Source organism: Notechis scutatus, chromosome 1, assembly GCF_049901735.1.
Source record: "Notechis scutatus isolate UNSWTSFEM ecotype Mainland chromosome 1, rNotScu1.2, whole genome shotgun sequence".
NCBI lineage: Eukaryota > Metazoa > Chordata > Lepidosauria > Squamata > Elapidae > Notechis > Notechis scutatus.
The window spans coordinates 265,168,887-265,306,505 of NC_142009.1; the positions used below are offsets into that span (position 1 = coordinate 265,168,887).

Sequence of the window (137,619 nt, forward strand, 5' to 3'; positions counted from 1 at the left end):
CTTTCCATTGTTTTATTCCTCTTCTTTTGTAACCTGAAGTTCACCAATTGTTGTTTCAATAAAGTATGGTCAGCTTGTTCAGAGTCACACTCCATTTTTTGCAATCCACAATGAAATTTTGCAAATGTCCTAAAAGGGAAATTGATGTGATTAACTTCCTATTATCAAATGATAATTTTTCTTGTGCAGTAGTTTATGAATCCAATGATTTTTCCCTTTACTTCTAAAAACACTTGGAGAGGAAAAGATTAGAAAGAATATGCACTATGACACTTTTTATCAAAGCAATTTGTTGCATGGTTTTATATTGTGGTACTTTTGTAGCCGTATATATCATACATTGCTTTTGAGAAGCCCAGTAAAAAAAATAAAAGAAGATAATGACCAAATATTTACTGCCACCAAAAAAAACCTATCCAGACATGAGTTGAGGTGAGGGAGCCTTTTCTTTTAATATTGGCATATGAAGTTCAGAAAAACAATACATGAAAAAAAAAAACAGCAATCTGACAACACATCAATTCATTTTCTCACAGTCATTTCCAATTTACATTTTATTCTGATGATATTACCTAGACTGTTATTACCTACTCCAATGATATTACCTAGCTGGATAATGAAATGACCTGCAAGCAAACAACCAAGCTTGGAGAGTATTAAGGAGTACAAGTTTGGAGAGTAAAAGCTTGGAGAGTACTAAGTTATATTTTATTTATATTCTTTTAAAAAGCACCCTGATTGGTAAAGTGACTCAGTTCCGATCTGATTAATAACAGCTTAGGGACAAAAAGTGCAAAAGAGAACAATTCCTTCTATCTATTCCTCTTTATCACAGAAAACAGCATAGTTTGAAAATACTTTTTAAAACATCTTTCAGTCTACCTGAACAGACTTCTGAAAAGATAGGCCGTTGTCGCTGATCAATTTTCAAATAATAATAATTCTCTATCTCCTTTCTATGGAACCCTCTCAGAAGCATTTGCTAAAGCCCATAAATGTATTCTGACACATTTGTCAATGTTACAAAGTGAGCAGGACTGGAACAGACCGAAACCCTATTTTCAGCTTTTTCAGAAACTTATTTTTAAAAGCTGTTTAGATTTGGTTGAAAAAGTCCAGGGAAGGGACCAGAAAACTTTATTTTAGAGAATCTCAGCTTCAGTATTGGAACTGTTTCCCTCAAAATTGCTTTCTGACTTGGGATAAGTAGAGTGCCTATAAATATAATTATATTCTATAAAAAGGAAAGCTAATAATTGCCTGATGCTTTTGACATAAACCAAAATTATTTTTCTGTTTTTTTGGTTTGCAAAAATACCAAGGACCACTAATAAAGCTTGGTATTCTCAAGATGCATTTCAGATAAACTATAACAGTAAAATGGATTAGCCTTAGCCTTCTTTCATATCATGGAATGAGAACTGAAAAGAGGCAATATTTCAGATGTGGTTTTTGTAACCTAATTGCCTTGCCTTATTTCACTGAATTGTAAATAGAGTCCAGATAATGTATTACTTTTATTCCACAAAAGCTTCACATATCCTTTCCCTCAAAAATATCCATTAAAGAATAGGTATGCTTGAGGTCTTTTGTGCTGAAAAACTAGGACTGTTCACCAGAAAGCATCCTGAAATATTTTAAGCGCACCTCAGATGAACCTTTTTAAGAAGGGTGAGCCTGCAACTGCTCTCAAATTAAAAAGTTAAGTCTGAGCATGGAAGTTGGGAGTGGTCCTGACACTGCAACTAGAAAGACTTCTGCTTAATTTCACCAAGAGATCCATCCTCCAAGTCCTCAAAAGCAAAAGTGTCTCTAGTTCAAGAGGCAAAGATCTGAAAGGAGAAGAAAATAGGAGAATTTATTTGAATTATTTTCAAGCAGATGATTATCCTGGCCTGGCTTAGGAAAAGATTGGTACTTCTAGCATAAAAAAATCTGCTTGAGATTGAGAAGTATTAAAATAATTTCTGTATTATCCATGCCTTGTTAATCTTGTTCTAGATCGGCATGTCAAACTTGTGTCATCATGGCGGCGTCACATGACATATTGTGACTTTACCCCTTTGCTAAACTGGGCATGGGTATGGCCAGCTCATGACACATCCAGCCCACAGGCCACGAGTTTGACAGCCCTGTTCTAGATTATGTTATTGATTTTCAGGATGAACATGTTCCCTAGCTTTTCTGAACTTGCATTGTAAATCTCCATCTTGACTATTCAAGTCTTGGATTGTATTGGTAGCTGCTCTTCCTCCCATATCCACACTCAATAAAAATCCTGATTATGACTTCAGACAATATGTAGACAATGACTTGTACATGGGTAATAATGAGTAGCTTGTGACCAACACTTTAATTTAGCAGCTAAAGTGAGTTGACATAAAATCTGAGATTCTAAACCCCATTCTAAACTTTGAAAAAGAACATTTAAAATATGCAGAAGGAAACAAGCAAGTAAAGAAGAATTCATCAGACTCATTTGTTCTGGCGTATTTTCCTTCACAACTCCTAAATTAATGTTATAATAAAATGGAAGTTGAATATGTAACATTATAGGGATAGGAAAATATTAATTTGTGTGTACTTGTTGCAAGGAGGATCAGGAGTCACTTCATTAAATATTCAGTTTTCTATCCTTCTTCTGTTTTCTGTATCTTTCTATTCTTTATTTCTGACTATGGTTTGTATTATCTTTGGTAGTGTAAAATTGTTTAATTAAAAGTATTCAAAAGAGAAAGAAAATGCAAGTTGAAAGATTTATGTTTCAGTGTGACATCTGAATTTGACACTATTGCATTATTGCCATATTTCATAGATAACATTTTTGAAAGCAGGAAAACAAACTTAGTTCTCTGGAAGGACCAAACTTTATTCAGTCATTGTCACTGGAAACATTAAATGCCAATTCAGGTCTCAAACCTGTCTTGACTACTTATCCATATTGAAGACTGTTTCAAAACTCTTTTCTGTCTTTGGTTCTGTTACTTTTTACTTTCAAATCAAGTTAGGTTTCCTAGCTTCCGAACTCACTGGATTCAATCTGATTATTTAGATATCCTAAATCAAATTGAGATTTTTTTTATGGTCAGTGTCCAGATGTGAGTACAATCTGGTAATAATATTACAAGGGGAGAGGGGAGTAGGATAAAGGAATTTTATCCTGAGCTGAACAATTTACAGAAAAGAGAGGAGACGGGAAAAGAAAAGTAAAAATAGCCGGTAAGAACTAGAATACCAGACCACATATAAAGTACATAATGCAGAAAAAATTGTAACAAATGTTTGACTGTTAAGTACATATAATGCTGTATTGCTGCACAACAATCTATTATATTATTAAAACATTTAGCAATTAAAATGTGATAAAATAGAGGTGTACACGAAATTAAGAAAGTTCTACCTTGGATATTTTGATGTTGATTGTTTAATACAAATTTAACTGTTTATTATAATCATAATTTAGGAATATATAAGAGGAAGGAAAGAAAAGGGAAACAAAAATAAAATAGTCCAAGGATATTGAGCTATCAGGTTAAATTGCTTAAATGGCATCTAGTTTTGACTACCGCAGTGATAAACTTAAGTAACTAAATTAGATAACTAATGGGTGATGTCACAAGTTGAGTATGAAAGGAGGTAGTGATGGCCAGGTGGCCTGCCAGATAGGACAACCCTTCCTGTTCATACTGGTATGATCCCCATATCAGTCCCATCTCAATTCCTTACAACCCCTGCTGCAACAGTTACAGGCCCACAATACTATAAAATCCAATCTCTTTGGATCACAAATTCGGTGAAAATCCAAGCAAATGTAGTCCCTTTTTCATTTAATGTGAATTATACATCTTCAGACCAAATTACTTCTCCAATGACCAAGCCCATGTGACATTTGTAATTAGACTGAAGATGGAGGGAGTTAATTCAAAACAGCTCAAAGTTTGACAATTAAGCTAATAGTGTAGCATGTCTGAGAGTTAGCTTTGAGTAGCCAGACAAGTAAGTGATTGCCAAATGTGAAATACATCACCTACAATTGGATAATTATTTGGTATAGAAATATGCTACTGAGTTTTAGCTGTTAGCTTGGAATTTGAGCTGGAATGATATAATTGACTAGCTCTCCGAAATTATGCTAGCTTATTCTAGCAGTGATGGAAATATTGTGGAATTGCAAGGACATATGGGCAGAAGCCGAAGACTCTACTATTCTTGTTTCCATCTTCCTTAACTCTATCCACTCATACGAGGTTCAAAAGATTGAATTTATGCAGCTGGGTAGACTCCATTATATGCTTGGGAAAAAGTATAGATGACATACTGACCTAAGAATTAATACTTACAATTCAGCTGCCCATTTCTCTATTTAGTTTCTGAATGTTCAGGTCTCTGAGACTTTGAGAACAATCTCTCATCCCAATTGACTTCACAGAGTGGTTTTTGCAGGCAAAATAGAAGGAGGAAGTACTATTAGGTATGTTTGCCACCTTGAGTTATTTATAAAAATAATAAAGGTAGGATGGAAAAATATAAAAATCTGGGGGAAAATACAGCATTTAGTTGATGGTTGAGAAAGGGTGATGGTGGAAAGGGTGATGCACATGTTGGCCCATGCAAAATAGCCAGATTCTCCTATGAAATAAATCACATGTAAGCCAAATCACCTTTTTAGATGCTGTCAATCACCAGAGATATTTTCAGTTTACTAAAGTACATAAGTACCATTGTGGGAAAGAGGCATTTGTCCTGGACTTTTGAAGTGGCTTAAATACATGCCCTGTATAGATGCATAAATATAAGTTTACATTTCTGAATTCAAGATCAATGTATTACAGTTGTGACATTTTGGATATCAAAGAAAAGCAAAATGTGATGGAACAGTTCATTTTTAATTTAGAAACAGACTGGGTATTTATGACCTCAGTTTTCAGTTTTCCAAGCTTCTTGGTTGTTTTCCTGTTAAAATTTTCATCCATGGGATTCTTCCCAAGCTCTAAGTCTGTTGAAATCAGCTCTCTTAAAGTCCATGACACTAATTTGACTTTGTTATTTGTTGTGGCGTCATTTTAACATTTTGTCCAGAATGCTGTTATTTCCACTATTAAAGTTAAAAGAAAACAAAAACCGTCAGTATTACCACCTTGGCTGTTCTCTAATTTACTAATTATCCAGCCCCCAGGCCTTGAGTTTTGACAACCTGGTGTAGACAATGATAAAATATTTTATGTCACTAACCTAGAATGAGCTGTAACTATTGCTTTGGCAGAGTGTGGTATGTGGCTTTACCAACACCGTTTTATTTTCATAGCATTTTTTGTGCTAGAAGCAGATTCTATTAATTGAAAAATTTGATTCCAAAAACACATCCCAGTTCACAATTATTTGCAGTTCAGAACTTCATCTGTTGTGCTTGCAAATTCATAGCCTGATAAGCCAGAGAGCATGAACAGACAATTTATTCTCTGGACCATGGCTTCTAAGGATTTAGATATCATTTTAAGCTGTCTGCCATTTCAAACTTAAGTCTCTTGAGTTCTCAACCTTAGTTGGCTGTGGATTCATACTTACATATGGTACTCTGGTGCCAAGGCTATTCCATGGTGGAATGACAACTGAATACAGCTCAACCCTGATCTGTACCTGATCAATAGCTTTCAGGGTTTCTCTTATATTTTTACCCTAGCATGAAATCTTACTTACAAGCCTCTGCATAACTTCCAAATTATTTGCAAGCCATCTTTCCATGTTTTCTCTCAAAATGTTCTGCATTCACCTAATTTGGTAGTCACTTCATGTTGGCTATAACCCATAGAGCTAAAATTCAATACCATATCTGAAAACAAATTGTACTAATAAATATTAATATTTAGATATTAATAATGCTAAATATATTCCTTCATATTAAATGCCAATCTAATAAATGCTCTAAAAGTAATAGTACATTATACTTTTGTTGCCCGGTTTTATACAAGAGTATTTATATGCTCTTATTTAAAATGGGAACACTTTAGTTTTCCAACATATGTTACTTAATTGTTTTCTGATATGCAAAGGTAGAGATGCTTTACAATCTCTTCAAAGGCTTTTTGAAAGTCTTAGAAATTCTACCTTTTGTTGAAGCTGCCTAAAAATCTGAGCTTTGCAAATTCTAATGGTTCTTTTCCTTAGTTCTGTAATGGTCTATTGTTATTGTCCGGCAGGGAGCCTCAGGTGGAATCCAGGGCTGAGACATCAGCTGCTTAAACAAGTGGAAAGGCTATCATTAATCTTTGCTTGTGAGGCTCATAACAAGAAAATGAAGCAAGCAGGGAATCTGTTCTCAATAAAAGAAGCGTCCTTCAGCCTCACAGAGTTTCATGTCCAGTCTCTAATCAATATATATTGTTCTCATAGATCAAAACAATAGTGGTCGAAGAATTGCTCAAACTAGAGATCTGTGCAGAGTGGACAGAGAAGCATTTCCCACTCCTAGAGTGATCAAATCACTCACAAAGCTCTACAAAAAAAAAAAAAGCAAATATGGGCCTGGGGTGTCATTTCATGCTAAAAAAAATGGACTTGGGTAGTAAAAATATTGAAAGTAATAGCATAACCTGTGTATATAAACTGTGAATCTTCACATGTGCCTCTTAATATGCTGCTATACACCTATATTAAATAAAACCAATATTGTAGTTGTTTACAATCCTTGGAAAATTCACATAGGGCAAAAATAGAGATTCCCTAAATCCCACAGGTTTTTCTCAAAGATTTAATACAAAAGAGATTATATATGGGGGAGAATAGTTTTTCTGATAATTTGTTTTCCTATAAAGGCATCAGTTGGGATGCCAAAGGCAAAGCAAAATGATTTGGAGACCTACATGACAAGGAAATTCCTCCTTGAGATCTTACCTAATCTGAAGAAAATAGGAAACATGTAAGTGTTCTAATAAAATCACATGATATCCACCATTAAAAAAAAAACAGTACTGGTTACTAGTTGCTTTCAGGAAATTAAGGACCTGATACTAGCCTTAAATGGGTTAGGTCCAGATGCTAAGGTTTGCAGGAAAGGTCACTCTGAAAGTGGCTGTATTCAGCAGCCCATTTGTCAGGTATACAGGGGACATGGTGCTCCTGTATCAATCCAAAACTTTGGAATGCAAGAAATTGTCTTCACTGCTTCTGCCTTTGCAAGAGTATCCAAAGTACACAATATCTTTTTTGTTATCTTATTAGCTCTTAATATTATTAACATTTTTAAAATATGTGTGTTGTATTTTTGAGTATTATTGGTTTCGCCATCTTGGATGATTAATTAACTAAAAATGAGGATGATTTATTATTTCTGTGATTACATTTTACCCTTTGCTCTAAATGCTCAAAGCAACATAGCATCTTCCCTAAATTTATCCTCATTTCAATGACTGTGAAGATGATTGGATACAAATAGAGCAAGCAGCTCATAACAATCAATGAATTCAGTGGTTGAGCTTGCCTACTCCAGTTCCAACACTTAAAACAATTTTATTACACTGACATTTTCTTTAAAACAAAGAATAAATGTGGGACAAGAAGGGTAAATAAATAGTAAGCATAGTTACTAATATGTATGCTCATTAAAGGCCTTGGCTTATAGCTTGGTCTAAACCCTGGCATATCTTGACCTAAACTGAAAAGGGTTTTGGCTTATAATTGGCCTAAGCCTTAGCTTATCTTGGCCTAAATGTGACCTAAAGCTCACTTTCAATACAGCAATTCCTAATTGTTATGCCCCTGGTCCTCACAGTGGCACCTGTGCTTCCTGTATATCCATAATTATAACACTGTGACTTGGTTCACAGAGTACGTGGCCCTTAGGTTAAGCAAATATGCATGTTTATTCATGAATTCTATTATTTCTATTAGTTTTTAGTACATTTTGTTTGGACTATGTCATATCCCATCCAGAATCTATTAGGATTAAAGTATGCTTTAAATATTATGAAATGAAATAAAAAATAAATATTGTATGCTTGAATTTAGACTAGCTAGTTAGGTATGCATGGCATTGTAAGGAACCAATTTAAATAACTGTAAATAGAATAAAATAACCACAGTGTTCTTTTAAATTAATAGTGTATCTAGAACTGAAAATATTGTAGGATTAGAGAATATATCTACATTGGCCAATTATACATTACCTCATATTGCTAGACTGGGGTGCTGAGTAGATTCCCAGGAAAGTCTTAATTTTTATCTGGAGTTCATACATTTGTTGAAAGGCAATTCTAGCAAATTCAATTAAAACAGATGATAAGGAGTCATAAAGTTTCAATATACTAGGTTCTTGTAATTCACACATTATCATTTGGATTCTTTTCCTTTTTGTTACCCTGCACAAACTTCTGAACAAACTATTTTGATGGAGTCACTGCATGAAAGACAATGAGCATAATCAGAGAAACCTGAAATAGCAATTGTATATTTTGTAATTACCACAATCAGGTAGAAGAAGATAAATCCCACTTCTTCTCCCTCTTTAAACAAAATCATAGAGGAGTTTTTGAAGGCTGGCTAATATTGATTTCCCCGTCTGTCCCCTGCTGACTTCCTCTGAAGGGTCTAACCTACAGTTACAGGATAGATGGCAAGCAAATGTGGGTAAATAATGTGGGCGCAGTGACAAAAATCAGCTGGGTTTACAAGTATGCACAGGGAAATATTAATACAATCCTATGAATTCTGACCCTTTTTGTGGCATTTGGAGACTGTGGGGTCTGTGTAAGTGCTTTTATGCTCCTATTTGTATATTGTGGTGCCAGGTATGGTACCTTGGGAAACTTATATGTAGTTGTATCCACAACTACAGTATTGCTTCAGCAGTATGCATTACACTACCATACCAACATCAAAGACAAAAGAATCTATCTGCTACTCCTATAAAATATGATTTTATATTTATACAGAGAGAGCTGTGATGCCACAGTGGTTTGAATGCAGTATTATAGGCTAACTGAGCTCACTGCCAAGAGTTCGATCCTCACCAGCCTCAAGGTTGACTCAGCCTTCCATCCTTCCAAGATTAGTAAAATGAGGACCCAGATTGTTGGGAGCTGACTCGGTAAACCACTTACAGAGTGCTATAAAGCACTATGAAGTGGTATATAAGTCTAAATACTATTGATATTGTTCCATCTACTTTACAGATGCACTCAGTTAAGCTATATAGACTCTGTATCTTTCATTCCTGACAATATATTAGTCTATTGCCAAAGACTGTGATTTTAGATATGGATCAATGCCTTTTGGTACTAACTGTAACAACTCTTCAAATCTTCTGATGCATAACATTTCTCAACTTGATCCAATGACTTGGTGTCCTCTTCCCTTTCACAAATCTGAATCTCCCTTATTTCTAATATTGAAAAAAAAAAACAGATTACAAGTTGGATCTTCCATTACAATAGTCCTTTAATTAAAATTTAAAAATATAGTACAAAGTCTTCTGTAAATATGGTGATGATGGTGACCAAGTTAATTAATCAAAGAAAGTCAGCCTTCCACTCATCATATGTTTTGCCTTCTACCGTCTTATTACATACATTTTGTTGGAAAGCATGACAACTCCTTTCTCTTTCTTGTTTCAGAGTTAGTATTCTTATGGCCAGCGCAGCAATATTAGCTAAGTCATTTTGGAACTAGCCTTCAGATATCAAAGTAGTGCGAGTTTTCATGGTAATAGATTTATCTGGTAAATGATGCAGATACTGTTTTGGTTCAAAAGAGGTTAGAACAACAGGCACTTGAATCCCCCAAAGGGCAAAAGTAATTCTGGTTGCATTACTAAGACAAATAGTATAGTGAAATCAGTTCATACAGGCACGAATAGGTCCCCAAAGGTTGGCTAAGCAAATTTTCAATCCAGTCCAATCTATATGTTTCTCTAGTGTATTCTATTTTTTTTTCCAAGCAGAATAGTGTATGGCAGGCTCTTTGTTTCTTGACTGAATGTACATCACTTGTCCTACCTCAACATCTTATTCTTATATCTTTGTGACCTGCAGACTTCGCACTTCAAGAGCTTCTGACTTACAAGCACTAAATCAAGTATAGGTCTGTATCCTATATTTTCAGTTTGATGGCTGGAACACTGTGAAGATTTCAGCTCTGCTTTTTCTCCAAAACTTTCTTGCAGTTTATTCATATATAAGCCTCTGTTGAAAGCCATTCAGATTTAAAGAGAAAATTCAATGGCAATTTAGCAAGCTTTTGAAGGAGATCTGAAAGAATGGCCACTGTTCTAAATATTATGTTTTATATCAGGATGAGAGTGAAATGATTTCTAAAGTGTTCTGTTCTGTAAAATAATTTTACGCATTATATAGAATAGAATAGAATAGAATAGAATAGAATAGAATAGAATAGAATAGAATAGAATAGAATAGAATAGAATTCTTTATTGGCCAAGTGTGATTGGACACACAAGGAATTTGTCTTTGGTGCATATGCTCTCAGTGTACATAAAGAAAAAATAAAATACATTCATCAAGAATCATAAGATACAACACTTAGTGATAATCATAGGTTACTAATAAGCAATCAGATCATACTAGGTATCAAATAAAACAATGTAAATTGTAAAGATACAAGCAACATGGTTATAGTCATAAGTGGGAAGCGATAGGTAACAGGAAGGATGAGAAGAATAATTGTAATACAGTCTTACTAAGTAGTTTGACAGTGTTGTGGGAATTTGTTGTTTAGCAGAGTAATGGCTTTCAGGAAAAAAAAAACTATCTTTGTGTCTAGTTGTTCTGGTGTGCAGTGCCCTATAGCGCTGTTTTGAGGGTAGAAGTAGAAACAATTTATGTCCAGAATGTGAGGGGTCTGTAGATATTTTCAAAGCCCTCTTTTTGACTCATGCAGTATACAGGTCCTCAATGGAAGGCAGGTGGGTAGTAATTGTTTTTTCTGCAGTTCTAATTATCCGTTGAAGTCTGTGTCTGTCTTGTTTGTGTTTGTCTTAATTAATATGTTAAAACCAACTTTCTTCAATCTTCTGCTGTCCAGATTTTTGGCCATTGGGGGAATCCTTAGGAGCTGAAATCAAATATAGCTGGAGTGTATCAATTTAGGAAAGACTGATACAGACAACAATGCAAGCAGATGGATCAGGATGAAATTCCAGGGTAAAACAAATTGGGATTTGGGATTCATAGATAAAGTTCTTCTGTCTACTGCTGAATGAACTGGTATGAATAACAGTAGATTTCCTTTTCCTTTTTAAAAAATAAAATAGTTTCAAAAGGAAAGCCAATCCATAAGACAAGAACATTTACAATTACGGTTTGGTTGCCTTTTGGGGACAGGATGGTACTTGTGCCTAATGCAAGGTTATCTTAAAACATATGCTTCAGTGTTGCGCTGCTTTTCCTCTGAAGTCCTAGCTTCTCCAAAGTGATGGATGATGTCTCAAATGCATTCTCATGGCCAAGTGTGCAGCCGGCTGATAAGCCTAGCCTTTCCTTCTTTCCTGTCAGGAAGACTGTGGTTTGTAACATACAAATCCATGTCTAGCTTTGCTTTCTCTTTAAGGCAGTGAAGATAAAAAATGCAGGTATGTAGAAGAAGTGCAGCACTAAATTTTTCTGACAATTACTTATCCAAAATGCCACTCTAGCAAAGAAGAGGAAAGAGCATAAAAATATAGTGATAAGGCAGGGCAGACTGAATTCCAGAAAACATTTTGGCTGGTTAAAAAGCAGAAAGAGCAGTAACTATCTTGAAAGCTGGCTTTGAGAAAGGAGCAATAATAATCAGTATAGATGACATGAAATGAAGTTTCCGTTTCTTGCAAAGACTAAAAGTTTTATCTTTTATATGAATAACCACGTTTCTATATTGACTGGATTAATCTAAAAACTCCAGGCTTTTATCAATCTCAGATCTCAATTTAGAACTTTAAAAGGTTTCCTTTGTGACAGAGAAGTTTCTGTTAGCACAGTCATTAGAGCTAGTACTTCTAGATGTGTTTCCTATCTGTACTACTTTGCAAGACAAACATCAATGTTGCAAGACATCTCAGCCCCTTCACTTTTATACTCCAAGAAACTAGGGAGGGTCCATCTGAGATGTTTGCCATTGTCCCTTCTGTGGAGTCTGTGCCTCTTATCTGACTGTTGTCTAATCTTTCTTTTGTCTCCCAAATTCATTCCCATATACCATTACAGAGGGAGATTCAGAAGAAAATATTGTGAGGAACTATAGCAGAGCATATGACTCAAAATGAGTCATTTAGGCTTCAAAGTGCCAGCATTCGCAAGGAGAGTTCCACAAGACAAGATGGCATTCACAACAATGCAATCAAACCCCATTGCTTTTATGCATGTGTTGAAGGTTTTTGGTTAAACAGGGAATAAGCAGATGGATAAGGAAATGAGCAAGGCAGCTTATAGGGTGGGCAGGTAAGCAAGAAACAATCATTAAGTGTTGTACGTTATGATTCTTGATTCTTAACGAACGTATCTTTTCTTTATGTATACTGAGAGTATTTACACCAAGACAAATTCCTTGTGTGTCCAATCACACTTGGCCAATAAAGTATTCTATTCTATTCTATTCTTCTATTCTATTCTATTCTATTCTATTCTATTCTATTCTATTCTATTCTATTCTATTCTAATCTAATCTAATCTAATCTAATCTATTCTAAACAATGAATTAGTGATGAAGTGAAGGCAGCAGAAGAGTATAGTGAATTATGTCCTAGTTACAATCCTTTACCATACTCTCCTTTGTCTTCAGCACCCATTCCCCTTCTTAACCCCAGATCATCCAATTATTAAGTGAAATGTGTTAGGGATAACATTGTTTTACCCTAACTGTTTTGGGTAAAGATAATAAAATGATGAATCATGGTTTGTCAGATAAAGTGTATGTGACTTTAAGCTAAAGAAATGTAATTAAGGGTGCAGCTGTAAAAGTACTATATAAGCAGCAAGGCACTCTCTGGCTCTCACTGGCTGGCTTATTGAAGACTGCATTCTTGCTGGATCGGGGAGGAGAAGAAGTGTTGGATTACTTTGAAGATATTTCTCAACGGAGAGAAGATAAGTTTTGGACAGATTTATTATATGTGTACTGACACTGGCTATTCGACACGGACTTTGCAATTAGAGTATCCTCAACAAGACTTGACTGAATTTTGTATATGACTAATGGACTGTTTATAATGACTATGCTATAATTCTTAAATAGAATAAATTATAATTTTGATAGCACAAGCGTGTCTGTATTTTTACTGCATGTTAACAAGAAGGCTTATCTCACACATTTACCTGTCTTCCTATCTGACTTCGCTGCACATTCTGTTTAGTTTGTTTTCCTTAACACCCGTTGGGGAATCCAGGCTTAATAAAATGCTCCAGTACTTCATTCAAAATGGAATATTAGGTACCAGTTAGGAATTGTTCATGGCCCTACAGACAACAAAAACACACAGCATCCATTAATTTTATGTATCATAAAATTAACATGTGCTTTATCAGAACTCCTAATATAAATATCAAAGCATATCCAAGATATTTTTTTTTAAATAGAACATTATGCTCTATGGCTCAAATTTGGCAGAAGTTACCCAGGTACTTGATATGACACAGTAAATAAGATTTTCTTTCTATATTCTGGGATAAAGCCACATTAAGTGATTGATTATTCTCCGCCAACATGAAGTATCCCTCATGCAATAACCATTATGAAATAATTTGCTTAGAAATAAGCCATATAAATACTCCAACACAGGAAGGAAGGAAGGAAGGAAGGAAGGAAGGAAGGAAGGAAGGAAGGAAGGAAGGAAGGAAGGAAGGAAGGAAGGAAGGAAGGAAGGTTGTTTTCTTTATTATGTTTGAAACATGACAGTCACATTATGTTGAAATGAAACATTCACTGCTATTAAGAATGGTTCACTCAACCATTCTAAAGCCATGCAGGACAAGACTGTGAAACAAACATTACCAATTTAACTTCACTAAGTCCCACTTGTACCCATGGGCTGCATCAGTTGAAAAGTACAGTTACCCTGGATAAGCAAAGATCACTGAACTGTATCAGCTATGATAACAAAGCCATCTTCCTCATGATTAAGGATGAAAATTCCAAAATGTATTTCAGTCAGAGAACATTGGTGAAATCTGCCAAAATGGATTCCCACATGTGTTAGATGAGCCTGGAAAAAGAACTACTTCTGACAGTTGCATATTGAGTGATAGTTGAGGAGGAAAAAAAATCTGAGGTTGAATAAATAAATCAGCCTACAGTGGGGAAATGTATGTAACCAAGAATAGTCTCCAGAAAATTTGGCAGTTTTTTAAAATGTCTCTCTGAGAATTTACATTTACAATGAAAACCAAAGGGAATTGTTTATAAAGCTCTACATGTGAAGAAAATCCATGAACAAAACTAAATGATTTTAACAAATATTTTAAAAAGAAAACCCACAGAAACCCGATGGACTGAAATATAAAGCTAGAGAATAAAGAGGAGTAGATTTATACTGATCCACATGTTCCTAACCATTACCATCATTTATTTATTATTTATTTATTAAACATTATTTTATGGCTGCCCAACTCACACAGGTGACTCCAGGCAGCTTGCAACATTAAAATCTACAATATAAAAGCCTATCACCCTCTCACTCCCTCTGTGGCAGCAACAACACAATCAAATTAACCACTTGATCAGCTGCAATTCCATTCACAGTTCCCAGATCTATTGGCAAAACCACATCTTCAGAGCCTTTTGGAAAAGCAACAAGGTGGGGACCAAATCAAACCTTGTGAGGAATAATGTGCCACAGAAAAGAGGCCACCAGGCTCTTTTTCATGGTCCCATCAGATTACAATCACTAATAGATGAGACCCACAACACACCTTCCTTCCCCCTTCCAAGCTTTTCTACAAATGAAAAAATATTTCTATCACATTTATATAGCTGTCTATCTCACAAATGTAGTACCTGGCAGTGTACAACAAAATACACCATAGAATAACCATAAAAGCACAATAAACATGCATAACAAGACCATGGGAACAAAATTCATACATAATAGAGCTATTTCATTATATTTATATATCCCACCTTTATTCAATGTAACTCAATGGTGTAAATTTATGGTCCTACCTCTATTTTTTCCCCATTAGCAACAATCCTATGAGGTGGATTTAACTGAGAAAAAATGACTGGCCCCAAATCAGGCAGTTACCTTTCATGCCTAAGGTCGGGCTAAAGGTCAATACCTTGGTTTCTGAGTACCTCAAACCACCACATCAAACTGTCAGTCTACACTCAAGTTACCTTTTCTTTTTCTCTTGCAACAAAAAAATGATCCTATGGTGGTTGTATTTTTTAAATAGGGGATATACATGTAGGAGTGCTGAAATATAAGCAATTAATAGCAACCTTAAGATAAACCAGGAAAACCAGTTAGGCTTTCAGAGCTACAGAGACACTAATTGGCTTGCAGCATGATTACAATTAAAACAATCCCAAGCATTTAAAGCAAAGCAATCTAATACTGAAATCAGTTTCAAGCTGCAACTTTACAATCTTCCAGTAACTCAAAAGAGTGGAAAAAATCAGATAAATTTTGTCAGGCGTGAACAAGCAAATCTATATGTGAAGAGTTCAGTTAGCTACTTTATCACTCTTTATCACAGGAATCTTCCCAGACTAGCTTATAAGGTTCAACAGCATTCAAGGGGATCAAACCTAGCCCTCTTGTACCTACTAAAGATTCCAGACTAATTCCCCAGTTGACTTTTTCCCCTGGCTCTCTCCAACAGATTTATTATATCAGTGTTTCCAGGATGTTCATCCCTACAAACCATATCTGTTTAGAGTTCATTTTAGAATAATTATTGAGTGTCTTTATTGATGTATACTAGCCCTTGACTATTTCTCCAGAGAAGGATGCAAAAATTATCAGGACCAAAAAATATTCTTGCTCAAATTCAAGAAAAAAAAATAAACAAATAATATGGAACTCTACCATTGGACTTTGTATGGCACTGTTAGTCTTATCATTGAAAAACAGATAATTCCCTTGTCCCTTTCTCTTATTGGTCATCATAATCTTCACAGAATTTTGTTTTCTTTAATCATATCTTTGGGCCGCACACTTTTTTCTACCATTAATTAACTAAAAATTGTCTTCATAACCAACTACTGAATCACACATTACAATGCACTTCTGAGCCAATGCGAAACCCTCTTCCTGGATATAATTATATGGTAAAAAATGTCTCCTGGTGCACAATCTATTGAATTCAGCTTCATAATGCATGCCCCTTGATTGAATAACACATTCAAAGTCATAGAACAAGGGGTCGGGTTTATACATACTAAGCTAGAATTGTTTATTTTACAAGGTTTTTAATGTAGACGTCATCATCCTCTGCTAATTGATATGTGAGGAACATCTGAAATTGTATTTGTACCTTTGCTTCATTTTTTAGTTTAAAGGGGAAAAAAGAGGGATTGTAGGTATGACCTATCATTATCACACTCCATTCCTAAAGGAGTACCAATAGCAACAGTTGGACCATACCACTAATGAGCAAATAGCACTGTCAGGAGGAAACAAAGATATAAAGCTTTCACTGGTTTACTAAGCAAAACTTGAGGAATTGCTAATATATCTCAGATCTGCTGCCATGGAGAAAACCTTCAGTCATTTTGCCAAAATCTATGTTTGAACAAAAAGGCTTGCTCAGTCACATTTATTTATTTGTTCACATAATATCAACAAAGCTTCATTAAGAAAATATGAATCATTTGCATTCGCTTTGTCAAATGTTTTGTAACAAATCTCCACTATTTTTTTAGAACAGAACTGAACCATGTTAAGTCATGTAACAAAGGCTAAAGCAGAACCAAGAAAATAAAGTCTACCTGATCTAACTTTCATCTGTATACTTACCAAAGGAGCCACATCACCCTAAAACAAATTTTAAAAAATGGAACAGTACTATTTTAAAAATTGCACATGGAAGTCTCTTTGAACAATGGATCTTTTGTTTTTCTACTCGCCTTATATCTCTTTCTTCAGTTTTGTTCTCCAAATTATCCAGTAAAGGTCATATTTTGCATTCAAAAATAAGTGCTAAGTTAAATGTGGGACAGGTGTATGTATTTACCCTGTTTTCTATCATTGCTAGTCTTATTTTGAATTTTTAAAAATCCAAGGCCTTAGTTAAGGAAATTGCAAAATCTATGTGTATTTGTGGCATTTATACATAATCCTAAAATGGTATTTGTTTGTTGAACAATTCTGGCTTGCATATAACATAAAGCCAAAATGTTTTGTGCATGATATTAAGCCAAAAGCAGCTGTGCTATATCATGGTTTACAAAACAGCATACAGCCTGTTCAACCTGATTTGAGTCTCCAGTAAATGAATTTGAGATTCTAGCCTAAACTCCAACCCATATGTTCAATTTAGAAGTGCACATCAGCATTCAGTTTGTATCTGTTAGATCTGGAGGAGTGGGCGCAAGGAACGGAGACGAGGCATCAAATAGTGACTCAACTCTTTATTAGTGACTTCAGAAAAAGAACGGAACACTTGGGCAGCAGCAGCTCCTTTTATAGAGCTGGCTGCTGTCACAATGTCCAATGATTTAAGTTTGCCGCGCTGGGAGCGTCCAATCAGCGGCGACCCACTGTCAGCCAATCAGATTAGCCAGAGGCGACCAATCACGATCTGCGGGCCAATGAGAAGTGCAGGATTACGAGGCTGCTGTGGAAGTAAAACTATTAGGATTCAAAACCAATGTGTTTGCTTAGTTCATAACACCCCTCCCCCTAGGTTCCGTCTGAGGGTGGGGTGATGTATTCTTCCAAATAGGCAGGTCGTTTCACCTGTCTACTTGATCTGCGTTGCTCCACCGGTCTTTGCTCTGGCTCTGGTTCCGGTGGGCTGCTTGCTGAACTTAATGGCAATGATAGTCCAACCTCTCCGCTGGGTGACTCGGGGTTGTCATCTCTGCTTCCGTCGCGGCTGTCGTTCGGATTCCTTTGATTTGCTTCAGTCGTAGTGCTGCTTTGTGGCGAGGCGATCATCTGGCTTGGTTCTCCTTCGGAAGGTGAGTATCCCAGGGTTGGTTGTGCTGATTGCTGGTTTTCGAGTACTGGGTCGTATGCTAATTCTCTTCCGGCCCCCTCGGTTTCCCTTCCCCCAGTTTGAAATTCTGGGCTTGTGACGGGGTAGGTACTAATCTGGAGCGAAGTTGGTCGATGTGGCGCTTCCACGTTTTCCCATCAGCAGTTTGTAAACGGTAGGATCGAGGGCCCGTAGGTTGAGTTATGGTAGCAGGGACCCACAATGGGTCACCAGAAAAGTTTTTGCAAAGACTAGGTCGCCTACCTTGAATGTGCGACACCTGCTGCTGGACCCCAGGGGCTTTTCCGGCGTGTAGGCAGGGTGTGGCGATCAAGATGTGAGCGAAGTTTTCGGCCCATGAGCAGTTCGGCTGGGGTTCTGTTTGTGGTGCTACTTGGGGTGATATGCTGGAGCAGAAGCATCCTGGTTACCTTGTCATCGATGTCCCCATGTTCCATCTTGTGTAGCGTTTTCTTTATGAATTGGACCATTCGCTCAGCCCTGCCATTGGCCGCAGGGTGAGCTGGCGATGTTAAAGCGTGGCGTATTCCCGGTCTGCTAGGTACTGTTCAAATGCCAGAGCAGTGAATTGGGGGCCATTATCTGAGACCAGGACATCTGGCAAACCGTGCGTAGTGAATAGTCTATTTAGTTTTTGACGACTGCTTCTGTGGTGGTGCTCTTCATTTTGTGGACCTCCAGCCAGTTGGAATAGGCATCTACTGTTATAAGAAATGTGTGTCCCTTGGTGGGTCCCGCAAAATCGATGTGGATACGGGACCAGGGACCTCGAGGTGTTTCCCATTCAGTCGGTGGGGCTTTTGGTGGAGCTGAGCGAGTTTCCTGACATTTGCTGCACGTGGCCACCCAGGTCTCTATTTGCTTATCTATACCTGGCCACCACGCGTAGCTCCTTGCCAGTGCCTTCATGCGCACGATGCCTGGGTGTCCATCGTGCAATAGTTTTAGAACTTTATGCTGTAGTCTCTCTGGGATGACGACTCTGTCTCCCCACAAGATGCATCCTTTTTGGGAGAAGAGTTCTGTCTGTCGGTTTTGAAAGGCTTAAGGATGTCGTTGGGTTCGTTGTCAGGCCAACCTCTTTCCATCCAGCTGAGGACTCGTGCCAAACAAGGATCCTTCTTTGTTTCCGAGGCGATGTCTCGTGCAGTCAGTGGTGGTGAAGGAAGAGTTTCTATTTGTAGCGCAGCTAGGGTTGGAGCTGGGTCGCTTATGACTTCCGGTAGCGGAGAATGGCTCAAGGCGTCAGCGTGGGGAATGGCTTTCCCAGGGCGGTGTAGTAGTTGGTAATTGTATGCGGCTAGAAACTCTGACCAACGGGTCATTCTGGGTGATAAAATGTGGGGAGTTGGTTTGTCTCCGCTAAGATGCCAAGTAATGGTTTGTGATCGGTGATTATGGCAAAGGGTCTTCCGTATACATACTCATGGAATCGTTTGATCGCAGACACAATAGCGAGAGCCTCTTTATCGAGTTGGCTATAGTTTCTCTCGGTTTTAGATAAAGTTCTTGAAAAAAACGCAATAGGTGCCTCAGTACCGTTTGGCAGGGCGTGGCTCAAGATAGCTCCTACTCCAAGCGGTGAGGCGTCGCAGGTGACAGTTAAAGGTAAAGTCTCGTTATATTGCATCAATACAGCATCTGAAGTTAAAAGGTCTTTAACTTGCTGAAAGGCTCGTTCTTCCCGGTGTCCCCAGATCCAGGACGCCTTCTTGTCGAGGAGCCTATGCAGGGGTTCAGCAACGGTTGCCTTCTGGGGCAAGAAGATGTTATAAAAATTAATGAGTCCCAGGAAGGCTTGGAGATCTGTTTTATTCCTAGGTCTTGGGGCGTTTTTTATGGCAGCTAGTTTTTTCTCAGTAGGGTGAATTCCCTGTTTGTCAAGAAGGTACCAAGGAATTCAACCCACTCAGTACATAGTTGGCACTTGTCCTTCTTGACCTTTAGGCCAGCGTCTTTAAATTTCTGGAGGACCATTCTGAGTCGTTTTTCTAGTAGGCTTCTAGTGGGGGCAGCTATTAAGACATCATCGAAGTAGGGCACGGCCCCTTTTATGCCCTGTAACAGTCTCTCCATCAGACTTTGGAAAATGCCCGGTGCTACACTCACACCGAATTGGAGTCTATTACACTTGAATGCACCCCTGTGCGTGACTATAGTCTGGGCTTCTGCAGTCTGTGCATCTACGGGCAGCTGCTGGTACACCTGGGCTAGGTCCAATTTTGCAAATATTTTTCCACCTCCCAAGGAATGAAGAAGGTGTTGGACCACAGGTACAGGGTAAGTGCTCTGCTGAAGCGCGTGATTTAGGGTGGCCTGGTAATCCCCACAAATTCTCAAGGATCCGTCAGGTTTTATGGGGGTTACAATTGGGGTCTCCCATCGGGCGTGGTCAATCGGTTCCAACACGCCCTGGGCTATTAATTTGTCCAATTGTTCATCAATCTTTGGCTTGAGTGCAAATGGCACTCGGACGAGGCTTAAGGCGAATGGGCGCGACATCGGGGCTGAGATTAAGCGATATGGGGATCCCTTGTACTTGCCTAGTTTCTCGGTGAAAATGTCCTGGAATTCCGCTTCCCAGTCATCGCTTCCGGTCTGGTGGATGCCTGCTAGTTCAATTCCTAGTGGCACGAAACACTGCAAGTCTAGCAAGCTGGGCGATCTCGATCGACGATGGTAAGAGGTAGAGTTGCAATGTGGTCTTTGAAAGATACTTGGAGCGTGGCTGGTACCGGCAACTGGGATTCTGTTTTCTTGGTAGTCTTTTAATATGATTTTTTGAGTGCTGAGGTCCTGGCGGCGGATGTCAGGGATCAGCAGTTTGAGGTTTTCAAGAGACCATTGATAAGGGCGACCCGGAGTTCACCTCCATAACACATGGTTGATTCGCAATGGTGACCTTCACTCGGATTTTCCCTGCATCCAGGGATGAAGCATGGCCGATGGTGATGGTTTGATGGGTCTCTTCTCATCTAGTTGAATTGGCAGGTGCTCTATTTCTGTAGTAGTGGCTCCATTGGTTGTTTAGGCGGTCCCGATTTATTGGTGGGGTGCCTGTTGTCTGCTGGAAATTATTTTCTCTTCAGGTTGGGCTGGATCCTCGCTTGCTTCTGCAGACCTTTGCGATGTGGCCCCTCTTTCCACAGGAACGGCAGAGTGCGTCTAGGAATTTGCAGTCTGATCGCGGGTGATTACCCCGCATCCAGCGCATTGCCGCGAAGGTTTAGGGTTCTGCTGGTCTCGCTGGTCGCGTTCTGACCTGAGGCGGTTGACCTCCTCTTCCTCGCTTTCTGATGAGGATTCGAGGTCTTCATGGTGGGTGGTCGTTGTGTGCTTCTCGGAGAAAGGCCTAGAGTCACTGGCGAGTTGGCGGTGTGGTGCGTTCGCTCGGCGCATTCGAGCGGCTGATTTCCTGGTTGCTTCTGCTGCAGTAGCATCGGCGATGACCTCTGCGAGGCCGATGTCCCCCTTCGCCATAATCTTGCTCTGGGTCGTAGGGTCTTCTAGGCCCAGAACAATTCGGTCTCTCATGGCTTCCTCGAGGTTTGCGAAGCCACAAAGTCCTCCCAGGTTCCTGAGATCAGCGATGAAGTCTCCAACACTCTCGCCTTTCTGTTGGTCCCTCTGGTAAAACTCGTGCCTTCTGATGAGTGTTGGCACCGCTGGTGCATAATGGGCCCGGAGGATCGGCGCGAGGTTGTCCCAATCCATTGTCTTGACTTCGGCCGGTTTCGCAAGTGCTTTTGCCATTTTAAAATGGCGAGCCCGCAATGGGTCAGGAATACAGCTCGTTTCTTGCCAGGCGTAGCATCTTTCAGATTGTTGGTCTCCAGGAACATCTGGAACCTGTCCATATACGAGTCCCAGTCTTCGTTAGCCAGGTCAAATGGCGCTGCTGGTCATTCTGTCACTAGTTGGTGCGCTCTTAGCCACGTGCTCTGTTTGGTGCTCAGCGAGTGCTCAGTCAGCTCTATCGTCTCCACATCCCACCTTCGTCGCCAGTGTTAGATCTGGAGGAGTGGGCGCAAGGAACGGAGACGAGGCATCGAATAGTGACTCAACTCTTTATTAGTGACTTCAGAAAAAGAATGGAACACTTGGGCAGCAGCAGCTCCTTTTATAGAGCTGGCTGCTGTCACAATGTCCAATGATTTAAGTTTGACGCGCTGGGAGCGTCCAATCAGCGGCGACCCGCTGTCAGCCAATCAGATTAGCCAGAGACAACCAATCATGATCTGCGGCCAATCAGAAGTGCAGGATTACGAGCCTGCTGTGGAAGTAAAACTATTAGGATTCAAAACCAATGCATTTGCTTAGTTTGTAACAGTATCAATATAGGTAAAAATCAAATTAATTAAGCATTTCCCTTCCTCTATACCAAACAAGTAAAATCAAGAAATGCTCATCAGTATATATGCACTTCCCTTGAGAAATAACAATGAAACAGTCTTGTTACTGCATCTGCATTTTATGTTTTTTTATATACTTGAAAGTGGGGGAACCCACTCCCACCCCCAGTTCTAGAAGAATGAAATATTTTGAGGAATACTTTTGAAAGGCAGATTATTTTATTTCCCAAAGGGAGAAATGGAGAAACATTTTAAGGCAGAAAGCAACCGCCACTTTCCTTACTAGCCCCCTGCAGATGTCAGCACTTAAGAGATAAAAAGCCTATTGAAAATTAGATAGCTCTATTCATAGGCAAAGCAAATACTGCAGGCAGAAATCCATTCAAGACAGGATATTTTGAAACTCCCTGCAGCAAAGACTGAACAAAGGCAGAGTGGTAGGATCCAACACAGGGCAAAGCCATTAAGCCACAATAGAATTGCATCACCCTCAGAGCAGACCAAACATCAACCAAACTTCACTCAAACAAATACCTAGGATTTGTACTTTGCCTATAGAGGCAGCTATGACCTCTACATAACCCCTACATGGCCCCATGGGAGTCTGAAAAAGGCCAATAGAATACATGTTCTTGCACAGGAACAGGAAGCTCAAGTGCAACGCTCAAAGAAGGTATAAAAACCCTCCACTTTCAACTCCATTTTGTCAGCTGCACTAGAACCATGTGCTTGGTGGTTCTGTTCATCATTAAACCTTCTTTCCAACCAGCCTCCCTGTTTCCAGTGTCTTTCTCCCAGCTTGGAACTGAACCAGATGGATATTTCTTCCCACAAAAGTAAAAACTATTTAACATAAGTTACAATTGCCTAGATGGCATAAACTATAAATACATTAAGAGTGAGCATAACATATTGTGCTGCAGTGATAAAATTCCATGTTGCAATATATTTTGGGGCTACCTTTCCCATGAGAATCTGAACCTGTTTTAGCATGGTAATTTTAATATACAACATTAGCCTCAAAATCCTCTGGTATAAAAAGGATACTATTAGTTTCTCACATCTGCCAGATAGCCCTCCATGTGTTATTATAATACTCTCCTTAGAACACCTGGTGTCTGTAATTAGGGGGGTGGAAATGTAACCCAGCTTCATTCTCTAAGAAAAATCAGCTCCTTTGGAAGTGATTCCGCTTGAATATTATGTACTGGTTAAGTCCCTACTGATAAACACAACTCCTACAAAGAAACCTATGAGCTCTGGCTGCATGTGAGTTGTGAGTGTAAAGATCCAGCTAGCAAAGAAACAGCCAAAGGCCCAAATGGTTGAGATGTTTTTACTAAAAAAAAAAACCACACACACAATGCAAAAGTTTTTCTCATTAGTCTTTTCCGCTTTAGTGATGTGCTCGTGCTAATCCCCAGCACCTACTGTTCAACCCAGCCAATCCAGTAATCATTTCCAGTGGCCATAGTTTAATGATATTCAGTACATGAAAAGGAATCAGAGATAACCAAAAGATGGAACACTAAACAAGAGTTGCCACAAGACACTAGAATGCTCATTAAGAAAACCACACATTGCAAAGAAATATACATCTTCCAGTATACTGGATAATAAGGATTTTATTTTTCCCCAAAACTATTGGGAAAGATTGCCAAAGACAGTACTGTAAAGGCTTAAAATATATTTTAGCTGAAAGGAACAAATGGTTTGTGAATTGTGGCCTCTGCCATTCTTACAAAAATTTTGTACTTTGTTTTCAATACATGAAGCCAAAGTCTAGTTGTTTTTGATGTTCAGCTTAACTACTGTCCCAAATGGAACAGTAATCATCCAGCTTACAGATATTCGTATGTAGAGAGAATCCCCAAATCAGATTTTGAGGATAGTAGGGGGTTATCAGAGAAAAAGAAGTAAGTGTTTTGATATCAGTTACTGCCATCATTTACTGTTTCATTTTGGAACAAAACAGAGTTGCATGCAAAACTCTAGATACCCTGGTCATATTGTATTTTTACTGATCCCAGTAGACCAAAAACTTACTATCACAGAAACTTACAATCTCTACATGGTCCAGAGCTACACATATCTTTCTACACATTTTTTACAGCTTCAAAGTAAGAAGATAGTAAGCGCAACAAATACCGTATTTGCCGGCGTATAAGACGACTGGGCGTATAAGACGAGCCCCCAACATTTCCACTCAAAATATAGTGTTTGTTATATACTCGCGTATAAGACGACCCCCCACTTGGAGGCATGTTTTTCAGGGCAAAAAGTCATACGCCGGCAAATACGGTTAAGTTGTAACACTTGGGGTATTCTGGATATAATTCTTGATTGACACCCCCGCCCCTTTCCCCCAAACTTACAAAGCCACCAAAATGCTTTAGAGAGGCAGCTTCGCCTTTCTCAGGCTGGCACTCAATTCCTCTCCCTTTCTTTGTGACACCATTGAGCGATCTGCTTTTTCAGGGGAAAATAAATAAATAAAAATAAAACTGGACGAAAAACAGTCGAGTTGTTTCTTAATATCTTTCCACCTCCCCAACCAATTTGTCTCCAAGGGTGCACCACAGATTGCGACATTAATTATTTCAGAGAGAGAGGGTGGGGGGAAGAAATCTTTGCTTCCTACTGTGGCTTTTTCCTGCGCATCGTTTTTCCCTTGGCTTTGTGGTTGTTACTTCTTACAGGAGGGATAATGAAATACCCACGCTGGGAGAAAGCGGAAAGGATGTCTATTTTCCTGCTCACTAACTTTCCAGAAAGCGTCGAGTTCCTACCCGAGGCTTGCCAAAAGTCCAGTTCATTCATTTGCTACCTTTCTCCAATGAGATCCAGATCTGTTTCCACAACGCGCTTAGGATCTTATCTTATTATCTTATTATTATCTTATTAGCCTTGCTCGGTCCGTCCAAGAGAGAAGAAGGCAGACGGTTTTGCACTCAGGGAGAAAGGAAAAGAGCCTCTCGCTCACGCTGCACACTGCCCCCCTCCACCCCAGCAACGCTTAGGAAAAGAGTTACACAAGCATCCTTTCCAGAAGTGAATCAGGGGGGAGGATTCGGAACAAAGGCTGAAACCGGGAGAGAAAACTTCCCAAAGAAAATCGCACGAGCAGCATCCCATTCCTGGGAGAAAAACAAAAAAACAAAAACACGAACTCTTCCCGAAGCACAAAGCAAGGATGGCGCTTTCTCAGCTTTGAGCTGCGTGGCTGCTCTCCCACCCTCCACTCGTCCCCACGTGCGGCGAAGTTTCTGCCACTGGGGGGTGGAGGGGGATGGAAGGAGGTGAGGGATGGGGGCAAAGCCTGGAGCCTGCCTGTCCGCTCGCACGAGCGGAGTGGGTGGGTGGGTGGGTGGGGAGGAGGAGGAAGAGAGACTCCGGCTGGGCTTGAAGGGGCTTCGCAAGTTGCGGAGCTCCGCCCCCGTCGCTCTTGCACCGAGTGACAACGTATTTGCTGGCGTATAAGACGACCTTTGTTATATACTCGCCGTATAAGACGACCCCCCACTTGGAGGCATGTTTTTCAGGGCAAAAAAGTCGTCTTATACGCCGGCAAATACGGTACATGTGAATAGCCTTCGGATCAATATTGTTATGCATCTTTTCCCCACTATTTTTTACTAAAATCTTCCAACTCAAAAATATTCGTAAAGGTTTCTTTACCTCAATAAAATATTAGCCCAGTAATAATTGACACTATTAACTATTTCATGAGATTTGGAGGAGGGGGGATCATTGTAGGTGTAACAATATATTGAAAGGTTTAGCTTTATCCAAAACTTTTGACTTGCTACTTTTATATAACACATAAATGATTCCTGAATCAAGATTCTTCATGTATTCTATAAAAGTGTAACACTGTACAGTTCTAATTCAGACATGTCTCCTTTTGCCTTGTGCTTTTGCTTAGCAGCAATTCAGAAACAAAACATATTGTGGCTGCAAAATTACTGCCAAATTACAGCAAGGTGATTTCTAACAAGGGAACAAGCCTGTTGGTTGACAAGCAGCTACAAAGGATGCTGGGCTACCCAGTTCTTTCACATGCTGGTTCATTCCCACCCACTTTTCATTGAATTGGATGCTAATTGGACATTATGCTTTTAATTCCAAGATACTTTGTAATTCTGTATTGTTTCAAAGCACTTAGGAATCCTGTCGCTTACTGAATTTGCAACATGTTTTGTATTCATTTTTAGGGAGAGACAACAGAGAATCTTGTCAACATACTATTGGCAGGGTTTTCACTTAGACTTGGTTGAAAAATTATAAGGGCTGCTCTGTGCACTCAGAAGAATTGTTAGAAAACATACAGAATTTAGATAGTCTACCTCCGCTGTATACTGGAAATGAGTAGTATTTTGGATTCAATCAACCAAGAACCTGCAGTACTGCATCGTTGCTCAGGCGAGCTTCCTGCACACCTGACTCTGGAAAAGGATGACTTAAGATATTGCAGAAAGCAACATATAAACATATAAAGAATGGTTGCTAAAATTGGGTATGTCTAGTTTAATGAGAAGAAGGCTAGGTGTGACATGATAGCAGGTGTGACATGATATCTCAGGAGTTGCCACAAAGAAGAGGGAATCAAGCTGAGTTGTGAATGCTCCAACACTGGAAGTTTTTAAGAAGAGATTGGACAACCATTTATCTGAAATAGTATAGGTTTCCTTGCCTAAACAGGGGGTTGGACTTGGGGACCGCCAAGGTTCCTTCCAACTCTAATTCTAATGTAAATATGGGATGGAAACAAAGAACTGTGGATGATTCTAACTGGAAGCTGCTATTTTGTTGTCTGGATTTTTATATTTCAGATCTGGTAGCTTTATAAAAATGAAGATTACTACTATCAATGGCTAAAAGTCATTATATTATTATTTCCGGATCACAGGCATATATTCTCACTGAAAATAAGCCCTAGTTTGGCACCATGGGTGCCTAATTATAAGCCCTATCCCCCAAATAAGCCCTAGTTAAGACCCTGTCCACTCCGTCACACCATCTGGTTGTAAGAGGTGGGAGGCATACATAAAAATAAAGATAGGGAAGGGGTGAGGGTGAAGCTACCCCATGCGCCCCATACCTGCTTACTTTAAGACCACTGCAGCCAAGCCTCTCATGCCCTCACACCTGTTATGCTGCTGTCTGACTTCTGTCACCACTTGTGGCCAGTCATGGCCAGAACCATGTGGGGCATTGCACTGCTGCCGCCGCTTGTAGCAGGAGGCTACATGCCACGTTGTGCAGATGCCCTCATTTGTAACAGGATGCCATGTGCCATGATACACTGGTACTACTGTTCATGCACGCAATGGTACAGTGCACCACACAGCCTCCTGCGGAGGCACAAGTGAAGGCACCGTGTGGCCTCTGGCCACGAGTGGCCACAAAAGAAGTCAAGCAGCAGGGCGACAGATGACGGGGCATGGGAGGCCAGTCTGCAGTGGTCCTAAGTTAAGTGGTTAAGACATCCCCCATAAAATAAGACCTGGTACCTCTTTTGGAAGCAAAAAATTTATAAGACCAGTTCTTATTTTTGGGAAAACATGGTAGATAGTCCTTGAGATATTGCTGTAATGTAGCCAGTCCATTACAGTTGTATATCATGACTGTCATTAGCTGAAGCATCTCACCCCACCATTCCTGCTCTCTCCAATAAATTGTTAAATGAGTGCATAGGTTGTGTCAATGGTGAGGAAAGCCCTTGGAAGCTAAGACAGCTCATTCCTACCTGCCCTGATCTCCCAAGACCTCCCCCACCCTCCAAGATGCCCTGTGGCCCTTTGGGTCCCGACAGGCCTTTTCCCACTCCCACTGGATCCCCCCAGACCTTAGGCCTGATTTTCCTTTCCCGCTCCCAGGCCAAACACCCTCCCTCCCTTACCTTTTGAATTAAGTCTCTGATGTCTTCTAGAGTACTCAGGTGGATTGTATTATGCCCTGTTTCCAGTTTTCCAAGTAAGAATTATTTAAGTCTGATTCAGCATGATTCTTTTTATGTTTCCCTTGCAAAACATAAAACAGCTGGGGAAGTGTAATTTAGATCCATAAAGTTACCTGAGTTGTAAGGAAGTCTTAGACAACCTTTTTTTATCCTACTGTTGATATTTTAATGAAACTCACAATTCCTCTAGAATTTCTTTAACTCAGAATTAATCTATTATGAAAAACTATTACAGATAACTACAATTAAAAACTATTCTCTCTACATATCTCTCTCTCACACACACACACATATACACACACACATTGAATTACAGAGTCACAATTTAACTTAGTAAATTCACATGAACCCATCTTGTAGTTAATGATATAGTGTGACATAAGGTAGTTAATGGTAGTTAATGATATAGTGTGACATAAAATTGTTTTGGAGTAACAACTATATACAGGTGGTCCTCAATTTAAAATCACAATTGAGATCAGAATTTTTGGTATTAAACAAGGCAATTGTTAAGTGAGCCAGGCTAGATTTTATTATCTTCTTTGCCATTGTTGTTAAGCAAATCATAGCTGTTGAGAATTCATAATGGACGAAATCCTTCTTTTACCATTGATTTGGCTTGCCAGAGAATAGCTGGGAAGGTCACAATGGGTATTCATGTGACTGCAGACACTGCAACCTTTATAAATACATAATGGATATCGAGTGCCCAGATTTTGAACCTGTGATAATGGAGATGCTCTGATGGGTGTAAGTGTAAGGACTGGCTGTAGGTGGCTTTTTTCAATGCCATTGCAACTTTGAACAGCCATTAGACATATGGTTGTAAGTTAAGGACTACATATAGTTATGAACAAGTATACAACTGTCATATTATAATACAAAGAAACAAAAAAGGAAAGATAACATAGAAATACACTCAAATAACCTAATTGTACTAAATTGTATAATCTAATGTTGTAAAGTTGTGTAAAACAACCCATACAATGCACCAGTGCAGATGTGTTGATGTTCTGAATCTTATGGTGTCCCATTTGTTCCTCTTTCTGCGATGAGTCTTTCTTCCCTGCTAAGGATCAATGATAATTATAATTAGACTTTTTATAAGTTTTATGTTTGCCATGCAGGTGTTATCCCTGGGAACTATCACCTCTTCTTTATATCCCCATAGCAATTTGAATCAGATTTTTCATATTACAGATATATCTCTTTTCCCAACTCATTCATCTCTGTAAATAAAGATCTGTTGGCTCTTTGATTGGGCACTTAATTAGAATTGCTAGAGGCGGTCACTGCCTAGGAGATTAATTATCACAGAGGGAATTCAATCAATTGTTAGAATGACAGAGGAGGGAAAAATAAGTTAGAGTAGAGGAAGAGAACTGGTATATCTCTAGTAACAGAAATATCAGGACAACTCTTGAAGAGAAAAATTGCTGCATTATTTGCATGAAGAAGAAAAGAAAGCCATAACATAAAAGAGAACACCATTAATAATTGTAAAAACAATTTGATGAACACAACTGCCAGCCTGTAAAAAACTTCCTCGTTTTTTTTTGCTCTAGATATATTGGACCATACAATTCCCAGACAGCAGCATCATTTGTTCTGTAAATTAGGTATCATGAGACTTGAGGTTCGTCAAATCTAGAAAGCATCAGTTTGGAAAGATAGCAGCTTTTTAAATTGTTATTCTTCCTGATTTCTTTGAACAGGAACTGACCACCTATTTGGGTTAAATATTAAGTCAAATATTGTTTCTAATAATGCCACTGATATTTAAGGATTATTGGTACTGCATTACAAGATAATCTTAACTTCTTATTCATTCCAAGTTTCCATAATCTTTTTTTCATGATATAGATATGCATCAATCTTTGTTGAGGAAAAAACAGTATTTTGTGAGTATGTGTATTGAATGTCATCTGCTGGGCAAAGAAGGAACAACATATCAGTAAAGTCTCCTATTTTAACCCAATAGTTTTGAAGCCCAATGCCCAAACTAGCTAATCTAAATATCTTGACTTAATATTAGATTTTCACTAAGTTGCAATGGGATTAATCCAGTTTAAATTCCAGTGTTGTAGCACAGAAATGGCTAAATAAACTGTCTTGGACATAAACTTTATTAAACCCAATAGTAATTACTATTATGAAAACACACACAAGATGATGTCTGTTAACAGAAATATGGAATAGATTGATAAATAAATAGCTCCAGTTTTTTAGGAGTAAAGTTTTGAATGTTCTTAGAGAAAACCCAATGAAGGGATTCATTCAATGAATGAGTAGGCAATAATTGATTGCATTAATCAAGAAGATAGGTAAACTTAAGCAAAATATTATAAACTGAGTTATGAGTTTATGTTGTGCCTCGACTCTGAATTTGGTCATATTCATAATATGAATAGCAAATTTACAGAGGAAGTTAACAGTAGTCATTGGAAGAACCAGAGAGAAAAATTTTACTTGAAGTCAAAAGAGTCATCAAACTATATGTACCAATAAAAACTCCCCAAACCAGAAAAAACAAATTACCCATAACAATAAGCAAACTTCAATCCAAAAAGAAATCACTTTGGTGGAAAAACATATCTGGTCACTTTGCCAACTTCAAAAGTCAATACAAAAATTTATGCCACCAGATAAAGACTGAATGCACCAATTATCACATTAAACAAGAGGAAAACCTTCTACGCACCAATTCCACCCGCGCTTTCCACAAATTTGTAAACAACAAACTAAAAGACTCAAGGTCCATCCCACCCCTGATAGGACCAAATGGTAAAGACTGCAATGATGACACCATTAAAGCCAACCTCTTTAACACATTATTTGGCTCAGTATTTGTAAACAGCAATGGATCATGCCCAGTATTTCCTAGTCGAACCACAGACGACTACAATGATCCAATACATATCAATTTCACAGAAGACAACATTGAAAAAGCACTATGCAATCTAAAACCATCTTTATCCATTGTCCTGGACGTAATATGTGCCTGCTTCTTAAAAAAGCTATCCACTGCCATAGCAGAACCTCTAAGCATAATCTTTGAAAAATCTTTCAGAACCAGCTCCTTGCCAAACCTATGGTCTCAAGCCACGGTCATCCCCATCTTCAAAAAGGGAGACACCAGCCTAGTTGAAAATTACAGACGAATCTCTTTATGCTGCGTCACCTGTAAAGTCATGGAATCAATTATTAACCAATCCATTATCCTCCACTTAGAGACAAACAACCTACTCTCTAATAAACAATTTGGTTTCAGAAAAAAACTATCCTGTAATCTGCAACTCTTACACTGAAGAAACATATGGACTACACAACTCGATCAGGGCAAAGCAATAGATGCAATTTACATAGAATCTGTAAAGCCTTTGATTCAGTGGTACATGACAAACTACTCCTTAAAATTAAAATCTTATGGTATCTCTGGACACCTGCATAACTGGATAGAAGCATTCCTGTCAAACAGACAGCAAATGGTCAAAATCGGGAGCGTCCTATCAAATTCTGTACCTGTCAACAGTGGTGTCCCCCAGGGCAGTGTTCTAGGACCAACTCTCTTCATACTCTACATAAATGATCTCTGTGATCATATTAAGAGCAACTGCGTTCTCTTTGCTGATAATGTAAAGCTATTCAACAACACAGACAATACTGCTGCCCTTCAAAAAGACCTCGACTATGTATCAGATTGGTCAAACAAATGGCAACTTCAAATCTCAACAAATAAATGCTCTGTCTTACATATTGGCAAAAAAAATATATCAGAAAATAAAATACAAGGTGAATAGTCAAGACCTTTTTGATGATCCAAACTGTCAAGGACCTTGGAATTCTCATCTCTAATGATCTAAGTGCTAGAGCCCACTATAACTACATAGCCAAAAAGGCATTTAGAGTTGTTAACCTAATCCTATGTAGCTTTTTCTCTGGTAATATCACACTGCTAACTAGAGCATATAAAACATTTGCTAGACCAATACTTGAATACTACACAGCCTTCGGTCTGATCTAAGTATAGTATATAAAATTATACATTGCAATGTCCTACCTGTCAATGAATACTTCTGCTTCAACCATAACAATACAAGAGCACATAATAGATACAAACTCAAGGTAAACCACACCAAACTTGATTGCAGGAAATACGATTTCAGTAACAGAGTGGTAAATGTCTGGAATACTCTACCTGATTCTGTGGTTTCTTCCCCAAACCCCCAAAACTTTAACCTTAGACTGTCTACTATTGACCTCACCCCTTTCCTAAGAGGTCTGTAGGGAGTATGCATAAGCGCATCAACGTGCCTACCATCCCTGTCCTATTGTTTTTTTTATTTTTATTTCTTTTATTTTTCTTATATGTATCCATTTCATGTATCCATAACTATGTTTATACTTATACCTGTTATCTTATAATTGCTTGACTAAATGAATGAATGAATGAATGAATGAATGAATGAATGAATGGAATAAAATTACTGTTCACAATGAGGCTACTTGGGATATCTAGAGCATATCTTATAAGCTCTACAATCTTGTAACTCTGACCACAATGAAAGCTGTATGATAGAATTATTGGAGTCATTTAACACATTTATTGGAAGTATGTATTCCTAAGCATTGGTTAAAAATACAAGCCTACCATTTCTGCACTACCAAAAAGAATCTGGATAATCACTAGAAGAAGAAAGGGTTTCTATATCTATTTGCTATCCTCTAGTGGTTGTTTGGATTTCTGCCCTACCAGAAGCCCCATATCACAGTAATAATTCTTCACTGCTCTTCCACAGCATTCAGCCAGAGGGAAATACAAAATGAAGTTTTTAAAAGGAATATTGAGATGTAGACCCAGATGGCATGCACAAATCTGTTCGTGACATTCAATCAGCTGGGAGGCTTCAGCTTCATACAGCACTTTATTAGAATATAAATTTCTAAGTCAATCTGTGTCTTGATTACCAAAGTAAACAAATGCAATATTTAAGCAATCAAATTTATGAAATTTTGCATTGTACTGTACTAATGCTGGAATATAATTCTGGAACTAGGGAGAGTGTAGTATTAAATCAAATACATCCATACATTATTGAGTGACAGCAGTGAAGCTCTACCAATTCTTATGTACGCTGCATGGCATACAAAATGCCAAAGTGATATTACTATTAAAAAAACTAAAAGTCTTTTAGAATGTTCTCAAATAGACATATGTTCTCATATGAGACACGCTTATTGCCACCTTCAATCTTTAATCAATTTCAACCCCATCCCAACCCCTTGGCTTTGGAATCAATTGGATCAGCCTGGCTGATCACAGAACTGAATCCACTGAAGGCTTTCCACAGAATCAGCCACCAGGGCTTTTAAAGGAAGGCTGGTGCAGAATCTTTGTTTGACTATCCCCTTCCCCACACAAACATGCATTTTCTTCTCACTACCATCAATGTCAGCGTTGTTTCTCCATTGCGTTGTCCACCAACATCAACAACTCAGGTAATCTGCTGAACGTGGAGAAATATTAGAATAACTTTTGTCATTATATATAAAAGATTTGTTTTGCTTTGAATGAAAAATATTGATCCATGATCCAATCATTTCAAATATGAAGTTGTATTTCAGATGTAGCCTCCTCCATGTGGGGTCTTGGCAATTTTCCTCATTATGTTCTCTTTAAAAGACAAAGTAGTTCATTAGAAGGACGCTTGGGTCAAGCAATACTTTTCTTCTATCTGATTAAAGGAAAGAGACCATCTCTGCCAGTTGCCGCTTTATTCTGTTGGAATCTGGGTTCAGTTCCAAATGGGAAGAAAGACACTAGAAACAAGGTGACTGCTTGGAAAGATGATTTTATGGTAGACAGGACCACATGATTTGAAGTCCTGGGCAAAGAAAGCACATGGGTGAGAGAGGGAGAGAGATTTATAACCTCTGCTGCAGAGGTGGTATTCAGCAGGTTCTGACCAGTTCTGGAGAACCGGTAGCAGAATTTTTGAGTAATTCAGAGAACCAGCAAATAGCACCTCTGACGGGAGATTTTACAGTATCCTTCCCCTGCCATACCCACTAAGACATGCCCACTGAACCAGTAGTAAAAAAAATTTGAATCCCACCACTGCTCTGTTGGGCTTTGAACTTGTTTCCTGTTCCTGTGGCAAGAAATGTATCCTGATTGTTTGTCAGACTCCCATGGGGCCATGCAGGAGTAACTTTGTACGTTTGTCTTGAGTCCAAGTTTGTTTGAATCTTGCTCGGTGATGTAATGAAGGGGCTTTGGGCAAATCCTATTATAACTTAATGGCTTTGCCCTGAAAGATCTTGAGTGAGGGCATTTGCTTATGAATAGACCTAGCCATCTCTTTATCTCTTAAGTGCTGACATCTGCTGTGGGCTATTGAGGAGGGTGGGGGCTATTAAGAGTGAGTCTGCTTCCTGCCTTTAAAAAAGCATGTTTCTCCAGTTCTCATCCAGGGAAATATCATATTCTGCCTTTTTAATATTTCCTAGAATATTTCATTTTTCTAGGAGAGGGGTGGGTGCTAACTTCTAACAATTCAATATATCCTTAAATCTGCTTCAGAGAGTTGTGGAACATCTGAAATAGTGCTGGAAGTGACTCCAGGGTGACAGGGAGAGGTAACTGGGTAATGAAATCTCTGCAAGAAAACAACCAAGCTCAAAGAGCATCAAGGACCTCTCATTTCAACCCTGAAATATAAACATTGATCTCTTTTCTGACAGCAAGAGCAATGCAAAGATCTGATTCAAACAAGTTTATTGCACAAAATTCCAGACTAATTAATGTTTCTGTTTGTGCTAAGGTTTCCTACGTGCCTTCTTTAGGCTACATAGCTATAATGCAAACATCCTGGTGTGGTTATCTGAAAGACCAAGGAGCTCATGAAAATGGGAAAGAAAATTACAGGAAAAGCAAGGGGCCAACTATTTCCTATCTTTAGACCTACTACTGTAATTGCAATGAATTTAAAACTATTTATACAACCTCTGTGTGTGCGCGCGCCTTCTGGTTTTGACTCCTGGAAGCTGTCTAAACTAGTACCTGCAGCTTTCTTGGCAAGGTTTTTGAAAGGGATTTGCCTGCTTCCTAGGGTTAAGAGAGTTGCTGGGCTATGCGGGGCATAGCAGACTGCCGCACAGCAGCTGCTGAAACAACCAGGAGAGTGCAGGCTTGCAGGAGGTAAATTGGTACGCCTCTGTGCCTGCATAAATGCCTCTGTGCCTGCACAAAGTGCACATTTGGTGCACACATGCACACAAAGTGTGTGCACATGCGCAAGGCGTACCCACTAAGCCACGTCCACTGAACTGGTGGTAAAACTTTTTGAATCCCGCCACTGGGTGGCACATTTTCCTGATTTGTAACTGGTACCTTAACCACTACATCAAAATGGCTCCCTTTATTCAATCATTCTGAGTAATCTAAACCTAATAAACAAATATAAGAATCCTAACTTCCTTCCTCTTCCATAGAATGTCTTTAATAGAAGGGACCAAAATATTCAAAAATAGTGAATCCATTTTGAAAATGTTGGATTTTTAAGGAACCAGGAGAGGAAACCTATTATTGGGTAAAAGGCATCAGATCAGCAGTCATGCCACTGAGGACATGGACTTCATATTAACAATGTGGTTTCCTTGTTGGTGTGGTGTGTAAACTACTCCCCTGTGATGTAGATCAAGAGAACTAAACCATGATTTCACTAGTTATAAAATGTCAGTCATACTAGAACTCCCACTGGTAATTTATTTTGTCTAGAAGAACCTTCCAATCATTATGCTTAAAAATGAGGGCAGCCTTTATATTGCCTCAGCAATGGCTAGCTGATGCTAGAAGATCCTGTAAATCAGCAGTCAGGAAATGGCAGATATCTTAACTAATATGCTGGACTAAATCATCAGACTTAATGGGGATAGAATCAGTTACATGTTCATGGATTTCAGGCATGAAGACTCGTTATGGCAGCCTTTTCCTCTTTCATTTTAGCTACATAATTCAGGCTCATCTCCAGTTCTGAATTAAATTCACAGGTCCTTTATGAAGCAGAGAAAAGAAGCAAAAGGAAGCAAGACAGTCGTTTATAATAGGCAACAATAGAGAGTAATTTTTTTTTATAATGTGCAAAAAGAAATTACTGGAGAAGTGCCTGAGAGATCTATTTAAGCCACTAATTTAGATAAAACCCAGCATAAGAAGTAAGATAGTTCAATAAAGGACTTTCCTCTGATTAGAGAGAAACAGATGCAGCATATGTATCCGTACAACTTTGAAATTTCATTATGAATGCTTCAAGCCAAACAGTTCAAAAATACCCTGGGAATCCAGTATTATAAGCACTTCCATCAGCCATGGAATTGAAATGTTTTGCTCCTACTCGTGCCTTTTTGTTTTCATATGGCATAAATTGCAGGCTGCCATAGATTCCTACTGCCATCTTGTGGAAATTAAATGTAGCTGATAAATGTTTTGTTTATTAATGAGAAAACCTTTAAAAGTTAGCTTATGCCATAACCAGGGATATAACTGGCTCATTACAGCTCTGAATTCCACAGATGCCTGATTTTGTTTCTCAGAGCTTTTAATGTTAGAACTGCCAGATCCGGTCTGGAGAAATCCAGGCGGTTACTAGATGAAAATATTGTTTTTGTTTTAATCTCTTTGCTACAATCTGGTGATTTCCACTAGCAGAGATTAAGCAGAGCTCCTAAACGTTTGGAATTTTGAAATCATGGGCACTCTCACAAAATGGCTACGTTGCAAGGCATGGGCTGTCATAAAATACTATTTATTTCACAAGAAGGCAAATTGTTGAGGTTGCTTCCTCTTATTCCCTTTAGATAGGGGTGTTAAACTCGTGACATGTCACGTGACATATTGCAACTTTCCCCCCTTTGCTAAACTGGGGGTGGGCGTGGCCAGCATGTGAAGCATGTGACCCACAGGCTGTGAGTTTGACACCCCTGCTCTACACCTTCAAGATCATTTAAGATAGCCATATTGGCTGGGGAATTTTGGAAATTGAAATCCACGTACCTTAAAATTGCCAAGTTTGAAAAATACTGGTTTAAGGTGTTGGATTGGCAAAAGGGGGATTCAAATTCAAGTTCATCTGCAACTATGGAGGCCAATCATTCTTTCTGCCTAGCTTATTTCACAAGGATGTTATGAATGCAGCATACCTCTATTTTCAGTGCTGCCATTGTTTTTATCATGTAAAAAATGCCCCTGAATTCAGGAGCATTCCTGGAATTAATGATTATGCTAGATGTTGCTGTCTTGTTTACAGCATAGTCTCAATCTCTTTTTGTTTGAGTTAAAAGAATCCAAAAAGAAATTGATATTTTCAGGTCGGACAGATTTTGAGATGTACCAAGGGAAGAATCTCCTATACATTTGATGCCCTTAGATATCGTACTGCAGTCTGTTTGTAGAGAATGCCCTTTCCATGCCCAATGAAACACAATTTTTCTTTACTACATTTAGATTTTAGAAAATGGATTTATTTTCATTGCTCCTCAGTTAGCAGTGATGAAATGCTTTGAAAGACTGATTCTCCAACACCTTAGGACAGTGGTCCCCAACCTTTTTTATGCCGCGGCCCGGTACCGGCATCAGCTGGGCGCCGCCATCTTGTTTTGATGAAAAAGTGCTTCCGGTGAGCTTTCTACCCGGAAAAGCTCACCGGAAGCACTTTTTCATCAAAACAAGATGGTGGCGTCCAGCAAACCAGCGACCCGGTAGGATTTGTTCCACGGACCGGTACCGGTCCGTGGACCGGTGGTTGGGGACCCCTGCCTTAGGACATGCCTGCCACCAGACTTTGACAAACATCAGTTTGCCTACAGGGGGAACAGATCGACAGACAATGCCATAGCTACTGCCTTACATTCTGTGGCGAGCCATCTGGAGAAACCTGGAAACTAGTCAGGACTCTTTCCATTGACTACAGCTTGGCCTTCAATGCTATCCTGCCGAGCATCCTTATCAAAAAGCTGACTGACTTGGATTTTCCCTCTTCCATCTGCAACTGGATCAAAGACTTTCTGAGGGACCGACCACAAACAGTGAGGGCTGGGTCTGTCACATCCACCTTCCAGAAGCTTAGCACTGGCTCCCCACAAGGCTGTGTGCTCAGTCCCTACCTGTACTTACTGTACACATGATTGTGTATCATCTAACCCATCCATTGTGATCATTAAGTTCGCAGGTGATACTACCATATTGGGTCTCATTAAAGGTGGAGGGGGGAGGTTCAAAAATTATCTTCATGGTGCTAGAAAATAACCTGTATCTAAACATCAGCAAGACAAAGGAGATGGTGTTAGACTTCCGGAAGAAGAGAGAGGAACCCTCCCCACTTTACATCAAACACATATTTATCTATATTTAGTGAATTATATATGTTTACTATATAAGCTATTATATTTAGAATTATACTTAATAAATTTATTAAAAGGATTAAATAAGATCAGAAAATTAAGAGGGTTACAGACTATCATAGATTATAAACAATAATGATATTTAGTTTTACATTGTTGTATAAATACTTGCATATGTGTATGTGTATGTGTATGTGTATGTGTATGTATATGTATGTGTGTATGTATGTATATATATATATATATATATATATATATATATATATATATATATATATATATATATATATATATATATATATATAAACTGCATAAAATTAGGGAGAGACATTATTAAGTATATAAGACCTTGTAGTGACAAACTGAAGGGATTAGAATAAGATAAAAGGGAAGAGATAAACATAGAAAACGCAGAAGGGAGTTGATACAACAGATGATAATATTGAAAGACTTTCTTAAGAAAATAGGTAGATTTGGGAAGCCTAAGATGTCCACCACGACAACTACCGCTAAGATTGGGAAGAAAACAACATCCAACCCAACATCAACAGTAACATCACCAGCAGGACAACGTTCAATAGAGGGCATGCTGAATCCTGAGAAGGTGAGTCAGGTATCAAATATGCAAACAATTCAAATGGCATTAACAACAATACAAGAAACGATGGTGAGAAACCATGGAGACTTTAAAACTGAAATGGGGGAAATGAAAGGTAAAATATGGAAACTAGTGAGAAAATAAGTACAATCCAACAAACAGTAATAAAGATGGAACATAAAATGAAAGCAGTGGAGGCAAAGGTCGAACAAACAGATAAGAAAGTAGAATCAATAAAACAGAAATTAATGGGAGAGAACAGGAAATTAGAAGAGGCAATTGCATATTTGGAGATGGAAAAGCCTGATTTCTTCCTCAGATTTCAGAATGTAACAGAAGAAAGGGGGGAGGGCTTGCCCAAATTAATGGCAGATCTCATAGCAGAAGCGTTACAAAAAGAGGGCCAAGTGGTTTGAAGGTACAACGAGGTATATAGAATATATACCAACTATATAAGACGTTTTAGACTTCCAAGAGAGGTTCATATACGATTCTCAAAGAAACAACTGAGAGATGAGATATACAAAATGACAAGGGACGAACCGCTGATATTCAAGGGAACAGAAATTGTAATGTTGAAACAAATTCCAAGAAGAATAAGGGAACATAGAAAGAAATATAGATTCCTGACTGCCCAACTGAATAACATCCTGTTCAAATGGCTCATCCCAAAGGGAATGTTAATATCATGGCAGGATAAAAAATTTAAAATAGACAGTATAGGAAAAGCGAGGGAATTCTTTGAACTGTATGTGGTATCAGGAAAAGACCAGAACAGCAAAGAGGAAGTGGAAAATAGGTGCAAAGAAGATCGAGTGGAGGAAACAGAAACAGAACAAGAGGAAAGAGAGCAGGAAGAAGTGGAGAGAGAAGGAGTAAGAACAAGACACCAAACGCAAAGCCCCCCCCCCCCCCCCCCCCCCCCCCCCCCCCCCAAAAACCAAACCCAAAACCCCCCCCACCCCCCCCCCCCCCCCTGACCCGGGCGGGGGGGGGGCCAAACCCCCCCCCCCCCCCCCCCCCCCCCCCCCCAGTATTTTTTATACAGCAAATTAAGCTTCAACAAGCAAACAACTAACAGAATATACAGATGGAGGAAGAAATCAAATTGATTTCCAGTAACATCAACGGTTTAAATTCACCAATTAAGAGGAAAAAAATGATAACTAAACTACAGAAACTGAACTTAGATATTATATGCCTTCAAGAAACACATATCCAGAAACATCAAAGTAAACTGTTAGAAGCACCAAAGTTAGGAGATTTTTACATATCCAACAAAAAAAGAGGCGGATAGCAATATACATTAGGAAACATTTAAAAGCAAAACAGGTATATGCAGATGAGGAGGGTAGGATTTTGATGATAGAAGTTTATATAAATTATAAGAAAATATTATTGACAGTGATATATGCGCCGAACGAGAAACAAGAAAAATTTTATACCAAACTATACAGAAAATTAGTAGAACAGGAATATGAGAACATATGCCTGCTGGGTGATTTCAATGCAATAGCAAATTTAAGAAAAGATTACAATAATGAAAATCCAGGGGGAAAAAGGAAAAGGAAAACATTACCAAAAGTATTCTATCAAATGGCGGAAGAATTAGGATTAAAAGATATATGGAGAGAAAGAAATCCAGACAAAAAAAACAGTATACTTACTATTCAGCACCACACATCATGGTCAAGATTGGATATGTTGTGGACAAATGGGGAAATGGAACGTAATATAAAAGAAATAGAAATTGAATCTAACACATGGGCGGACCATAATCTCATTAAAATAATTTGGAAAGGATTGAAAAAAAAAACAGAAGATGGATGCTAAACAAGGAGATCCTAAAAGAAAAAGAATGTGTTAAGATGATGGAAAAAGAATTGGAGTTCTTTCTGAAGGAAAACAAAAAACAACAAACATCAATTCCAAACCTATGGGACACGACTAAAGCATATATCAGGGGCCTAGCAATTTCATATAATACACATAGATATAAGGGAAAAGAAGAACAATCTAAACTACTAGATACTCTTAAGGGGTTAGAAAAAACAGTAGAAAAAACACCACATAATAAGACAGCAAATACGGAGAGGATAATGATTAGACATAAATTGAATATGTTAGCACAAGATGAATGGTTACAGGACCTGAAAAAGATAAAACAATTATTTTGAACATGTGAATAAGCCAGGAAGGTGGCTAGCCTTAAGAAAGAAAAAGAAAAGAGCAATTCAACAGTTGAAAGACGCTGATGGTACCCTATAACATCAAATTGAAAAGAAAAAACATATTGTTAAAAGTTTTGGTTTTTTTGAGAAATTATATAGTAGGGAAGACATACCAGAGGGAAATATCCAACATTACTTAGAAGGAAAAGGGCTACCTGTGATCCTGGAAGAGGATAAGGAAGAGATAAACAGGGAAATAACATTAAGAGAACTGCAAGAGGCTATCCTGAAACAGAAAAACAATAAGACACCAGGACTGGATGGTCTCCCAGGGGAACTGTATAAAACACTCCAAGAAAAATCAGAAATGCAATTATTAGAAATCTATAATGCAGTACTGACGACAGCAAAATTACCTAAGTCATGGGTGGAGACATGCATAACATTGATCCCAAAAGAAGATTCGGACCATCAATTAATTCAAAATTATAGGCCCATTTCCCTTTTAAATGTTGATTATAAAATATTTATGTCCATAATGGCAGAAAGATTGAAAAAAACCCTTAATTAGATCATTCATAGCAACTAAAATGGATTCTTACCGAATAGACAAATTAAAAATAATTCCAGAATGGTATTGAATATAATAGAATATTATGAAGCAAACCCAGGAAAACAATTGGCAATGGTCTTCCTCGATGCGCAAAAGGCATTTGACAATATTAATTGGCAGTTCATATTACAACAATTAAAAAGCATGCAATTTGGCAATAAATTAAATTATACGACACAGACGGCCAGTGTAATAATGAACAGTGACAGAATGGAAACATTCAAGATCAACAAGGGAGTAAGGCAGGGGTGCCCACTGTCACCCCTTCTCTTTATTCTTACCTTAGAAAACTTATTGGAAAACGTTAGGAAAAATGTAGAAATCAAAGGGGCTTTAACTAAAAAGGAGCATTATAAGGTACAGGCATTTGCCGATGATAAAGGGTGGTTTTTTTTGGAAGATCCAGAGGATATGGGAGTAAAATTAATAAAGGAAATAGAGGAATTTGGCAAGGTCGCAGGCCTTAAGATTAATAAAAACAAAACGGTTTCCGGTTTGTCGGCTTCGCGAGCAGCAGGGATTTGCGAAGCTGCACGATCCCTGCCGCGCTAGCCGTTTTGGGGCTCCGACCCAGATGGGTGCGGAGCTAGGCTGCCTGCAGGGGCAGCTGAAGGTAGGGGATCCGGAGAAGGGTTTGGGGGTGTTGCAGACCCCTCCCGCCAGCAGAACCCCCTTTTCCCAGGACGGTGCAGCGGCGGTCCGTAATGGCCGCCACAAAGAAGCTGGCAGCCGGGTAAGAATGCGCAGGAGGAAGTGGAGAAAGTGCTTGAGAGGAGAAAGTTTTTCTTGGTTCCTAGGACTCTAAGACATATTTAACAAAATTCCTGAAAAGTATGACTTTCTGAATGATACCTTCGAGAAGAGGAAAAAGCGGCAGTTTAATGGTGCTGAAAGGATAGCTTACCCTCTTTTTTTACGGAATAAAAAGTGAACATTAAGAAACCTATTTTTTTAGGTGAAAACTGGCTCTAAGCGGTGAGTGGGAAAGAGAGGTCTAAAAAAAAAAAAAATTTGTATGCTAAGACCTTGTTGGAGGAGATGCCTTAAGGATTGAAAGACTAAAATATATTGCAATAAGATTTTAAGAAACAGATTTGGACTTTCTTTTTCTTTAATTGATACTACCCCAGGAGGAGAGAGTGGGAACTCTGTCTTGGTTTGGACTGACTGAGAACTTTGGGATTGTCTTATTTTTCCTTTGGAATATTCTGGCTGTTGTAAGAGAAAAGAAAAGAAAAGATTTATAATGGCTTCTTCTATCGAGGAACTGAGAAAAGATTATGAGCAAGCAAAACAAAATGGTAAAGCTGGTTTGAAAGAAGCCTTCCTTTTTTTAGAAATGGCGCTTATTAATTATCAACAAACATTGCAACAGATGAAGACAGCAGAAGAAGAACAAAGAGAGGAAGCCATCTTTAATAAATCTCAGAACTCGACCAAGAGGGAAGGAAGAGGAAAAAGAAGAGAAATAAAGGACTTAAGATTTAAAAAACATTTAAGAAAGGGAAAAACAAGGTGCAAAATCAATATAAGGATGGTAAACAAAAGGGAAGAGGAATACGACAGAGAAGGGAAGCCAGTAAGGCAGAGGCTAGAAGAAGGGGGCTAGAAAGGTTTGTTGGGGGAAGAAAGAAAGGAAAAGGTGGAGAAAAGCTACAAAGTTTTGAAATTAAATGAGAAAAAGAAATTTTTTTAGGGATAAAGGATAAGTATAATTTCTTCAAAAAGATTTTGCAAGGTACATAAGATGATATTGTAGTATTGTATCAGAAATAGAAAATTTAAATGGCTTGAGAGTTGATAAGAGATTAAAATGTTGGAATGTTAATAATGATTGGTTTGAAAATATAATATGAGGGGAGATTTAGAATATTAAACTTTAATTAAAGAGTTTATTAAGATTATGGTATTGATGTTATTATAAAACTTTCATTATAGTATTTTGTTTTTAATATTTAAATCTATTGCTTAACTATGTATTTAATTGTTTTAGATGTATTATTCAGTTAGAATGTACCAAGCAAAATCGGATTGGGTAGTTTAAAGATTAATTTGATTAATTTAGTGGGGAGATAGAAAGGCATCATACTCTGATTAGTGATTTCAGGAGAAATTTCTTTCTTTTTAAAAGGAATGAGACAAAGGTATAATAGAGAATGGACAAAAGATATAAATATAATGACTCAAATTAAGATGATTAATTAAGATAGAATCAAGAAGAGTGAAATATGTGGAGAAGTTAATATAGAAGACTTAGAATGGTAAATAAAATAAGTAATGATATGTAAGATGAGCCTGAATATAATTGAAGTCCATGAAAAGAGAGATACTGGGTCCAAGTTACTTTCCAAAAAGATCTTTTTATGTTTTGTGTGTTGTGTGATTATGTTGTTTTTTGGGGGAAATTAATAAAACCTTGTAGAAATATAGAATGAGAATAATGGTAACTAAGTCAGAAAGAAGTAGATGAAATAATAATAATAAAATTGAATAAGAGTGAAGAGAAATAAAGGGAAATTGGATAAGAGGTTTTTGTATGTTTATATGGAAATGGTTTAAAACAGAATTATAGTTTATCTGACTTGTTAAATTTATAATGGAAAAAGGTTTAAACATGTAATGGATAATGATGACTTGTGTGTTTTGAAAATCAATAAAACTTGTTTTTTTTTAAAAAAAAAGATTAATAAAAACAAAACAAAATTATTGACTAAAATTTTAAAAGATAAGCAAAAAAAAAAAAAGAATTAAAAGGAAAATTGGGAATGCAAAGTGTGAAAAAGGTAAAATATTTAGTCATTTGGTTAAAAGCAAGATGCTCTTCAATCAAAAAAGATATCTATGACAAATTAATAATACAAATCAAAAAAGAATTGGAAATGTGGGGGTAATTACAGCTATCACTACTGGGGAAAATTGTGGCAATTAAAATGTCTACCCTACCAAAAATGCTATATCTTTTTCAAACTGTACCAATAAGATTGGATAAAACCCTTTTTAGAGAGTTAGATCGAATAATAAGTAAATTTGTTTGGGATGGAAAAAAAGCTAGGATAAAAATGAAATTGTTACAGGACAAGAGAGAAAGGGGTGGCTTTGGACTCCCTGACTGGGAAATGTATTATCAGGCTGCAGCTTTGGTATGGATTAAAGATTGGATCAACCTGGAAAATAGAAGAGTATTGTCAATAGAGGATCACGACTTGCAGAGAAGGTGGCATGGGAAATGTAAACAGCATGCATATTTTCAGAGACACATGATTAGAGATTCATTAATTCGGACATGGAACAAGATTAAAAAGAATCATTATACTAAAATACCGAACTGGCTGTCAACTATGGAAGCACAAATCTACCCAAATGCAATGGATCTGGGGAAAAAGAGGAATTACAAAGACCTATTAGACACACAAGGAAGATTAAAAACGAGACAAGAATTCCAGCAACAAAATATAAAGATAGATTGGTGGCCATACATGCAAATTCAGGCGAGATATCAGAAGGACAAAGAACAATTTGGTTTCTGCATGGAAAAGCATCAATTAGATAAAATTCTACAAGAAATGGAAAAGAAAATGATTTCAAGAATATATAACTTTCTACTAGACTTTAAAATGGAAGAGGAGGTGATCAAAGAGACGATGGTGGTATGGGCGAAAGATGTTGGCCACAATATAGACCTGAAAAATTGGGAGAGAATGTGGGGATCAAATTACAAACTAATTACATCCACAGCATACAAGGAAAATCAATACAAAATGTTCTACAGGTGGTACCTTCCTCCTGCTAGATTAGCAAAAATGTTTAACTCAGACCCAAATTGTTGGAAATGTGAAAAAGAAAAAGGCGCTTATTTTCATACTGGGTGGACATGCCAGGAAGTGAAAAAATATTGGAATACAATTAGACAATGGATAGAAAAAATCATGAATCAGAAAATTGAATTTTAATACAGAAACCTTTTTATTAGGTATAATAACACAAAAATGCAATAAAACAGATATATATATCATGTTACATATATTAACAGCTGCAAGGATTTCGTACGCACAACTCTGGAAGGAAAAAAGGGTTCCACCGGAAGGCATGGTTATAAAAAATAATAATAGATTGTATAGAGATGGACAGGCTAACGATGAAAATAAAAGACAGAGAAGATTCAATTTATTATAGGGCCTAGGATGCCTGGTATGAGTGGTTTAGAAATAAAATGAAAATAAAATGGCAATTAGGAAAAGAATGAGGGAATATGTAAATATGTAAATATACCATGGAGAAGATTGAGATGTAAGGATAAAAGATATTGATTTATAGTAAGATGTAATGGTAAAGGAATAAGTAAATAAATATACTGAAAAATGTGAGGAGATGCAAAAGATGTCTTGATGTTGATAACAATGTATAAAGTTTTATTTTATATTTTTAAAATTTGGAAACTTAATAAAATTTATTTTAAAAAAAGATTGGGACTGGGTTAGGGACTTCTGTCCTCATTGTGAGTTGTGTTGGGGGAGGGGTGCACAAAAGGGAGTCTCAGCCAATCTCATTGTACACATGTTGTACTCTGACAATAAAGGTAATAATAGTTGTGGCTTTGGAGAGAGCACCAACTTCAAGATATGTGTAACAGCATGCACACCCATTGGGTTGTCATGTTGACCTCACTGTGATTTGCTGCAGGAAAATAACACATGGGTGAAGCTGTCAGTCAAATACTGCAAACATCAAATATCAATCAGAATAAATCTGGAAGGGATCTTGGAGGTTTTCTCGTCCAGGGTGCCCCAACCCCTAGTCTTACTGGGCCGTGGCCTATTCGAAACCAGGCCATCGGAGATAGGCAAGGGCATGCACACGCAAAGCTCCACCTGCGTGAGCGGAGGATGCTTGCACTCGTGCACAAAGCTCCACTCGCACAAGCAGAGGGCGCCTGCGCTCATGTGAAGCTGTATTATTTGTATTTTGTATCAGACATCCTGGGGAAGTACATAATACAGCATTTGTGCACATTGTCATTACTCTGACACAGTGTTTATTGCAAAAACCAGTGTGTGAGCACTGTATGTTTTCTGACCATCAACACGGCTAACAAAGCACCCAGACACAGATAAATAATATAAACAATAATTTATTACAACTGTACCACAATAAAACTTATGATAAGCTCTTAAAAGTTTTTGCAGGAGAAAACAAATACAACCCATGCTACAGAAAGTGTATTGAAACATTCAGATGAATTTATGAATTGGGTAACCAGAGCAAAAGAGACTTCTTCCTAGCATTGTTCCTGCGCTATGACAGGGTCCGCTTAAAGAGACAATTGAAGAGAGACAAAAGAGCAAAAGAGGTAATTCACCCAAAATGCAAACCAGGAATTTAACCCCTTTGAATAACAAACCTGGTAACTTAGCATAATGAACTAATGTACATAGGAAGGTTTGGGGTTTATATAGTTTCAACAGTCATGCCCCTTCTCCGTTCACAATCTATCCAGCTACGCAATCATCTTGATAGTTGCAATATCCTACTATTGTTAATTTTAGCATAACTGTTTCCTCGACCTGACAACTATTTTCCTTTGACCTGCCAACTAATGTCCCAATTTAGAACGTACAAAACAATTTTGTTATTGAAAATACAGAGAATTCTTACATAATATTCCAGTAAAGTGTCTTAGGTCATCTGTAGGTTAAATATGGCATTACTTAACGCTTTATATTTGTACAGGTATAATCTTTCGTATGTAACCCTACATATCACACATAAATAGCGAAACGTGTAGAAAGACACCATAACAATCCTAACAAAAAAATCCAGAGAGAGGACTTGGGGTTTTCTTGACTTCCCGTTTAGCCTTCCATCCAGAGCTGGAAACAATACAGAGCAATCTGTACGTGCATAAATTCTTAACGTGTAAAAAAAAAAAAAAAATTACGACTTGTATAAAATGAACAGCGACTCGGCTTACAGCTTTTAACGCGAGTCGTTGACACAACACAACCTTGTTAGGGCTCTTGTTAGGAGACGGGCAAACGTCCGCCACCAGTAACGCTATCAAGACATCGTCTGCAAACCCATCCCAGCCATTCACGATCACCTGCGTTACTCCAACTGCGTAAAGCTAAATCACGTGCCCAGCTTTCGGACTGCCCCCCCTTGGTGACATCACTCGCGCAGCCCCACCCACCCAGCCCCACCCCAGCAACGGTGCGGTTGCATTGTCACCTCCTCCACGACAGGGGCCGCTGTCGGTCTGGATGCGGAACGCCTTGGCCACCGGATGTTGCGTAGCTGCGCGCGGCCTGGCTTGGCGGTATCGCTGCCTCGGGTTTCGGTCTGGAGGAGGGAGGGAGGGTGGTTGTGTTCGCCGCTGCAGCAGCAAAGAGCGTTGGGGTAGGGAGGACGGCCGGGCGGAGGAGCAGACGCCGAGTAGGCACGATGCCCACCGTGGAGGAGCTCTACCGTAATTACGGCATCCTAGCCGACGCTAAGGACACCGCTCCGGAGGTAGGGGAGGACGCGACTGGGGTGTTTTTTTGGTTTTTGCCCCTGGGGCTTCGGACTCTGGCCTAGCGGGACAGAAACGGGAAGGGAAGCCCTCGGCTCTCCTTTTAGTTACGGAGAGCAGTGGATTTGGAAGCGTCAGCTTGGCCACCGCGGCGCGAAGGAGCCTGTACGTCGCCAAAGGCCGGAGATCCGTCCTTCTCCGTTGTTCGTTTTGTTTACCCCATTCCAGGTTTCATTGCCAGTTTACGAAGGCTTATTATTCCCAAGGGGGAAGCTGGTGGAGCTTAGATTGCTGCTCTCGATTCTCCCGCGCGCTTTGCCGGATGGATAGGATTCAACTTTAAATAAATAAAGGAACAGCAGACGCTGCTAAGATGTGCAGAAACAATGATTGGCGGATGCTAAAACCCTCTTCCCCCCACTTTTTTTTTTCCCGTGCGAAATGTTGTGAGTGCGTGTGTCTCCCCCCCCCACCCCCAAACACTTAAGCCGACTCCCCAGAGGTAAAACGAAGCGGTAGGCTTCTGGGGTGCTCTTACTTCAGTCTGCCAACTGGAAGGCTTCTGTGAAAATGGACTTAAAATAAGTCTCCCTTTAAAGTTCTGTGGAGTTTTCTTTAGTCTGCGGTTTGTTTTGATCTTTTGCTCTAAGGGCTTGGAAGTAGCAATACGCCTTGAGGCAGCATGGATCATTTCATTGAGAATATACACTTTTTCCTAGGAAATGGTCATCTGTGTAGTGTGCCTCTATATTTCAGTAAATTTCAACATCTAACTCTCTGTGTATTAATTAAGACAAGGTAGAGAATTGAGTTTTTCTGTTGTGGATAATGTAAAATGTCAATTTTTAAAACAAAAATAAAATCAAAGTGCTCATGATTTTCCTTTGAAACATTTTTTTCTTAAAAAACATTGGGATATGATAAGGTGTCATATAAAAAAAAAGTCTGCTTCCAGAAATATTCAAGGTTCCTTTTCTGTCTGGCAGGTTCTTATACCATTGTTGTATAAAATATCAAGTGTATTTTTTCCTTCAGAAAAAAGGCACTTGGTTACCCTTTTTGCACTGCAATTAGGTGAAGCCTTTTAATTTACAATTTCTGGAGAAGAGGATTAGTCAGTTGCAGCAAAAATGGTGTCACTGAATATAGTTTTTAAGGAATTACAGGCACTCTGTTACATGATTAGCACATATTACATAAACATTTTTTATGTTAGATATGCCTCATAGGATACAACAGAAGTTCCATTTTTCTGTATTTTATTTTAGTCTTGTACTGAAATGTTCAGCATATTAGAAAGGAAAACTGTACAAGTAATGCATTTATATGGTAAGAAGACTAGATCCCCTCTCCATTCTGCACATTTAAAATGAATTGGCCTCTTCAGATTTTCTGAAAATGTAACTATATGTTTTGTGTAATCTTCCCTTTTGGAAGAGATGTATTTAAATAAACTCTGTATCATTGGCCTTTCAAGTGAATACAGCATAGTACATTTTAAAAAAAACATAGAACCTACTAAGTAGAGAAAAGATGGTTAGGCACACAAGCGCATCACAACCATTGGGATCTCCTTAATTAAGGCAACAGGCTCCAAGGAGAAAATGAAACTACTTTAAGAATTTGCCAGTGCAGTATTAATTTCTTATCTATGCTAAATCATATTTGGATTACTGTACAGCTCTAGTGTTAAAATACTTTTAGTCCTTTAACTCAGGGGTCCCCAACCACTGGTCCGTGGACCGGTGCGTCCGTGGAACAAGTCCTACCGGGCCGCTGGCTTGCTGGGCGCCGCCATCTTTTTGATGAAAAAGTGCTTCCGGTGAGCTTTTCGGGTAGAAAGCTCACGGAAGCACGCTTTCATAAAAAAGATGGCGCGCTGCCCTCGTGAGCTTTTCCGGGCAGAAAGCTCACCGGGCCGCGCTCATAAAAAGGTTGGGGATACCGGGCGCGGCGTAAGAAAGGTTGGGGATCACTGCTTTAACTGATTAAGCTTACTGTTTAAAAGCCAAAATACATAATTGCAACAGCTATAAAAGATGCTTAGCCTCATGAACTTCCAAAGAAAGGCCATTCTTAACTATAAAAAGGCAGCAGACATTTTCTGGTTGCTTGGTATATATGGAGGATGATAAAAAAACAGTGCTTGTGAAAGATTGCAGTAAATTGCTTCCATATGTATATTCATTATTTCATAGGCTAACACTTTAATATGCTAGCTGGAATGGGAGCTAGCATATTGCACTTTTTGAGTACTCTGTCAAAAAATGTGTAGCAGTATAGCACTACTCAGTCATTACAAAATGAGAGAAACTGTCAAAGTAATATGTCTCTGCTAAGTGTTTATTCAGAAATGATGGGATAATCTATGAATTGTTATAATTTGCTTATGAGAAAATTTTCAGGCAAATGTAATTCTTTTAATTTTTCATTGTTTACTTAAGAAACTCTGCATTAGAATTCTCTCTTCTTTTCTAGCACAAAGATGCTTATCAAGTTATTTTGGATGGTGTCAAAGGGGGTGCTAAGGAGAAGAGATTAGCAGCACAGTTTATTCCAAAATTCTTCAAACATTTCCCTGAGTTGGCAGATTCTGCTATAAATGCTCAGTTGGATCTTTGTGAAGATGAAGACGTTTCGGTAAGTGCCTTTTTCTTTACAAAAGGGAAAATGCTATTGGAATGTGCATTGATACAGTACCTGAAAATTGCATTTACATTTTATGCACCTATTTTGCCCATTCTCTGCAAACAGTCACAAGATCTTTTTAGCTTGTGGTGTAGCTGTCAAGATTGTTAATAATAGCCCGTCCCCTGTGCTATTATTTCTGCTGGTTTGTACAACTAAAATATATACAACATTGTAAATCTATATGTAAATAGTATGCTAGTTTTGATTCATTGAAATTCTAAATATTGTTCTTGCTGTATTTTATATTGTGATGATCCTGATGCTGAATCTTCTGTAATTTGAACATATATTATCCAGTTGTTCCATCTGTGTCTTTTTGTTGTTGTTATTTATAGATCCGGCGCCAAGCAATCAAAGAATTACCTCAGTTTGCTATGGGTGATAACCTCCCTAGGGTAGCAGATATACTTACCCAGCTTCTGCAATCAGGTGAGAAAAATTATTGTATTAATTTTAGTAAAAGGCACAGTTAAATATTCATTGCTAAAGCTTTCTTGCTTCAGCTTTCTTACTGTTTTCTTAACAGAAGTTGTACCATTATATTTTTGAATAATTTATTTTTCCTTTATTCTTGTTATTCCTGCGTATTATATTTTCCCATTGAAAATATGGTATGAATAAGATCTTGTGATCTAAAAGATAAGTGCCAATTTTGAATCTTTATTAACACTACTAACACTACATAATGCGGAAGAAACATTTGGATAGAAGGTACTTTGCAGTTTCAGATTCTTTTTTAGGTATTGCCTATATAATTATGTGGACACTAAAAGTCAAAATCAATTTGATAGCATATAACCGTGATGGCGAACCTATGGCACGGATGCCGGAAGTGGCACGCAGAGCCATTTCTGCTGGCACATGAGAGGTCACCCGGAAAAACCCCACAGTGCATGCATGTGCTCCTCCCACCAGCCAGCTGATTGTCGGGTATCTGCCACGCATGTGCAGGGCGGAGACACCGCACATGCACAGGGAGTGGGGCATGTGGGGAGTCGTGTGCACATGTGCAGAGGCACACAGTCTCCGCGCAGAGGGTTGCGCACGCATGCGCAGGGATGGGGTCGTGCACTCATTGCATCATGGGCGCAGGCACGAGAGAGAGAGAGAGCATGTACTTTCGACATGTGATGTGGAAAAGGTTATCCATCACTGGCATATAACCAGTTGGAAAATCGTGCTTTAGATACTGCTTTGGATGTGCACCCACAAAAGCTAAAAACTGGCATTGATATCTGCCTATTTTTTAAATAATGATGCCTCCAAGTTCAATTTTATGTTTTAGTGCAAAATGAACTTTTTTCTTTTGTTCTTATTGCAGTCATATACTTATATACTTGGTATATATCTGTACGTGCAAGTTTATTGTAAATATTTAGCCAGAATCATTTTTCTCTGAATTTTGTATTTTCACTGCCTTGGTTTCTTTGTAAGGGTTTGCCTGGAAAAGTTGTATGAAATTCTGCATTTCCTGAATCTCCGATATTTGAAACTATCTAGCTTAAAAGAATTGCTGATCCTTTGTTTTCTTTATTTTTAGATGATTCTGCAGAATTCAACTTGGTTAACAATGCTTTGCTTAGTATATTTAAGATGGATGCTAAAGGTAAAGGATGTGTTTTATACTAAAATGTTTTATCTTTTTGAATATTTTGAAATAAAGAATTGAATATATTTTGTCCTATAAAATAAAATAATCAGAACAAAAGATGTTATGGCAACCATAACAAAATTGCTTGCAAAGAAAAGAGTTCAATGCTTGCACTGTGATAGTCATTTAGAAATATAGTACAGATCAGTTAGAAAGTTATAAAAAACCTTAAAGCTATATTTTCTATATTATTTCAACTTATTATAAAATAATGGATTGCATCCAATTGGTATGTCTCAGCAATATTTATTTATTTATTTAAAATATTTGTATGGCTGCCCACTTCAACAAAGGCGACTCAGGTGTTTACAAGAAAGGTCAACAAAATTATTCTATTTCTCCCTTATTCCCCTTTTAGAATCTGCTGAGCAGTTTTAGGATAAAAGCAGTGTGGTCAGGAGAGCAGTTAAAAAAGGGGAAATTTGCAAGCAGAGAACTTACATAAGCAAGTGCCCTCTGATATTGTTGGATGTAGCTTTAAATGTTTAACGAAAACATCAGTTCCTTTCAGTTATAGACAAAGTAATAAGTATCTTTATCATTACTTTAGGAACACTTGGTGGTTTGTTCAGTCAGATTCTTCAGGGAGAGGATATTGTGCGAGAAAGAGCCATTAAATTCCTCTCTACAAAACTCAAAATACTGCCTGAAGAGGTGCTAACAAAAGAAGTTGAGGAACTAATACTGACAGAATCAAAGAAGGTGGATATATTAATCTTGTTAAATGATTACAAAGACTATAAACATCATGAACTGTTGTACTGCATTTTGAGTAGAAAATAATTAAAGCCCTTGATGGCAAAGGTCCAGGTTACAGGATAAACCACATCTTGCTACGACAAGCCAGTCCTTGTGCCAACAGAAAGGTCCTACCTTAGATCCTGTCAGTCAAAGAACTCTGACTATCAGGATCCAGAAGCAGTGCCTTCTCTGCTGCAACACCCACCCTTTGAATATCTTACCCTCTAAGGCAGAGGTGAGGAACTATGGCCCCTTTAGGACTTGTGGACTTCCAACTCCCAGAATGCCTGAGCCAGCACCCTCCTATCCTTCCACAAGAGCCTGAAGACTGCCAGTTAGCCTGGGGACCAGATGGGGGACTTCCACCACGTATCTGCTGGATTGATGGCAGACTCCAGCTGTCCCTTCCCTCCCCCCTTCCATTGCTCTCTGCTCTTCACCCATCCACCTTTTTTATTATATTCATGTATTCTCGTCATGTTCTTTTATACTGTTTCTTTTATTCTATTATTTCTGATAGGTTTTTTTTCCATTCCTTCTCTTTTATTGTTGTAAACTGCCTAGAGTAACCCAACAGCAAGATAGGTGGTAAATAAATTTAACAAATAAATAAATGTAACATACATGATATTTCAAAAATGTTGCATACAATGTAGGTGAAGATATTTTTTTCCAATGGAATAAGCTTTCTGTTGTTTTGGTTTACCTTGAAGTTTCCATATGAAGTTCCATTGTTGCAGAATGGCATAATACAACTTGGTTAAGCGTATGTTGATAATTTTACCACATCAAAGATGATATGCATGCTATGTTATATAAAACTAATTTCAAACTCTATCAAAATAAGACCTGACAAGATTTTCTTACTGGTATTATAATTATACTTATAACCTGTTCCAAAGACAGAATTGCATGACTGCTCACTTTAATTTTTTTTAAGTACCCATTGTTTCTGATGTGCAAAGTATTTCACTTTCATGATCTCCATTTTGATGAATAACAGTCCAGACCTTGTTCTTATTGTAACAAGAGCATTCAGAGTAAAAATAAGACCATTCTGAGGTCAGAACACTTCAAATAAGATGAAAACAATCTATTACAAGCTCTTAAGTTTTAGAGTTGAAAATTGTTGTCATATTCTAGTTCTTATAGTTTGTATAGCATCAGTTCTCATCTTAAGGGTATTGCAGGTTTCAAATTGAGACATTGCGTCAATATTTTTTTCTTTTTCTGTTTTGCTTAACATCTATTCTGAAAATTCCTTGAATTTGTCTGTTACTTTTGTGAGAGGTTTAAGCTGTCATTGGATCATATATTCCTGTACCCAATAATTCATGTGAGATTAACAGAGTTCTTTACAATACTAACACATTTTCCTCAATTTGACTCCATGCAATTTTGAGTCTAGTTGATTCTTTTGATCATTAGCCTTTCATTGGAGGACAAAGTTGTTTTAGTTGATTCTAATAAAAATACTATTACCATAATGTAATACTACTGTTAAACAATATAACAGTAGATTACCTGCCTAAAGGTAAGAACTTTGCTTGTTCACAGTATCTTTTCCAAATAGCTTTCTCAGTTCTAATGACACTGCTATTATCTGTAACCACTGTAATCAGACATTCAGTATGATATAACAAGAATATAATTAAATTTTAAATCTTTGCTTAGTTATTGAATGGACTTGGAAGAAATTAACATATTGTGCAAGAGCACTATTAAGCTAAATGAACAGCTATTTAAATACTATGTACATTGCAAGTAATTACAAAATCACTTATTGGGTAAAGAAAAGGAATATGCATATTTTCCCCTTCAAGTGCTGTGTCTTTTATTTCCTGCTTTTTTGCATTTCTTCAGGTGCTTGAGGATGTGACAGGTGAGGAGTTCGTCTTATTTATGAAGATACTATCTGGCTTAAAAAGCCTTCAAACAGTAAGTGGGAGGCAACAACTAGTTGAACTAGTGGCTGAACAGGCTGACCTTGAACAAACCTTCAATCCATCGGATCCTGATTGTGTGGACAGACTCTTGCAGTGCACTCGTCAAGCAGTTCCACTGTTTTCTGTAAGTATTCATGTTAAGGATTATAGTGACTTTTGTGCCAAGTCTAAAAAAAATGTAACTGGCATGGTTGGAGTGAATCCAGATTATCCTCACTTAACAACCACTCATTCACTGGATCTTCGAAGTTACTTACAACCATTCCTCAAAGTTGTGACTGTCACAGCATCCCAGTGGATCACCATTTGGTGCTTAGCAATTGGCTTGCAATTATAACCATCATAGCCTTCCACGGTCACATGATGGCATTCTTTACTGCCAGATTCCAAAAGGGAAAGGCAGCAGAGGAAGTCACAAATGCCTATCGTGTAATGTGCATAACAGCTACGTGAGCAGCAAGCATAACTCATACATTGGCGTGGCCACATCATGTCATGCTTTGCAACCACATATCTTAGAGACAGAAAAAACCTGTTTTTAAGTGAGGACTATCTATATTCTATGATGCCGGCCACAGCTATGTATACATTTCATTTGAAAATCATTTTTATCTTGATTTTGAACTCTCTTAACTCCCCACCACTAATCCAAAGGGGCTGACAGCAGAAAAACAATAACAAAAAATCAATCACAATGCATTAAATAAGGATTTGCCACTGAAAGATGTAAAAGGATACATGGGCCACAAAGTAGACCTTCTCTACTAAGTGAAAAAATACTGAGTGAAAAGTAAAAAATATAATCGGCAAACAAGAATAAAAGATTCAAACTAGATTAAGATTGGAAAAAAATAATAACTCCTGGGATGTCCATGACAGTAATTACCTTCTAGTCTTGTGGCTACTATATTACAGTAATTCTGTAATGTAGCAATCTTCCCAGATGAATAATGCTAAAACGGGACACTTTGGGTGGCATTTTTTATTAAAGAATAGTTTCAATTAAATTCCTTATGGTTTTATGACATGTAGCATTCAACTTCAAAATGTCCTTTTCTCCTTATAGTTTTTCTACTTTTTCAAAGTTTGAACTTTATCTGTTACTCAGTTTTATAGATGAGAATGAATGAAATGACAGCCAACTCCCCTTCAAAATATTAATTTATTTGGAGGTGATTTTTGCCTAGAGGGGTGGTTAAGTACAATAAACAGTCCTGTGTGAAAATGAGTCCTAAATGTTGAAGTTATTCATTCATCCCAAAAAATAAGGCCATGCTTACCTAGTAATAGAGAATTGTAACAACCATATTGATACATTTTTCCCAATGCTAATAAACTTGCTGTTCTGAATTGCCACAGAAAAATGTTCACTCTACAAGATTTGTGACTTACTTCTGTGAGCATGTGCTGCCAAATTTGAGTTCTCTGACCACTCCAGTTGAAGGCCTTGATATCCAATTAGAGGTAAGCTAATCTGAATATATCTGACATAGCTAGAATTACAGTTATTCAGTGTATATCAAACAAAGAAATGTATCACTGATACTAACAAATGCCTTTTAAAGTTTTATTATCTTCAAAATCTTTCCAATAATTATATAAAATTCCACTTCATTTTACATATTGCAGTGTAAGATAATAAAAAGCAAATTACTTCTTCCTAAAGTTTTCAGTCTAGAATAATATAAGGCAGGGGTCTCCAACCTTGGCAACTATAAGGCTTATGGACTTCAACTGAGGAATTCTGGGAGTTGAAGTCCACAAGTCTTAAAGTTGCCAAGGTTGGAGACCCTTGATCTGAAGTTTATTGCGTTCAGTAAGCAGGCTTTTTTTTTTTTTTTTTTACAAATCAGTGTTTTTATCAATTTCACTTATCTCATATATGTCGTAATCAAGTGAGCATGATTTGTTTTTCAGATCTACTTCATTTTTTTAAAGATAGAATTTATCTTTTTCAGGTACTAAAATTACTTGCTGAGATGAGTTCCTTTTGTGGGGACATGGAAAAGTTAGAATCAAATCTAAAGAAACTTTTTGATAAATTATTGGTAAGTGTATTCATAATCTCAGAGACATTGCAAATGTTCATAATAAAACTTAAATTTCTAATTGCTATATAAACATTTCAGGAATTAAAACAGTTCTTAAGGTGCTAACTGGACAATCAATTTTAAACTGTGTGTGTGTCATAATTATTTTAGTGAACTAGTTTGTGTGTCGTGTGTGTGTGTAATACCGTGTTTCTCATATAATAAGGCCGGGTCTTATTTTTTTAGAGCCCTGAAAAAATGGCTAGGGCGTCTTTTCGGGGGTGACTTAATTTCCCCCCCCCCCTTGCATCTTTGGATGGGCGGGCGGCAACGGCTTGGATGTTGACCTCGGCGTTGGTGGGGCACTTCGTATCGGGGTCAACGCAGGCAGCACCATATCCAGGTGTGCAACAAAAGTACTTCCTAATGGCAAGCCCCCCCACCATTCCCCCCCATTTCGCATGTTTTAATATAGGCCTTAATTTGGGGGGAGGGGCTTAATTTCATTTCATGCCTATAAAACATGCTGGGACTTCCTATTGGGGGAGGCCGTATTGTTGGAGAAACAGGGTATATATAATTGTGTATAAATTTATAAATGTATAATACATTTATATAAAGCATATATAGAAATGCTAAACATTCTGAATTTCAGTTCTCTCTGACAGTGCAGCATCAAAAAAGTAAATATTGGCACTTTGTAGGACTTAACTTTTATATTAAAGGGTAGCAGTCCATGGACTGTGGTGATACATGGTGACCAAAGTATTGGTTTTATTAGTCACTCCTACTACAGAGTCAGAATTTTAAGTGCCTTTAAAAAATACATAAATGTTGTTACGAAAATAACAGGGTGAAGATTAAAGCAATTTTCAGAAATTGGAAAGTAGAAAACTGCATATGAAATATAAAAGAATTGAAAAACATCCACTTAATCAGACAAGTAGGGAAGACTATTTAAACTATTAGGAAAAATTCTGCCAGTTACTGTACAAGGATGATGGAATAAAATTCTTTACTACCACAGCAATCATACTTGTAGATAGTTGTTTAAAAGAACATTCAAATGGATTCCAGAGTGATGTTCTTTTGACCAGTGTTATTCTCCCAGTAGAATTACACCCCTTTGTGCACCCAAAAATCTGCTTTTTGAAGTTCATTTTGTGCTCTTGGATGGGGAAATGGAAAGCTCAATTTACAAATGAAAATGTCAGATAATGTTGGAAATAACTCATTGTATATAATTTCTAATAATTTGAAGTACATAAGAACCATTTGCTGAAAATAAATGCTATATAACTTATATTTCTACTTCTCAGGAATACATGCCACTTCCTCCAGAAGAAGCAGAGAATGGAGAGAATGCAGGCAACGAAGAGCCGAAGCTGCAATTTAGCTATGTGGAATGCTTGTTATATAGCTTTCATCAATTAGGACGAAAACTTACAGATTTCCTAACAGCAAAGTTGAACACAGACAAAGTGAAAGACTTTAAAATCAGGTAATACTATGCAGGCTTTATTAGAATGAAAATAATATGTCCAGGTTGGAAATATGAAGTATTTTTCTGTGCTGCAAACAAATTATTTGTATTCATAAAAGAATGGTCAAAGTATTTGAAAGGTAAAAAGAGAAAAGTTTTCTCTGCTACAATAAGTACAGTATATAGCCCAGAACTACAAATTACAATTTTAGATCTATTTGGTTTAATGGTGTTTTCCAAAGAATCAGTTTTGTGATTTTACCTGTGACAAAATGCTATTTAGTTCTGAGAGAAAATTCATATGATTGTGGTTAAAATTATTCCAGTAGCCTTTTCTCCACTGTAAGCTTGAGTACTGATTTCATTTATCTCATAATTATCACACATTTTAGGTTTGGCTTTCTAAACAGCACAGCTGCTGCTAAATATTTGGGTTCTAAATAATACAAATGAAATACAATTTCCTATTGTGAAAAAATACATTTATTCTATTTAGCACCCATTAAATACTTAGCAAACTCAAAGCAATATCCAATAGATTTACTACAAAGTATTGTTTGTATGTTCATGTCCCACAACATTTTAAGTCAAAATTGTATTGCAATTTAAGTGTTCTGGAGTAATGCATGAGAACTGTCTTTCTTAACCTAGATCCCAAATCTAATGCTTCTTATATTAACAGTAGGCAAAATGAATCTAGTGGGCATATAGTGGACTTTTTGACATAAAGTCTTGGCCTTTGTCTCCACATAAAGAAATTGGAGCCAGCAGGTGAAGATACAATGTCAAAGTTGTTAAAAAACATTTTTGTAGGTTTCTCAATGACACTGAAATTTTTCTGGAATGATATTATTGCCCCATTACCTTTAGAGTACCATTACTATCTTAGTGACTTTTTATATTCCAAGTTAAATAGTATGAGTTGTAAATTTAATAACATGATAATTTATGGGAAAAGAAAAAAGAAAAATCTATGGGTTTGCCTCATCATGGATATAAAAGGCATTTGCACATTCATACTGTTAGTTGTTAGTCAATTGTTTCTTTTGATTTATTCTTGTTTTCAATAAATATTTTGATTTAGCTGAGTCAGAGTCCGAAAATTAGCTGAGTAGACTGTGACTTTTGCCAGGTGGTGAATTAAGAACATATTTGATGTGGAGATTTGTGATTTATTGCCAAGCCATAATCAAAGGAACCTAATGGCTAGTTTCAACTGTTCCTTTCCAGTATTCATCCAGAATTGCATTAGACAAAGACAAGAGACTAATAAAAATACTCTATCCAAATTCTCCAGATGATTGCAGCCATTCTTGATTGTCCATCCAATATATAGCAAAACTTTAGAATTCCAGAATCAATGTTAATACTTCTAGGGTAAAATAGTAAGTGGCTGCAACTGTTATTCATAAAATTCTACTTTTAATCAGCCAATTCTATTGTTGAAAAGCATTGGATTATAATAAAACTTCATTGTTTAAAATGTTGCATGCATTTATACCTTTGTACATATTTCCTAGTACTACAAATTTGGTGTTCAGAAGTTTTTCTGACAGGCAATATAGGTTTCTTTCCTAAGATTCAGAAGCTGTTGGTTTCACCATATAGTCCTGCACAGTTTTATATTAAATGCTTCTCTCTTCTAGATTACAGTATTTTGCCAGAGGACTTCAGGTTTATATCCGACAACTTCGTTTGGCACTCCAAGGCAAAACAGGAGAAGCACTGAAGACAGAAGAGGTAAGTCTTTGAAAACTTTGACCTTAAATGAGTTTAGTTTAAAGGTTCAGTTTTCATGTCAGTGTGCATTGTAAGACCTGACAAATACTTGTGTTACTTTCAAGTTCTTGAATTCCTTATTGTTTTATCTGGATCAGCAAATGCAATTTATAAGCTCATAACAATAAAAAAAATATATGTGTACACCTAATAACAGTGACTTAGTTCATAACACTAGTATGTGAATTTTTCTCTGTTTCCAAAAGTATTCCAAAAGTCTTTACTTGTTAGAAAATCTTCATCATAATAAGATATATTATAAAGTCTGACCAAGAACATTGATGCAGATCAGGAGCCTGTCTTTCACAGATAAAAAAAGTCAATTGGGATAACGAGATGGGTGGCATATAAATTAAATAAATGCACAACTGAACTGTGAATTGAACAGAACAGAATTATCCAGGTTAGGTACTCTGGCGAGGTACCTGGAGGGAAGGAGGCAATTTTGTTGATTTTATCATCATAGCATCCATGGAGAACCTTCCAGAGTACAACAGTGTATTGTTAACTTAGTTTTATCATTTCAAGAAATTCAACCAATTTCAAGAACTACTATAAAGGTTGTAAATAACAAGTTTCTTAGCATAATAACTTTTTTTAGGCATTAGATAGCCATTGTATATTAGTTGCAGATTATTAACATGGTTTGTCAAGGCTTATGTGACTACGAAAACTTCCAACTAGAATAAAGTATATTATTCCTATTGAGAAATAACTGGTACCTAGTTAATAACTAATTAAAATAACATAACTAGTGCCAAAAATTGGGCTGGGGAAAATGGCAGAGTCTGTTTCGTTGTTTAAATCATATAGGTGTATGATTTAATAAATAGTCCTTTTTTTTTTTTTTTGCAGAATAAAATTAAAGTGGTTGCACTAAAAATAACAAATAACATCAATGTTTTAATTAAGGTAAGTTAAATTGTGGGATAAAAATATTGACAAGTCTATTTTGTCATTATTTTCTTCTATTTGAGCAATATGCGAAGCCTGTGTTAAATGTAACATTTGTGTCTTTGAAAACAGCAAAGGAGAAAATGAGGTGGTAAGATTTTTTTGAGATGGACACATTTTCATCATTCCAAAATATATAAGACTTTCATAAATCAAATGTGCTTTTTTTTTTCTTGAAATGAGACTTTTCTAGAAATGTTTTTCATAGTTCAAGAAATGTGATTTCAGAAAATTCAAAACAGACTTCCCATTTTGCCTCTAGGATCTTTTCCACATTCCTCCTTCATATAAGAGTACAGTTACACTCTCCTGGAAACCTGTACAGAAGTCTGAAGTTGGGTAAGATAACAGTGAATGTTCCAATCTTTTCTTTACAGTCCAGGGGGTCTTAATTGTTTTTCATTATGCTTTTGATGAGCAGAGAAAAGAATTTATAAATATGGTGAAATGAGCTAACTTTTGTGCAAAATGATCGATCTAATGCAGGGGTGTCAACTCTGCCCGCAGGCTGGATGCATCATGCGCTGGCCACGCCCACCTCTAGTTTAGGAAGGAGGGGAGTCACATCACGTGACAACAACATGACGCAAATTTGACACTCCTGGTCTCGTGTTGGCGTAGCATATGGGTGGCAACTTGTAAATGCAATATTGCAACCCAATGGGAGGGCATCTGGAGGTGTTCTGTGTCTTTGTGATATTGCTGGGTAGGAACAAAAGTGTTCAGACTTTTTAGGAGATTGGGAATTATGGGATACAGAGATCTGTAGGAGGCAAATTGCCTTTTCCCATACTTAAAATTTAAAAAGATCCTACAAATCATGCCTTCAGATTTTGGTCCATTTTTCAAGAGCTTCTGTGGGAACAGTTTGTCTCCCAAAGACAATTTATTCTATGCCCAGGTTTATTTTTTTAAAAAAGGATAATAACACCATTAAAATTCAACTTTTACACTATAGAAGAAGCATTAATTACATCAGAACTGCCTTTTATTTTAAACATGCTACGATATTGATTTTACATTAATAATTTTCTTTCCAAAGAAAACTGGTGATTTAGTCACTTTCTCTCAGTCTAGGAAAGAGGCAATGGCAAACCACTTATGGAAGAACCTTGCCAAGAAAACTTCAGGGACTTGTCTAGGCGGTCACAAAGAATCAAATATGATTAAATAGAAAAAAAAATTGTTTCACTTCTTCTAATTTATATTGGCCCTGACTTTTTTAAGGCAAAAACGAGCTAGTGAAGATACATCTTCAGACTTACCAGCAAAAAAGTCGCAAGCTGGTCCCAAAAGAGATGCTAGGCAGATTTACAATCCACCCAGTGGGAAATACAGTAGTAATCTGGGCAATTTTTCATATGGTGAGTATTACAAGCTAATAATACTATTACAATTCTGTCTTAACAATCAGTCTTTTTTCCTTTGTATCCTTTTCAGGATTATATATGTGTCTTAGCTTTTGAAGGCATTCTAATATTTCATTTTAAATGTTAAAAGTCTAAGACAAGATAATACTACCTGTGTATCTGTATTATGTAAATTTAGGAGATTATTGGTATAGATAGTCCTCAACTTGCAACCAGTTGCGGGGCTTCCGGTTTGAGCTTCGGCGACAGACTGAAACCGCGACTCTGCGTGGTTTCGATCCGTGCTCGCCGCTAGAGCACCCCGAGCCGGCTAGTTTTGGGGCTAAGCCACCCCGTAGAGATGGTGAACAAGGGGGAGACTGCCTGCAGGGTTGAGGAGAGCCGCATCTCTCCTCCTCAGCTGGCCATTACTCCCTTTCCCGAAGGCAGTTATAGCGGTGGTCAAAAATGGCCACCACAAAGAAAAACTTAACCGGAAAAGAATGTGCAGGAGGAAGATAAGAAGAGAAAGTTTTGGTTGACCGGGTCAAACAGCAAAAGCAACAAATAAGGTACCCTGGAATTTAAACTATAAAAAAATAATACTGTTCCCAAAGAAGATCTTTAAGCAGCGAGGGAGAGAGAAAAGAGAAAGGATTTGGGTTTTTTTTTCCCTTTTCCTATACTGACAGCTAAGAGTCTTAAGCAAGAAATTGGGAAAAAAATCCACTTTGATATAAATAGACATTTAATGCTGAAAATAAAAAGTCAAAGGGATAATAAAGATTTCTGGATACTTAAAAGCTTTTGAAAACAGGAAAGGAGAGAAAAAGAATAAAAGGGCAGGATCTGGAAGGGAGGAGACTGCCTGCAATTAAAAAGAACTCACAATAAAAGCTCAACAAGACTTCTAAAAGATACATTTTAACTGAAACATGGCAACAAAATAGTAAAACCCCAGGAAGAGAAAGTGGAAATAGCTCAGGAGTATTTGGATTACTTGGTGATCTCTGGATTCTTGGTTACTGCATTTGAATGACTAAAATCAATCACGTGGTTGTTTAAAAGTGTTTAAAATGGCTCCACTCTTAGAAGAACTGAAAATGGAACTTAAAAAGTACAAAGAAGATGCACAAGAAGGGAGAGGTTCTTTTGGCTTTGTATTTCAGTTCTTAGAAATGGAGATTTGGAACTATGAGAAACAACAAGAAATGCCTGCAAAACAAGAAGATTGGGACAAAGAAGAAGCCATCTTTAATGAACAAGTAATCTTAGGTGGGGTGGGGAAGGAAAGGGGGGAAAGAGAATGGAAAGTTTAAGACTGAGAAAAACAATCCCAAAAAAGAATAGATTGAAAAATAAGTATAAAATCAGAAAGCAACAGAAAAGGGAAATGCAGAAGAGAGAATTAGAAGTAGAGAGACAAGGGGGTAAAAAGGGGAGGGAGAAGAAGGGAGGGAAGAAAGAAAGGAAAATAAGTTATAAAGGACAGAAACAAGATATAGAGAAACGGCCTATTTAGAGATAATGGGTGAAAATCTAATTGAAAAAGGGATTCTGCAAAGGTACATAAGATAGTATTGTTATATTAGAAATAGAAATAATTTCAGAAAATATGAAAATGTATGATTAAAATGTTTGATAAAATAGTTATCATAATTTAGTGGAATGTTTGTCAATAAATAAATGTAATAAAATGAACATTTAATGATTTATAAAACGTGAAGAGAAATAAGGGAAACATTAATTATGGAGATTATACGTGTCTTCAAGGAAGTATGATATTTAATTGAAAAGAAATGTTAAAGATGTTAAGACTTTAATGATTATTAATGATAGAACTGAATTGGAATGGAATGAGGGTTTTAATTACATATATTTATAATCCTTTTTTTAAGAATATAGTGTGTATTATAAGAATGTACCAAGCAGAATTTGATTGGAAGTTATGTATTACGTATTATATTAAATGTTACAACCTTAAGGTATATATTGAAGTTTAAATAAGAGTTGAATGGATAAAATTAAAAGATATCAAGATGTCATACACCAATTAGTAACTACAGAAAATTTGTTTAATGAGAAAAGATAATATGAAATTTAAACAGGACAGACAAAAGTATAAATATAATGATTTGAATTGAGATGAGATAATCAAAATAAAATTGAGAAAATTAAAAGGGGAAAACTATATAGAAAATGTAAAATAGTAATAAGATATGGAAATGAGCATGAAACTGAGTTTGTGTCTGTCTAAAGAAGTGTAACCTGGGACCATGCTATTTTCAAAAAAGATGTTTTACTTGTATTATGTTTTTTTTGTGTGTGAAAACCCAAATAAAACTTTAATTAAAAAAAACTTGCAACCAGTTGCTTAGTGACTGTTTGCAGTTAAGATAGAACTCTCCAGGGTTACTTATGATCTGGATTTGAAGTTCTGATGGCCACCGCCCCCACTCAGGTGCATTTTGGGACCTTGGCAACCAGCTCACATTTATAGCTATTTGCAACATTCCACTATCATGTGGCTGCAGTTTATGTTTTTTGCCAGAAACCTGCTTTTACTTCCAAATTTCCAGCAAAGATACCCATTGCAGACAATGTATTTGTTTAACAACCAACATGTTCGCTTAACAACCATAGTGATTCACTTAACAACTGCTACAAAATATGTTGTAAAATGGGACACAGTCAAGTGGTGAATGGTACATATACAATTGAAACAGTAGACTTTTCTTTTGGGACAGAATAAGCAGCTGGGCGAAAAATATGGACCTTTGTTTTGATATAAGACAGTTGCAGCAAGACTACTAAGGTGGAAAGATTTGGTTGTACCCACAGTGGAAAAATGGATAGTAAATATAATAGAAGTTGCCAAGATAGCTAGATTGACTGCTTTAATTGGAAATAAAATATTGACTAAGTTTAATGATGTTTGGAAATCCCTTAATGAATTTTTGCAGAAAATAGAAAAAATTAAGTTATAATATTTTTGATGATTAGACTAAAAATAGATTATAGAGAAAATATAAATGATATGATTACCACAGAGTAATAGGTTATCTTATCTCGTACAATTGCTATAAAAGAAAATCAGAAGGCACTTATTTATAATCCTTTTTTATTTTTTTCTTTGATTTCTGCAATTTTGTCTTTTCTTTTTTCCTCTTTTCTGGTTATCTGGTATCCTTGGTCTGGTTAATTTAAGTAATCAACTGTCAGCATTACACTTCCTATTAAACAACTGCATTTAAAAATACTCAACCCCAAACCCAAATTTAAACTGGGTTTAAACTGTTCAGAAAACCCTTTGTAAATACTACTATTACCGGTATTTTAATTTTATACAATGGCGTAAGCACAGTTATGATCATTAGTTGATTTCCAGATATGGGAAATTATACTGTTTCAGATTTCAGGATCAGCATTAGTGAGTTTCAAATGGGATAGAAACAGTCTAGTCTGAAGCAGAACAGACTTTTTTTTTAGATTGGAGCTAAACTGTTGAATTCAGTAACCATTAATATTGAGTAGAAGCAGCACAGTTTGCTAACTATTGCAAACTAAAGTTTATTCACAACATATTAAGTCAAACATATATTAAAAAATACTCCATCGAGGATAGGTTAATTTTATCACATTTATCTAGGAATGGCTTTACAGGTAGTCCTCAATTTACAACCACAATTAAGGCCAAATTTTCTGTTGCTAAGCAAGACAGTTAATTGAGTCTTGCACCCTTTTACAACCGTTTTTGCCATAGTTGTTAAATCAATCACTGCAGTTAAGTTAGTAACATGGTTGTTAAGGGAATCTGGCTTCCCCATTGATGTTGCTTGTCAGAAGGTTGCAAAAGGTGAACCTGACCCTGAGACACTAACTGTCCTACATGTGAGCCAGTTGCCAAGCATCCGAATTTTGCTCATGTGATTATGTGGATGCTGCAATTCCCATGTGAACAACTATAAGTCATTTTTTTCAATGCCATTGTAACTTCAACACTAAACTAATGATTGTAAGTTGAGGACTAGCTATACAGAGCTGTTGTGATTCTTACTAATTTTATTAGACACTGCTATGTTCCCCTTATGCACATTGTCCTCATGTAACAACCATAATTGGGGCCTTGAAATCTACCACTAAGCAATGCAGTTGTAACACAAACAAAATCATGTGGCTGTGCCAACTTGTAATTGCAATTCTGGTTACCGTTGTTAAGCAAATCGCACATGTGACCACAATTTTCATCTTCCCACTGACTTCCCCATTAACTTAGTGGAAACTGATAGTGAAGTTGGCAAATGCTCGCTGCGGGGATATCTCAACTTTGAGGAGTACTTGTATGGGGCTACATAAATGAATATAGCGGTGAGCTGTGCACTTGTTTTGGATTAAATTGGATATTATTTAAATGGTTCTCTGAGGGGTGGTTCCTAAATATGGTAAATAAATAAATAAAAGAAAAAACCAGTGACTGCTATTCTATGTCAAACAGTTTTAATGCACTGGGACATAACTTTTTATTTTCTTTGATTTCAGAGCAGAGAGGTGGTTTCCGTGGTGGACGAGGCAGAGGATGGGGTGGACGTGGTAATCGCAATCGTGGAAGAATTTACTGAAATCATTTCCAAAGCCGTTACTATATGGCTAAAGCATCTTTAAAGTTTGAAGGATTGTCTATAGGGGGCTATGTTGTCTAAAAGACTTGCCTTCTGCAAAAGACTGGTTTAAAAGTTCTTACACCTTTGTATGTATGATCTACTTTTCTAATGGACAATAGACTCAGTGAAACAACAACTGTATTTTTGGATGTTTAACAGCTGGTATTTTGAGTTTGTGTTTGTTTTTAAAGCGTCTTCAAGATTTGTTCAGGAAAAAGCATGGGTGTTCAAGCTGAAGCTGCTTCCGTACAGATGTTACATTCATCTATAAATGTGGCTTATAATACAAAATGGACTCTGTATAATAATAAAACACTAGATAATGGATGGAAATGTTTTAATTTAAATGAGTAAGAACTTCTCTTCAAACTGAAATCATATTTCCACATCAGAAAGAATTATATTGCAAAAGAGAAGTACTATAAACCGCCAAAGGCATGGTTCGTTGACTGAATTCTTTTATTTTTAAAGTTTGCAACAAGATAACGTGCTATTATCTTAAACCAATCCAATCATTTCTGGAGAAACATGGGTGTTAATTTTAACATCTTGCTCTTCTCCATATATGGTTATAAAACACACGTATTGCAAATTGATTTTTAAAAGTTCTGTCCATGCAGACACAAGAAAATTCCAGTGAAAAATTGAGAATTTTTCCCAGTTTTATTTTTGGACTAAACATAAGATGCAGATGTCTATAAATGTCAGAAAGGAGTAAAAACATTGAAATCAATCCAGCTAAAGTTGGATTTAAAGAACTGCAAATTCCTTATCTTAAACCCAAACCTTTTTTACCATTTTGGAAGGCGTAACAGTCAAATATTTGTACATAGGCATTTCTGACAACTTGTAATGTGTATTAACTAAAATTAGTTTATAAAATGGACAGAAATGCATTTATTGGTAACTACAGATTTCTTTAGGTTCTGATGGCTCATTCATCCTTTTCTGATATAGGGGTATTGAGCAAAATGATTCAAGTTAAGGGTCTGCTCTACATTTGTTGTACTCATGTTATAAAGTGATTTTAACATTTCCAAGCTGGATTGAAAAAAGGATTCTAATTTGGAGGGGTAATGTGTGTCTCCCATTAAGCTATTATACTAAAAACTGACCTGTTCAAACCACAAATAGTGGTTTGAAACATTTTCTATTAATTTTGAAACATTTTCTATTAATTCATTATATTGCTTATTTGACAGTCAGTTTTTAGAAATGTAGCTTTTACGGAAGTTTAACCACTTAATACATATAGTTTTGGGAAGGGGCTCTGTTCAGTAATAGGTTGACAATATAGTTCTGGGAAATAATGTGCAAATTGTCAATTAGAAATAGCTCTCATTTTGTGTTAAAAATGCAGTGAATTATTTTGGAAACACCCTTTAACCACATTTTATTTGTAAAAATTTTCCTTTATTCTTTTGCAATAAATCCATTTTGTAATTTTGTTAGTGATTTGTGGCTATTTATTTTTTACTGATATAGATAAAAGGTACAGAACAATTATGAAGCAGTTGATCTCTGCATTTTCAGAATAGTATAAATGTCAGCAGCATTAAGGTTTCTTATGGATATGTGACCATGTAAAGATACAATTTATTCAGAGGCAAGCATACCAGGGTGTTTCTGCTTTTATTGAATTCTTAGGATAAAACATTTCCCAGCTCGGTTCTGAATAAAGCTAGGCAAAAAGGCACCTTTAACAGAACATTTAATTCTTGGAATATTCCTGGATTTCCAAATGACAAGCAAAAGCAACTGATTGTTTTCTGCACACAATCTACAGTTGACAAGTTAATACATGCTTATTACATGCACGGATGGACAAATACAACCTCGATTGAACTTTGTAATTGGCTACTGCTAATGTATAGACATCAGAAACAAATGGATGTGCTGAAAAGTATTTATTTAAATCTGGTCAAAACCTGGACTGCAATAACCAGGAGGCAGGGAGACAAAGCTATAAGTACAAAGACAAAGCTATAAAAAGAAAGGAATTTAGAATAGAATAGGGCTGGAAGGGACCTTTAAGATCTTCTAGTCCAGCCACCTGCTGAAGCAGGAGAACCTATACCAGTGGTGGCTAACCTTTTTTTGCTCCTGTGCCAAAAATTGTGCACGCACTCGTGTGCCAGCACCTAGAAGGCAATGTGTGCTGGAGGCCCCGCTCCACACATCTCTGCATGTGTGCGCAGCCCCACACACCATGTCTGTGCATGATCCCTCCAGTGCGTATCATGCATCTGTACATGTGTGCACCCCCGCATATGCACTGCACATCTGTGCATGCGTCTCCCATGCACCCCAAACACATGCATCTGCAGTGGGGCTCTTCTGGACTTCCGGCACACGTGCCATAGGTTCACCATCTCAGACAAGTGACTGTTCAGTCTCTTCTTAAAAACCTCCAATGATGGAGCACCCATGGTTTCTGAAGGCAATTGTCCTCACTGACAGGAAGTTTCTCCTTAATTCCAGGTTGCTTCTCTTTGATTTAGTTTCCAACTATTATTTCCTGTCCTCTGGTGCTTTGGAGAAAAATTTGACCCACCCTCTTCTTTGTGGCAGCCCCTCAAATACTGGGATACCGCTATCAGGTCACCCCTAATTCTTCTTTTCTTTAGACTAGCCGGACCCAAAACCTGCAGCCGTTCTTCATATGGTTTAGTCTCCAGGAAAGAAACAACACTCCTCCACACACGCCCACACACACACAAAATAATTGAAAAGAGGAATTGGGCAGGCTTCCAGGTTCCAAAACAATCCTCCGGCGCTTTTTGTAAACAGCTGCTGCCCGATCATCGCTCGCCGTCCGACACGAAGCCAACTCCATTGGCTGAGCCAACAGTGACTCTGCGTTTTCAGGCGCTGCAGGGCAGGTGCAGCGCCGGAATAACTTCCCCTTCCCTCAGCCAACAAAAGGGGCGTGGGAGCTCGTTCGACGGAGCTTCGGATTGGCTCCTGCCTCCGAGCTGCACGTGGAACCGCAGGACGGGCGACGAAAACAAGCAACAGGCCGCGCCTTCTCCCCTCGGAGGCAACGCCCTCTTTTGCCACATTCTTCCTCCGGCCTCCGTACTCCTATATAGAGATAGTTTTTTAAAAATCGCCTTCCTACTGCCACGATACAAGTTACACAAGGCACTGCACTCCCGCCGCACTTTTTCAACCCCGCGTCAAACAGCGTGTAACCCTACAATCCCCCAATTTCGCGTCGTTCGAACTCTTCCTTTAAAAGAAACAACACACACACACCAAAAACTACCCCTCTCTTTCTTCTCCTTATGATAGAGACAAGACGCGCTTTCTTCTTCAAAATGGCGACTCGATCGCTTCCGGTTCCGGGTAAGGCGGGTAAGGCTAAGGTTGTGGAAGATGGCGGTGTCAGCAGGAGCGTCCGGATGGAGTGGCCTAAGGCTGGCGTGCGCCTGCCTGCGCTCGTTCTTCGGCCTCTTTTTGTTGTTGGGCTTGGCGCCTCATCCAGGCGCCGCCACCACGCACTGGGTAGTCACTGAAGACGGCAAGATCCAACAGCAGGTAAGAGGGAGGGGTTTTCAGGTCGACGCGGAGAAGGTCCCTTTTGGAACACACTTCTCCCGTCCTCCCGTTCTTCTCGAGCGGATGGGAAGAGCCGACGGCTGCGCGGTCTTCTAGGCTGGGAATAGCCTAATCGGGGCAGCTTCCCCTCCAGAGTTGCCAGGGAGGTAGGGAGGAAAGGGCTTCGCCCCTTCAGAAGGACGGCTGAACCTGAGGAGAGAGTTCCGAGCCGAAACTTTTCTCCCTTTGCCATTCGAAATACCCTAGAGCAGGGGTCTCCAGCCTTGGCAACTTTAAGCCTGGTGGACTTCAACTCCCAGAATTCCCCAGCCAGCTTTGCTCGCCGTCCGACACGAAGCTTTGCTGGCTGGGGAATTCTGGGAATTGAAGTCCGCCAGGCTTAAAGTGGCCAATATTGGATACCCCTGCCCTGGAGGGGATGTTTTCTCCTCTTTTTCTCTCTGTCTCGAAAGAAACAAGGCTTGCCTGGCTTTTCGGTGAACAGTTTGGCTCGATTCACCAAGACGGGCGTCCGGCGTTTCCCCACACGGGCCGGTGTGAATTCACAAGGGAGGAAGGATGAAATCAATGCGCATCTCCTCTTCTGCATGTGGTCGTCCGAGAATAGGCTTGCCTGTAGGCGGTTTGGCATTGAGATACGGGTGACTCTCATTGGGACAGAGGAAGCGAAAACACATCGTTTTATAAGCGTTTTCGTGGGTTCAGCTGTTTAGCTGCCTTTTTTTCTTTTCTTTTTTGGTAATTGCAAAAATCTAGAATATTGTTAAGTTTTCCATATTAGAAAACTCTGGACCCTTAATTGCTGCTTTTATGTGTGGCGTTGTCTATTTCTGATAATTTGATTTGTTCCAGTTGTTTTCCGTTCCATCTTGAGGTAATGCTTTCAAAAGGAAGAAACGGCTAAAGCTAAGTATTTTTCCTTGGTAACTCTCATATGTACTTGGTACCCACAGCTGCCATTTTACTGCTCACTCAAGTCACCTGGGAAGTCTTTGTAGAGTTTTTTCAGTTTTTTTTTTTTCTGAATTAGACTGGCTAATCGCAACTGCAAACCTTTGAGAAATTGCAAGATAACATTGAAAGAAAGAAAAAAAACCATCTAGCAATATTGGGTTGCAGTTGCATCTCTGGGAGTTTTATGGCTTGCATATTATGCATTTTATTGTTTTATTAGTTTGCTGTACAGTTTTAATATTTGAAAGCCTTAACCGAAACACTATTTTACATGAAAAGACAACTCTGATAAGGAAGGGTAAATTAAACATTACTATATTCCCAGCTGTTCTCAATTTTAATGACAAATTATCCAGGAGAAAAGCTACACTTTTCACAGAAAGTTTATATCTCTCGTTTTCCTGCCTATATATGGCAATGAGAAGCTGTTGATGGAGAATGAAGTTTCAAATGTTGCTTTCTGTTCTCATTGCAATAAACCAAATGCCTATGTAATCTAATACAAGCATATCTCTTTGCAAAAGCCATTCTAATTGTTTGTTTAAATTGTTCTTTAAGATCAAGAATACTTTCTATTAGGTTGAGCATTGTATTTTCTCAGATCTCCTTTGACTGTTTCGTTCAGATCAGCTTTACCTTTGCCCTTTTCATTCCATTTGCTGTTTAGTGCCAGTGAAATTCCATAAAAGATGGAGATTCTTAGCAGAGTTTCAAGAGTACAAAGTCCCATTTTGCCATGCAGGGACAGAACAATACTCTTTGATGTTTACTGTTATGAATGCACCAAACCAGATTGCTTTGTCGTTTTTAAAATGAATTCAATCAATAATAATTCAATAATAGTGCAGATAATAACCATCAAATGGAATTTGGTCCTTAGCAAGGAATGATCTATAACATATATTCTTTATTCCCATGTATCCTTGCATCTTTAGGGCTTTTTAAAAGAAAATGAGAAATATATTTAGAATAGTCTTGTAATAGGTCAATCCTTATGACCAATAGCTATGAAAAGTTGTGAAATTACTTAATATAGGAAGCTTTGAATAGAATTCTATATTTTCTTTTTCTTCCATGTTTGTATTCTTGCTCTCCACCATCTGGTGGTGGTTGTTTTTTTGTTGTTGTTGTTTTTGCCTCATATTAGGTAACTCACACCTTAAGAAAAAATTACATTTAAAAAATGTTGCGTTAATTAATCAGTTTGTACTGGAGAGAATACAAGGGACACAGTATTTTAGTCCAGACCACTGAATATTGCTTTAGACTTTTCTTTTTACAGTGAAACACACTAATCATTATGGAAAAATCTGCTTCTTCTGAAATTTTTAAAATTGCACTTCATTAAGCAATTGCTAAATGATATATAAATGCTGATACACATGGATAACTATTTCATTGATGCAGCTAACTAGATAGATAATATAAATTTAATTTCTGGTCACCTTTCCTACTTGCTTATCAGTAACTCCAATCATTGTACTTATGTTTGCAAATTTAGTACCTTCCAGTGAAAAGATTTTTTGCTGACATTTTAAAGCACATAAGATAAAATTATTCAAATATTTTTTTAGAAAATGCTAATATGCAACAAATTTTATTCATTTTAACTTGAAAAATAATTAATTCAAACTGCAATCCTTAAAAAAAGAGACAAGGACACTTCAGTAGAATTGAGGTAAAACTGGGGAGGATCCAATTTGGAAACCTTTAGATGAAGATGGAATATTTAAAAAGTGGTCAACCTGGATCTAGGCCAAAGATAATAAAAAGGGCCCAAAGTGTATATCCACAGTCCCATAGAACATTGGAATGACTTTTCCTGACCACTCTGGACTGAGACTACAATGCTATATAGCAGTTTTGAATTGTAGCTCTTGAGAAATTTCAGTTCTTTAAGAACCCTGGTAAGGAAAAACATAATCATCAGTCTCCTCCACAAAAAGTATAGTGTTGGCAGACTTGGTTGGCTTCAGGGTTTTAAGGCCAGCCCAGAGGGATGGAGCTTTATTTTGTACTTGACCAGGAAGTATTAGGAGCAGAGTCTTGCTGGAGTTGAGGAAAAAGTATCTGAAACCTTCCTTCAGAGTTCATCTGGCTGTTAGTCTACTTAAGCTTTTCCAAGAAGCACTGCTGTCACGGTTTATGCAAATTTCAAAGGAACATGTGTTGGTGAAATAAGGTTGGCTTCCCTCAGGAGATGTTTGCAAGCCACATTTGCTGATCAGATTGTATGCTGTCCTCAAAAGCAACAGTACAAGTCCTGTTTCCTGCATAAGGTGTTTTTGTTGTTTGTTTTTTAAGAATTACTTTTGATTTAGGGAGAACTAAGATTTCATGAACGTTTCCCTGAAACTCTGTCTTGACAAAGATTAAAATATATTTCAGCCTACTTTTTTTAAAAAAGTTCTCTTCTGAAATCTTTAACCTACAACAGAAGCAGCTACGAGACACACACTCACGCCACATTTATTTCTCCAGACAATAGACAGGAAATAGCTGTGAGAAAGAAGATTTTCTCTTCAATTTGCAAGACATTTATCCCACTTACCTTCTACCTTAAGTTTTATCTTTCTAAACGTATAGTCTCTAGGTTTCTCTGAAAATAATGGGAGATGATATGAGGTATGGGAAATGCATTCCTACTTACTTGTCTATGAATATGGGATTGGTCAAATACGCCAGGTGAGGAGATGCCAATTTTCTGGTCTTGGAAGGCCCTAATTAGGCAATTCAAAAAATACGACTGGATGCTACATATTTTTCTAAGATTAGTTTTATCCTGCATTTACTTTATATGAATAACTCAAGCAACAACATATATAGTGGTGCTTCCTCCTGTTATATTCCCATAAGAACAAACTTGTGAGGTTGATGTTGGTCTGAGAGAAAGTGACTGGCCCAAGGTTTACCCAGTCTTAGGCTTCCATGCCTAAGGTGGAAAAAGAACTCACCATTTCCTGGTTTCAAGAACATAATAGCATGCTGAAAGCAGGATGATACTGTCAGCAAAGCAAAAAAAAATGTTATCTAAACTTAACTATAGTTTGAGTGACATGTTGGGAAAGCAACACTTGACTGGATATAATATCTCTGTCAGGATTCTGGCAGTTACTCTAATTAAATCATGTGACAATATGTTTTAGAATATTGATAAGGATTACCCTTAAAATGTGTCCATGGAGATATGCTAGGCATTCAGCAATTTATAGTTTTATTTAAGATTGGAACTTTTCCAAAAACCTGTTAAAAATTTCTTTAAACATAAAATTAGCAGGATGATGCTCTTCAAAAAGACCCAAATTATCTCTTAGTATTTAGATTTATATTTGCGTCTTCTGATGGCCTTTTCCAGTATCAGGATGGGAAAAATTACCTGTTAATAATTCAAATTTATACTGATATCCAGTGAAGGTTTTTACATGTACACAACATGGGACTACTTTACAGTAGTTATCACACTGTAATAATACTAATCCTGTAAATTGTTTTATTTAGGGAAGAAAGGGTTTTGTGCTCCATTTGGTATGATGCAGTTCAATTTTTTATTTGCTCTATTTTATTACTTTAAGTCATATAACCTGAATTGCACTTGGCTGTGTTAGGTATTTTGAAAATATGTATTAAATTATACACACCCTTAGATTTTTGTTCCAATTAAGCATGGAACAGATCATAAGCTTAATATTACATAGAAATAGCTACAGAACTAGCAATGGACTTCAATTACAGTAGTAAGAAAATGAGCAGCCTTTAAAGCTGTGCAACTACTTGTTTCTTCATCATAATACATAAAAGTTGTCTATAAGCTTCATTCAAAGTTTAATTGAAATGATTGAAGATCCAACAAGAATTTTTACCAGAACATGTTAAGATTTAGGCCTTTTGACTATAACATGAATAAAAGTCTCAGTTATACCTGTGTTTTAACTCTGTTAAGTTTTTAAATGGTTGTATTATTTTATATTGCTATATTTTATATTGCTATATTTTATATTGTTTTATTGTACACTGTCAATAGAAATGTGATATGGGCAACTATAAAAATTTAAATGCCAATGGATAAATATTATTAAAACATTAATCCCAAATTGATTTTTAGGATTGACCAAAATAATACAAAACAGTGTTAAATGATCTGAACTCCTCAGAACATGCCATTAAATAAGATATTAAAAAAAGGGATGAGGTAGATGAAAGAAATTCTGACTATTATGCAAATCTTAAATCATGAGTTTTTGGCAGTTCACTCACAAGATGGATTTTATAGATTGAGTACAGTCATTTTTTAAATGTTGCTTATGGACACAATAATGAGTTATTCATGTCTGTTATGTTTAAATATAAAGTGAAGACGATTGAATTTCTACCATGCAGGGAAACGGAAGTGAATATAGTTTCCCTATTAAAATTGTAGAAGTAATCACATCTCTATGTAAATTATAAGGCAATAGTAATATTTCAATTTTAGTGGGAAATTAGCTGAAATCTCTCCCATCTTACCTTGCTTTGAAAGTTACCTAAGAAAAAAATATTTATGTCACTGCTATGGTTTCAGTAGCTAATGATTCTGTTTTTATCTGAATTCTAAATGTCTTAAAAGTAATATTGCAATATATAGTTCTTTTGAAAAATAGGTATTGGCACAAGTTTTTGAATTTCAATGAATCCAACATCCATTGAAAGTTATCAGCTATATCTTAAGGCTAAACTACTGCTATTTAATCCAGTAAATTTTCTCTTTGGAAAAGAAATCATATTTTCTTATATGATTTATAATATGTAAATGGGATTGAGAGTAAGGATGATATGGATAAAATTCTGAAGGCTCAGTAAAATATGGATTTATTTAAGGTAAAGGAAAATGTAGAAAGAAAGTTCCATGAAATGTATGCCTCTTTAATGCTACAATATATGGATTTGAGAGTGACTTGGGTTAACTGAAAATGTGCTGATAAGAAGCACAGACTTATTTCCATCGCTAGTTTTCTGTCAAAATCTACTCCAATTCCTTGTTCCATAGCTGAATTATTATTTTCTCATTCTTTTCTCCTTCAGCTATACCAGCTATCATGTTAAAGTAGTGGACTCTGTTTTTTCATGTAAACAGTTAATATTCATGAAATGCTTCCCCTTTTAAAATATGCATCTCCAAAAGATGTTTACAGTGTTTCTTCAGGACCTTGGTCAGCTCACTTGTTAAAAAAAGCAATAGGAAAGCACTCCAGCTGAAGTTGCATTCTTAAGTTTAACCCATGTGTTGTTCTCAAACCATGTTCTCATCTGTCTCTTGTTGTCAAAATAATTCTGTTCTGTTCATTTCATTTTCTTTTCCTTGTTTCCTTTTAGGTTTCATTCCACTTCTATCCTTCACCTGTTTATTCGCTTTTAATCCAATCATTTCATTGTTCCTTCCTGTACATAGTCACTTTAGGACTAACTCAATTACTGCTTTTTAGAAAAACCTTTGGGGTTGAAAACTTTTTTCTTCAGTTTTCAATCCTGCTGTGTAAAAAACATTGTTCTGTCCCTGACGTGTTAATCACTTGGCCAAAACATTGTACCATAATTGTAAATGCAGAACTTGCAGAATTTTTTAGTGGTATTATTTTTAAAAAAACCAGCAATTGGGACTTCCGGTGATGATGTGAGGACGAACAGAGGTGTAGAAGCCCATCTCCGGTCCTTCTAAATCCTTTTTGCTGTTTGACGCGACCCCTTGGGGTGCACGGTTTCCGTAGAGAACCGTGCCGGTGTCAGGAGACTCAGGCTGCAGTGAGACGGGAGGGCAACCCCTCATCACAATGAAGAGAAACTGCAGAGGCTAACCAGCAACAGATTGCCGGCTTGCAATGGGGATCCCATAGTCCAAACTGTCACCCGCGAAAGGAAGAGAGTGAGTGACAGCCTATGGCGGCTAACAAAGAGGTTTGTGCGGAGATCCTGCAAGAGTGTTTGATTGTTGAATGGTGAAGAGATTTGTTGAGAAGCAACAAGCTGATCGGAGCCTGGAAAGAAGCGGCGAAGAAGACAACGCAAAAGTATTTGAAAGTGAAAGGGCTCAAGAGGAGGAAGTGAATATTAACAGTAGCGACTTAGGGGAGGGGTGGAGCTGGCGTCGCAACGATACGGCATGTGATCTTGGAGATCTGAGATCGCAGCCGATATCTTTGCTCCTGGACAGTCCAAGTGGATCTAAACCGTCCCGAAGAGACGGTGAATGTAAAGAGCACATCCTGTCGATCCCAGGGATATCGCAAAGTCCCTGGTAGATCCAGGAGAAGCTCTTTTGCCAGCGGCAAAGAGGCAGCCATTAAAGCTGCTGAAGTTGGGACAGCTCTGAAACGAAGAGAATGGAAAGAGAGAGTGTGCCGGTTTGGTGAGAACTTTTCGTTATTTTAAGACTTGAAAGGACACCTAAGGGAAAGAAAGAATCTGTAAAAGTTTTGACAGAAGTGATTAAGCGGCGATTTTAAACAAGGATGTCAAAGTAATTTTTTTTTTCATTGCTGGATTTTCTACACATGATCTTATATTTTGAAACTGGACTGATTTTTTTTCTTCTTCTTTTTATATATTCTTCTCTCCTTTTTGATTTTATAATATTTTAAGTCAGAGACTCCCTTTTAGTTAGTTTTTAAATATCTTTTTCTTTTTTAAAAAATTCTTATTATATTTTGCTTGGAAAAGGAGGGGGAAAGTGAAAGCTAAAGAAACTTTGTAACACAGCCAACTAGAGGCTTGGAAATATTCTATTTTTCTTTTGACCAGACAAAGCTGACAAAGAACTGAGACTTTGTTTCAAGGACATTGCCTGTTTGATAAGATAGAGGGAAGAGCACGGGAGAGTATTATTACAGGTGCTCTTCTGGGTTTCTATCAACAGCTGGAGTCTGGTGTTGAAGCTTAGGAAAAGAAAAGGTGATAAGTCTTTGGAGAAGTGAGTTACAACAAGAGCCTTGGATAATTAAACAAAGTGCAGTGTGCTCTTTTTATTCTTTTTAAGCTGTGCTACCCCTCCTCATCAGTTTACTTTTTTTTACAATAGCTATTTGGATTTTTGGCTCTTTGGAACTTGTCTTTGTTTCTTTTATTTTCTTGTCTTTGGAAGTTAAATTTTTATGTCTGCTTTTTATTTTAAAGGAAAAGCTTTAGTATTAATGCTTCCCTTCTTTTTCTTTTTAAGGGAGTAGCCTTTTTCTTCTCTTTCCCTTCCTGGTATTTTTGTCTTTCCATCTACCTTCCATATTGGTTGTTGGTTTTTTTTCGGTTTTTTCTTTTTGGTTTATTTTTATGCATACTTTTATATTTGAGACCTCTTAATTGGATTAAGGTATTGAAGAACCTGAAGAATTTTTCCTTTCTTTTTTAGCCTTTCTCTTTACTTTTTAACCTTTTTTAGGATTTTACAATTTTTTCTTTTTTTGTGTTTGTCCATGGTGTGTTTATGGTCTTTTCCTTCATTTTTGAATTTTTACTGTCATCTAATCAACTGATTGGATTAAGGTATACAAGAACCTGAAGAAATTTTTTCTTCTTTTTCTTTTATTATTACTATTTGGCTTCTCTTTTCTTACTATTCTTCTACTTTTTTCCTACTATTTTTATTTGGAACTGCAATTGGTTATTTTACAACTGGATTAAGGTTTAGAAGAACCTGAAGATTTTGAACTCCTCAAAATGAGTAGGAAATTAACAGCTCCTGGTTCTTCAACTTCCACTTCTTCCTCTCCACCATCTGGAGGACAATGTTCAATACAGACAATATTAAGGCAAGAAAAAGAACAAGAAAAAGTGACCCTGAAGATTATTTATGCAAGGAATTCAAAATATTCAAACAAGATCAGAGAATATTGAAAAGAGAATAGAGAACATTGAACAAAGAACAGAGAATATTGAACAAAGAACAGGGAAAACTGATGAAAAAGTGGAGAACATTTAACAAATGATGAAGTATGATGAGACTCCAAAAAATTGAAGAAAAAGATAAACAAAGAGACAAGAAGATTGGAGGCGTTGATAACAGATTAACTGTGGTTGAACAAGATAAAAGTGGTATGCTGAGATGGGAGATGGACAGATCAGAATTTTATCTTAGATTCCAAAACATAGAGGAAGAAAAAGGACAAAATCTAGCTGAGAGAATGATAGAAATATTGGCTGAAGCTTTGGAAATAACTGAAGAGAAGATGATGGATGGAATAGATGAGGTTTATCGAGTCTTCACAAGATATGCGATGAGAAATAGCTTACCAAGAGAAGTTCACATCAGATTTACAAAGAAAGCCATTAAACGCAAATAAATATTGCAAGTGGCAAGAGAGAAAACATTGAAATACAAAGATAAGGAGATTGAACTTAACAAACAAGCTGGGTGGTCGTGTATAGAGGCACAAAAGTATTGGCAGAAATTTAGAAAATGGTTGGAGGAAATGACAATAGAACAGATCAATTTAAACCAGAACTCTTTCTATTAGGGATCTTTAATAAACAAATATCAATAAAAGTGAAGTATACAATAGTACATATTTTGACAGTGGCCAGACTGGCCTTTGCACAATGTTGGAAGCAACCTCATATTCCATCAGAGGAATTGATTATTCAAAAATAGCAAATTGTGCAGAGATGGACAAATTAACTTTGGCATTAAAAGGAAAAGATACATCAATGTACTATGACAGGTGGAACTGCTGGTACGAACGGATAGAACAAAAATCGATTAAGCAATAAAGGGCAAAAGAAGATATGTTATAATTGTAGTAGTGAATATATATATATATATATATATATATATATATATATATATATATATATATATATATATATATATATATATATATATATATATATATATATGGATCTTTGGTTATTCGGGTTTTCTCCCGCGTAAGATTCAAAGTATCTAGGCAGCGTTTCGGCGAGGTCCCACTCGCCATCTTCAGGCTGGTGCTTTCGGCTTAGTGCCAGTGCAAGCAGTGTGTGACCGAGCTGCCATCTCTCTATATATACAAGTGGTGGGGATGGTGTGCTGGGCTGGTTGGCTGTGCTGCAGCCTCTTGATTGGTTGATGGAGTTGATGTTGGTATAATGGGCTGTGTAATGGCCTTTTGTTGTAGAGATATCCTGGATCTTGTGCTGTCATCTCCTGGGTCGTTAGCCTCTTGTGTTTTAACGGCTTGGGTAATGGGTTGTGTGATGGGCTTGTGAGTTCTTTTGTTGTGGTATCCTGGGTCTTGCGTTGTAATCTCCTGGGTCGTTTGTGTTTTGATCTCTTTTCCATTAGCCTCCTGTGTAGTAACAGCTTGGGTAATGGGTTGTGTGATGACCTTGTGAGATTTATTGCTGTGGTATCCTTGGTCTTGTGCTGTGATATCCTGGGTCATTTGCTGTGTTGTGACTTCTTGAGTTCTTGAGGTGTAATTTCTTGAGTTTTCTGATGTGATGTCCTGAGCGGGTGGCTGTGATGTAGCATTTTGGGTTTTTAATATGGCTTTGAGTTTGGGGTCTGGGTCTGTGTTCGTTTGGCTTTGAGTTCGTGGTCGTGCCACATCTTCATGGTGGGGTCAGTTCGCTTCATGTATGGTTCAGAGGAGTTTGAAGTGGGTAGTGATGCAGCTGCAGTGCGGCTTCTGGTCTGTGGTCGTGTCTCATCTTCTGTGTGGGTGTGAGTCTGATTTTTACGTGGAAGTGTGGTAGTGGCATCTTGTGTGGCCCTCATGGGTGTGGGTCTGGTGTCATTTATCATGTTGGGTACTCGTCTGTTCATGAGGCGGGTTTCCAAATGGCTGGTAAGGGAGGTGTCATCTCTTTTTATTCATGCTGTGTGGGCGTTTTTCTATCTCTATGGCTTCTCTGATTATTCTGCTGCTGTGGTGTTCAGATTTGGCGATAGTTCTGGTATTTTTAAAGTCAATCTCATGTCCTGTGGCTTTGAGATGTTGGACCAGGAAGAGGTTGGTTCTTCTTTTTGATTGAGTTCTTATGTTCTTCAACGCGTGCACTTATTCTTCTGTTAGTTTGTCCAATGTATGTGGTGAGGCAGGCAGTGCAGGGGATTTCATATACTCCTTGGTTTTCTAACTTCGATTTTGTCTTTAGGGTTTCTTAGGATGGTGGATATTTTTCTGTTTGTGCAGAATGCTGTTTTAATGTTGTGTTTTTGGAGGATCTTGCTGATTTTGTCTGTAGTGCCTTTTATATATGGGAGGAGGGCTTTGCTGTTCTCTTGTTCTCTGTCTTGGATTTTGGTTGGGGTTTCTTTTTGGATTAGGTGGGTGATCTTCTTTCTTTGAAATCCATTGGCTGTTAGTACGTTGGTGAGAGTGTTTAGTTCGGTTTTAGGTGTTGTTCATCAGCTAAGCATTTTGTTCTGGAGATGAGTGTCTCAGCTACGGAATTGATCTGTGCTGGGTGGTGGTGTGAGAGTGCGTGTAGATAGCGGTTTGTATGTGTTTTCTTTTGGTAGATGGTGTGTCCTAGGGAGCCATTGGGTTTTTGTATACCAAGACATCTAGGAAGGAAGTTGATTGTTAGCTTCTGTTTCCATGGTGAATTGTATTTTGGGGTGTAGGCTGTTGAGGTGTGTGAGGAAGTTGTTCAGTTTTCTTTCCCGTGTGGCCAGATTATGAAGGTGTCATCTACGTATCTGAGCCAGAGTTTGGGTTTGTGATCATATTTTTCTAGAGCTTGTGTTTCAAAGTGTTCCATGTAGAGGTTTGCGATGACAGGTGAGAGGGTGATCCCATGGGTGCTCCTTCTATTTGTTTGTATTTTTGTCCATTGTAGGTGAAGTATGTATTGGATAGACAGTGGTTGGTCAGATCTAGGATGTGCTTGGGGGTTGTATTTGTTTTGGATGGCTGTCAGGCTTCTTTTATTGGCACTTGGGTGAAGAGGGATATGACATCGAAGCTAACTAGTAGGTCGCTGGGTTGTAAGTTTTGTTTCTTTATGATCTCGATGAACTGGAATGAGTTTCTTACATGTGAGTTGATGGATTCTGCATAGGGCTGTAGTTGTTTGGCGAGAAATTTGGCTAGGTTTTGTAGAGGTGAGCCTATGGAGCTGACTATTGGTCTAAGTGGAGTTCCTTCTTTGTGTATCTTGGGGAGACCATAAAGCTTAGGGCATCTGGATGATTTCTCTCTGGGTATGATTCTTTGCTGGATTTCTTCACTGATGGGGGAGGCTTTTATTTTGGATCTGGTGGTTTTTTCTAGGTAGGTGGTGGGGTCTGTCTTTAGGGGTTTGTATGTGGGGTCTAGGGTAGGTTGGTTAACTTGGTTTGGTAGTCAGATGTGTTCATAACCACTGTCGCGTTGCCCTTGTCTGCTGGTAGGATTATTATGCTGGTGTCTTCTTTCAGGTTACGTAGTGCAGTTTGTTCTTCTTTGGATAAGTTGCTTTTGGGTGGTTTGCTAGTGCAGAGGATGTTGGTGATTTGAGTCTGATTCTATTAGCCTCATCAGGGTTGGTTTTGGTCAGGCTGGTTTCAACTCCGCATATGATGGTTTCTGTGGGGATGTGTTTGGGAGCAACAGCAAAGTTGAATCCTTTTGAAAGGACCTTGGTTTCGCCCGGTGAGGATCTTGTCTGAGATGTTGTGCACTGTTTGTTTCATGTGTGGTTGTGAGGGGGAGTTGGTTTCTGGCATTGTTGTAGTTTTCTGAGTTTGTTGGTGTGTGTGTCTGTTTTGAGGGTGGTCTGTGTTTCGGCTCTCCAGACAGCGAGTTGTTTGGATTTGTCCCAAAGTAAGGGGTGAATCTTGTTGCTGAGTCTGAGGTGAAGTGTAAGAAGATCTTTGTTGATTTGGTCTAGGAGAAATCTTTTTGTGTGAAGTTCATTTCTAATTAGGGCCAATTCTGTTCTTTTAGGATGCGTTTGGTGGCTGCTGTGTTGGTGTGGAATTTCAATTGGAAGCTTGTGGAATTAAATTTTGATCTCGGCAGTTGCATAGGAATGCGAGGTCACATAAAATGGAAGCTCTTTGGACTTGGTATACAAAAACCCAATGGCTCCCTAGGACACACCATCTACCAAAGAAAACACATACAAACCGCTATCTACACGCACTCTCACACCACCCAGCACAGATCAATTCCGTAGCTGAGACACTCATCTCCAGAACAAAATGCTTAGCTGATGAACAACACCTAAAACCGAACTAAACACTCTCACCAACGTACTAACAGCCAATGGATTTCAAAGAAAGAAGATCACCCACCTAATCCAAAAGAAACCCCAACCAAAATCCAAGACAGAGAACAAGAGAACAGCAAAGCCCTCCTCCCATATATAAAAGGCACTACAGACAAAATCAGCAAGATCCTCCAAAAACACAACATTAAAACAGCATTCTGCACAAACAGAAAAATATCCACCATCCTAAGAAACCCTAAAGACAAAATCGAGTTAGAAAACCAAGGAGTATATGAAATCCCCTGCACTGCCTGCCTCACCACATACATTGGACAAACTAACAGAAGAATAAGTGCACGCGTTGAAGAACATAAGAACTCAATCAAAAAGAAGAACCAACCTCTTCCTGGTCCAACATCTCAAAGCCACAGGACATGAGATTGACTTTAAAAATACCAGAACTATCGCCAAATCTGAACACCACAGCAGCAGAATAATCAGAGAAGCCATAGAGATAGAAAAAACGCCACACAGCATGAATAAAAGAGATGACACCTCCCGCTACCAGCCATTTGGAAACCCGCCCTCATGAACAGACGAGTACCCAACATGATAAATGACACCAGACCCACACCCATGAGGGCCACACAAGATGCCACTACCACACTTCCACGTAAAAATCAGACTCACACCCACACAGAAGATGAGACACGACCACAGACCAGAAGCCGCACTGCAGCTGCATCACTACCCACTTCAAACTCCTCTGAACCATACATGAAGCGAACTGACCCCCACCATGAAGATGTGGCACGACCACGAACTCAAAGCCAAGCGAACACAGACCCAGACCCCAAACTCAAAGCCATATTAAAAACCCAAAATGCTACATCACAGCCACCGCTCAGGACATCACATCAGAAAACTCAAGAAATTACACCTCAAGAACTCAAGAAGTCACAACACAGCAAATGACCCAGGATATCACAGCACAAGACCAAGGATACCACAGCAATAAATCTCACAAGGTCATCACACAACCCATTACCCAAGCTGTTACTACACAGGAGGCTAATGGAAAGAGATCAAAACACAAACGACCCAGGAGATTACAACGCAAGACCCAGGATACCACAACAAAAGAACTCACAAGCCCATCACACAACCCATTACCCAAGCCGTTAAAACACAAGAGGCTAACGACCCAGGAGATGACAGCACAAGATCCAGGATATCTCTACAACAAAGGCCATTACACAGCCCATTATACCAACATCAACTCCATCAACCAATCAAGAGGCTGCAGCACAGCCAACCAGCCCAGCACACCATCCCCACCACTTGTATATATAGAGATGGCAGCTCCGGTCACACACTGCTTGCACTGGCACTAAGCCGAAAGCACCAGCCTGAAGATGGCGAGTGGGACCTCGCCGAAACGTTGCCTAGATACTTTGAATCTTACGCGGGAGAAAACCCGAATAACCAAAGATCCACATACAAATACCCGCGAGAACCTCAGAAAACAATATATATATATATATATATATATATATATATATATATATATATATATATATATATATATATATATATATATATATATATATATATATATATATATATATATATATATCCATATATTCGCACAAGGATCAATTGCATAGAGGGTTTAAGATAAGGTTGAAAATAAGGTCCCACAAACTGTCGAGGACGAAAGTGTTTTTAACTCTTTTCTGATGTTTTTTTCTACTTTTCTTTTTTTTTGTTCTTTTTTCTTTTTCACATTTATGTATGTGTTGTTTGTGTTTTATTAATAAAATTAATAAAGTTTATTTTTTAAAAAACCCCAGAAATTAGATGCTTCTGAAACTAGACTTTCTTCTATCTGTCAAGTATACTCATTAATTATTTTTTCCTGAACATTTAATTTCTCACACAATTAAAGCTTTTGAATACATTGTAGTGTTTCTTTTTTATTTTTAATGGAACTTCTGAGTATTTATATTAAGGTGCACAATTGGCAGCTAAGAAGCTCCATTTTTGCAGTTCCCTGAGGAGTTCTGCACTGGGTAGACCCAAGGTTTTGGCTTTGGGGATATTAACCAATAAATGGGAGCCGGAAACTGGTCAACTTTCATCTCTTAAAATTAAGAAAAAAATCTGACTTTTTTTTCCTATCTGGAGAAACAGAATGTTTCTAGCGCTAAATATTTTAATTTGAAACATTTTGCATGGCACTTTTATTTTGTAGTGAATTCAAATAAGAATTCAGCCTTTCTGCTGACATTTGAAGCTGTCTCTTCAGATCCAACTGAGCTATTTTTTTCTAGTTTTTAACAATAGCAAAAAGATGTGTGTTTCCTAGTTTCAGAACCTTAACCCTATGTAGTTTAAATTGCTATTTGTTAGGTCCAGAATTGTGCTTATTACCAATTTTTTATGTAAATGTAAAATGTATCAAAATTGAACACCAAGTAGGAAGCATACTTAAGCTTAACTTTAACCTTAAATAACTAGGATTTGAAGTCCAAATCCAGCATATAAGTAATCTTTGATACAGATCTATTCATCATTCTGAAGACAATACAGTGTGGTTTACAGTGTAGGCTAGGGTAATTTATTCAGAAGGATGTAAGAAAGTCATTTTGAAGGAAAAATGATAACAATTATTATTTTGGACTGTATTGCAGGTTGACTCACCAATGAATCTGAAACATCCTCATGATTTAGTAATATTAATGAGACAAGAAACAACTGTTAACTACCTCAAAGAGCTGGAGGTAAGATTGGTGTACTGATTTTATTTTCAAAATTGACTTTTTGTCAAACAAAAGTAGGAAACAATAATTTTCTTTGTCAATATGAAGTTGTAGTCTTAAAAATATTGAATCTGGAAGTTTCAACCTCCATTCTATATTTTTAGTAGTGTAAATTTACTGTTATGTTACTTTAGTCATCCAAACTGATGCATGTCCTTTCTGAAAATTTAATTGAACTCTTTGGACTTTAGTTGTATAATAAGGTACGGGTTGGTGGGTGTTGACTTTTACACTTAAGGTTTTTTCTTGTGCCCATGTACCAAATAAGCAAAAAGTTACTTTTAAAAAACAATATGCCAATTCAATTGCTGGTTTTTGATGGAATGATTTAGATGAAAAATAACTTGATTTTCAGCAGAATAATCTTTGGCAAATTTTTCTTCAAAAAATAATTAAAATGAACCTACGGTAAGACTTAATACTTCCATTTTAATTCTTACAATCCTAACTGTTCCCAACCTCGAAAAAGAGGCAGATAAGTTTCAGATCACTAACTACTAATAATATCAATGTGCATGACCCCTGCAGGCCTTGAAGGTAAGGAACAAGAGACAATTGCCATGTCACTTTCAGAGAAACCTAAATGAGTATGTATTTTTAGTGATATTTGTATTTTGAACAATGCATTTTATTTTATTTTGGGGTTTTGTTTTGTTTTCTGTAGAAACAATTAGTAGCTCAGAAGATCCATATAGAGGAGAATGAAGACAGAGATACAGGATTGGAACAAAGGCATAATAAAGAAGATCCTGATTGTATTAAAGCAAAGGTGCCCTTGGGGGATTTGGATCTCTATGATGGCACCTATATCACTTTAGAGAGCAAAGACATCAGGTACAAGGGAGCTAATTATACAAAAAAAATAGAAAAGCCGTAATTTTGGAAGGGAAAGGGGATGTCATAACAACCTAGCTGGTAATAATCTGTTATCATGTTAATTACAGCTGCTTTGGGAGATGGAAGAATTAACAGTGAAATGATACAGAAAAATATGTTTTAGTAAAGTTATTTTTGACAATATTCCTACATTGCTTTTCCTAACTGGTAATTTATTTCATTGCACCAAAACTCTTATTTATTTATTTATTTATTTATTCTTACGCTTTAGTCCTGAAGATTATGTAGACACAAAGTCTCCTTTACCTCTAGACCTAGAAGAACCAGAATGTACTAAAATTTTAGATCTACCATACAGCATTCATGCATTTCAGCATTTACGAGTAAGTAATTGGTTATATTAGTATTTGAAATACTGCAGACTGAGAACTTTACAGTGGTGTTATTACAATAAAAGAGAATTCAGAAATCACAGCTGTTTAATGCCACAGATCTTTAATTCTCTTTAATTTTTTAAACAACTATTCTGCCTATTTTTTGTATTGTATTGTATTTTCAATGTCATCTTGTTTTTGTATGCCTGTAAACACTCCTGTGCATAAACATAGTTAACTTTATATCCTTCTGAATTATTGAAGGAGCAATGCATTCATGTAGAATAATAAGCCTAACTTTTAAGGATTTTCTAGTTTGAAACATGCATTCCTTGGAACCAAGATTCCATATAAATGAACTCAGTTACCTAATATCATTAGGTATTTAGCACATCAAACTAGGGCTATTCTTTTCTATGCCTTGTACTTCCTTTCTACTATTGAGTATTTCAGTTCAATAACAAAATTCTGGCAAAGTGCATGCAAAAGTTTGTCTCTATATGAGAATGTGAATATTTTAAGATCTGTAGAGAAAACCACTTTGGCAAAGAAATAATTTGCTGTGGACAACTATAGATTTTCTAGTTGCTGTTGTGACTGTCATATTATGTCCACTTAAACTAGTTAAGGTCAGTGGACTGTACTTCTGAGTAGACATGCACTGCACCTATTATTTGAAAGATTTGTAAATGACATTTCAGATCAGTTCACCCATATCAAGGCAACTAATTTTCAAGCATAATAAAAATAATTACTCCATAAACTCTTATTTTTAAGCAGCAACTTAAAAAGCTCCAAAGATCCAACATGTTAAACCAATGCAGACTGTAATGTAAATATATTTAAAATGCTTTTAAAGTTACTCGATAAAACCATGTATTGTTTATCAAGACTTAGCACTAATGGGTGCATCTGGGTACTTTTCATGATATTTTTGAGAAGTGTTACAAATGATCCTTTAAAGCAGCTATAGGTAGACCTTGAACTAGGAACATTCATCCAGCAACTAAAGTCATGACAGCTCTAAACAAATGATGGTTACAATTGGCCTTCGGATACCAACCATTGCAACACCTCTACGATCACATGATCATGATCTGAGCTCTTGGCAACTGGTTCACTCTTAGGACTTGTAGTGCCACATGATATTCCCTGCCAGCTTGTCGCGTGTATTCCCCTATAGGGAAGATGGGAAGTTGCTGGGTAAATCTCTTCCACCTGAACACCTTTTCCAGCCCCTCTGCACTAATACTATGCTGGCTAGTCATGAACCCCTGCATACTCTTTCTGACTTGCAATGTGCCTCTTGTACACTCCGTGACACACACTAATCACTATATGTCCTCCCAGTGCCTTTTTCACACCTCCTTGTGCACTCTCCTCTGCACCATTCACAACTCTCTCCTGCACCTCCTCATTTCCATCCCAACCCAGCAGTAGCAGCTTATCTGCCTGCCAGCCTGGGACTTGGAACTTCCTGCTGTCTGACTATTTTTGTGGAAAAGCTACAGGAAGTTGCCTGACTTAATGACCATAGGATTCGGTTAGCAGTAGTTTGCTATTGCCTTCTTAGGGCTAAGAGAGAGAGAGATTGGTCTAAGGTCACCTGGCTTTCAGGACTAAGTTAGTACTGGAGCTTAGGTTTCCCTGCTAGTCCAGAACTTTAACTACTAGAATAAATTTGCTGTCCAAATTATAATAGTTATGTATATAGTTATGTATATAGTTATATAGTAGTTTCAGAACTACTATATTTTTTGTTTAAAGTACAGACAGGTAAACTAAATATGGTAAAACAATAACCAATTTCTATTGAATGGCATTGCTTGGTTTATTAGGGTTTTTTATAAAGAATGTTCACCTATATTATCTTGATGCCACACATCCAGATACTTCTTACTTTATTAATCAGAATTGCACACCTTAAAATGAAATCTATTATACTTGAGAAATATTATATATGCACAATTATACCATAAGACAGCGTGGTGGACCAGTGGTTAGATGCTTGAATGAAGCTCAGTTGCTGGGCTTGATGGCTGGAAAGCCAACAGCCTGGGTTCAAGACCCAAGTGCCACATGACAGGGTAAGCTCGTATGCTTTCCCCAAGCTCCTACCAACCTAGCAGTTTGAAAATATGCAAATGCAAGTAAATAAAAAGGTACCTCTACATGCTGGCCATATGACCACGGACATGTCTTCAGATAGTGTTGGCTCAATGGCCTTGAAATGAAGATGAGCAACATCCTCTAAAGTTGGCAACAACTAACGGAGTAAAATCAGCAGGGATTCCTTTATCTTACCTTCCTTTTCAATTATACCATAAAGTCTAATAAGTTTTAAGGGAACATAGAATCTGGGGGGATTGTTTTTTCAAAAAGTCAGGCCATCTTAAGAATTCAAGTGCTAATTCTTTTCCTCTTTTCATCTAGGGTATTCAAGAAAGAGTTAATCTTTCTGCACCCTTGTTACCTAAAGAAGATCCTGTATTGAATTACCTATCAAGACGATTAGGAAGAAGTATAGAAGAGATAGGACATCATATATATGAAGGTCTCTTGAAGGTATTAATACAGTTATTAACTTTTGCTGTCCTGTCTAAATCAACATAATCTAGATAAAGCTTTTCAAGCCTTGGCAGCCTGAGGCCTGATTCAGCTTTCCATGACCCTAAATGCCTCTTTTGACCATGACTGCTGAAACTTGATAGTACAGTTTCTCATCATTTTGAGATGGGAAATGTATAAAAAGAATGGAATAACTCTCATAACAAGGCATATCCTAGTTATAAAATAAGTCCTTTCAAAAGCCTAACATGTATGTGATATAACTCCCTCCAATTTGCAATTGTCAGTCTCCTCACAAGTGCAGCTTCCAAAATTTCCTTACTCTCTTTAAAAGCCTGACATATATACAATAGTATGATATGTAAATGGTATTTGAGAGAAAAATAACTCCAACAAAGTTATAATCATATATACAAAGATTATAAACATGGAGTTATGTTTAAAATCTGCTTGGGCACATATTTAGCAAAAAAAAACATCGTTTCTTTCCATGTTTATTATTCCTTTTACAGAATTCATCTTCCTGGGTGTTATACAATATGGCTTCCTTCTATTGGAGAATAAAGAATGACCCATATCAAGTAGTAGAATGTGCAATGCGAGCTCTCCATTTTTCTACAAGGTAAGACATATGGGGAAGCAATAGATCAGTGGTTGCCAACCAGTGGGCTGCGGCCCACTGGTGGGCCATGAAAATTTTGGTGGGCCGCAAAGAAATCTCACCCCCAGAGAACCCCCAAAGCAATTAATCCAGGCTGCACAGAAACACAAGGCTGCTCAGCCCACATGGCCCGCGGGAACCCTCCCCGCCCACTCACTCCTTACCCAGCAAACTTGTCTGCTAAGTTGCTATTTTTCCTTTTTCCGACCATCATCTGTTCTGCTGTGCCAGGAGATTTAGATTAGCTAGGAAGCAGGAAATGGTTGGATTTCTTGCTTTCTAGCTAAGCACAGCCGAACCTCCCTTAGGACTGAAGGTTTGCTTGCAAGCAGATTCAGTGCAGACTCACGGCAAGCAAATTTGAGAGACTGAGCTAGCCGATGTCAGATAGATAGATCACTGAATGATTCTGTGAGCAACTCAATCTGCCTGCTTTGCCTGATTTTGGATAAAATTTGCTTTTTTTATAAAAAAAATCAATATTTACATACATGGTATGTTGTGAGTTAATTTTGTGAGTTTGCTTACAAGCAAATTTTATGTGACAGACTGAACTAGCCAATGGCAGATAGATAGATTTCTGAATGAATCTGTGATTCTGTGAGCAACTCAATCTGCCTGCCTGCTTTGCCTGATTTTGGGTAAAAGTTGCTCTTTTTTTGTTAAAAAAAATCAATATTTATATAAATATTTATAATATTTACATACAAGCCATGCCCAGCCAGTCACATGACCACCAAGCCCCGCCCACAAATTAGGCCACGCCCACAGAACCAGTTAGTGGTTCCTGGGATCTAAAATTATGAGTTTGGTGGTCCCTGAGGTCCAAAAGGTTGGCGACCCCTGCAATAGATAGCCTTTAATAGGACCATAATGATCATATAATATGCAAATTAAGTTAATTGATTGTGGTTTTCGTATCACTTAGGATTGATAGGAAATGCAATTATATAGACTCTCATGCACTAACTTATCATTATTACTAGGCCTCAGTATGATTTAATTTCTGAAAAACAATATGAATTGGGAAACAGAATTTCAAAGCTAATGTCTAATCACACATATTATTACTCTTTGCTCTTGTTCAGTTTCAGTTGGAGGAAACAAATATCAAGATCCTGGAGGAAATGTGTAATATAAAATTGATCAATGAATAAATATAACGTTTAGTACATTTAAGTAGTATTGCTTCATCTATGTAATTATTGGCTCAATCATTTCTTATTAGCTACTTCTGATGTGCAGTAATGCTATCAATTACTTTGAACCAAATTATTAAATATAAATTATATGCCATGATACTTTTACAAGATGTTATCTCTCATATTATTCAAAGTGATGTCTTTCGGTGCAATCGAAAGTACAGTCCTATTAACTTTAAAATGTTTTCTAGGCTAGAACATAAATGAATGTAATTATAACTTTACTCTGCCAGTAGGATAATTTCTTCTTAATTATTATAATTCAGATAGATATAGATATATAAACATACCAGATTCTTGAATACTTAAATTTTCATTCTGCTATTAATTGGAAGTGTTAGCTATATTGTTGACTTCTTAGCATTAGGTTAAATAGTAACCCTATTTACAATATATCTGCATTTTCCATAGTTTTAGACTACTACTTCTATAGTATATATTAGAAATCTATCAGCTATTTAGAAAAAAGAAAACAATCATAGTTATTATTTGTCTCTTTTCTCTTTCAGACATAATAAAGATGTTGCATTGATAAATCTGGCGAATGTATTACACAGAGCACATTTCTCTGCTGATGCAGCTATTGTAGTCCACGCTGCTCTGGATTACAGTGATGTCTTCACCAGCTATTATACTTTAGGAAACATATATGCAGTAAATAAGACCTTAATTTCAGTTCTCTTGAATAATAATATTGCATTATTTTACTCTTTACAAATTATTCTGTCTTAAGCTAGTAGATCATTTATATCCTATTAGGGAAAGAGAATATAAAATTTACTGAACCAATACAGTAACCATAACTTCATCTCCAATACAGTCACATGGTAAAATTAGTAATTAAGACAATAATTGAAATTTCATAACTGATCTGTCTAATATAACTTTTATTTCAGCTGACAAACCTTTTCCTTCTCAATCTTTTTTTTTTCCAGATGCTTGGGGAATACAACCACTCAGTTTTATGTTATGATCATGCTTTACAGGCCAAGCCAGGGTTTGAACAAGCAATTAAAAGGAAGCATGCTGTCCTATGCCAGCAAAAGCTTGAGCAGAAACTTGAAGCTCAACATAGGTAGGTCTTTCCTCATTCTATACTCATCAGAGGAAAACTAATGAGTTTCTGCACCTATATTCTTGTATCAGTTGTATATTGTGATTTAAAATATTAAAAATAATATATAAACTTATTTTTTAAAAAAATTAAATTCATTCTTGTTTCTTTCAGTTTTAACATTGTTATTTTTTGAGGTAATAATAATAATAAAACTAATAAAAAGTGGAAAAGTAATATACAATTGGGTCTAGTAACAACAATATAAAAACAATACATCAAAATTAGTACCAGAGTTCATTTAAATTTAAAGCAAGCTGAATGGAATTTTCTCTGATGTTTTTCAAGATCGCTTCAGCGAACATTAAATGAATTGAAGGAATATCAGAAGCAACATGATCATTACTTGAGACAGCAGGAAATCTTAGAAAAGCACAAACTGATTCAGGAAGAGCAGATTCTGAGGAATATTATCCATGAAACACAAATGGCAAAAGAGGCACAATTAGGTATCTGTTTATATAACAAATGTTCATAAAGAAATATGCAAGCCAAATAGGTACCCATATCTATTGTCTAAAAATTCTGTTCTGTTTCAGGTTTCTGCACTGAGCAGACTACTTTCCAGATAAATTTTAGCATGATTTTAAAAATTGCATATTGTTAAGTTCAGGTTTATTTTATCAAAGTTACAATTACTGTTCAGATAAGCATTTGTAGAAGTGTGAAGGCTTTCAGAATCTCATTTCAAGCATTAAGTCCTCGTATTCTTCCCAGAAAACCACAGCCACAGCTGACTGGTAACACACCTCTATTTGTAGCTTGACAACAGAAACGAAAGGAGGGGGGAGGAGAAAGGTTGGAATGTATTGGGAGGTGAGGAATCTATGTGAGCCGTTTGCAGCCTGAGAAGATCCTGATACTTCAAGGCCAGCAATGGGAACCTTCCGAAGGCGCAGACTGTTTTCCCAAAATAAAAATAATGGATTGGTGGACAATGGGTGGCCCAAATAGGGAAAAGGGGAAATTAACTATGATGTATTTTGCATGAAAACTTCAGAGCTAGTTTCACTTCTTCTGTGCCTGTATGGATCTATCAGTAAAGTTATACTCTTAGTAAAATAATGTCCAAGGAATTTCTTTTGCTGCATATGCCAATGGGACAGTTGACAGCCACCCTGTAAGGTCATGGGACTATTTGTAGCAACATTCTCTAAGTTGTGATTTCCTTCTGAAATAGGTAACTACAAAGGTATGCACATCTCTCTAAAGCCATATCTATAAACTTGCAAAATGGGAGCTTTGTGAATTATTTAAAGAGTTCCAGAGAAACCTAAGTTATGCTGCAGATTTTTGTCCTGTAGTTCATTATAGCTGTTGCCAAACTGATATTTCTAAATATTCTGTCTGTCTGTCTATGCATGTTTTTATATCTTGCAGGAAACCATCAGATTTGTCGTTTGGGCAATCAGCAGCACAGTTTGCATTGCCAGTGGGACCAACCAGTCCGTTATCACCGTGGTGACATGTTTGAAAACGTTGAATATGTTGAGGTTTGTCTACACTGAATTAGTATTTGTGACCCATGATTTGTAAAGGTGATCATGAGATGCCTAAAAAGAGGGGAAGGTGTTAATCTGTTTTAATGAAGTTACCAGTGGCAAGGTTTTTAAGCAAAATTTAACAATGCCAATGTCTAACCTACTTTCCAAAACTATTTGGACTCTTAAGTTCCATCTTGTACCAGATTCCTGAACGCTGCAAATTTACACCTGAATCTGATGGAATTATTCCAGAGTAATGTGATGTGTTAGAGAAAATAATCTTTTCTAGTTCTCCATTATTTATGCCCAAATGAAACATGTTGAGCATGCCTTTTGGAACTAGTGGCTTTTTCAGAGTCTTCTGACAATAAACTTCTTCTTTCCATAAAAATATATTGCCACATGCCTTTAACTCATGGAAAAATGGAGATTCTTCAGTACCATGACCTGAAGATAGGCATTTTTCTGTCCAATACATTACCTTTCTTGAAGCTTAAGTAAAAAACCAGATGCCAAGCTAAAATCACTTTACCTGTTTTACTTTATTATTAGATTTTTATCTCTCCCCTGCCTTTCTTACTTTATAAGTAACTCAAGGCAGCAAACATACATAATACTCCTTCCTTCTCCTTTTTCCTCCACAACAGTATTTTTAGTTCTGGGGGAAAAAATAGCACATCCCTTGCCTCATCACTTTATAGAAATAATACTCAATCTGAGGCCATTTATAAATTTCCATCTATTTACCACTCCTTTCTACCAATCCATTTTTGAAATACAGAAATTAAATACTATTAATATTTATTGAATATTGCTTTAAAACAACTAAAGAGAAAAATCACTTTTAATAAAACAGTTCTTACAGTTGAAAATGATCATTCTCCTGTACTTATTGATGTCCTGTTTAATGTCAAATTTAATTATTTCAACACCAAATTATGGATTGGGAAGTTGTATATCACTCAGATTTTATTGTGATGCTCTATAGGTCTTTTAAGTAAGTATGTAATAAATATATAAATTCCCTATTTAATGCTGTCAATTGTCTAGAAGAATTTCTTTCTTAGCACTTTAACATTTCTTTTTTAGCACTTATCTGTTTCTCATTCTTGGGGCTTCAGAAGCAAATTATGTGCCTGATTGAAGTAAGCAGTGTTGGAAAAGGTTATCTGCTCGTAGATTCACAACCCTCTGCCAGACATATGTTCCCTTGTTTGCTTGAATATGCATAATAATTAAAAATAGCTTTCAGTGTCTGTTTCATTCAATGTTTTCAAGAAATGTAAAAATCAAATGATATATATATATGTAAGGAATTTCTTTGCATCTTAAGATAATTTCTTTGAATCTTAAGCTAGATGTTTTATGAATTTTCAAGAATATCTAAGCAAAACTGGGTCTAGTTAAATAATTTTTGTAATAAAGTTGTTGTTTTTAAATGTCCTGAGGTGTCACTTCTATATTGCTGTTTGCAGTTTGGTGGTGATTCTTCATTTGCTACAATGGCATCTGTGAATTCTGAACTTCAAGTCAACAGCAGTGACTTCAGCCATTCCTTGGAGTCCTCCCCTTGGGTCCATTCTGTATTCTCATTATGGGGTTTGGAAGCTGATGATTATAAGGTAAATGATACAATGGCAGTGTTATTTTCCTTCTGGCCTGGCTTGTCCATTGTGAGAGCTTTATAAATTGCTGCTTGATGTTTGAAAAGCATTATCCTGCTAGGAACAGGGATCAAGCTAGATAAATTGGGATCATTGTCATTGGCCACATTTAAGTGGAAAATGTTGCTCCCTGTTTTATTAGATCATATTTAAAAGATTTACCTAACACCAAATAAGTGATGATTAACAAAATCACTTTATGATTTTTTCCCCTTTGATTAGGATAAGCAGAATATTATGTGGCCTAAAAGATCAGATTGTGTAAAATCTTATCCAGCTATCCCTTCCCCAGAGGAATTGCCAACTTATATCCTGCACCCAGAAAACAGGGGCCAAAGGTAAAAAACAATATTTTTAACTGCTTCTTTGTTGTACTTGAAGCAGTTTGTATTGCATAGTTAAAACATCTTAATGTAATTATAAAAATATAAAAACTCAAAATTGCTATAAAGCACGAACTGCACTATAAAACAGTTGTGAAATTATGAAACTTTGTCAATTATGAAACTGTGTCTTAATAATTACACAGATTTTATTATCTTTTTCAATTTGCCATTAATTATGTGATCTCATGGGAGAGGTCAAACTGCTCTCTTGACTATTTGTAATGAAAAGTTCTGCCTCTGCTAGTTTCCCCACATGGATTGAGCTGTACTGCCTGGGATTATTACTCTGCAGTCTGAATCGTGGTTATTCTACTGTGTTTTGATTATTAGAATTCATTCATTACTTGGCAATCCAGAAGAAGATCTCACACAGACAGAATTTAATGAGCCAGATTGTTCTTCCATTACTGATAACCCTAACAGTGACTCTGTATATTTCTGGATCAAAGAACTAAGCAGCCATCTAGATTTAACAGAAAAGATGCCAGATGATTATGCAAAGCAAGTAAGTTTATTGATTGTAAACATATGTTAGTTTGTTAGCATGCACATTGTTCATATTTTATAAATAGATACTCTCCACAGTAAATCTTCCCACATAAAAATCAGATTTAGAAATAGATGAATTATTAAAGAAAGGAAACTATTATAAAATTTGTGTTTAGTTGATAATAAAGAATAATCTTCATTGTAATCCTCTGTTGTTTTCAAGGTGATTTTGTATGCTTAGCATTTTTTATTATACATGTAACTATTGAAACATGTCCCATATCTGAAAAGATGGTATTACTAGAAAGTATAATATTTTAAACTTTGCTGATAGTTAAGAGATTTACTGGAAACAGTGAAACCTTTAATTTGAAACACATTTACTCAACCTCAACCAATCAATGAGGGTAGTCTCCTAATATTAAAATACTTCACATTATATAATAATTATCATTTCATCTTCTGCCTACCTATTCATTATGGAAATAGATATAACTAAAGTCTTGGAGGAGGATAAGGCATGGAATAAACGTTGCATTGGGCATGAAAGAGAAGAGCACATATATGTATTGTGCAATATTAGATTTGTACTCCATTTTAATTGACATTTTTACAACTACATGTAATATATAGCTAAGGCAAAAAACAAAAAAGAGATCCATATAACCACTGCACAGTCTCTGCCATATTACCAGACCTCAGGACCAGTGACAAAACTATTTCTTTAACTCCATGTGAAAGGTTGACACAGTCAAGGCCAATGTAATCTCTGGAGGAATAATGTTCCAAAGAGCTGGCACCACAGCCTTTAAGACTTTTAGTTAGTGTTAGTCCAGTACTTTATACAAAACCTTTTTTTTTTCAATAAAACCTTTTTATATTTTCTGGTTTTAAATGATTTTTTGTGCAGATCTTATATTCTCGTGTCAACAATCAGTCAGTTACACAACAGCAAATAGGATCGCTCATCTATCATGCCATTTTAAAGGTGAGTTCCATTCTTTATAAGAAAGCCTTTGGATTGTTGTTTTAATTAATGGTGTGATTTATTGCTATATAAATTTCCTTGTAAAAGCAGTACAGAACGTTGATTACTGGCTTAGTAGTAATCCCAAGAATGTTTATGTAAAACAATTAATACTACTTTTATGTTGTGAACTTCAAGCCAACAGAGTGCACTTCTGTTTAACATACTTAGTCTTATCATTTACTTTGCCTCTGGGCTTTTCCAGATCTGTTTTTACATCTGTTTCAAGTAAGGGCCATAATGTACACAATACTACAGGTTCTGATGTTTGGTAGAGTTATGCTGACAGTTTTATTTTAGTTTGTTTCTGTCCTCTGCATGGAATGTACAGTATATTGAACTGTCTTCATTGATGTATTTATTGTCTTTTTTTTGGTCCTAGTTAGGTACAAACAGCTCAAATCCCCCCTATATGTACATATGTACGTGAGATTAAAGAACTTCGTCCATCAGAGCAAATTTTGCACTAATGCATATGTTTATATTTATTTAAATTGAACCATATTTATTGTTTAATTAATATTCATCCAATTTAAAGAGGGGATTCTGAATCACAAATCACCTCAGGTTTTCATATTTTAAATACTGTGCTATCATTTCCAAACTTATTTAGTTATTGGTGATTCCTACATTACCATAACTTATGAACCAGTTAAAAAGCATAATCCAAGCATAGATCCTAAAGAACACTATTCCTGATTTCCGCTTTTAATCAGTTAATAATCTATAAAATAACAGTCCTGTTATCCCATAACTACCAAATTTGCTGAAAAGCCTTTGATGAAAACTTCATCAGATATGTTTTGAATATACAGCTGTATTGTATCCAACAGGTTAAGCTTCATCCACATGCCTGGTGACATATTCAAAAACTTCTTGAAGTTTATTGAGGCTTTATAAATACTTATTTAAAATACCACACAGTGGTGTGCAGTGTGATTAAAGGTAAAATAATCTTAAACAGTTGAGGAATGACTATGCCTAAGTATTAGAATAAATAAGGGATAGCAGAATGGGTTTTTTATTTATATCCTACTACCTCTTATGAACTCTAATCTTAATTCTTAAAAATTATAAAATAATAAATCCTAAAGGAAAATATGTACATAGATACTTTTACAATTGTAATGTGAGTTATTTGATTAAAAATACTGACTTAAGGGATATTAAAGTTAAACCTGCATTTATTAAATTATTAATTTATGCTCTGCCTTTTTACTTAAGAGGGCATTCAAAATGACTGATAATTAATTGGATTTGCATGCACTTCTTCATAGTAGAACAGGTTTTTTTATTCATATAACTCAGTCAAATCTGAGGGAGATTGTCATTGTACTTTCAAATCAGAAGTCAGGGATGCTGTACTAGTGGATTCCTGCACTGAGCAGGAAGTTGGAGTAAATAATTTGCAAAGTCACTGCCACCATTACTTCTGGATTCTTAAAATATACAAAGATTTTGGGTGATGACCATGTTTAGCCTTTCATTGGCATGATAGAGATCCTTGCTTCAAAAATAGTGGCTGGCAAAGACAAAATTTAAATGTTATTTTACTTAATTTACCATTAAAATAATTAAATGTAACTAATATATTAAAATGACAATTTAATAACAACCTTAGGATGATTGTAGAAGCTGGAATCAAGACATTCAGGCACTAAATGCAGCTTCTTTACAGTTCACTATTGTAGAGTTAAACATATCTCCCTTCCTAGTCTTTTCCCTAGATGTTGCCATTTTTCATGTTATTAATAAATGTTACTTTTAATGTTAGGAAAATCTAAAACATTACTTTAGTCTCTCTGGAAAGCAAGGAAAAGCCCCATTCCTTCCAATAAAAGAATTTTGATTATATATGCAACTTGCTTTTGTAAGCATGACATTTTGTTAATTAATGGAAATGCTTTAAACCTGTATTTTCAGCTAGATTGACAAAGGGTAAACACTGCAACTAACAGTGTAATTAATAATTTTCTTTTTTTTTTTCATCGACTTTTAGGCAAGGGAACCTTTATGGCTGGTACTCAATGAGGCTAGCCTTTATTGGCGTGCACTTGGAAATGGCACGTTTGCCTTCACCTGTTTACGAAAAGCATTTAACTTGACCCCTCATGAATTTCAAGATATCCCTTTAGTCAACCTAGCAAACCTTCTCATTCATTATGGCCTTCACCTAGATGCCAGCAAGCTTCTCCACAAAGCTTTAGCCATCAATGATTCTGAGGTAAGTGATTTTTCTCAGAAGAGAAAAGCAAGATTTCTTATCTCCACTTTTGCTGTTTCATAAGAGTTTCAAATGGAAATGTGGAAGTACTTTTATTCAAACTTTGAAAAGCAGGCTTTTGTACTATAGGTAATCCCCCAGATTCCACCAGTTGTTTAGCAGATTTTCAGAAGAACAAATTTATCCAGAAAAAGTATTTATGTTAGAAATTCAAAAAGAGCCCTATGTAGCCATGTGACTTGGATTCATTCACTGCTGCAGGGGCAGCCATTTTTAATTCTGTGACTTAACCTTTGCCGTTCAAGGTTATGACATGCAATTTCCTGAAGGGGGCAGCGGGTTTTTTTTTTCCCCTGGTCACATAGCCAAACAAGATCTGTGATTTTGCAGCCAGTGCCAAATTTGGTTGTTGTTGTTTTGTTTGTTTTTGTTGTTTTGTTTTGTTTTGAGCTTAGCGGGGGCAAGTATTTTTTTTTAAAGCAACTCAAGCTGAGAGTTCTGTAAATTCGCCACCACCATCCCAGGCAGCTGCCTGGAGACACTTGAGCTGACTAGCAGCTAGTGATTTCTTTTTTAAAAAGCAATTGCAAGTGGAGAGCTTTGGGAACCTGCTTGGAGGCAATTTAATTCCTGAGCGGAAGGCTGCAATAGAAACAGCTAATGGGTGGGCGGCATCCTCTCTGTTCGGTTAACGAATTGGAGGAAATAGTAACTCAAATCTTTGTTCATTTAACAGCCCATTTGATTCAATTAACGGATTTGATTTTTAAAATTCATGAAATTGAGTCTGATTCATTTGATGAATTTTTTGCCTTATGATCCTAATGGGTAGGCTCCATTAGGGTTGTACCTCAAGGATCACCTGTATTTTGTACTAGGAAATGAATGTATGACTGTTACTTCTTATCTAGTGTAAACCAGGAAAACTATGAAAAATAAACTTTAAATACATAAGATGAAAGTAGCTATTTTCTAATTTTGGCTTTTGTCCTTCTTGCCCAGAAGGTTTCAGATTCCCTGGAAGGATTAGAATTAGACATGGTTTATGAGCTGTACTTAGGATCCAAGAAATGTATTATAGAATGAGAAGGAACAGATTCTCTGTGCTAGACTGAGAATAACCTTCTTGTTATTGTTATGAAACAACTAGATGGATAACCTCATTCTAGTACAGAGAATCTGTTCCTTCTCATGCTATTAGCCATTCAGTATTTTTGGTATTCATTTGAAATTAAAGTTGTATTAATATAAGAATGTATATAGCCTAAATTATTTTGTGTAAAAAAAGAAAGCCCAAGAAAGTAATTAGTGTAAAAATTCCAGTTCTTTTTATCACTTAGCAGTAGAAGTGTTTTTAGAAGATTGGGGAGGGGGGTGGTGTTCCTGAATCTCTTGGAAAAGTTAAAGCTACATAATTAATATGTGCAAGTGAAATTCTGGCCTTCCCATGTTTCTATACTGAGAAAAGTTTGTTTTTCTCCTTTTAGCCTCTGACTTTTTTGAGCTTAGGAAATGCCTATTTGGCTCTGAAGAATGTCAGTGGGGCTTTACAGGTTTTCAGAAATGCTCTAGATATTGCCACCAAATGTCTTGAGTGTGAGAGGAACCTGAAGCTGATCCGTTGTTTGCAGTTCTATCCATTTCTGTACAACATCACATCTTCCACCTGCAGTGGTAAGCTACTATTGAAAATATTCTCAAATTAATATCCTAACAGTGTAATGCTCATTTACATTTTTCCATAGTTTCTATAGTTATTTTTAGTCATTATGCTTGCCCAGTGTTTCTCAACATTAGCAACTTTAAAATGTGTGGACTTCAACTCCCAGAATTCCCCAAATAAAATGACTGGAAGGAGAAATTCTAGGCATTGAAATCCATTCATCCTGAAAACTGAAAAGTTTCAGAATTGAAGGAGCAAGACAAAAACTTCTTTGCATTTACAATTGCTTATTCTTCTCCAGTTGTATACTACTTCCATTCTCCATTAAATATCTGCTTCCTTTCTTCTTATTTACATGTCTTCTTATTTACATGTTACATGTTAGCAGATATTTAATGGAGAATGGAAGTAGTATACAACTGGAGAAGAATAAGCAATTGTAAATGCAAAGAAGTTCTTGGGCTAAAAACAGAAAATACACATAACACTACAATACATCATATGGGTATTTACAACTTATGGTTCTTAAACCCTAATATTTCATCCATTTCCTGGTTGCTAAATGCAGATTCCCCTGTTTAAAAATTGTGAAATGGCAGTTTCAGCCAAAGAACTCTGCAGTTAAAATCTGCATAATTATAAGGATATGTGTCTTTTTTGTGCTAGATTTCTTGTATATTTTGGAAGCAATAGCCTATTATTATATTTTAAACACATACTAAAACAAAACCCAGGGTGATAAGAACTATACCATTCCCTTTTTTTAACTGTTTTTGTTTGACAGCAGGACAGATATTAAGATAAGTGCTTCTAATAGGAGCATTAATGCTTCTAATAGGAGCATAATTTGTTTTCATGTGGATTATACTTCTGGCTTTTATTAATAATTTTGGTCATCTCATAAATATTCAAGAACTATATATTTATAACATATAGATCTAATTTATAATTTATAACTGTAGATAAATAAGTAGGTTTTACATTTATAAGCGTATATAATATATGTTGTTTCCCCTGATGCTTTTCATATGCTCTGTGATTGCAGGGGTACTGCAGTGGCAGTTACTTTGTGCTGGGGTCATACATCCCTTCAGTGCCATCATAATTTTGAACAATAACTGAATGAAGTCAAGGACTTCCTGTATTCAAAAATTATCTCACATTGCAGGATATACATTATGATATTTTAAAACAAATAATGCTTAAAATTAAAGAAAATGTGAGTTTTGCCATAAAGAATATTCTGTATTATTCATAAGGCATTGAATAAGTATGAAATATTAATACTACTGTTGTAGAAGTGTATTTTTCCCTCTTTATTTCCTTGTGGTATCAATATATGTCCTATGTCTAGGACCATAGTTAACCTAATAATGATTTCTAGTTTCTTTTTCAATATTTAAAATAGCATATATGATTTATTAGGATACTAGATTGCTATATTCCAGATAAAATTCTATTACACTTAAATGAACAGAACAAGTTAATAATTACTATTTTATGTCACATTGGTTTTAGTTGGAGTAACGCACGACTAAAAAATTCTAATCCATTATTAAAAAACTTTTTATGAAAAAGTAAAATAATTCATATAAATTAACTTTACTTTTACTATAAATTAGTAAAGTAATAAATTGGCCTCTGCATTTGTTGTTTATTTTAATGATTAGTAGTCCGAATTCATGTGTATAAAGAATTTACTACCTAGTCAGAAGTAAATAATTATTCCTACAGCTGATTTTTGCAAAAGAATAAATTATGGTGAGAGAGAAAAAAATATGCAGTTTTTAAACTACAGTTTAGATTACAAAAGTTTGCCAACTTTAAGTTGTCATCATTCAGTATTTATTCTCCTCTGTCTTTTAAAGGACATTGGGTTATTTTTGAGGCATTAATTGAAATTCAGGCCACAACACTACTTATTATTCTGTTCTATATGTCGCTTCAACATAACCTGAGAAGCCTTGCAAATAGCATTTTGTAGCCTTTCTTATCTGTTGATGATCTTCATAATTTAAATTTAGAAAGCCATTTTTTTATGTTGGGCCTCATTTGATCTCTGCCCACATCACCCCAAAAAATAATCCTGTTATATCCAATGATGCAAGAAGAAACATAGGTGAAACTAATTAGGTTCCCAACTTAACCATTACTAATGGTCAAAAGGATGTTTTAAAAGAGATTGTGATATTATCCATCGCAATACATTCTTAGAGGAGCAGAGAAAAGGTTTGTGCTCGTATGTCCCATTTGTGCCATATTAATTTAATTTGCTATGTAAAAGAAGACATATAACAATAGCATTTAGACTTACATACCACTTTACAGTTCTTTACAGCCCTCTCTAAGCAGTTTACAGAGTCAGCATAATGCCCCCAATAATCTGGGCCCTCATTTTATCGATCTCGGAAGGAATGAAGGCCAAGTCAACCTAGAGTTAGTGAGAATCAAACTGCTGGCAGTCGGCTGAATTAGCCTGCAATAGGGCATTCTAACCACTGCAACACCATGGATCATATGTGTTTTTAATTGCTTATTTGCCCAGAAATGACAGAAAATCATATCTCTGGTTCATAATTTCCATCCAAAAATAAACTGCATGATTTATAGGAGTACAAAAAAATAGAAAATTTATTGCCAAATTGCTCTGCAATTTCTGGAATCTCTATTAACTGCCAAAAAAGAGATGGTGTGGCAGCTACTTGTGGCTATGGGTTGTTTATCCCCATGTCATAAAAAGCTGCCATTACATCCTACCAGTGTTCTTTTCCATAAACATGTTCATATGAGCCTCACATGCAGTAAGTGCTTAAAAGTTCAATCGGGTTTGCAGGAGAGGCATATCTATTATGGATCTTATATATCAAGATACCGTATATGTTCTGATAGGATCCAGTCTTTTCTACCACAGCATCTTTAAAATGTTGTCATTATCTTCAATTGTGCATAAAAATGATTGAATTTGATTATACCATATTCCTTAATTAAACTTTTGCATAAAGTAGCATTAGATGCTCCTTTTGTTCTGTAACTAAATGGAGCAAAGATATTAAACAGCATATTAAAGGAACAGCATATTAAAGTGGAATTCTAATTTAGGGTATAAATCTTAGATCTTGTTTTAGTTTATCATAGTGTATTATCTAATTTATATGGTATCTCAAGTTTTCCACACTTTATATTTTCCCAGAGATGGAGATGCCATCCTCCTGAAATGCTATTTGACTTGTAATGGAGTTCAGTCATGAATATTAAGGAGGAAGGGAGAAATATTTGCCTTTTCCCTGTAAAATTTCCTGGGTGCTCTGTGGTATCATGTCAATGCCATGGGAAACTGTCATTGTGTTCTTAGCATGATAAAGATGTTAAACCACCAAGGAATCTATCCAAACAGTGTTGCAGGTTGACATCCATTAATCTCATAGCATTGTATATATTTATTCTTCCCTTTAGGCCTTTTACTTCTGTATGTCAATAATTCAAGAGATGTAGCAAGTGGTTTGCCCTGAGGGAATCATGTCTGCAATCTCTCTTTTTCTGTGCATATCTCACAGGTTACTGTCATGAGAAGAGTCAAGATGACAGCCATGCTAAGCAGAAGTACTTTAACCCACAGGATTCTGATATCATATTAATAGAAGAAACTCTTAAAACGGCTGCTGAAGATGATTTGACAGATCAGGTTCATGATTCAGCAGGGGATTCATCATCTTTGACTTTAGAAAGTAAGTGAATACTCAGAATCAATATAACCTTTAGGCAAAAGCAGCTATGACAGTGTAGTTTTAGTGACTTAAAAATACATTTGCAAATACATTTTATATTTGTACATATAGTGCTTATAAGAAATCCTGCTAAACTTTCTGCTTATGATGTAAATAAATTGACCAGGTGATTCAGGTCCTAAAAGGTTCATTTAATTTTAAATTCATGGAGACCTAGACTACTGACTATTTGTCAGAGTAACTCTGCAACACCTATACATAGTTTTGGTCAAAATTAGATTGCATACTAAGATGAATAAGAACAGTACAAACATTTTTCAATTTGTACTAAATTATTTACAATTTTTATAATTAAAATTTTTGCATATCATAGGTCAAACCACTAAGCTAGTGTCTCATCTAAAATAGAAACATGCAGGGGATTCTGTGATGATAGAGCAATAGAATGCATGTTATTCTGAACTTTAAAAAAAGGTTATGTATAGGACAATCTTGAGTTTTGCAACATATAATTAGTAGATTTTACAGTGTATTAGAGCACAGTTGTAAGATCATAAAACAGCTGTCTGTCTTCCCAGGATTGCATGTTCTGAAGCACCTTTTGGAGATTAAATCTAAAGCACTGCATAGCCGTGCTCATCAATAAAATAGTTACTGATTTGGAATATATTCTATTTTAGCTGGTTTTAACTAGAGCCAAGGAGTTATACAGGCAACTAAGTAACATTTAGTTTTATTATTAAATCAAGCAGATATTTCTGAATTAATGTTTTTAACTCAAAAGCAAGGGTGGTAGAGGAACTGATAGGTGAGCAGGGCCATTAATTTTAGCACAATCATTTCTTGCTACAGAAGCCAAAAACTGCCTATACCATTCCCTTCCCCATTAGCCAACCAAGACAAATGAGCAAGATGCGCTTTCTGCAACTGCCAGCTCACATTGAGCCATTCACATTGCCCTTAATGTTCTCTTTGGCCTCAGTGAAGATGGCAGGTCCATACAAATCCTTTCCCTTTTATGCCAGCAGGAAATCTACCGTGAGCAATTCTGGTGTATAAGAATTTTATATCTTACTGAAATGTTCTAGTTTCTGGAATTACTATTCTCTTCAAATAATGGAAACATGCTGTATTTCATTAAATTTTAAAAGAGAAGTGCACAGCTGCTTCAGATATATTTTTGCCTTTTGGGTGATTTCAGTGTGGATATATTTTAGGAAATGAAATGGAAACCCCTGCACAAGAGAGCAAGATCTTGAAAAACAATTGAAATTTTATTAAACTTTACCCTCTGACCCCTTCAGATGGTATGTTGATAAAAGTTTATTTATCTCTCTTTCATACACACATGCATACACACTCAAACTTGTATTCCAGGTTAGCATCCAATACGTTGGTGACGTATATGTTAAATATAAAAATATATTCAGGAGAACAGTATTATGCAAAGTGCTTCAAAACAAGTTTTGAGAATTGGAAAAAATTGTTCTTAACAGCCCAGGAAAATAGATCACTTTCACCCATGTGAATTTTAGATCTTTCTTATGTCACATTTTTTTCTAGGCATGGCCACAGGCAATATTTGTTTAAATAACAATGTAGTAAAGATTCTGAACTGACTAGAAAGTATGTTGGCATATTCTCGGTGAGGATATAATTGGTTCTAAACAAAAACAGGGAGAAATAGCTTGATAAGATAATGTTCTGTAGAACTTTGAATGAGTGAATGAGTGTAAATTGATTGATACCAAATCAGTGTCAACTCTTAGTGATCACATAGATCAAGGGTGTCAAACTCAAGGCCCAAGGGGCCGAATCTAGTCGGCGGGATGCTTAAATCTAGCCAGCGGGGTCACCCTGGAAACAGGGAAGGACCAGCCCGCATTGCCTCTGCCAGCGAAAACAGACCCCCATTTTCGCTGGCAGAGGGCTGCAGGTTGTTGTGGCCCAAAATGGGGCTTTGTTTTCACTGGCAGCGGGCTAGCAAAACAAAAAACAAAACAAAAGGAGAAATGTTTCGCCTTTTGCATTTGAGCATCCAAGAATGGACAGGAAAGGAGAAAGGGAAAGAGGAAGGACAAAGAAAATAGAAAGATGGGAAGAGGGAAGGAAGAAGGAAAATGAAGAGGGAAGGAATGAAGGAGATTACAATGAGTGGTAGGGAGGGTCTGAGGAAAGTCCTGCCTTAGCACTTGGCCACCACAGGTGCACCCAAAATGAGTGATGTCAAGCTGGCTACACACACACACACCCAGCATTCCCCCAGGTCAAACATAACCCTGATGCGTCCCACAATGAAATCGAGTTTGACACCCCAACATAGATTTTCTCCATGATTATGTCACTAACCTGATCCTTCAGTTCTTCCAACGGTATACCAATCACACTATAACTGACTCCATCCACTTCTTTTTCTCCCCCTTTCTCAACAGTAGAACTTTCTCCAGAGAGTTAGAACTTCTCATAATGTGGTCATTATGTCTTGTCATTTTTGTTTGAGCGAAAACTCTAGGTTGATCTGTTTGTTTTCTTGACAATCCATAGCATTTTCAGTTTTCTCCAATGCCAAAATTCAAAAGCATCAATATCCTTTCTATCTTGTTTCTTCATAATTCACTGCAACCTTCAGTATACATACGTTCATCACTATAAAATAAACTAGTTTGTGTTTTGCCTTTTTATTGAAATAATATTTATTTAGTAGACCAATAATGAGTTTTTCAGGATAAGAAAAAATCCTTTACAATGCACATTACCTTACTTAAAAATAAGTATTGAAGCTTTGATTAAGAGTGTAACATGTTTTTCTATTGATCATTTGATTTTGAAATGACAGAATTGTCACACTTCTTTATCATAACACTTGGAACATAAAATAACTTTCAAACAAATCAATATGTTTTGTTGATTCTGCTATCATAGGTACTGTTATTGCAGAAAACAATGACTCAGAAGAAATAGAAAACTTGGGAGGTGCTCAGATGTCTGAGGAGATGCTAGCATTAGTGGATGAGTTTGAAAACTCTTGGCCCCTTGAAGCTTTTGAAGGGGCCCTGGAAGTAAAAGGTCATCGGATGGACTTGCAAGGGATCCGTGTCCTCAAGAAAGGTTCTCAAGATGGACTCGCCAGCTCCTGTTTGGGAGATTGTGGAGAGGATGATGGTGATGATGGTGAAACTGAATGGGTAAGCACTCTTAATATGTGGCTAAAGGATTAAAATTTACACTATTATAATCTTAAAGAGAATATTTATAAAATGACGCACCATTGGTATATGTCACCAGAGAAATTCTCTAGAATATATAAAAGCACTTTAAATTTATACTGAAAATGTGAACAACAAGAAGGCACATTTTATCAAGTTTGGTGGATGTGTAAAAATGCTAGAAAATTCTGGATTTAAATACATTGATCCATAGGATTTTAAAGATTAATATACAATTGTAACCAGAGGGTTCTGGGGTGGAGGGATTCGATGAATAAACAGTTGAACAAAAAATCATGGAACTTTGTTTTGTACATGATAACTGCAGCAAGATTATTGTATATACAAATATGGAAAGTTTTGGCACTACCCACAATGGAAGAAAGATCAGTTAATATAATAAAACTTGCTGAGATGGCTAAATTAATCTCTTTGCTCAGAGAAAAGACAATATCTACATTTATGGAAACATTTATGGACTGGAAACCCTTTATGGGCTTTCTGCATAAAACAAAAAATAAACATATGATTTATGGATATTTAGAACAGATTATAGAAACTACAGAATAAGAGGTATATTTATAATTGTACTTATATCTGCTGTAAATAATATTGGAAGCTGCTTTGTATCTTTTTCCTTTTTCTTTTTTCCCCTTTCTTGCACTCTTTTTTTCTTACTTTATATAAGTGTGTATTAGGTTTTACCTTTTGTCTTTAAAAAATATTTAATAAAAATAAGATAGTTTTCAATTTACAACCATAATTTGGACTGGAATTTCAGTTGTTTGCTGATGCAGACATTAAATAAGTTATCACATGATTGGACAAGATTTTTACAATTTTAGCATAGTCATTAAGTGGATCGTGTGGTTGTTAACTGAATCCAGTTTCCCCAATTGATTTTGCTTTGTCAGGAAACAGGTGGGAAAGCTGTGATTGATACTGCAAATGTTGTAGATGTGAGTAAGTTGTCTTTGGCCCAAATTGTGATCACATAAGAGTGAGAGCGTACAAAGGTTATAATTTTGATAAAGGGTTGTAAATCATTTTTTCCAAGGCTGATTTAACTTTAAACAAAAGTTAAGGGGTGTGGGTGTGTATGTATTACTGTGTTACTGTGTTAGTGTGTTATATGAAAGATAGATTTGGAATATTTCATTTAATTTTGTTTTAGCTCCTTTAGCCACCATCATTCACAATCTCTGTTCAACCTCTTCCATAGTTTTCCATTTTTTTCTCTTTCTCCACCTTTGTTTTATTTGCCTGTAGCTCTTTTTGCTCTCAGTACTCTAATATTCCTACTTTTCTGATTTTTTTTCATCCCATCGATCTTTCTGTATCTGTCTGTGTACTTTAGCCTCCCCATTTACTTTGCTATGCTCTACTTTCCACTTACATTTCTTTTCAATAATTTAGTTTATCAGTGCCAATTTTTTGAAATAAAAGTTTATCATAATTCTTGGCACTGGATGACTTGGTGAAAATGTGAATATACTGTAAATCATTATCATCACCTTCATATATAATACATATTCATTTTCTTTGAAAAAAATCCTATTTTCTGTTTTAAGAAGGTATTATAATGTAAATGTCAAATTGAAATTGCTTCTCTTGGCCAGACCATAAATTCAGATTATTAAAGACATAATGGACTATAATGAACAAGCCTTTTCCATCATTGCAGAATAACCTTAAGTCTTAATATGTGTAATTTGAATGTTTTAATATTTTAGTTATTTTTCTATTTGTTTTATAACTAATAAGTTGCCCAGAGTCACCTTATAGGGAAGATAGATGGCATTAAAATTTAATTGATAAATAACCTCAGAAATTGCTCTTCCTAGAAAAAATATTTTTTAAAAAATATCTTCTTGTATGGGACTAAAATTAGACTATGTTTCATCTTTTTCCTGATGTGCTTGTTCCCATATTTCCATGCATAGACATGTGCTTACTCCTTCAGAATGTACCTTTTGCAAATGCCTATTGACAGCATAGAGCCAGTAGGGCATATAAAAGCAAAGGCAGGAAGCTTCTCCCTAGACAGTTAATTGTTGGTTGTAATAAGATTTTGGCTCTAAAGATATGGATTTTAGCAACGTCTGATAGTCTAGAGTAGACTATTTTAATAGTACATAATCATTGCTTATGCACTTTGGCACTATTAAAAACCCTTTCTGATGAACTTTCTGTACTGAATGTGTTATTCAATTCTGAGCTAAACAAATTATTGTTATATGCTTATGTTTGATGTATTAAGATGTAGCAGAATTAGAGTAACCAGAATAATCAAGAAAAAGGAAACTCTGGAAATTGCCCTTGAAAATCAACTTAGTCTGAAAGGAATCAGCTTAGTTCTACGTTCTTATCAGCAGGCCTGATATTTTTAGTTCTGTTACCTTCACCATTTTTTTTATTTTGACAGATCACATTTCAAGTAAAACGTGTGAAGAAACACAAACCAGAAAATATAGACCCACAAGAACCTGCTGGAAGAAATGGAGAGGAAGGAGTAGCTGGAGTAAATGAAAACCTTTACCAAATGGCATTGGAAATCAGTGGGCCAAAAATACCTTCCCCTGGGCCACCTGGTAATATACTTTCTTTTTTTAAGAACAAGACCGATACTTTTTCAGAACATCAGGACACACTTGATACACACATTAAATAGGATGTGATAAAAGCATACTGTACACATTGTGCAGTAAAATCCTGTGCATATCCATTCATAGATATATTCCAAAACATGCAAAGGGCTTGCCAGCTATACTATTCCAATAATTAAACTTCCCATTATTGAAAAAGAATTTTAAACATTGAAATGATTCTTGTTTTCAAAAGGTTACCTTGCTTCTTTGCAGGAAGAAAGAAAGACTATCGCAGCTTGGGCTGGCCAAGTCCTGATGAGTGTATTAAGTTCCGCAGGATGGATCTTACTACTGTAGCCAGCACATGGCTAGCTGTTTCTGCTAAAAATATTGAGTGAGTATTTTTGCTATAAACAAAATTAGGTCAGTACGTAACTGGGACAGATATGTATAGCTTAAAATATTCATCTTAATGGGCTGGTACACCAAATTGTCACTGTATTATATTCATTCACTTACTTTGATAATGCTATTATTGGAGCTAATAATCCACAGAGGTCTGAGCTTCTGTGAGTGTCTTTGTTCTAATGTCACACATGTCATCTCAGAATATGCAGAATATTCTGCATATTGCAGAATATCATGACTTAATGGCTAACTTCAGAAATGAGTGGAAGTTAAGTGTGAGCAGTAATGTTATGTCCAAAACAAAGTCTGAATAGTTACAGGAATATCTCTCCAAATGAGTCAAAAAATATCAAGGGAGATTATAAAATTTGCAAGGTGATGCACATGGGATGAAGGAGGAATTGTAATTTCACATCTATTTTGAATTGGTCAGGACAACCGAAGAAAATATAGTTTAGGTTTATGTTTGACGCTGCTTTGAACCTCGCTCTGAGGTACTGCTCTCAGCCCACAATATCGGGCTCAGACAACAAGCCAATTAGTCCATTCCTGTCACAACCAATGGATCAACACTTGATCTGGAAAAAAACACTGTATCTACAGGTAAGCATTTGTATATATTATCATTAAATTTGGTAATACTTTAACAATCCTCTGTTTCTTGTAGCATCACAGAGCACATTGATTTTGCCACTCCCCTCCAAGAGCCCGCCATGGAGCCTCTCTGTTATGCCAACCTGCCTGCGAGCATGCATACTTTGGATCACCTCCATGGTGTTGCCAATCGAGCCAGTCTTCATTACATGGGAGAGAGTCAACTGAAAGAGGTAATGTTGTGCTCTCATATGGGCTTGGGGTCGATCTAAAAACAGCATGCTTAGAACAGACTCACTTGAAATCAATATTACTTGATTTATTCACGAGTTGCTGATTTCAGTACATAGGAAGTTCGGCTGATAGGAAGCTACAAGTCTTTTTCTAGGTAAATGTTCCCTATGGTTAACAATTTTGCAATTCTGCACCACTAGTTTGCTCACAAGCATGTACACATGTGATGTTTAGAAAATCAGATTGCATCCTCAGATTTCATGGAACAAATATTTGTTTAACTTTCCTATTTTTAGGCATGAAATGTATGACTTTGGAGAATTTAGTTTGCAGAGAACAGCATTATACTGGGCAACTGAGGAAAGAATAAAATTATTTGTGAATACAGATCCATTAAAAATGGATACCCAAATTTAGACAAAGATGTATTATCTAATTTCTGAAAAGCCTACCATGGTTAATAGATTTTATCATAGGATCTGCTCCTGAGCTTACAGTTTTCAAAATTGAGGATTCCAGGTTTGTAAATTGTAAATCTTAATCACTAAACTAAAATATTCTTAAAGGTTTTTGTATGCACAGATTTGGAAATACTAATTTTTAACCATGTGTATTACTTGCAGACTCGAAATCTGCAAGACTACTGGACTCAGCCTTTCAGAATGAAAAAGATTGTATCTATTTCTGTCAGGCCAATTTGATAGAAATTATATCAGAACCTTTGTTTTTTCTTGATTCACAGGTACTGCAGAATCTTGGAAAAGACCGATATCCACCACAGTCTTTAGAACAAGTTGGTACTCGAATAGCCAAAGTACTTGAAAAGGTAGCTGCATGCATTTGAAATAACACAAGTTTATGTTTTCCTAGTTTCGTTCAATGATAGCTGTGGTTGTAATATGTAGACTTCTCTAAACATCAGCCATCTCTCAAAATAGTAAATCCCAAGTATATTCCAATTACAGTTCCCCAAATTGCCACAGTAAGAGCCAAGTTGCAAGCCTACACGTAAAGAGAACAAAGTTGGGAAAGGCTGGTTTCTACAGATCAAATTAGAACTGATCCATCTTCCTGCTTATTTGCTAATTAGAAAAAAAAATAGGTATCTGGGAAACAAGATCAAAACCATCCAGAATGCAATACCATCTTTGAGCTTCTCACTTCAAGAAAATGACTTGTCTTTAATACAATCATAGCAAAGATGGGTTTTTCTTCATAATACCTGATAGAGACACTCTAGCAACCAGCCTCCTTACTGCAATGTTTATACTGAAGTAGATAGTGTCCAAATAATAAGGAAAATGTCAGTCTCCAAAAACCAAAGAAGATTCACGGAGTTACTTCAAAGTACTTTCCTTTATTTTTTGTCACCTATAGATAGAATCTTGCCAAATGAAAGCAAACTAAAAATATACTCTTGAGAACTCTTAGAAAGGAGTTGTATTGATCCTCTTACCTTCCAACCAAACTGTCTTTTAGTCCTCTGGAATACAGCCCCTTCCTCCTGGGAATCCAGACTATATTCCACCACAGAAATAGAGATTAGTAGTGCCAGCATGAAGTAACCTACAATTTAATAAAGCTTGTTTTTTCCAATTCATATTTTAATATAATATGTAAATCCGTTTTTGATATTCAGTACGTAACCTGTTTCTTGGCATATAGGGAATGTAGTGACCTAATGCCCTTGGCCCTCTTTTTTCTGGAGATAAATGAGATCTTGTTGCCTTGATTCAAAGAGATATTGTTGGATATGGTTGCATCCGATCTAGAGGTGTTTCAAGACTGGGAAACCACAACTGCTTAGCTAAACCCAATCCCTGATACAATATTTAGCCAGCACTTTATATTACTTGTAAGGATCCAGATGCCTGATTTGGGGTCTTAAAAGGCTAGATTGAGACGCCAATAGAGGGGGATGTCTTTCCACTGATTTGTTTGTGGAATAAGTGCAGATTTATTGATATTGGTCTGTTTTATGCTTTGATTTTTCTGTGAGCAGCATACATGTCTCACCTTCCTCTTTGTTGTAGCTGGATGTTTTGCTTCAATATATGTATTCACGGCTGCTTGCCTTTTGTGAAATGGTGTTTTGGTAAAATATATGTCTTGCTATTTGGGTTTGGACTCCACCTTTGCTTTGTACTGAAGTTCTTGGAGAAGTTACTTTATCGTCACCAGTTTACATTTTAGTATAACAGTGCTTTTTATTTCCCACTTTAGTAAGCTATTGATTGGATGGACAAGCTCTAATACTTCAGGAACCATTCTGTGAGAGTGGCATCACTAAAGTTTCAACATTCCAAATGTACCCACTAGTTCAAAAACAGATTCTTAAGGAATTGGTTTTTGATCACCACAAAGTGGCAGTATTTCTCTGCTAAGCAAAAATCAAAGTTTTTATCTTGAAATAAAAATTACATTACTTGTAACCATAATAAAGTTTGACATACATCCTCTGACAGTATGGCTCTCTATACAAAGTGTATTTACTAAGAAAGAGGTGTTCTGAGCTTCTAGACATTTGAATAAGACTGGAGTTATAGTGAAAAATAATGAAAGCATAAAACAAATATAGTCAGACATCTGGTGACGGTTTCCCTCTTTCTTGTGTTTTGTGGCAGAATCAAACTTCTTGGATCCTTTCCAGCATGGCAGCTCTTTACTGGCGAGTAAAAGGTCAAGGGAAGAAAGCAATTGATTGCCTGCGGCAAGCCTTACATCACACACCATATTACATGAAGGTGGGTGTAATAATACTGGAGACAATATGTCTGTCATTATAGACATAGACGTTTTCATTTTATGTTTAGCAATATATATGCTTTTACTGATTTTAAGAATTTTAGAATGATGCTCATATAAATTAATTATGGAATAGAAAATATATGGTCTGTCATCAACACTTTGATAAAATATATACTGTAAATGAAAATGGGAATACAGAAATATTTCATTCACAAAAGCAGGGTAGTTTATTGGTTGTTCTATTTCTGCACCAAATAAAAAGTTGCCACAGGAATTCAAAGTACAAATTAGAGCTGAATGCATTGCAGTGGGGAGAGGGCAGACCCCTGCAAGTGAATGCCAGTCTTATTCTTTGTTTTAGGTTTACAATAGACAAAAGAACACATTTTGAATGAACTATAATCCTACTTCCCTAACAAGATGGAACAAGGTTAAGATCCATCTATCATGTTAAAATGAACTGATTTTTCAAGTGTCATTTAAAAAAAAAATATCCTCGTATCTTCATGAATTGAATTGATTGATATTAATTGCAGAAGTTTTTCCATAGACACTTTGTTGGTTAAATGAAACAGGAGAAGTTTTGCATTGAACAGCTGACTTTTCTCCCTTATTGATTAAAATCTGTGTATCAGGAACATAAATATACCGTGCTGGTTCTTTAAATACCTGTTTTTAAAAAATCTCTCACTGAATTTGTTCTACTTTTCTTCTTTTCAGGATGTGCCTCTCATAAGTTTAGCAAACATCTTCCACAATGCAAAGCTTTGGAATGATGCTATCATTGTGGCTACGATGGCAGTAGAAATTGCTCCACACTTTGTCGTCAATCATTTCACTTTGGCTAATGTTTATGTAGCAATGGTGAGTAAATAATTTCTAAATTCTGAATCATGTCTTTTTATAGAATCTTGAGTCTAAAACACGAGACCACAGTCCATATCTACAGCACATAATAGCAGTTTGTAAAAGAAAATTTTTTTTTCTTTTTTAATGTTTCCATCCTGAAAGTTTTCAGTAAATTGAACTGCACCCCATCTGTCAAGTTAACATTTGAATATCAGAACTTTTTGAACTTTGCTTTGGGTTTCTCATCCGTACCTTAATTTGGAGAGAGGATGAGTTGTTCTCAGCATCCATGGGGTCTTTTTTCTTGGATTTGAATTCTAAATCTTCACCTGTCCGCTAGGCCAGGGGTCCTCAACCACCGGGCCGCGGACCGGTACCGGTCCGTGGAGCACTTTGTACCGGGCCGCAAAGAAAAAAAAATTAAAAAAATGGCGGCTTTCTTCGCCTTCGGTGAATGCTGCTGGGATCGGGGATCAAGGACACAAATGAAAGAAGGGGAGGAGGAAGCAACCGAAGCCTGTCCTGCTCTCTGGCTCAGCGGCTTCGGTTTCCTCCCGCCTCGTTCCTCTCTCAGTCGCTCTCTCGCTGGTCCACCAGCCCAGGAAGAAACTGCTTCAAAGAAGCCGGGGCTTTTCCTGTCGCCGCAGCTCCTCCGAGCGCCCGTTTACCCCCACCCGCGCCGCGCCGCTTCAATTCAGTGCCCGTTCTGTCTGTCTGGTTGTTTGGGAGCAGCTTCGGCTGAGAATAATAACTATTCACCTCTTTTTATCAGCGAAGCTGCTCCGAAATGAAGAAGGCAGGCAGGCAGGCAGAACGGAGCACTGTGGATTGAACCGCGCGTGGGGGTGGGTGGGGTAACGGGCGCTCGGAGGAGCTGCGGCGACAGGAAAAGCCACCCACCCCCGGCTTCTTTGAAGCAGTTTCTTCCTGGGCTGGTGGACCAGCGAGAGAGCGACTGAGAGAGGAACGAGGCAGACACCTGAGGGAGGGGGGCTGGGGCTGAGGAGGCAGGGCCGAGGCGCTCCTGAACTTGGTGGTTTGCTGGCAGACGTTTTATTACCCGACTAGGTAACAACATCAGATATTACCTAGTCAGGTAATGAAACGTCTGCAAGCAAACCACCAAACTCGACTCTTCCCCCAAGTCCTTGAAAAAGTGTTTGTGCTTGAAACTGGTCCCTGGTACAAAAAAGGTTGGGGACCACTGCCCTAGGCTGTTCTTTTTGAGACCAAAACCTAATTGTTGAAATCTTTCATAAATTACACAAACTCTCAATTTGCAGGGAATCCCCATATGATATGCAGTCTGTTAGAATAAAGAATCAATTTAACAGATTAACATCAACAGAGTTGGAAGGGACCTTGTAGGTCATCTAGTCCAACCCCCACGTAACAGTAAATCCTATAACATTTCTGACAAATGGCAGTCTAATCTCTTCTGATACGCCTCATGATAAGTGTAGTCTTCTGCCTTCATCAATCAGCACTGTTCCTAAAGGATATATGCCTCTTCCTTTGCCATAGGAAATATGGGAAAGGAATGCTGGTTTCAACCCAGATTGAACCAGGTTCATCCCAGTTTCAGCCCATCACATTGTGATACAAATTGGCTCAAATGCATGACCAACGAGTATTAAAAGCTACCCGTGCCACTTCTGTATCCTGAGGCATCTTGAACTTTGTGGGGCTGCTTCAGTGGACACAGCCTTTTCCATTCATAAATCCATAATATTGGTTTTTAGAGGCAGGCACAGAATCATTGGCATCATTCATAGAGAATGTAATGAAGAATTAGCTACCTATTTTAATTGTAGTTCTTCTAGTGGTCATCTGTGAATTCACATAACCTCACAATCTTACTTGTATAATTGCTTTTCACTCTCTTGGTTTTGCCATTGGTATTTTTAAATGGAGGGAGAGGAAGAAGGACCCACATCTGGCTTTATAAATCTGTGACAATAGGACTCCCACCAAAACTACTTTAACTGTGGAATATTCCAGTAGCACTAACGTGCAAGTTCAGAATCCTTGTGCGCACATTCACAAATGCCTACTAAAACTAGGTATGGGTCAGTAGATATTTCTTCCCAGTTTGGGCATAATAATAAATAGGGTTTAATTTAACTGAGATAGTGGAAGTTTAATTGAGGAAGTGGAAGTGTATACAGTTTGGATTTTGACCAAGAAAAGGGAGAAGAAATATTTAAGCTCAAGAGTTAAACAAGTTTGTTCACTAACACTAAGTTAACCTAATGGCTAATTAGCCATATTGGGCTGCTAGAGGAAATATAAAATATGTTTCTAATAAAGTAATGAGTATTAATACTTGCAGAGTTGTAGCCTAAAAGTTTCAGTAACAATATTGCACTTTGTAGTTGAATCTTTATATTTATATTCTGCACTGAAGTATTATAGATTATTCTATTGCAAGAAAATCCACATAATCTTCTACCAAGACAGGGAAAAAACACTCTATTAAAAAAAAGAAAATCTTGTTTGTTATGTTCATTTGCCTGGGCTTAATATTGCAATACTTGAAGATACTTTAAGATTCAGCAATCTGACCCTAATAACTTAATGAAGTCTGGTATATACCATTGTAAGATGTGAGTTACTTTGAATGCTGATCATTTTGGATCTTGGATTCCTACAGGAGGAGTTTGAGAAGGCAATGCGGTGGTATGAATCTACACTGAAGCTTCAGCCTGAATTTGCACCAGCAAAGAATCGAATTCGTGCCATTCAATGTCATTTACTCATGAAAAACGAAAGACATTCTCCTTAAATATTACAATCTTCTTCCTTTTTTCCCTCAAGAAAGCAAAATCATTGTTCATTGATAGACTTGAAATGAAGTGAGCTAATAGAAATTGGAAAATACTATTTCTAGTAAGAATTGGAGGTTGGTTGTATTATTCAGAAGCAAGAATATCTTTGGAGAAACTATAGTAAACGTTATACCAGACAATTGTATAAATAAATATTGATCCCAGAGAACTTCCATGTGCCTATGTCCTGGACATCATTAGATTTTCCACAATATTTGATGGATGCCAGCATAAAATTTAATCTGCTTCTTGTCTTAGCACATCTATGAAAATGCAAAGCACTTCATCGCACCAGACACTATATGTAAGAGGAAAGCATAATTAGCTTTTCATCCATCAGGAGCTCATATTCTACTTCTTCATTCACTCCATACTTTAGCATTACCAAGTCAGAGAAAGATACTGAGATAATGCAGGAGATAATGCAAATCATTTTAGTACATTTTAAGAAAAAGCAGCCTTCTATCTATTGTTGCTTTTATTGGGGGGAGGGGGGAATAGTGAAAACAACATTGTGTGAAATCATTTATATTATGGTTTACAAGAAAAAAGAAAAACAAGAAAGGTAAATTCAAAGGTTTCTTTTAATCCATTATATATTAGAAGCCCTTTGCAGCCTTTAGCCTGTCTTTACTAATTCTTTTACCCAACTGAATGTAAACTGCAAATGTTAAAGGCATATGCACACATGTTCTCTGTATGTCTAAATGCTTAAGCGAGAGAGAGAGCATGTTAGCAAGTAGGACAAGTGGTCTGTTTCTTAATCAGCATCCAGTTTGGTCAACAAAAGGACCAAATTGCAGATTTCATTGTTGAATCAACAAGGGCACAAAACTTGAAGCAAAAATAAATAATTATTAATAAACAGAATTTTGATTCTTCTTTTTATGGTGAAATGTGTGCTACATGATACACTAGTACCTTAGCCCAGAATTCTACATTCCATGATCTTTATTAATATACACATTTCATGGTATGAGACGATTTTTTCTTATACATGTAGAATCATCCCTTGATTTTAACTCCATTCCATGATAAAAGATCTAAAATGTCATTCAAAAGAAAGAATCAGTTACAGAGTTATTTCAAAGAAAAAAGTAGTTGAGTTTCTATAATCAATTATAGTTGATTTGGTCTACAAAAGAGCAATGGGGCTTGTTACTAAACACATTAAGATTTGTTTAGTTCTAGCTGTACACAAGGCATGACTGGCCAATTGTGATTTGTATATTAAATCATGGTAAAGTCACAGTTCAGCACAATATTAATCTAGGCAGATACTGTTAACCCACCATTAACAGTTTCCACATTGCTTTTCCATTTCTAGACTAGTAATATGCAACTTGACTAAAATCAGTTAATTCAAATTCATAGGAAAATTTTCTGCATTATCTAAAACTCAGTTGTAAGGAAAAGCTGTGTATTTCTCTTATAGTCAGATTCTATTGCATTGGTAAAATTTGAAAGCTCAATATGGTGCTCTCTTAATTTGAGTTGAATTAAATTGAATTAATTTGAATCCAATGTTTGCTTTTTACTCAGTCCCAGATTTTTCAATGACTGATTCAAATACAGTTTGATAAGAACCTGTTAAAAATTTTAATTGTGATAGCTCAATATCTCACATACTGTGTCTTCCTTACTAAGTATAAAGTTTAAAATACTGACATTCTTCAACTGCCAATTTATATGCTTCAGAGCTCTCTTAAAATGTGAGAAATCTGAAAATATGGTATTGCCTAATCCAGCATGTAAATGTACATGTTTCATCTTTGGTGTCTACAGCAGGAAAATTAACTCTCCGGTTTTAAATAAAATATGAAAAGAAATGTAAAAATGTGCAGAAAGTACTGGACAGTGCAAGATTAGCAAAAGAAGAAGCAGGATGAGTTACAGATTTATTTCCGTACACAAGTGGAATATATACACGTACTGCATTTTGCAGAGGAGAAATCAATATGATTACAGTTTATGTGTGTTTGTATACATATACATAGAGTACATTGATACAATTGCTAATCTGCAGCCATTCCTTGAAATCTTTCTAACCAACATGCCGCCTTTAAAACAATGAAAAATTGAGATATCTATATGCAAAATAGCAACCTAAAACATAAAAATATAAATTTCATGTGACATGGAGCTAACCTCTTTTCAGGAATCTAGATATTGCATGTTTTGTATAAACTTAAATCTCCAGACATTTTTCAAGGCCAGTTGTGTGTAAAAGACACTGAACACAAGCAAAAAACAAACGATTTCACTGAAATTTGGAAGGAAACTTGGATATAATGATGGGCAACAAATAATTATTTATGAAAGTAACTGCTCTATTTGTCTCCATCAGTGCCACACCTTGCCAGCATTGGTCAACTCTGAACAAGATCCGTACCCAACATGGTGTCTGCCATGACTCATTGTTTAAATGGGGTCTTGTCTCTACCCCTCAGTGTGACTGTGGTGCTCCTTGACAAAATATCCATCACATTGTGTCTGAATGTCCATCAAGAGCTTACACCAGCTCAATGTCTGATTTTTTTCATCATAGACCACCCTGTCCTTGAATGGCTGGATGGACTGGACATTAACATCTGAACCACTATAAGTCCATGTATTTGCCATACACTAAATAAACAAAAGTGCCATACTTTCATGTATAATATGAAATGTATTAAAAAAAACATTGTAACAGTCCAGTATCATTTTTCCAGAAAAAAATCATTCTTATATTCACTTTCATTAGTAATAAGAGACTCCTAAAAAAGATCAACCTAACAATGCAGTAATACAGAAACATATCTTCATAAATCAGTTTCTAGTTAACAAGGTGACACACGAACAAGATTTTCAGAAACCCTGAATGCATTCTCACTCTCCCAATTACTCTTCTCTGTTGAACAACAGTGTGATGAAAATAGCTGCCAACATATCTGGAATCCTCCAGGTGGCAGCTTGAATCCATATTTAGCATCATTTTTTTTTCTTTAAGACCCTAAAAATAGATACTCCTGCATAAAACAGGATGGGCAGTTCCCTTACCTCCAATAACTAAATATAGGAGAATGCTTCTACTGCTTGCTTGAATTAAAACGAGAAAAAGGTATCTCTATTTCATTTCCATACATATATGTATGCCATTTTGTGATTATTTCTTTGTTTTGATTTTTAAGCAGGGGTGAGTGGAGTTCCTCGGGGCTGAAGTAGATGAAGAAAGCTTTTTTCTTCCTGCCAAATCCCTCTATTTCTCTTTGTCTTTTTGACATTTTATGCAGCAGGCATGGGAAATGGGACAGGTATCTCATATTAAAAATCTAAACCCTCAGAGGATTTTGAAAGTAGGCCATGGACTGCCTTCAGCCTTAGAATCGCAGGTTGTCCATTCCATATTTCTGCTTCATTAATGCATTCTGAATTTACAAACACAAGTGCAAACCCAGAATATCCTACACAAGTTTTTGGCAATATTTAATTTGTGATGTGCATGGAATCTTCCTTAGGCACACAAGATGTACCTGGTGAGGCCTCAAGTATCTCATGATCCACTAGAAGCTGGCCAGTGATCATTAATTTGACTGGTCATTCTTTTTCTTCTTCTAGATGTGAATTTCCTTGCTATATTATTCAGCTGTAGGCAAGTTTAATGCTTAACTATACATAAAGGATATGCCAGTGTGCCCACCTTTTCTGGTACCCTATTTCATGAATCCTTTCCTTGATAAATTTAAATAGAGTTTTCAGAAATATGTTTCAGAGTTTTAGTGCAATTAGCTGATCCACAAATTAAATTAGCTTTAAGAATAAAATGTGTCGGCCTTTTTTAAAGGATTGATCTGGTCCTATTTGAAAAGAAGACACTAATAAATAGGAGAAAGAAGTCCAGTAAATATTACGCTCATTATTTCTTATGCACCTAGGACAGGGCTATCAAACTCCCAGCCCATGGGCCGGCTGTGTCATGCACTGGCCATGTCCACACTCGGTTTGGCGAAGGGGGGGGAAGTCCTGATGCATCACATAGTGCTGCCATGAGAACATGAGTTTGACACCCTTCACCTAGGATAAAGCAGAGAAGTTGGAGATAACAAAAATCGGAGATTTTTTTAAAAAATCAGCCACAGAAGAAACTCCAATATTAATAAATGGCTTGTTGTAGAAAGAACTGTAAATCCGCCGAATCATACCATTTTGCAGTGGAAACATTAACTGAAAAGAATTGCTCTGTGGATATCTTTGTCCTAGCATTGTCCAACATTGAACAGATTTCATCCATCTATGTTCATGGCGAATGGCAAGGAACTAAGGGAACTGGAGTCCAACGTACCAGGTTATCTATTCCTAAACACTGTCATGCAGATATTTTTATATCATCAGATGCATATTGAAAGTTTAGATCTGTTCCTTAACAACATCCAAGCCTTTTACAACATCACCACTCTGCAAGTCTACAATTCCTCAATTAAATCAAGTAAAATTGATGTTTGGGATCCACAGGAAACTAGGAAACCTTACATGATCTGTTCATTAAAAGCATTTTTATTTTTCTCCTTTGAATTAAAAACTGTAATTCTCTCCTTCCCCACCCTACCCCCACCCAGTGGTTTCAAGCTTTGATAAAAACTTGATTAACATAGACCCTGGAAGATAAAGATGATTGTCTCCCTAGTGTATTTTCTTGGGTATGGGGTGGGGGTAATATAAAAAGAGGGAGAACTGCCAACCGCAAAGAAATCTTAATGACAACAAAAAAAGGAACAAAAATTTTCAATCCAAGCTAAGTGCTGCACAGGCAGAAACCTTGCTCTGACGTACATGAAAACCCTGCCAGGATTAACTCCTCCATGCCCATGAAAGCCAGGCTCCTCACCGTATTTGTTTTGCCATAAGTTTCATACTCTTTCCATTAGAGGTCATGCAGTTTTATTTAATTCTGCTGTCACATTACATGTAGATATTGGAGGCAAACATTAACATTAAACAGCATTAATGGATGGGTTAGAAAACCTTTTGTCCACCCATTGATTCTTTTTGCAGGTGATACATAGAAGCCCATTAATTACAAAACAGGACAGAGATTTCCTTTCTGAAATTGATATCCTCAGTAGCAATTATTTTTCTTATCTCCTTTTTCTGGCAGACAGAACAAGTGCAGGCATTTTTCATTCAAAATTTCAAAGCAACTGATAAAAATGCTGTTAAGGGAGACTTACATTCACAAAGTTTTTTTTATTCTCCAAATAACACATAGCAGGATGAAAAACTATTTGCAGATGGGACAGCTGCAAGCCATGAACTGAATACAGAGACCAGATCTCTATCTACTAGTTTCTCCCTCTTACAAAATTGCAGTACAGATTTCCAGAATTCTTTGTGACGGCATGGAAAAGGACAGGAATAGAAGAACATAAACGATACTTAACACTGCCTTTTACAAGATCCCACATCAGGGGTTTCAAACTCGATTTCATCAGGGTTGTGTTTGACCTTGGGGAAGTGGGGTGGGCGCAGCCAGGGTGGGCGTGGCCAGCTTGACGTCACTTGTGTCATGGGCACTGGTGGTGGCCTGAGCGCTCTGACAGGGAAAATGAGCTCCCGAGCTGCCAGACTGCCTCCTGAAACCCTCTGCCAATGAAAATGGAGCTCCATTTTCGCTGGCAGTGGCACCACGGGCCAGTCCTTTGCTGTTTTCAGGGTGGCCCCACGGGCCAGATCTAAGCACCCCATGGGCCAGAATCGGCTCCTGAGCCTTGAGTTTGACACCTCTGCCTACATGAAGGTCTCTGGGATTATTTCAAATATCATTGGATTCCAAAAAGTAAACATCCATTTGACTAAAGATGGCTTGTCTCCTGAAGTCATTTTCCAATGTAGTGCCATCCAGATGAATTTGAATTATATCACCTAGTAGTCTAGGCAGGATGCCAGCTAAGAATTCCAGTTGTAATCCCAGCACTATGTTCTGACTAGAGATCTTCACGGCATTACCCATAGACAAGCAGAAATAACATCATTTCCTACACCATCCATTTGGTGTAGCTGATGTTACAGAAGCAAACATAGAGGGATGGCATACTGAATTGTATCTCGGGCCAACTGCATGAGATATGATTGTATTTTTCCATACTGCAATTGCTGGAACTTTATGTGAATTAAGCCACTGGAGTTTAGTCATGATTTTAAAAACCCTGTTGTTTAGGGCAATGTTGAAGCCAGAATGTGTGCCGTAGTTTCCATTAGCAAGGCGAACTGTGCCACTCCCAAAGATTTCCTCCTCCAGCGTCAAACGACTGATTCCTTCTTCCCATCCTGTGGGGTTTGTTTAAGTTTATAATTATCATTATTAATTTACACTAGCAGAGACTTATTCAAATCTAAGATGGACTGCAGACTTAAATATTCACAACTCATAAGTATCATTTTTAAAAATCATCATATTATTGAATGATATTGTAGCACATTTATCAGAAGTCCCTCAGCAAATGGCTATACAATGCCTGAACCAAGAACCTTCAAGTCCATTTTCCTAAACTATAATCCTGGTACTGCTGACATGAACACAGTATCAGAGATTCTTCTTAACTGATTACTTCCAACACTGATCATCTTCCTGACTTCATTTGTTAATTGTTAATATGAAAAATCTGATACCTGGTAACCTAATGCTAAAACTTGCAACTTTCTAGTTTACAAAAAGCCCAAAGTACACTCAGCAGCCTAATTAAATTGTACCCAATGTTTGCCAATGCTACCAACACCTGCAAACTAATCCTGTGTGTCCAGTAACATGACTCATTTTGTATCTTTGTGGAAAATAATAAAACGGGAATAGAAGTTCGTGTTAATTCTACTGGATAGAAAAACAACTTATGATCAAAACTAAGTGCCTCTCATGAACATTTGTAGAACCTGTAAATATCTACTATTGGCCTTAAGGAAAAATAAAATACCTTAATTATCAGGAATTGCATCCTCATATTTTTCTAGTTCTGCCCAGTATTGCATGTTGGCTTCATCAGCGTTTTACCAGTTTAGTAATTATTTGAATTGGGAGTGATTATTTTGTGACCAGGCATCAAATTGCTTTGGTGTATATGGAGATTCTCAATCATACAGGACATAGTTGTCCCAAAGGTGCTTTTCCAAAAGGTAACTGGATTTTCCTGGGTTTTTCCTTGAAAAATATTTAGCTTCTCTTCCAAGAAGCTTCACTAGTTCTCTTCAAGGAAGCCTCTGAGATAATCTAATTGCCTTTTGGAAAAGCACCTTTGGGACAATTGTTTTGGGGGTTAAATGAAAGAGGGCAGCAAAGAGCATCAGGCCAATAGGACTGGTGGGCCAGGGGATGTGGCAGGATGGCAAGGTAAGTGGAGCATAAGACAGTGAGATAGCTGGGGCTTTGCACTGGGGTGCTGGGTTGGCTGGTCACGGTGCAGAGCCTGAGGGATAGTATTCCTCAGAAGAAGCAGCACTACTGGGGCTGAAGCAGAAGCCCAAAGTTGATAGCAACTGGTGGAGTCTGCTGAAGGCCCCAGGCTTTTACTTCAGCCCCTGCTTCATTACTGCCACTGAAGAGAGCTAATATGCAGGGATAGGGCGAGAGATATAGGTAGATGGAGCAGAATCATCACTGAAATTGTAAGTGCAGCCAGACTGCCCAAATTTTGGTCACATGGCTGCAGGTCTATAACTCAAGGACTACCTGGAAAAAGTTTATCTTCGATAAACTAGGAAACAAAATGACATTTAAAAAATGAAAGAAAGATACAGTATATAACAAAAACAGACTATTAGGGACTATCCCAAGTCTGTCGTGATGGGAGTCAAGATGGCTAAAGTTAAGAATGAAAAGAGGCTTGCAATGAATATCAAACGTAACCAAAGAAAAGGTTCTTTGGATATTTACAGAAGAAAAAGAAATGCAAGGAAGTGGTCAGTCTGCCAGTTGTAGAAGGTGGCAAGAAGGTGGCAAGTTAGGGGAAACAGGGAGAAGGCTGAATGCTTCAAATTCTGGCTTTGTACTTGCCTTTTCACAAAAAGTCCAACTTATCAGAAGACACATCATGGAGAACAGAAGAGAAATCCAGGTCAAAATAGATAAAAAAGTGGGGACATAACATCTAGCTGTTTTGAATTAATACAAATTTCCAGGGCAAGGTAGATTCCAACCCAAGGTATTTAAAAAAGTGGCAGATGTGATATTTGAAATACAGGGAAAGATTGGTGAACAACTAATGTTGTTTCAATATTTTTAAAAGCTGGAGGAAAGGTGGGAAACCCAGGATGACCAAGGAAGACAAAGATAAAAGAGACTTATTGGCTTGACATTGGTATCTGGAAAATCCCAGAAAAGGTCATCAAGAATTGGGACTGTAAGCATTAGAAAGAAACAATCGATCAATTTTTATTACAGTCACAGACCAGCATTACAAATAAAAGCATTAAAAACAACAATGGTAAAAAAAAAGATAAAGACAAAGACAAATAAAATAAAAAATAAAAGACAAACCGATAATATTGCAATTGGTGGTAGATTTAGAAAGGAACAAGGTGATTACTAACAATTACTAGGGTTTGCTAAAAATGGTTGTGCCCAACCATTTTTACTGCTATGCTTTTTTACAGTGACCAATTTACCAGTTCAAAGGCCCTCCCAAGCTCCATTTTTGGTGGCAGAAGCACCGCAGGCCAGTCCTGCCCCGCGAGCCAGAATTAAGCACCCTGTGGGCCAGATTCAACCCGTGGGCCTTGAGTTTGACACCCTCAAGAGAGAGGTGGACTATTACAAATATGACACTGGGCTAATCAAAAGTAAAGGATGTTTATTTTAAGAAACAAAATAAAGTGAGCACTTGAAAGTAATCTATTTTTAAGCCAAGATATAGAGGCACAGATGATTTACATATAAGAGTTATTTATCATTAGCACCACACAAACTAAGAAACAGAGGAAGGAAAATGTAAACAAAGGTAAAACTACTTGACTGAGCAAAGCAATACTGAAAAAAAATAGTTTCCTGCTTGTAGTTTCCTGCCAATGTTTTCCTATCAGTTCCAGTGCTCCCCATCAGTTAGGAAATCCTTATTATTCTTAGAAATTGAAATCAACTGACAGAGAAAAGAGTCCTTTCATTGGAAATATATATTTTCTAAGAGCTATAGGACCCCAGTCATCAACCAGCATGCAAGCTTCTTTATCCACTACACTATGGCATGTAAATATATTTGGGTTGTGACTTGGAGGTGGACATGCTGTTTTTCTTGTGTATTTCTAATGGTGTTTACATGAGAAAACTTTGTTTGGAAATCCAACTGCATTATTAGATTTCAATTATCTTATTTTATTGTTACTGCCTTAATATCATTTCACAAAATGATAATGTGTCCCAAGTATGATCATTTGAACCTGTTCACTTGTGCTTCAAGTGAGACCTCTGGATTGATTTGTTCGATGAATCATTATTTTTTTGTCTATCCAATCCTATTTCAGCAATCAGAGGAGGGTTACCAACCTAGTGCTGATCATTGAGGGTTGTTTCTCCAATTTTAAAATCACACTCAACTTTTCCCAATACAATCTATACACAAAAATTTGATCTCATTTTAGAAGCATAGAATCATATGGCTGGAAGGAATCTTGAACATCTTATATTATCTATATTAATTATAATAATTATTATATTATCTGTAAAGCCTTTGATTCAGTGGTACACGACAAACTGCTCCTAAAACTAAAATCTTACAGTATCTCTGGACACCTGCATAACTGGATAGAAGCATTCCTGTCAAACAGACAACAAATGGTCAAAATTGGGAGCATCCTATCAAATTCTGTACCTGTCAACAGTGGTGTCCCCCAGGGCAGTGTTCTAGGACCAACTCTCTTCATACTCTACATAAATGACCTCTGTGATCATATCAAGAGCAACTGTGTTCTCTTCGCTGATGATGTAAAGCTATTCAACACCACAGACAATACTGCTACCCTTCAAAAAGACCTTGACTATGTATCAGAATGGTCAAACAAATGGCAATTTCAAAACTCAACAAATAAATGCTCTGTCCTACATATTGGAAAAAAAAATCAGAAAATAAAATACAGGCTGAATAGTCAAGACCTTGTTGATGATCCAAGGATCTTGGAGTACTCATCTCTAATGACCTAAGTGCTAGAGCCCACTGTAACTACATAGCCAAAAAGGCGTTAAGAGTTGTTAACCTAATCTTACGTAGCTTTTTCTCTGGTAATATTACACTAATAACTAGAGCATACAAAACATTTGCTAGACCAATACTCGAATACAGCTCATCAGTCTGGAACCCACATTACGTATCTGATATTAACACAGTTGAGAAAGTCCAGAAATATTTCACAAGAAGAGTTCTCCACTCCTCTACTTGTTGCAGAATACCTTATGCCACTAGACTTGAAATTCTAGACCGAGAAAACCTAGAACTATGCCGCCTTCAGTCCGATCTAAGTATAGTATATAAAACCATACACTGCAATGTCCTACCAGTCAATAAATATTTCAGCTTCAACCATAACAACACAAGAGCAAACAACAGATACAAACTCAAGGTTAATTGCAACAAACTTGATTGCAGGAAATACGACTTCAGCAACAGAGTGGTCAATGTCTGGAATACTCTACCTGACTATGGTTTCTTCCCCAAACCCCAAAAACTTTAACCTTAGACTGTCTACTATTGACCTCACCCCTTTCCTAAGAGGTCTGTAGGGGGCGTGCATAAGCGCACCAACATACCTACCGTCCCTGTCCTATTGTTTCTTTTATTTTTATTTTTTATTTTTCTTATGTTCATTTTCCCAGTGGTATTTTCATGAAAAATAAAAACTACAAGATTTCCTTTCATGTTACACCTACATTATCCTAAACCTGATGTCAATAATATGATACTGTGGATGATGGGTGGGTTAATATAGGGGAAAGAAATACCCATATTGTCAGAGTTCATGAAATTGATGGGCATTCTGCCATAATAGCTTTAATCATGTTTGCCACATTGTTTCTCAAAGCCTAAGCATCCTTGAACCTATTTCTAATATCTTTCTAAATATCTCTAAAATCACAAAATGGGCAACTTAGAAAGTTGTAACCTTCTGATCACCAAATGCATCAATAGCATTAGCTGGTAGTTCATGACACTTATACACCCACGTACTTACTCTATGTCACCAAGTAAAGCAATGGATGCACATGGAGAGAGAATTTAATTTTCCCAGATAATATACTGAAGCTTGATCTTGGGAAACTAAAATTCCTGCAGCAGAAAAACTACAGCATGCAAAGGTATCTTGAGGAAAGACTTATTTGCAGTGAAGTAGCTGCTGCAGATTTTAATTCACAAAACAACATCCTTAGTAGTGTATCCTGTGCATGCCGTGTTTCATTTTAGGCATAATTCCCCTTGCTCTCACCCCCAAATTGAATATATTTACCAAAAATCAAAGCAACCTCTCCATATCTACTTCGGAGTGTCGCATATAATATACCAAAATTGCATGGTGTGTACCTATGGCTACACACCTATTTCTCAAAACATACTTAAGGATATGTATTTTAAAAGCTTCCATAAATTCCCTTAAAACAAACTGGACTTGCTTCCAAATAAATTAAGATGTTCCCTTCCAAATGCAGCTGAGTCTCTATAAATGAAACGCACGAAACTGTAAAGTTGAAGGTAATTACTATCCAGATTTCAAAATATTTGTTCTCTCTCCAGCCTTGTCTTTTATCTCTCAGGCTTCTACACGTCACTACAGCAACATCCAGAGCTCCAGCGAGGGCTGCCTCACCGAATGTGCTCTGATGTTATTAATGGAAGGAAGCACTGTTACACCTTCTTCTAAATATAGGCAATCTGTGTGTGCCGAATGACTACAATGTGAGAACTGAGAGGGACCAAAATATTGACATCCACTAGGTGTACATAATTTGTTTTCGTTCCTGCTCTCTTCCGAGGCTTTATCTAAACCTTCATGGAAAATCTGTTATTTCACAGGAGGAATGTGCAAACCGTTGTTTAGATGTGAAACTGTTAGATGGAGTTTTCTGTTTGTTTTCCCATGCTCTAACCAAGCTGTGTCAACGAGAAAGCATTTGCTGAGCTATTTTTACTTCCCCCCTCCTTTTCTGTCCCTCTGCAAGGAGCTGCACCTTTTCATCAACACTGCAGGAAAATGACATTGGGAGCCCAGGGGTGGAGGAGTCTTCTGGGGACACAAGTTTGCCTGGTGTGCAATATGGGAAGAGAAGAGAGGGTTGAGGACCAACCACGATTCTCTATGGGGTTCAGGTCAGGCAAGTTTGCTGGCCAATCAAGCACAGAAATCCCACGGTCATTGAACCAGGTTTGGGTGCTTTTGGCAGTATGGGCAGGTGCCAAGTCCTGCTGGAAACTGAAGTCAGTATCTCCATAAAGCTCGTCTGTGGAAAGAAGCATGAAGTGCTCCAAAATCTCCTGGTAGATGGCTGTGTTGACCCTGGACTTAATGAAGCACAGTGGACCAACATCAGCAGATGACATGGCTTCCCAAATCAACATATCAAATAAAAAAAATCAAATAGGGCGTGCATAAGCGCACCAACGTGCCTACCGTCCCTGTCCTATTGTTTCTCTTATTCTTTTATTTTTCTTATATGTACCCATTTCATGTATTCACAACTATGTATACACTTATACTTATTATCTTGTAAACAATTGGCAAATCAAATAAATAAATAAATAAATAAATAAACAGACTGTGTAAACTTCACACTGGACTTCAAGCATCTTGCAGTGTGTGCCTCTCCATTCTTCCTGGGTCCTTGGTTTCCAAATGAGATGCAAAAGTTGCTCTCATCAGAAAAGAGGACTTTGGACTACTGAGCAACAGACCAGTTCTGTTTTTCTTTAGCCCAGGTAAGACACTTCTGACGTTGTTTGTTGCTCAGGAGTGGCTTGACAAGAGGAATACGACATTTGAAGCCCATGTCCAGGATCCGTCTGTGTGCGGTGGCTCTTGATGCACTGGCTCCAGCCTCAGTCCACTCCTTGTGAAAGTCCCCAACACTTTTGAATGGCCTTTTCCTGACAATCCTCTCCAGGCTGCGGTCATCCCTGCTGCTTGTGCACCTTTTTCTTCCACACTTTTCCCTTCCACATAACTTTCTATTAATGTGTTTGATACAGCACTTTGGGAACATCCAACTTCTTTTGCAATTACCTTTTGAGGCTTTCCCTCCTTATGGAGGGTTGTCAGTGATGGTTTTCTGCACAACTGTCAGATCAGCAGTCTTTCCCATGATTGTGATTCCTATTGAACCAGACTGAGAGACCATTTAAAGGCTCAGGAACCCTTTGCAGGTGTTATGGCTTAATTAGCTGATTAGAGTGGGATACTTTGAGCCTAGAATATTGAACCTTTTCACAATATTCTAATTTTCTGATATTGTGGATTTGGGGTTTTCATGAGCTGTAAGCCATAATCATCTCAATTATGACACATCACAGTTTGAACTATCTTGCTTTGCATGTAATGAATCTATCTCGTATATTAGTTTCACCTTTTAAGTTGCATTACTGAAATAAATGAACTTTTGCACGATATTCTAATTTTTCGAGTTTCACCTCTATGACAAGAAAAATCCTGGAGATCATATAACATAGAATAACAAGATTGGAAGAGTCTGTAGAGATCTTCTGCTGGGGCAAAAGACCTGTACCATTGTAGACAAATTGTTGTCCAAACCCTCCTTGACAACTTCCAGTGATGGAGCACCCACAACTTCTGGAGACAACCCATTCCACTGATTGACTTTTCTCATTGTCAGAAAATTTCTATTTACCAGTAGTTCTAAGTTAGATCTTGTTTTAATGATCTTCCACCCATTACTTCTTGTCCTGCCTTCAGGTGCTTTGGAGAGTAAGTCAGCCCTTTTGTGTCAGTCCTTCAAGTATTTAGACAGTTATGTCACCCCTAGTCCTCTTCTTCATTAGACCAGATTAATTGTTCTTCATATGCTTTAGCCTCCACTCCCCTAATCATCTTTTTTGCTCTTTTGTGCACTCTTTCTAGGGCTTCAGCATCTTTTTTGTATTGTGGCAACCAGAATTGGACACAGTATTCCAAGTGTGGTCTCTTTAATGCAGTATAAAACAGTACTAACTGTTCACATGACCTCAATACCATCTGTCTGATACTAACCTGCTTTTCTGGCAGTTGCAGCAAATGTCTGGCTTATACATAAATAGTTGTCCATTAGGATATCTGGATCAAGTTCTGGTCTATTTTCCATTTAATAAGGGCCTTCTTCCCAGTTTGTAATTGTAATTACAAATTGCTTATCGCCTGATTATGTGCATGGTATACGTAGTGGAAAGGCAGATCCCCATCAGAGATGCCATTGTGCTAGTACCATTATTTTGGAGACATTCAGGGTGTTCTTTTTAATAAACAAAGGACAAAGGATTCTGTACATTTGTCACAGAAAATCTTTACCGCATTCTGCAAAAATCAAGGTGATAAACACAAAAATACAATCTGTCTATGCCCCATCGATTTTGTGCCCCAGCTACCAAAGACCATCTGCCATCATCAAGTAGTGGTCCAGTTTTTTGCAGCACAAATTTGAATTCTGTTCTGTGTAATGAAAGCCATGAAAATTCATTGAGCACATATGGTAAGCATAGTGAGCACAGGAAATGGGTCTCTGAAGTCCACATAGTTTCTCATATGGACAGTAGTATATGTATAAACATATAAGAACTGTAAGAGATAATCAGGCTGAGCTCAAGGGAAGGGTCAAACATGTCATCAGTTTGAAATCCTTTCATTTCAGAATATTCATGAACTGGCAGAGACATGGTAACAAGGTCAGCCAATGAATAGGCATGGCAACTGGAGCCAATGAGGGCTGTTTTGGGAACAGAAACTTTAGGAAGGAGTCTAGGCATGGCTTAGTTCTGTGCTCAGCTCTAAAACGAAACTAGTATGGACTAGTCTGTCTGCTGAATTGAAACTGAAACTCATCTCTGCTATTGTCTCCTTAGCTTGTGTTTTTGTCTGTAACTCTCTACCACATTGGAAGAACCTACACTGGTATTGTACATTTACTGTGTTATTTTATATATAAAGAGAAGTTATCTCTGTGTGCTTTCTGGATGTGATTTCTGTAACAAACTGACATTTCATAACCACAGGAGATCTAAGTCTTGCCCACCCTAAATTCTATTGACTCTTATCTATCACCAGTTTGCTTTGGCCCTTAGTATTTCAGATTCTTGTTAGCATTCAATGATCCTGTAATTACTGAACCACCTTGCTTCCTGATTTCTTGCATCTGACAAGACTGTCATTAGTCTTCTAGTCTAGGGGTCACCAATCTTTTGGACCTCAGGGACTACCAAACTCATAATTTTAAATCCCGCGGACCACTAATATGAATTTTGACTGACGGTGGCTTGCTGACATTGGGTAGGAAAGTCGGTCCCATATTCCAGAGCTGCAGTAATCACAGGACTGGCCCTTTGGTCATCCTGAAGCAGCTGCTCCTCCACCCAGGTGCACCGGTCTGCCATGAACTGAAGGAACTGCTCTGGGATGACCAAAGGGCCAGTCCTGTGACTACTGCAGCTCTGAAATATGGGACTGACTTTCCCACCAACGTCAGCAAGCCACCCCAGGGCGGATTTCCCTCCCCCATTGGTCTTACCTTCCGTTCCAGCTCACGTGGCTCTACTCAAGGTAAGGTTTGCGCTTGGCCAAAGGATTGGGGCTGGTGGGTGGGCAGGCCGTGTGGGCGGCGCAGCCTTGTGTTCCCGCGCAGCCTGGATTGCTTTGGGGGGAGTGCTTTGGAGGGGACATTTCTCTGAGGACCACCAAAATTTTATTGCGGACCACCAGTGGTCCCCGGCCCACCAGTTGGCGACCACTATTCTAGTCCACCACTAGCAGCTGGTCTTATGGTTTTGAGGCCTTTCTTAGACTTTCTCCTGAAAATGACTTTCTTTAAATGCCAGCTTTCAGGTATAACAGCTTGAGACAAATCCTGAGACCTTTCTAGTGTTTTATTTCTTTTTAAGATAAATACCCACTCATTCATAAAAGTCCCCAAGTAGGTAGCAAAATAATCTTTTAAAAATAAACTTACAAAACTACATGCTACAAAATCAGAGTGAAGAAACTGGGAAAGAATGGTTTATTGTTACAATTTCACACCAGTTTTCCATTTAATAGCACCATAATTACACACATATTGGATTTACATTTAGTGTTAAGACATTATTTCCTCAGTTTTATTTGTTGAATAAACCACAAGCGGGGGAGTCTTCATGGTGTGTGGATGTGGGTGTGTTTGTCTGTCGGTCTTTATGAAACAAAAACAAGACCAAGCCATATAGCACTGTCCCTAAACTAAAAAATCAATCCATCTGCAAGTTAAGCAATTAATCATGATGCCCAGAGCAACATGCCATTTCCAAATAAAACCCATGAATGCCCTGTATCCAAGACTAACCTGATGTAAGTACATTTAACTGCAGCATATCAAATAACAGTGCTGCTTATCCCATTCATCAATTATTTCATTGTGCTTTTGGTCACTGTTTTGCTTAGCTGGTTTGCCAGATGAGACTAGTTAGCTATATTGGTTGACTGGTCCCTATGCTTTCTCAGCATCATGAAAACCTCACCCTCCTTACACTGATAAAAATCCTACCCAGTGGCTGGGATAAAGACATGGAGAAATCTATGGCTACTTGTCCTCAGCAAGCTTACCCAGAAGGTATACATGGACAGCCAAAGGTATTCTCCCTGAACCACATACTAAATGGTGCACAAATGCTCATTCCCTATAGATCAACTGAATTGGCAACTGGATCTATTTCAGATCTGACAATTGGACAGCAACCTGTACTGCATCTGCGAGCAACCTTAGCAGTGCAGGCCATGTAGAAAACTGCTGCTATTATCCCATTGCTCATTCCTACTATCAGCATCTGCTGCCAAGTCTCTTTTGGAAAGAACCAGGCCTCCCTATTTTTCATATGGAGAGAAAAGCCTAGGAAATTGCTGTTCTTTACAGTGAACAGAGCCATACTGGCTTTGCACTGTTTTGATTTGCTAGATTTGAAAACATGGGATGATCTCCATAGACTTCCAAAAGATTATCAGATGGAAGTCCTTTCACTCTCTGATTTTAGTGATCCGTCAGGAAGAGGGACACATCCAATATGGAGA

At 37.1% G+C, this 137,619-nt stretch overlaps 2 protein-coding genes across 3 annotated transcripts; both read left to right on the forward strand.

The window, feature by feature from the left end:
- The first annotated feature begins 48,518 nt into the window (after nt 1-48,518).
- API5 (apoptosis inhibitor 5) lies at nt 48,519-69,484 on the forward strand. Its single transcript, XM_026664674.2, has 14 exons — nt 48,519-48,747; nt 51,227-51,388; nt 51,775-51,868; nt 52,980-53,045; nt 53,641-53,792; nt 55,695-55,901; nt 57,137-57,241; nt 57,736-57,825; nt 59,127-59,308; nt 60,937-61,030; nt 61,925-61,981; nt 62,286-62,362; nt 63,251-63,387; nt 67,912-69,484. Exons 1-14 carry the CDS (start codon nt 48,679-48,681, stop codon nt 67,989-67,991), a joined length of 1,572 nt encoding a protein of 523 aa, XP_026520459.1. The 5' UTR covers nt 48,519-48,678; the 3' UTR covers nt 67,992-69,484.
- Nucleotides 69,485-71,370: 1,886 nt separating this feature from the next.
- TTC17 (tetratricopeptide repeat domain 17) lies at nt 71,371-121,251 on the forward strand. 2 transcript variants are annotated; one of them, XM_026664672.2, is made up of 25 exons: nt 71,371-71,573; nt 87,380-87,469; nt 88,173-88,342; nt 88,617-88,728; nt 91,153-91,284; nt 91,800-91,909; nt 93,660-93,804; nt 94,086-94,225; nt 94,553-94,713; nt 95,645-95,757; nt 97,224-97,370; nt 97,635-97,750; nt 98,129-98,303; nt 99,198-99,275; nt 101,314-101,538; nt 103,026-103,212; nt 106,756-106,926; nt 109,849-110,111; nt 112,558-112,723; nt 112,994-113,114; nt 113,796-113,955; nt 114,699-114,782; nt 116,581-116,700; nt 117,425-117,568; nt 120,207-121,251. In XM_026664672.2, the coding sequence occupies exons 1-25, from the start codon at nt 71,412-71,414 to the stop codon at nt 120,336-120,338; spliced, it is 3,624 nt and encodes a 1,207-aa protein (XP_026520457.1). In that variant the 5' UTR covers nt 71,371-71,411; the 3' UTR covers nt 120,339-121,251. The 2 variants fall into 2 exon arrangements, with proteins under 2 accessions (XP_026520457.1, XP_026520458.1); XM_026664673.2 differs by having other exon boundaries at nt 94,137-94,225.
- Nucleotides 121,252-137,619: the final 16,368 nt, after the last annotated feature.

Bases quoted from the DNA above. Each gene is read 5' to 3' on its own strand.
- API5 (XM_026664674.2), top strand. From the start codon at position 48,679: ATGCCCACCGTGGAGGAGCTCTACCGTAATTACGGCATCCTAGCCGAC. The intron at 59,309-60,936 runs GTAATACTATGC...TCTCTCTTCTAG, and splicing joins GTGAAAGACTTTAAAATCAG to ATTACAGTATTTTGCCAGAG. The intron at 63,388-67,911 runs GTGAGTATTACA...CTTTGATTTCAG, and splicing joins TCTGGGCAATTTTTCATATG to AGCAGAGAGGTGGTTTCCGT.
- TTC17 (XM_026664672.2), top strand. From the start codon at position 71,412: ATGGCGGTGTCAGCAGGAGCGTCCGGATGGAGTGGCCTAAGGCTGGCG. The intron at 97,751-98,128 runs GTAAAAAACAAT...TTTGATTATTAG, and splicing joins CCAGAAAACAGGGGCCAAAG to AATTCATTCATTACTTGGCA. The intron at 99,276-101,313 runs GTGAGTTCCATT...ATCGACTTTTAG, and splicing joins TCTATCATGCCATTTTAAAG to GCAAGGGAACCTTTATGGCT.